At 52.5% G+C, this 128,033-nt stretch overlaps 1 protein-coding gene across 1 annotated transcript; it reads left to right on the top strand.

The window, feature by feature from the left end:
• Window positions 1–25,463: 25,463 nt before the first annotated feature.
• On the top strand, window positions 25,464–89,090 carry PCDH19 (protocadherin 19). Its single transcript, XM_033072414.1, is given in 10 exon segments — window positions 25,464–26,452; window positions 26,455–26,969; window positions 26,971–27,214; window positions 27,217–27,269; window positions 27,272–27,609; window positions 30,474–30,801; window positions 55,414–55,470; window positions 58,628–58,802; window positions 84,517–84,987; window positions 84,990–89,090. Coding segments are annotated over 10 exon segments (3,267 nt in total). The 5' UTR covers window positions 25,464–25,467; the 3' UTR covers window positions 85,091–89,090.
• Window positions 89,091–128,033: the final 38,943 nt, after the last annotated feature.

Below are 128,033 nucleotides of genomic sequence, written 5' to 3'. Positions count from 1 at the left end.
CATGGCAGGGGACATGGGAATGGCAGGGGGACATGGGAATGGCAGGGGACACAGCATGGCAGGGGACACAGCATGGCAGGGGACACAGAATGGCAGGGGACACAGAATGGCAGGGGACATGGGCATGGTAGGGGACATGGGCATGGTAGGGGACACAGCGTAGCAGGGGTCACAGCATGGCAGGGGACATGGGCATGGCAGGGGACATGGGCATGGCAGGGGACACAGAATGGCAAGGGACATGGGCATGGCAGGGGACATGGGAATGGCAGGGGACACAGAATGGCAGGGGACACAGGAGTCACAGAGGTACACAGCGTGGCAGGGGACACAGTATGGCAGGGGACACAGGAGTGGCAGAGGACACAGAATGGCAGGGGACACAGGAGTGGCAGGGGACACAGCGTGGCAGGGGACACAGAGTGGCAGAGGACATAGAATAGTAGAGGACACAGAATGGCAGGGGTCACAGCGTGGCAGAGGGACACAGAGTGGCAGGGGACACAGGAGTCACAGAGGACATAGAATGGCAGGGGACACAGAGTGGCAGAGGACACAGCATGGCAGGGGACACAGCATGGCAGGGGACACAGGAGTGGCAGGGGACACAGAGTGGCAAGGGACACAGAGTAGCAGAGGACACGTGTGTACCCACACATGTGTGTGCTGTGTGTACAGACACACGAGCAGGGTGTGCATGGCTGTGCACACGTGTCTTAACCCAAAATCGGCCTGGCCAGGAATTTCCTGACTAATTTTTTTTTTTTCTCTTTTTTCTATGTTCAGAAATTTCCGTTTGTTGAAGTCGTATCATTTCTTCATGGAAATGAACCCATCTTAAGAAAGGCTTTCAGAAATGCAGCGTGAGGTTTCTAGTCTGAACAGGATGAGGCTCCCTGGTGTAGAAGAGCTGGCATGGACTTTTTTTCCAAGCTGTTTACTCTAATAAAAACCCAAAGTGCATCATGCACTAATTAAAATTGCACTGAAAAAAGAAAATCCGCATCAAATTTTGCTCAGGATGAGAAATGGAGAAAGAAATTGCTTTTAGCAGGTCTGGCATTGGTTTTGTGAGCATTGGGATGTTGCTGCCTGCGACCTGGGGTAAATCCTGGAGGGACAGAAGTGGAGATGCTGAGAGCCTGGGACAGCCCTGTGCACATGTGTGTGCTGGGAATCTGCTCCCTGCAAAGGGCTTTGGGCTCCCTGCAAAGGGCTTTGGGTCCCTGGCCCCAGAGCAGCAGGAACTCCTCACCCACAGCCCCTCAGCAGTGCCAGGGGTGTCAAACACACTGGGGTTAATAATTGAGATATTAAACAGAAGGGAATCATAGTGATGGGGTTATTTGGAGGAGAAAAAACCAACCCTTTTTAATGGAAAGCAATTGCAGGCAGACTTTGAAAACATCTGAGAGGTTTTGGAAACCTAAATGCAGCAAATCTGTGCAGACACCAGGTTTGTCTGTCTCCAGCTCCCAGCAGAAAGTTCCATCTCGGAAGCTTTTGTTATTCACTGGAAACTCAAGTATTTGAAAACATTTTCTTTTCTTGTCAAAATTAGAGTTTCAGAGGAAAACTTTGGAGCAGCTCTGCTGCAAGATGGTTCTGATTACAGGAAAGAATTACAGCAGTGCTGCTAAGCAGACATAATTGATCAGCAGATCTCCACCATATCCCCCACTCAAGGCACAGGAAACACTGCAAATACCACTCATAAACCAAATTAGGCATTATTATTTTATTACTGTTGTAAGGTAAATGTCAAGCTTTTTAATGGCACTCACTGCAACTCCATCAGGAGTCGGGTGTCTGAATTAGCTGCAAGAGGTGAGGAGCTCCCAGGGCTGGGAGTTAATAAAACTCAATAAATATCACAGGTCCCTTCCAGCGCTGGCAGTGCTGGGGATGGAGAGGCCAGGGTGGCTGCTGGGGGATCCTGGGGCTGGGCTGGAGCCCTTGGCTGCTGATCCTGCAGAACTGGATCCTGCAGAACTCAGGAGGGCTGGGGGGCAATGGGGGTGAGCACAGGCACTGGCTGCTGACAAGGAGACAGATGGTTGGGATGCAGAGAGGGACAGAAACTGCAGGGTGACACTCATGAAAAATGTTTGATTTTTCCCTCGTTCCCCAATGCTCTGCCTCAGACTTCAGGGTTTCAGAGGGAAAAAAAAAAAAGAAAAAGAAAAAGAAAAAGTACTTTTTATGAAAAGAAAAAGAAAAAGTACTTTTTATGAAAAGACAACAATTTTGGGGAAAAACTCCTTAGTGTCCTTAGGATGACAACCAGGTTCTCTGCATAAAAAGCTGATGAAAATCTCCCATCAATGCCATTGGAGAGGGAACAATTACTAATTTTCCATGAAGCTAATGAGAGCGAGTGTATGTGACAGGGGAGAATTTAATCTGATGTGAACTGAGGAAGAGAAGCAATACTGATATTAATGTGTGACTAATTGATACCCAGAAGAACATTTGAAATGATTAAAAGGCATTTGATTTTTATACAGGACAATAAGAGGCTCATTGGCTATGACTGGTGCATCCTTTCAGTTTCCTACTCCTTGTTCCAATTTGCCCAGAAAAATCTATCATGTCTGCAGTGTAGCTTGACTGCAGCATAAAATCTCTGTGCCTGGAAATGTTGTACCAAGGAATTCCTCCTGGACAGCACAAAGGATTGTACATGGTGTGACGGGGCTGAGCAGCCTGGCAGAAATAAAACAGGTCCCCAAATCACAAAAAAGCAGCTCCTCAGGAGTGGGGTTTGGGCAGCAACCTCCAGCTGAAAGCCCCTCGTGATTAATATCGTGCTCTTTGTTATAATGAAAAACCCATTAAGGTCAGTGGCAGCATCTCTGAGCAGCACTAAATTGGAACGATGGAGACAGTAAAGTTAAAAATGAGCCATAATATTAATGTGGATAGTGAATTAATTGGGCTATTCCATAGGTAGTGAGTAAATCACACCATTTGCTGTGGCACGTGGAGCTGTGCAGCTCTCAGTGCTGGCAGTGCTGACACCTGCTCCTTACCCCAGAAGATGTGCAGCACCACCAGGCTGCCCTTGGCTGTGCCCTGCTGTGCCTTGTGCTGGGATGCTCTTGTGCTGAGGGCAGGGATTTGTACCCCTGGTGAAGCATTTACACCCCACGGCTGACAGCTCCCTCTCCACTCCCAGCATTATGGACAGCAAACAGAGAAAGGGAAAAATCACATCTGAAAGAAAGATGCTCATTAGCCAGTGCCTGATTACCCAGAACTGTCTTTGCTTCAAACTGCCCAATTTTCAGTAACATTTGCCAGATGAGAGGACTTGTGCCTCCTCTTATCAACCAGCCACACGCGGCCTCAGCCGAAGGTTTCGGTAAGGGAGGTTTCAGTAATTGGCCTATTCATCATTCATTGTTTATCTTAAGTTCACATCGTCGTAGGGAACTCCAGAGACATCCTTGATTCAAGTTAAGAAACTTAATCATGATGATAAAACTGCTCAGGGAGCTGGAGTTCATGTCGGAGACGCACGCGGCCGTGTGGCACTCCAGCAGCTGCTACTCACAGCAAATTACTCAAAACTGACACAGCTTTGGGAGAGAACAGAAAAAGATAAATTCGCGGTGGCCGTTCTGACGGAGGCGCCCAGAAAGTTATTACAGCAGAAATGTGCTTCCCTTGCTCAGAGCCCATGAAAAATCCCACTCCTGCGAGCTCCGGGGACAGCTGCCTCAGCGCTGCTCTCACAACTCCCTCGTCAACAGAAGTTATTAACTGCGCCCGAGAATTTTATCCAAATGCCAGCTTCATCTTGATAAATAACAATTTCATGTCTCTGTTCTACCAGATGACTACACAGTTTTACTTCAAGCACTTAACTTATTCCAAAATGCTTCCCCGTGCACGCGGCTTAGCTCGGCTCTGGAATGTGTGCTGAGCAGTTTTTATTTCCTGGCTTTGAATACCTGTAATGCAAAGACCAAACCCATAATCCTGCACTACTGCAAGTCACTTTTCCCCATAAAGAGCTGCTTCCTACTGGGACAGCTAAAACGTAATTGAAAGCTCCGTGTGTGTTGGTGCCACACCGAAAAGCCTTTTATTAAAAATAGTTTGAGGGCTGTTAAGGAATAGTCTGCAGCTCCTCTGGGATGTGCAAGAAGAGGATAACCTGGGCTGATGGGTTGGATCTCCCCTGCCCTGTGGCCCCCCTGGGCTCATGGCAGCACACAGATGCTCGGAGTGATGCCAGCGCTCTGCTGGCAGCAGTTAATTGCCAGCCTGCTTCATTAGCAGCAGGCAGTTTTGTGTCTGAGGGGAAGGAGGAGGATGAGGCTGGCCTGGCTGCTGGAGAGGTGCAGGTGTGGGGTGCAGGATGCAGGGATGCTCTGGGTACCAGCAATAAACTCCTCAGCACGTGGAGAGCCCCAGCTGAGGAGCTGCCAGGTCTGTTAGCTCAGCTGAGAACTTGGCAGGGGGAAACCTACGGGGAGAAGAAACGTTTTGGTAAAAGGGACTTAACTGCTCTGGGATTGTGTGAAGAGAATAACCATTTTATCACTGCTTAGCAAAGTGTTTAATGTTAACATATTGAACACTGCCCACAGAATCAGGGCAGTAGCACAATGTCTCCTGCCTTGTTTTACTGTTACCTGAGACATGCATTAGTATTGTTTACTCTAAAACAAGTAAAGAAAGAGTTGAGATTATTTCCACATGCTACTAATAAAGAAAGGATCCATTAAACTGAAGAGTTTCAACACAGTTGATTTTTCTTTGATTGTCATTAAATGTCCCATTGATGGTTTTTAGCATTAATTGCCCAGGGATGACGCAAACATTTTCCCTGGCCCTTTGAGACCACAGGCAGCTGCAGCCCGTGATGGGAGGATGAATTCCCCAGATCTCCTGGGTGCACCGAGGTTCTGGGGAGGTTCTGAGGCTCAGGGTGTGGGGGTTTGCCTGGTTCTTTCTCAGTGAGGTCTCCGTGCAGCCTCACCTGTTTCCCTGCACCTCCAGCTCTGCTGCTGCCTCTCTCCCAGCTCTTACATGTACAGTCAAGCTGTTCACAGCCCCAGGGCCCTTTTGGAAAAAAAGCAGCTATTTTAAAAATCAATAAAATAAATAAAACGAACCAAAGTCAGCATGATTGCCCACATCTGCCTCAAACAGAACAGAGTGATGGAAGGCTCCTTAACCCCAGGAGTTTTGGGGTTCATCAGCTGATGCTGGCTCCCCTCTGGCTGTTCCCTGGCACAGGGGGGACCCTGGGGGTGCCCAGAAGGGGGGCACTCCTGGCAGCCAGGCTTCTTCTGGGGCATCAGGTGTTCTCATCAGGGAAGGGGGCAGGAACAACCTGCTCAGCTGCCTGGGAGGGGATATAGGGGATATATAGGGGATACAGGGGATATATAGGGGATATAGGGGTACAGGGGATACAGGGGATACAGGGATATAGGGGATATAGGGGATATATAGGGGATACGGGGATATAGGGATATAGGGGATATATAGGGGATATAGGGGATATAGAGGATACAGGGATATAGGGGTGTAGGGGATACAGGGATATAGGGGATACAGGGATATAGGGGATACAGGGGATATAGGGGATTCAGGGGATATAGGGGATTCAGGGGATATAGGGATATAGGGGATACAGGGGATATATAGGGGATACAGGGATATAGGGGATATAGGGGATACAGGGATATAGGGGATATATAGGGGATACAGGGGTATAGGGGATATAGGGGATATATAGGGGATACAGGGGATATTTAGGGGATACAGGGATATAGGGGATTCAGGGATATAGGGGATATATAGGGGATACAGGGATAAAGGGGATACAGGGGCTATAGGGGATACAGGGATATAGGGGATTCAGGGGATATAGGGATATAGGGGATACAGGGATATAGGGGATGGGGGGTTTGGGGTGTGCCCTTGGCTGGCACAGTGGGGCTGCAGGGCTCCTAGCAGCAATGTGTGCTGAGAGCTGAGGCTCAGCAAGAGGAAACACAGACAGGAAAGGTGGGAAAGAGAGGTGGGAGGGGGCTCTGGTGCACGCAGGTGAGGTGGGAGCTGTGGGTCAGCAAGGTGGGCACTGCCCAGTCCTGCTGCTGTCAGGCACCTGTACCAGGCTGGGCTGTGTGCCCATGGGGCACTGAGGCAGGGGATGGTGTCCTGCTCCTCCTGCTCCTCCTGCTCCTCCTGCTCCTCCTGCTCCTCCTGCTCTGCTTTCTCTCTGCCTCTCTCAGCCATGTGCGGTGGCAGATGGGCTGCCAAGGGGGTGCAGAGGGGACACGATGAGCATATTGGTGCTGCTGTACCATGGCACACACTGCCAGGGAGGGCTGGCTGCCAGGCCACGGGCAGTGCTGGGCTGTCCCTGCCCAGCTTTGGGGACACACACCTCCAGATGCTGCTGCAGGGCACTGGGGTCAGGCCAGAGGGGTCCCAGTGCTCGTGCTGTGGGACAGGACAGGCTGAGGGCTGTGCCAGGAGCTGTCACTGGGGTGCTGCTGGAACCTGGGGGACCCACCTGTTGCCCTCTGGGGAGCTGCCAGAGTGCCCTGGGTCAGGGTCTCCCTGCACTCATGCTGGGGTGTCTAGGAGAGCTGGCTTGGCCCCACTGTGAGTCCCACGAGCTCCTTCCCCTGCAGCCAGCCTGGCTGCAGCTCTGCCCTTTCCTTCCCTCTTCTCTGGGTGCTCAGCTTTGCCCCAGCCTGGCTGCAGCTCTGCCCTTTCCTTCCCTCTGCTCTGGGGGCTCAGCTCTGCCCCAGCCTGGCTGTGCCTCACAAACCCCCCCAGACAGCCCCTGTGCCTTCAGAGCACTCTGGGGATGCAGAGAGCATCTGCAGTGCCCCCTCGCAGGTAGCACCTCCCTCTCTCTCATTTTTTCCATGACATTAAGGCTTGAAGCTCCATCTCACACTCTCTCTCTTCTTTCTCTGCTCTCCCCTTGCTATACCTGGCAGGTTATTTTTTTCCCTCCCTCCCTGCCAAGGTGCTTCCCTTCTGTTGGATTTTTCTCTCTGCCGTTGCTTTGTTCCCACTCTCCCTCTGGCTCCTGCTGCCTCCTCCTTGCTCTTTCCTCTCTGTGCCACCTGCTGTGATCTTCTCTTCCCGTGGCACCTCCAGCATCTCTCTGCTCCCTGGCTCTGCAGCCCTGGGAAGGGCCCTGGCACTGGGCTCTGCACCCTGGGTCTGTCCCTGGTCGTGTCTTGGCTGGGATGTGGAAATTCCCAGGAGATTCTGCTTTGCTCTGCTGTCACCTGCAGTGATTGGTTTCTACCTTTCCACAATTTTTTTTTTGTCCTGTGAGAAACTGCTCGCTAAAGAAAGCACATTTTTCTTGCTTACTGGGAGTTCCTGTTTGTCATTTTTATAAATCAGTGTTTATTGGCCTAATTATTGTAAATGCAGAGCCCAATAAAGGTGACTGTGATTGCAATATCTGATAATGAATTTTATAACAAACCTGCTGAGCCTGAAAGCTGCCAGCAGGAAAGACATTATGTCAGGTTAATGACAGGGAGGAGAAATCCTCGCTAAGCTTTTTCCAAAGCATGAAGGATCTCTGCTGGAGGGTGCTGAGGGTCCTGCTGGGCTGGAGCACCTCAGGCTGCTGGGGTCTGACCCTCCAATGCATCCCAAAGCTCTGGGGGCTCTTGGCTGCTCCCTGGTAGGGGGATGCTCTGGGGATGCAGGAGGGAGGGCTCTGAGGAGGTTCAGACCCTGCTCTGGGTGTGCAGGTTTCAGGCACCCAGAGGTGCTTGTTCCTCTGCTCCTGCTCCCCCATCTGATTTAATCCCACCATGCAAATGCTGAACATGAGGCACAGGGAAAGCAGCTTGAACAGCACCTAGAGCCAGCTCAGCTCCAAATCTGGAAATAGATTAATTAAGAAAAAAATCAATGTTGCCCTGCAGGGGTGGGTTATCCATGGAGATGCTGGTGCCTGCTGTAACCTCCTGCCCTCCTGGTGCCCTCAGGGATCAGAATCCCCTCCCTGCCAGGCAGGGGAAGCAGCTCCTGCCTTTCCCCAGCTGCAGGAGCTGCCCCTCTGCCCCCAGCCTTTTCCTGCCCACGCTGGCTGTGGAGGTGCAATTTTGGGAAATGTGCTGCTGTTCCTGCAAACCTGGGAGCTGAGGGTGTGGGGATTTGTGTCTCCCTGTGGGTGTCTGCACAGCCTGGCTGGTGGCACTGCAGCTCTGCAGACCCAGCCTGAGAGAGGAGCTGGGGCTGTGCTGGTGCCACGGGACCCCAGGCTGGTGCTTTGCTGTGTGATGGTGCCAGGCAGGGGCAGTGCCAGCTGCCCAGTGTCTGCCCGTGTGTCTGTCCAGGTGTCTGCTCAGTGTCTGCTCCCAGGGCATGGCTCTTTCCCAGAGGCTGGACCTGGATCTGCCATTCTGGGCTGCAGGGGCTGGGCTCTGGGATTTCAGGCGCTGGCTCTGCTGAGCCCAGGTGTGCACAGCTCCAGGTCTGTCTGTCCCCAGAGCTGGCTCTGGCTGCTCCACAAGCAGGGGTGGCTGTCTAGACCTCCCTTACACCCAGAGTTGATCAGAGAGGCTTCATGAAACCTGGGCTGGGAGCGTTTGATTTCATTCACTCGCCCGCAGCAGGAATTGAGTGCAAAAGGGAAAGAATAAAAACTAGAATAAAACATGTTTTCTCTTAAATAACGCAGGGAACCACACTAGAGGAGGGTGTACAAATGTGATTTAGTCCTCTGCCCCTGTGTTATTTGCTGCTGGTCCCTGGTGCACACTGGGGACCAAGGGAATTGTTGGCCCTCTCCCTGGGTGATGCCTCCTCTCCCAAACCATCAGCAAGGGCTGGAGCTGCTTTTTTGTGACTTGAATATTTGGTTGGCAGCCACTCTGTTTGCTGCAACTCAATGCAAGAGCAAATTGGATTAAGTGAAACATATTTACTGGGATAAGCAGGGGAAGAAAAGCTGCACAGGGGTTGTCTGCAGGAACTGGCGCCTGCAGATGTGGCTGAGCCCTCCAGGGACTCCCAGCACACAGCAAAGCAAGACCCGGAGTGGAAAAGGAAAATGGGGGCAGACAGGGGTTGGGAGGGCCACAAACAAGGGTCAGGGTCTCCCTGGCAGCAGTGTGACCCAGTGATTTATTGGTGTCACCCACCACACGTACAGAAATGCTTCAGCAGGGAACACGTTTGATAGTGCAGTAAGAGCAGGACAGGGACACCTTAGGAGCTGTTTGCTTGGGTGAGAAAAGCCAAGCTCTGGACTCATCACACTGAACAAATCGAGCTGGGTTCAGTGCTCCTGGCCAGAGCCACTTGTCCCTGCACTGGAAATGACCCTCCTTGCACAGGAGGGGACAAGGCAGAGGAAAGGGGCAGACAGTTCTTGCTGCTGGAGGCAAAAGGTTGGGGCAGAAGGTTTGGAGTTTCCCTGCCTGGTGCTCAGCTTGCTGCCAGGAGCATTTCCAGGGCAATACCCTGCCCTGCTCAGCCCACAGGGCACAGTTATTTCATTAATTAATCTCCTGTCATCGCCTCCTCGCTTGATCCAGCTGCAATACTGCAGAAATAACTTCCCACTGCTCCCTGAGACTTCAGAGGCCAGGAGAGCTCTTCCCTCTCTTCCCTGCTTGCTGTGGGCCCCAGAGATGCCAGAAAGTTTGTAAGTCTTTGGTTCCTTCTAACTCCTGCAGTCAGGGATGCATAAAAAGCAGCTGAAACAAAAAAACCAAAAACCAAAAAAAAAGAAAAAACCAAAAAAAACACCCAACCAAAAACCCAACGAGTTATTATAATCATCACACCCTTCAAAGTCCCAGAGAACCTAGCAAGGTGTGGATGAAGTCAGGTCCCTTTCCCAGGCTCCCAAACATCCCCTGGCATTGGCTGGTGCCAGCAGGTGCTGCCAGGCACTGGTGCTGTGGATCATTCCCCATTCTCTGTGTGTGCCTGGCTGCTTCTGCCAGGCTGCCTGTGCCATCCTGCTGCCATGCTCCCTCTGCCCCTGGCCTGGGTGGGAGCCTGATAAATGAGGGGCCAGGTGAATCCTTTCTCCAACTCTCAAAATACTGTTGTAATGCAAAATACACATCCTGGAGTAAATCTCTGCTCCTATTTAAAGGTGAGGAAGAGTGAGCTGCTGAATTTTAAGTACATTATCACAGACAGCAATGGCAGTGCTGGGTGAGTGACACATGTAATGAACACAGCAAGGGGAGCAGGGCTGGCAGTGCCAACCCCCGTGCCAGGGCAGCCCCTGTCACTGCATGGGGAAATGCTTTTCCCAAGCATAGTAGTGACAAATTATATGATCAATTCATAGGCTGATTGTGTCTAATCTTGCTTAGCCCCAGTAAGGCTGGGATTGATCCAGATCTAATCTTGCTTATCCTGGACAGACGCAGGAGCAGCTCCAGATCCTGAGGTAATGCATCCCATGCAAATCCAGAGTGGCTCTATTGATTTGCTGCTGGTGGCTCTGCTCTGGCCTGCTGCAGAGGGGTTTATCGGCATTATCTGCCCCTTGATGTGTAATGCAATCAGAGCCCTTGATGAATCTTGATTAACTGTTGGCAGGGAGTGTCAGCAGCTCTGGCTGCAGGACTGTGGTGCCTGTTCCAGCCCTGAGGCCACAGCACTTCCTAAGAAGCTGCAGGACAATAGAGGGAGGAGGCTGAGTGCTGGCTGGGAACCGAGGCACCCCCTGCTCCCCTTTCACCTGGGCTCAGGGGGATTTTCTGTGCTGGGAAAGGTGTTCATGGAGCCATGGATGCCTGAAAAAGCTGCAGTCTGTGTCAGAGAGGCTCCTGCTCCCACCTCGAGCGCTCCTTGGCCTCCCCTTTGGAGGTTTCCACCTGCAGATTTGGAGAGCAGAAGGGCTGTGACACCTGATGGTCCCCTTGCCTTGCTGCACTGCCCTGCAAAGGCTGCAGCACACACAAGGCTGCTGCTCCTGGGATCCAAGGTGCTTCTGTTGCAAGGCCTTCCTGCCACTCTAATAACTTCAGGAAGGAAAAAAAAAATAAAGAAAGTAATTACCTTCTGGGGTGGAATTTCTCCAGCCTTTACTCAGCCCACTGGGGAATTTGTCAGGAACACGGATTGTGGTTTTGTGCAGCGATTCCTGAGTTATACCAGCACAGGGAAAATGGCACGTCTTGCAGCTTGATGTTTTTGTGATGTCTTTCTTTGCTCTCAGGTTTGAAAGAAAAATACCAGACCCAAAAAAAATCTCTTCAAAACGTAAAACTTGCCCTTAGCTTAATTCAGTGGAGACTTGAGCAGCTGCTCCTGCATCTCAGAGAAAAAAGGCCCCGTGCTATTAACATGTCTAAAGAAATTGGATGTAGAAATATGAAGGTCCCTCATCTTTTAAGAGCTGCACTCCCTGCCTCGGGCTCCTGGCTGCTGCCTGAGCAGAGCAGCGCTCTGGGATGCAAATGGGTTTCAGGAGATGACCCTGCTGGGCTGCAAGGGGGAATGCAGAGCCCCAGCCCTTTGAGGAGAGGTGCCAGGAGGTGATGGGGGGCTCTCCTCCATCCTGCAGCCTCTGAACCCCCCTGCCAGGTGTGTTATCAGAGACTGTGGGACTGAATCCTGGGGCTTGGGGCAGAGCTGAGCTACAGCTGTGTCTGCAGCCTGGACCTGCATTTCTCAGTGCTTTGATCTGAAAATGCTTTAGCAGTGCAAATATAACCCAGAAGGTTCTCAAACGCCCCAGAAATGTTCTCTGAGAAAATATGCTGCCTTTCCCCTTCCCTTCCCTCGAACGGGAAATAATTCCAAATTCATCCAAATGTGCTTTTCTAATCAAAGGGGCCACTTTGTGCTGCTGAATCCACGGGGAGGGGATGGGAGCAGGAATAAAACAAAACTCCTTCTCAGAGCAGCGTTTGTGAGCTGGATCTCCCGTGGCTCAATCCATCTGTGTCTCTCCTTTGGTGGGAGCAGGATCTTCCCCTGCAGCTGGGCACCTCACTCCAGGGCCGAGCTGGAGCACAGGCAGGAGGAAGAAGTGCTGGAGGAGCCCAGGTTTCTATGGCACTGCGTGCAGCAGCCTCTCTCCTTATCTTTCTAACTTGATCGGGAGAAATTGCTTTTGTCAATTTTAATTTCAGCTGAGCTGAGCAGGATAAACAAAGGGAGGTGCAGGAGAAGCAGATGGTTTGTCACAGAGCACAGAGCAGCCAGGAAGACTCTGCAGCTTTTTATAGCGTTTAATGGCCTTTCCTTACATCTAGCTATCCATCACCACCTAATTCCCAAAATAAACCGGGGTTGTGCAATGGATGTGAAGTAACCCGAATGTCACAGCAGGGCTGGAATATTCAGCTGCAGGGGTTTTGGCGGTGGATGGGAGCATTCACACAGAACCCTGTGGCTGGTCGGTGTTGGTTCCTTGTTGGAAGCTCCCTGTGGTGGCTGCTCTTCCCACAGCTGGGGCAGGGCAGCTCTGCTGGGCCTGGGGAGACTTCTGCACCTTGGGAGATGTGCCAGTGGCACAGCACTGGGATAAACGAGGGGTTTGTGTCCTACCCCGCAGTTCTCTCACCTGTCACACCAGCCAGGCTCACCTGCTGGCCCAGGTGAGAGGTGCCTGAAGCAGCAGGGCCAGAAGATCTCATGGCCTTGCCTTGCCCATGTGGGAGCCTCACACCCACGGAGCTTTGTTATCCATGCAGGAATTGCTGTGGGGGTGGAGAATGTGTGCTCGACCTTCCAGCAGGGCTCCCACCACAGGGAACATCCTGGCCAGGGGCTGTCCTGTCCCCTGCCCTGTGCCAGGATGCTCCAGGGCTGCTGTGCCATCACAGATGTGATGTGATCTTTGCCAGAGCCGGTGCTCCGGGTGCTGACGCAGGCTGCTGGATATTTGTTTCAATAAGAACCATGCTGGTGTTTGCAAACCCTTTGAAATTGCTCTCAGCGAGCGCTGCTGCGTCTGGAGCGAAGTCTGCTCGCAGCAGAGCTGCGGAAGGGGAGCTCTGGGGGCGGTGGAAGGAGCCTGAATCCCTGCCAGGTTTCCATCCTGCACAGCAGGGACGTGCTGTGGCTGCTGCCTGCCTTGCTGTCCCTGCTCCAGAACATCCCCGTTACAGCATCCCCCTGCAACTGCAGATAATGAGCAAATATGAAGAAAATCAAAGTGTGTTTGAACTTCGTTAATGAACGGAAAGAGGGCTAAATGTTTCCAATGAGCTGTTTGCTGCAAATCTGCTGAGTACCTACACCAGCTCTGTCCATCCCAGCTCTGCAGAGCCCAAAGCCATGAAAATCTCAGTGCTGGAGCCACAGGAGAGCCAGAACCCGAGGGGCAGAGCTGCTGCTGCTGGTGGCTGTGATTTCTGGAGATAGGGGTCTTATTGAAAACCTCGGGAGAGTGTCCCACGGCCAGGTGCGGGCAGGAGCATCCCTCGGGGACAGCAGGGGACAGGGGACAGGAGCAGGGGACAGAAACGGGACAGAAACAGGGGACAGAAACAGGGACAGGAGCAGGGGACAGAAACAGGGGACAGGAGGGGACAGGAGCAGGAGACAGAAAGAAGGGACAAAAAGAAGGGACAGAAACAGGGGACAGCAGGGACAGGGGACAGGAGCAGGGGACAGAAACAGGGGACAGAAAGAAGGGACAGAAACAGGGGACAGAAACAGGGGACAGCAGGGGACAGGAGACAGGAGCAGGGGACAGAAACAGGGGACAGAAAGAAGGCACAGCCGGCTGTGCTGCCGGCAGCAGGCGGAGAAGGGAAGATGCGCTCCTGTGCTTGGGGGAAAGCCGAGCTTAAAGGAGGCTCCCCGAGGGGTGGGCAACCAGCTGGCATTAGAGAGGATGGTCCCCACGGCTTTGTGCGCGCTGCTAAAGACCTAATTAGTGTTTGTGTGCTTTGGTTCGCTGTGTGCAGAGGCTGAGCGGGGCCCAGCCCGGAGCCGCACACCCAGCCCGGGGCAGCCGGGATTGTTGGAGGCTTTGCTGGCCAAGGCAGACGGAATTCCAGCGAGCTGTGCTCGCATTCTTCAGGGCTGGAATCTGATCTTGCTCAGGGGTGGCTGCTCGGGCCTTCCCCCGTGGATGGAAGGACAGCTGAGCTCCCACCTGCAAGCCCGAGCTTAAGCCCGGCTTAGGGGTGCCCCGGGGTCTGTCCCCGCTGGGACCCTCAGCTGTCACCCCGTGCCATCCCCGGACCCTCAGCTGTCACCCCGTGCCATCCCCGGACCCTCAGCTGTCACCCTGTGCCATCCCCGGACCCTCCGCTGTCACCCCGTGCCATCCCCGGACCCACAGTTGTCACCCGGTGCCATCCCCGGACCCTCAGCTGTCACCCGGTGCCATCCCCGGACCCTCAGCTGTCACCCCGTGCCATCCCCGGACACCCAGCTGTCACCCCGTGCCATCCCCGGACCCTCAGCTGTCACCCCGTGCCACCCCCGGACCCTCCGCTGTCACCCGGTGCCATCCCCGGACCCTCAGCTGTCACCCCGTGCCATCCCTGGGACCCTCAGCTGTCACTCCATGCCATCCCCGGACTCTCAGCTGTCACCCCGTGCCATCCCGGACTCTCAGCTGTCACCCCGTGCCATCCCTGGGACCCTCAGCTGTCACCCCGTGCCATCCCCCGACCCTCAGCTGTCACCCCGTGCCATCCCCGGACCCTCCGCTGTCACCCCGTGCCATCCCTGGGACCCTCAGCTGTCACCCCGTGCCATCCCTGGGACCCTCAGCTGTCACCCCGTGCCATCCCGGACTCTCAGCTGTCACCCCGTGCCATCCCGGACCCTCCGCTGTCACCCCGTGCCATCCCCGGCTCCACAGCGCCGACAGCTGATTAACTCGCTAATTAAGGTGAATGATGACGGCACCAGGGTGTGATCAGCCCTGCCCTAAGGGTGTGCTTCACCTAACTCTGACGCAGGACTGGGCTGTAATTGCTGCTTTTCCCTTTGAACGTGCTGCCTGCCCTAACTTTGATGGTTGTTTGTTCCCTGGCTGCAGGAGAGCTCGGTGCCCCGGTGACAGTCAGGGTCCTGGAAGCTGTGTGGAGAGCCAGGGATCACAGAAAGGATTGGGAAGGACCTTAAAGCTCATGTCATTCCAACCCCCTGCCACTGGATGATGCTGCCCACATCCTCCTCCATCCAGGTCTTGGACACTCCAGGGATGGGGCACAGCTTCTCTGGGATCTGTGCCAGAGCCTCCCCACCCTCTGAGGAGAGAAATTCTCACCTAAACCTTTCCTCTCCGTTTAAAACCATTTCCCCTTGTCTCATCACTGTCTGCTGGGGGAGGAGAAGTGTCAGGAGTGTCAGAGGGAGAGCTACAGGCAGTGGCTTTCTCTGGGACCCTGCAGAGGTGCCCAGCCTGCTCTCTGGTCCCAGCTCTGGGTGTCTGTCCCCAGGCTGCTCTGCTCTGCTCTGCTCCCTCACCAGGGCTGGCTGTGCTGTGCTGTCCTGGCTCCTCCTGGCTCCTCCTGGCTCCTCCTGAATGTGTCACACATTTAAAGGCAGCTCCTCCATCAGGTGGGGTGCTGTCCCTCCCCACACCCACCCTCCCTTTCAGGGGTGACTGCACAAACACAAAATCTCCCTCAAACACCAGACCAGTCCTTGGTCTTGTTTACATCACCTGTAAACAAGATGAGCCCAGGGAACAGATGCACCTTTTACTGTTAATAGATCAAAATTATAGATGATCACAAAATAACAGTGTGCAGAATGCTTAGCTGATGTAAATTACTTTTTCCTCTATTTCCTTCCATTAGGCACCAACCATTTACCCCAGGCAGAGCTCTGTCCCAGGGAAACACCCAGGCTGGGTAAGTGCTGGGTGAGACAGCACTGCTGATGGACTGAGATGAGATGAAGTGTGAAAATCAGAGGGACTGGGAGATGGAAGATGCTACCTGTCATATTATCTCTATTTCTTACAAAGAAAAGGCAGAAAGCTGTTTCTGTCTGATTTGTGGTCTTCTGTTCAGGGTATCACTTGCTCCAGGACAGAATTTGGCCTGCAGAGCAGAGAGGAAAGTTTGCAGCATTGGCAACAGCACTGTGTGATTCAGGAGCAAGCCCTTAAACAAGATTATTACTCATTTTACCAGGCACAGCTATCCATTATGGTTAATAAAACACTGCATAAGTGATTCTCAGCCTGATCCAAACAATATATCTTGTGGCCCAGCTGGGCTCACTTTTATCCTGAGCCTCACCACCAGGATCTGTTGGCATCAGCAGACACAGAGATCGGTGCCTGATGGCACGGACAGCCAAGGTCTGCCCTTCCCTTCCACAGGGGTGAGTGATGTGAGATGCTGGATGGGTTCTGCTGCCACCTCCCTTCTCTGGAGGACAGGGTCCTTGTTGGCTGTGGTGGCACGTTGTCCCAGGGCTCTGGGGAGAAGGCAGACCCTCCCCAGGGCAGCTGGGTGGGCTCTCGAGGGACCAGACCTTGCTTTGTGCTTTTTCCTGCTGGAGCAGCAGCTGCTGTTTTGGGGATGTCTCATCATCCCAGCACAAACGAGTGCTGCCTGCTGGGGAAGGGCAGGAAGACCAGCCTGGGCTGCAGGAGAAAAGCTTGGTCATGGCACTCCTGTTGGGAATGAGACCAGGAACTTGTTGTGGAGGTGCACCCGGTGCAGGGATGGTGACAAGGCTGCCTCCACAGGAGAACAGAGCCAGCAACCCTGCCACAGCTGCCCTTTGCATGCAGCATTCCACCTGCTCTGCCAGGAGCTGGGAACAGCTCGAGGAGTGCTGGGATGCAGCAGGGGCTGCCAGGATGCTGTTACCCCACAAACGAGGGGCAAGCCCTTGCTCTGCAGCATGCTGGTGGCTGGCTGGGGGGCTCTGCTCCAGGCCATCCAGCTGGCATCTTTCTGAGACACTCCACTCATTTTTTTTCCACCATGCCAAAACAAATCCTTGCAGACTATTAATCACTGGCTTGGAACAGCATCCACCCAGGTTCAGTTGTGATAAGATATGCCAGCCCTTGTCTGACATCGTGTAGCCATTTCAAGAGGACATAATTACAGCAATTGTTAGGCATTTCTCTAGCTTCTTCTGCCTTCTCTCCCAGGCAATGTTTTGTGACAAATGACTCCCTGACAGCCCCAGCTCAAACACCACTGCTCACCCAGCTGTGCTGCGGTGCAGGAACGTGGAGCTCACTGCAGGCAGTGCAGGGGGAGCCACAACGTGTGAATCTCAGCTCGATGGGCAGGAGGGGAGTGCACCAGGACTGGTGCCTGGGCTGCCAACTGCTGGGTGTGGGAAGTCAAGAGCAGCAAGGAAGCAGAGCCACATTCCCCGGTGGGATGGAGCTGGAGCCTGCTCCCAGCCCCATGGCTGCTTCCCAGCTGCTGCTGGATCTCCATCGGCAGCTCTGCAGCCAGGACAAACTGCAGCAGCTGAGGAACGCTGCTGACATCCCCCAGCTGATGCTCAGGGCTGCAGCAGGAGGCTGTATATCCCAGAAATGTGTCCTGCCTGCTGGGTGGCTCAGGGGTGAAGGCAGATGAACACCTGAGAGCTGTCAGCATCCTGCCAGTGCCAGGTACCCAGTTTGTGCTGGGAGAATTGCATGGGGTCAGCAGCAGACTAAGGAGCATGCAGGAATAGAGGGGGAGAAAAGTAGAGAGAGGAATGCAGAACAAGTGACTGAGCTCTGTTCACGAGAGTTTGGAAAGATGGGGTGGGTGCTGCTGAGTGGCTGTGTGGAGCTGGCTGAGCTCTGTTATCTGTGGAGCTGCTCAGACTCCAGGCACTGCTCTGCCTCACTAAATCACTGCCTGTCCCCAGGTGCCTTCATTCCCCGACCTTCACAATCTGTTTGTCCAGGCGGGGACCCGCAGACCGAATTAAGATGTGCTGTTTGTAAGCAGGGTACAGAGAGCAGAGATTGTCCCATCACCTGGGATAACCTTCCCCAGCAGGCAGCTCTCCTGCAGGGACAGGCTTGGCTGCCTCTTCATCCACCCGTGGCATCGCTGCCTTCTGAAACCCGGGGCCGTCTGTTCCTCACCTGCAAGGGGACAGCAGGGGCTGGGGGCCAAACTGTGCAGGGCAAGTCCAGCAGGGTCTGGGGGCCAAACTGTGCAGGGCCAGTCCAGCAGGGTCTGGGGCCAAACTGTGCAGGGCAAGTCCAGCAGGGTCTGGGGGCCAAACTGTGCAGGGCCAGTCCAGCAGGGTCTGGGGGCCAAACTGTGCAGGGCAAATCCAGCAGGGTCTGGGGCCAAACTGTGCAGGGCAAATCCAGCAGGGGCTGGGGGCCAAACTGTGCAGGGCAAGTCCAGCACAGAGCTGGACCACAGGCAGGTGGCCAAGCCCGTGCTCAGGACAGGTCCAGCACAGACCTGGACCACAGGCAGGTGGCCAAGCCCGTGCTCAGGACAGGTCCAGCACAGACCTGGACCACAGGCAGGTGACCAAGCCCGTGCTCAGGACAGGTCCAGCACAGATCTGGACCACAGGCAGGTGGCCAAGCCCGTGCTCAGGACAGGTGCAGCACAGACCTGCACCTGAGCTGCTCCCTGGCTCGCCTCCTGCACGTGCCAATGACACATCCCAACCTCCTTTTGCTGCACTTTTTACTCTCCCTCCTCTCTCCTCCTTGCCTTTAATCTTTGCTTAACTTGTTGTGCAGGCAATTGCAGGGCATTTAGCGCACGGTGATGTGTGTTTGGGGCCTGAGCTGGAAATGCAGCTCATTATCTGGAGTGGGTAATATTAAGCACTTTTCTCTGTTGGCCATTTGATCACAAGGTTATCCTGTTTGATGGTTTTATACCCTGGAATTGATTGCATGGGAAATATTTAGCCAGCATGGCTGGAATGTGTGTGTCCCCACAGGCTGCCAGGTGCAGGTGAGCTACTGCACTGTGGGGAGCCACTCAGGGGGTGATCAGCAGCCCCCTCCAGACCTTCAGGTCATCTTTTCTTGCAAGAGATGCGATTAAATCAAGCAAGCTGCTCAGTTATTTTGGCGTGATCCTGCAGCAGCCAGGGGGACACAGCCCAGTGAGGCGGGGGAAAAGGCTGTGTCACTTATTGCTGCCCCCTGAATCATGCAGCATTTTTTGCTAGTCCAGAGAGACCTTAGAGCCCCTTGCAGCACCTAAAGGGGCTACAGGAGAGCTGGAGAGGGATTTGAGCAAGGGCATGGGATGACAGAGCAAGGGGACTGAGGATAGATTTAGGTTAGATATTAGAAATAAATTCTCCCCCTGTGAGAGTGGGGAGGCACAGGGTGGGTGCCATGGATATCCCATCTCTGTGAGTGTTCAAGGACAGCTTGGCACAGGGCTTGGAGCAGCCTGGGATGACAGTGGAAGGTGTCCCTGGAGAGGTTTGGAACTCCCTGATCCTTCAGGTCCCTTCCAAGCACAGCATCCTGTGCTGCTGGCTGCCCTTGCCTTGCTCTTGCCCCGGCAGGCTGGGGAGAGGCAGCTGCCTCCAGCTCCTTGCTGTGCCCTGTGCTGCCTTTGTTCACACAGCACGTGCCTGCCTGGCTCCTCAGGTGCCTTCAGAAAGCACCATGCCCATCATTCCTCCCCTTTCCCCACGTTCTGGTGCCAGGCAGGCTGTGCAGATTGGGAGTGGGTCCAGCCCCTGAACCGGACACCAGTGCTGGAGCAGAGAACCAGCCCTGCACCTGTCACTTCTTTAATATGGGCTTTAAATCTGATTATGACTGCCTGTCTGGCTCTGCATCCTGTGCTTCATGATTATTCAGCATTATGTAATCTCTTGATAAAAGATGCTGCATCAGTAAAAGTGAATTAAACTATTGAGTGATAGGAGTTTATCGAATTCCTCAGAGTGGTGTTGTCCTCCCTTTGGCACTTTAACCTCTTCAGTGCAAGGAGCGTGCCAGACACTGCCCTTGCTAACAGCCAGGAAACCCTGCTGACTTGGGTGGAATTGCAGGAGTACAAATAAAGTTAGATTTCAGCTTAGAAAGACAGTTTTTTATAGTCTAAAGACTCAATATTTCACAGCAGCGGTCTCTTATCTGCATTATGTGCAAAGTGCTAACAGAGTTACACAGACAGATGTCTGCAAGGCCTGCAGATGCTCAATAAGGTTTGGCTCTCAGAGGGCTGATGGACAGAGCTGGCCAGGCTCTCCTCACTGCAAACCCTCTTGAGAATGGGCACTGAATTCCTGCGAGAGGAAAGGAAAAGAAGTGTTAAAATCTAAGCTGGATACTTTTGTCTTGTTTTCCAAACACCCCTCTAAATATAAAAACTTGTATTTTTCTCCGTTTAGGGCCTCTCTTTCTCATCACACAGTAGATGTTTTATGGCTGAATGGTCTAGGGATTTTGCTCTGAGTTTTTCTATTCCTTCATTTCCTTTTTCTATGCTACAGGTTTTTTCTTTTTCTACTTCACTGTGATATTAGAAACATTTCTAGGGAAAGAAAAATCACAAGCCTAAACTGTAACTCTTGACACCAGATACTTTGAAAAGCTTTCAAGTTGTGCAGAACTGGATAAGCAAAGAAAGGAAAAAATAAACCTTCATCATTTATTTTACTTCACATAGTAGCTAAAAGAACAAGGTGCTGGAAAGGGGGAAAACAACGCTTCAGAACTGCAAAATTAAAAGAAAGGTTCTGAAAAATTAAAAAGATAAAGTTCCTCTTTGATGTTTAAAACAAATTTGAAAATTTCGAACTATTCTGTGCACGTTCTCTCGAGTTCTGCAGAGAAGTGGGGTGCTGGGGTGTGGCTCTGCTCCCCCTGGCTCCAGCATGGGGATGAGGGGGGGCTTGGCCAGGGAGGGCTGAGAGCAGGGACTGAGCCCCCTAAACTGCTCTGCAGCCCCCAGCCCAGGAGAGGCAGGGCTGGCAGCAGGAGCTGCTCACAGCAGAAACCTGTGAGCAAGGGACCAGTGCCCTGCCTGTCCTTCTCCCTCATCCCTGCACCAGGAATGTTTAATAAAACCCCTGCCAATATCACAGTTTTAAATATACATGTTTCAGATGCTGAGATTTACCTTCTGACAGGGATGAGAGAGACAGCTATAAATGCTGGGCTGGAAAGGAGTCATCACATTAGTGCTCAAACAAAGGGCTGCAAGCTGCACCACTTGCTTAAAATTCCAAGCTTTCCAGATCAGGATCTCTGTTTGAGCTGCCCAGACCCAGCAATGAGGTGGGTGGGTGCCAGGTCCTGGTGCCATCCTGCTCCTCAGCCTCCTCCTGTGGCCCCTGGGCCCCCAGCCCTGATGCTCAGGGGGTGGTGCAGCCCTCACCAACAGCATGAGGTGATGCTACAAACTGGGCTGCAGGGCCAGCTCCTGCAGGGGGACATGGGCACCACCATGCCAGCAGCTCCCTCCTTCCCTCCCAGCCAGGCCAGCAGGCAGCGATGCTAAGGGCACCATCAGGTGCATTGCAACAGGAGTGCTGGGCTTTGGATAAGCTAATTGTGTTGCAAGGAGTGGAGCGAAGCTTTTAGATTTCAGAGCCAACGTGTGGCATCTTTATTAATGTGCCTACTTGAGTTCCCCGGGACGCGATGTTTTCTCCTCACCCTGGCCATCCATCTGAGCTGATAATGGGACCATTAATCCATTTTGTTGACAGCACGCACAGACCTCCAGTGAGGCAGGAGATGGGGAAGAGGTGGGGCTGCAATCGATGCTTGTTTTGTTCCAAAGGGATCCCGTCACAGCCCTGACAAACGGAGCAGCAGCTGCAGGAGAACAGATCGGTGTCACCCAAGGTCACAGGTGACGTGCAGCTGGCCAGATGTGGCGTCTCCTTGGTCAGCTGGACAGCATCCTGCAGACAGCACAGAGAGGTGAGATGTCCTACAGAAGCCAAGCCTTGTGCTCCAGGGCACGTCAGTGTTGAGGTTCTACACTCAGCAACCTCGTATCAATGATTGACCCACTTCTAATCCCCCTCCACACCCATGCAGAGGTGAGGTTTCTCTGATTTCAGGGCATTTTCAGCCCTGCCTGGCTATGAGGACTGGCACAGCATCCATTGTGTCAGTGATTTCCCTTACAGTAGCCGAAATACATATATGCAATAAATGAAAAAATGCAGGTCTTTCATAGGTGTGATCCATGAAGAAATATTTCACTGGAAAAAGAGCTGGGAAATGAAATGAGGTGCTTCCCTGCCCTGCTCCTCTGCCCAGTAGCTGATCCCAGGCGCCTTGATATTCAGACTGATCCTGTCTGGTTTTAAATATCTCCAGCCACAGAACCTTCTCCCTCCAGGGAACCACATCGCAGCTTCATAATTTTCGCTGTCAGCAGAGGGGATTTTTTCCCCTGTGACATTCAACCTAAATGCTCCATTTCTTCATTTCCTGTCATCCCTTCTGGTGATGCCCCTTGTACTCTATTAAATAATTCCTTCCCTCCCTCTCTATTTACTCCAACCAGATCTGTAAGGCTCTTAGTTTGTCTCCCCACGGACAGCTCTTAACCAAGCAATATATATATTTAAGCCTTTTAATCTTCTTTCAGAAATCAGTCTCCCCGTGCCTTTGATCACTTGTGTGGCTTCCCTCTGTACCGCCGCCAGCCCGAGTGTGCCGAGGGACCCTGGCTGGGGCTGCACCGCACCTGAGCCTCCCGCACGCCCCCAGCCCCGGCTGTGCGGGACCCCCCGAGCACAGCAGCGTCCCCCTGCTGACCCCTGCCCCCAGCCTGTCTCTGGGGCGTCCTTCTGCATCTCGGCTTGGCTTGGCTGTGCTCAGCCACCGCTGCCCGTCCTGCTGTCGCTCCGACTCGCCTTTGCATCCCAGCCGCGCTCGCTCACATCTGTCCAAGGCACAGCTCCTCTCGCTGCTTCCTGCGCATATTTCTAATCTCACTAGGCCCTTTTTTGTGTTAATTTTCTATGCTTGCTGGAGCTCACAGCACCTCCCAGTATAGCATCATCTGCCAAATTCATTAATGTGTAGTTTACTCCCTCTTTCCAGGTCATTAATGAGGGTATTAAATGAGAGCAGCCCTAACCTAGATCCCTGCAGTACCCCATAAACACCTCCCCCTGCTTCTAATTACCCTTTGTTTATGATCCCTCAGCCAGGTTTTCAATCCACATGGCACAGTTCAAGTCATCAGAATTAATTTTTTCGTGGAACGCTTCGACAAGGCTTTGCCCCCTTGCAGTCCCCACCTGCCACCCCTCCATGTCCCACTGCCACTCCCCCGTGGGTCACAGTGACCTACGCCGCTGCTGTCCGGAGAGGAGAAGGGACACCTGCCAAAGGATTTTTCCTCTGCCGGCTTTTGTCCCACTGCTCCAGGAACCCTGCGTCCCTCCGGGGTCCTGCGGGAGGGAGGGGGCTCCCCTTAGCTGTCCCTAGGTGCTGTGTCCCTTCCTGGACGGGTGGCACCTCATAGGGTGGTGTCAGTGCAGGGATGCTGTCCTGGGGATGGTGTCAGTGCAGGGATGCTGTCCTGGGGATGGTGTCTGTGGAGGGATGCTGTCCTGGGGATGGAGTCAGTGGAGGGATGCTGTCCTGGGGATGGTGTCAGTGCAGGGATGCTGTCCTGGGGGTGGTGTCAGTGGAGGGATGCAGTCCTGGGGATGGTGTCAGGGGAGGGATGCTGTCCTGGGGATGGTATCAGTGCAGGGATGCTGTCCTGGGGATGGTGTCTGCGGAGGGATGCTGTCCTGGGGATGGTGTCAGGGGAGGGATGCTGTCCGGGACAGTGCCGCTGCAGGGGTGCAGTCCCCGGAGGGATGCTGGCGCGCGGGGTGGTGTCGGGGGGACGGTGTCTCTGAACGGACGCTGTCCCAGGGACGGTGGTGCTGGATGGATGCTGTCCCTGGCCGTATCCCAGGCACCCTCTACGGGCTCTCCCAGCCGTGCGGGACGTGTGCCGTGCCGTGCCGTGCCGCCTGAGGACTCCCGGTATCCCGGTGTCCCGGGATCCCTGTGGCGCGATGTCCCGGTGTCTCGATGTCCCGGTGTCCTCCGTGTCCCGGTGTCCCCGTATTCCTGGATTCCGGTGTCCCTGTGTCCCGGGATCCCAGTGTCCCGTTGTTCCCGTGTTCCAGTGTCCCCGTGTTCCTTTTCCCCGGTGTCTCGGGGGTCCCTTTTTCCCCGTGTCCCGCTGTCCCGGTGTCCCGTTGTCCCGTTGTCCCTTTGTCCCGTTATCCCGGTGTCCCGGTGTCGCCCCCCGCGCGGCCGCGAGATGGCGCCCTTGTGCCTGGGAAGGCGCAGCGGGTCCGACGGCGCGGCCGGGCCGGGCTGGGATGGGCCGGGCGGGGCAGACCCGGGCAGCACCGGGCCGGGCCGTGCCCGCGGGGCGAGGCACAGCCGAGGCGTCGCTTCTCGATGCCAACCACTCAGTGGGACCTGTGCCGCGGCAGATGCACCGACCCCCGCCCCGCTGCCCCCGCCGCCGACCCTGAGCGCTACCGGCCGGCACCGGGGCACCGGCCCCGCTTTCACCCCGGCGTGGTGGGGTGTCCGAAACGCGACCCGCCGCCTGTCCCTCCCGGTGACACCTTCCCCGGGACCCTGCCACGGCGGACGCGGGGACAGGAGGTAAGGCACGGGCGCACGCAGCGGGAACGCTTCATTCCAAACGCTTTATTTCATTGTTAGACACGGTAGCGCGGTGCTTTCCCCAGGGACCAGCACGGTGCAGCGGGGATGGAGCCTCGGGGCCCCTCGGTGGATCCCGGGAACACTGCCCGGCGGGACGGGCTCCTCCTGCCCCAGAGGGTTCAGGCTCTACTGAACGGATTCGGGGCGCTCCGCGGGACCCGCCGGGCATCCGCCACCGCCCCGTGCGCACCCGCTAAAGAAGTAACCACCGGTGACCGCGGTCGCGCAGCCAAAACACCGCTGCGTCCGCAGCTCCCGGGCAGCGGGACGGGCTCTGCGGGACAGCAGGGACAGCAGGGACAGCGGGGTCCCGGTTTGGGCAGCGGGTCCATCCCGTCCCGTCCCGCTCCGCTCCGTGCCCCGCTCCGCTCCCGTCCGCGCCGCCCGGCCCCGCCCCCCGGCCATCCGCGCCATCCCATTGGCTGCGGCGCAGCGCGCCGGTCCCGCCCCCGAGCGCCCATTGGCTGCGGCCGAGCGCCGCCCGCCCCCGCGCCGCCCGCCCCCGCGCCGCCCGCCGGCGCTCCGGACTGCGGGCAGTGGCGTGCGGCCGCCGCAGCGAGCGCCGGCGGGAGCGGGCTCGGCGCGGCGCGGCTCGGCACGGCACGGCTCGGCTCCTCGCGTCTCGCTTCGGCACCGCTCGCCTCAGCATCCCGCTTCTGATCCTGCACCCGCTCGCCATGCCCGGCCCTTCCGCGGCGCCGCCGGCACGGAGCGCCTGAGCGGACGGCGTTGGCGTGTGCGCGGGGGACCGCGGCTCCGGTGCCCGCAGCCGCCCGGCCGCCGCCGGGGCAGCCCGGCGGGCGCTGCCCGCATGAGCGCGGCGGGCCCCTGAGGCGCGCGGCCGGCGGCCGTCGGGGCGCGGCGCGGCGGGCGGAGGGGGCGGCGCGGCCATGGGGGCTCTCCCGGCGCTGCTCGGGGCCGCTTTGCTTTGGGCCGGCGCCGGGGCCCTCGTCAACCTCAAGTACACGGTGGAGGAGGAGCAGCGAGCCGGCACGGTGATCGCCAACGTCGCCAAGGACGCCCGGGACGCCGGTTTCGTGCTGGACCCCCGGCAGCCCGCCGCCTTCCGGGTGGTCTCCAACTCGGCCCCCCACTTGGTGGACATCAGCCCCGGGTCCGGGCTGCTGGTGACCAAGCAGAAGATTGACAGGGACTTGCTATGCCGGCAGAGCCCCAAGTGTGTCATCTCGCTGGAGGTGATGTCCAGCTCCATGGAGATCTGCGTGATCAAGCTGGAGATCAAGGACCTGAACGACAACGCGCCCAGCTTCCCCACCGACCAAATCGAGCTGGAGATCTCGGAGACGGCCAGCCCTGGCACCCGGGTGCCACTGGAGAGTGCCTATGACCCGGACTCGGGCAGCTTTGGTGTGCAGAGCTATGAGATCACCCCCAATGACCTCTTTGGGCTGGAGACCAAGACGCGGGGTGATGGGTCCCGTTTTGCTGAGCTGGTGGTGGAGAAGAGCCTGGACCGTGAGACCCAGTCCCACTACAGCTACGTGATCACGGCTCTGGATGGGGGTGACCCGCCCAACTTTGGCACGGTGGAGCTCAGCATCCGCGTCATCGACTCCAATGACAACAACCCGCTCTTCGAGGAGCCAGCCTACACCGTCAGCGTGCCTGAAAATGCCCCTCCGGGGACGCCAGTCATCCGCCTCAATGCCTCTGACCCGGACGAGGGCACCAACGGCCAGGTCCTCTACTCCTTCCACAGCTACGTCTCCGAGCGGGCCCGGGAGCTCTTCCAAATCGACCCCCAGAGCGGCCTCATCACGGTGAGCGGTGCCATCGACTACGAGGAGGGTCACGTCTACGAGCTGGACGTGCAGGCCAAGGACTTGGGGCCTAACTCCATCCCTGCCCACTGCAAGTGACCATCAGCGTCCAGGATGCCAACGACAACCCGCCCCTGATCAACCTGCTCTCCGTCAACAGCGAGCTGGTGGAGGTGAGCGAGAACGCCCCGCTGGGCTACGTCATCGCCCTGGTGCGCGTCTCGGATCGCGACTCCGGGGCCAACGGGCGCGTGCAGTGCAAGCTCCTGGGCAACGTGCCTTTCCGCCTGCAGGAGTACGAGAGCTTCTCCACCATCCTGGTGGATGGGCGGCTGGACCGGGAGCAGAGGGACCAGTACAACCTCACCATCCAGGCTAGGGATAACGGCATCCCTTCCCTGCAGGCCACCAAATCCTTCACCGTCAAGATCACTGATGAGAATGACAACCATCCTCACTTCTCCAAGCCCTACTACCAAGTCATTGTGCAGGAGAACAACACCCCGGGGGCCTACCTGCTCTCGGTGTCAGCCAGAGACCCCGACCTGGGCCTCAATGGCAGCGTGTCCTACCAGATCGTGCCCTCCCAAGTCAGGGACATGCCTGTGTTCCACCTATGTCTCCATCAACCCCAACTCTGGAGATATCTATGCTTTGAGGTCCTTCAATCATGAACAGACCAAGGCCTTTGAGTTCAAGGTCTTGGCAAAAGATGGGGGTAATCCCTCTCTGCAGAGCAACGCCACTGTCAGGGTGATCGTGCTGGACGTCAATGACAACACGCCTGTGATCACGGCCCCGCCGCTGGTCAACGGGACGGCCGAGGTGTACATCCCCAGGAACGCGGGGGTTGGCTACTGGTGACGGTGGTCAAGGCCGATGACTATGATGAGGGTGAAAATGGGCAGACTCTCCTATGAAATGGTGGGAAGGAGACAGAGGGTTTTTTGAGATCGACCAGGTCAATGGAGAGATAAGGACCACCAGAGCCTTTGGGGAGAACGCCAAAACAGCCTATGAGCTCATCGTGGTGGCTCATGACCATGGGAAAACATCTCTCTCGGCTTCTGCCTTGATTTTGATATACCTGTCTCCAGCCCTGGATGCCCAGGAGTCCATAGGATCTGTTAACCTCTCCTTGATTTTCATTATTGCCCTGGGGTCTATTGCAGCCATTCTTTTTGTCACCATGATCTTTGTGGCAGTCAAGTGCAAAAGGGATAACAAGGAAATCAGGACCTACAACTGCAGGTAAAGAAAAGATACCTTTGTTTGTGTGCCCCTGCGGGTCTGCTTTGATTTTTACCATCGCAGTTACTTTTGCATTTGCTGCCGTATACTTGGGGGTGGTGAAGAGGGGTGGATTTGCCTTAGGAACAAAAGTGAGGCTCCTGCCCCTGTCAGAGAATTTCTTGCAAAGCTTTAAGAAATCGCTCTCTGCGAGGAGAGCGGAGTAGCGAACCGAGTTAATCGTGCGGCTCGACAATCTGTTGCAGCATCCCCGGTTTTTCCATCGCGGGGAAGAAGGCTTTTTCCAGAGCGGGTTTACCGGGGCACGGCCGCTTCCCGTGGGCATGTCCCCGTCCCCAGCACGGCTCCCCGGGCTGACCGAGGCAGGGGAACCCCGCTGGCCACCGCAGCATCCCCGCAGCATCCGCGGGGGCACCGCCGGCTCGCTGCCCTTCAAAGGAGCTATTGTGTGCCCGCCGAGGCTGCTCGCCACGCTGGCCAGCCGTGGCCAAGGCAGAACAGCGGCACAGCCCCCGAGAGCAGGGCTGCCAGGGATGGGGCCAGCCAGGATTTTGGTTGTGCCCTGGCTTTGGGCGAGCGCTCCGCGGTCCGAAATGCCGGAGGGGAGGTCAGCCCCGAGCTGGAGCCCCTGAAAGGCTGATCGGGGAAATCCAACCCCTGAATATGTAACAGCCTGGCGATTATTGTCTCTCTTTTACTATTCTCTGTGTTACACAAGTTAGGAGACAAATGCTAACCACACATGAATATCAATCAGATGCCATAAAAGAGCAGCTGCAATGCCTCATAAATGGTTTAATCCTGTTACTGGTGAAATAGCCATGACTTCTCCATTCCTTCGGCACCGAGTCGTTTCAGAGAGGAGGGATGGAAATTAATTTTGCTCTACCTTGGAAACGCACGCTCGCCCCTGGCAATTCGGCGGCGCGGGGGGATGTGCGGTCTTTAAAGTTTTATTTACGCAGGAATAATGCCGGAGAGTCGGGGCATTGTACCCCGCTCCCAAAGTGCGTATATAAACCTTTTTGCTCGATGGGGGAAAAATCATCTGCAAATAAAGGTCGGTCTGTGCTGTATTGTGGGATGTCTAGCTTCCAGTGAAAGCTCATAGAGCAGATTTCTTGCCAGCTCGGCCCATTAAAGGAGGATGGGACCTGAATGGATAAAAATCATGTTGTGGTGGTGCCCCTAGCAGCTCCTCACATACACATAAACCCTGCGTTTACTGTGACGGCTTAGCGATTAATGAAGTGCGGTTTAATTAAATAATTGGTCAATACAGAGAGGACAGCGAAATGAATGCCTGCAGGAAATAATTGGGCTCTCGCATTGCCAAACTTAAACATTTAGGTAAACAAAACAATTAAAGCTTCATCAAGCATTGTTAGACGAGTCAACAGCATATAGATTGTTGGCACCACGGAAATGCCTGCCTTGCTCTGATTTCTGTGCACACTCGGATGTTATCAGTGTGTGTCTGGGCAGGAGTGAGCTGCAGAGCTGGGGAAGCACCAGGCAGGCTCAGCAGCAGCAGCAGTGACCATGGGGCACCCTCTCCCCACCCTCTAGGCTTTGCAGTGCCTTGGTTTAGAGATTCTTCACAAGAGCTGCTGGAGAGCCTTCAAAAACGTGTTAATTTATGAGGCACATACGAGGGCTGTTCGACTTAGTGGCATTTTCATGCTCAGGCAATTCGCTTTCTGGAGCAGGAATATTTGTCCAAGATTTGCCTTTCCTGATAAACTGTATTATTTATTCATGCCATTATTTTTGTTTCAGCTATTGGATTTTTTTTTAATGCTGTTATCTTAACAAAGAAGAGGAGCAAAATCCTGACTTCCAAATGTGTATTTCTGACTCTGCATAGCATTTGATGTGCTTCCCTAGGAAATACCGAGTTGCCCAGTGCTGTGCATGTACAAATTCATGGCAGGGACTGTTGTGGTGCTCACTGTGGGAAGATGAGCCACAGTCACTCTGAGCCCAGCAGACACAACTAATGCAAGGTGCAAATTATTTGTCATTGTTTGCTTGGGTGGTGTTTTGCAGTAACTTTTTTCCTCTGCAGAAGGCAAACAAGGCACTTCATCAGTTGATTCTTTTGGCAGGTGGGAAGCAAAGAGGGAAGGAAAGGCAGAGAAAAACAAGCTTGCTGTAAAATAAAAAGGTCAAGAAGGATCATTTTTCTTTGCAAAACACGGCTGTTGTTTTCTGATTTCTAGAAGGTGAAAGCATTTCCCAGATGTGCGTGTCAGGGTGAGGGAGGAATGGAATTCAATTGGAGAAAAGATCAGGTACAATCAGTAGACAGTCAAAACACCAGCAATTTAGATAAAGCATTAATAAACAAACAGCCTTTGGAGTGTGAGAGAACTGAGCTTGCCAGCTAGGACTGCTTCTGGGTCTGCTTTATTTACTGCTATGGAAAATGAACTGGGAAAAAATTCTGCTATTCCTTTTGAATTTTCATTATGGTGACCAAATTAAATCACTTTTAAAATCCTTATTATGCATGGAAATGAATGCAGGTACCCTTTTCAGTTCATGGATTTTAACATCTCCATTTTTCTCTTCTGCAGGCTGGACTTTACTTCTAGTAACTAAAAATCATCAATTACATACACTAGATCAAAACAGAAGCATGCTTCCTTCCCCTGTTTTGTTTTTTACATATTTGACCTGAAAACATGATACATGTGAAAACAAGCTAAAGGCTGTGTGGTGCCACCAGCCCCAACCATGACGTAACGTGCATGACTAGGAGGGCTACAGGGGATGGGGCCAAGCCCTCTGGGTGTCTGTTGGGTGTTTAGCAGGGCAGGGTTTGGGGTGCTCTCAGCTCTCACGTCCCCTCTGTCCCCCAGAATCGCGGAGTACTCCTACGGGCATCAGAAAAAATCCAGCAAGAAGAAGAAGATCAGCAAGAACGACATCCGCCTGGTGCCGCGGGACGTGGAGGAGACGGACAAAATGAACGTGGTGAGCTGCTCCTCCCTCACCTCCTCCCTCAACTACTTCGACTACCACCAGCAGACCCTGCCGCTGGGCTGCCGCCGCTCCGAGAGCACCTTCCTCAACGTGGAGAGCCAGAACAGCCGCAACGCCGGCTCCAACCACATCTACCACCACACCTTCACGGGCCAGAGCCCCCAGCAGCCCGACCTCATCATCAACGGCATGCCCCTGCCAGAGGTGGGTGTGGGCAGGGCTGCGCCTGGGAGGGGGCTGTGGGCACTGCTGGGTTCTGTGTGCTGGGCACGGACACCTCAATGGGTCTGTGTGGGTTCTGTGTGCTGGGCACAGACACCTGGATGGTTCTGTGTGCTGGGCACAGACACCTGGGTGGTTCTGTGTGCTGGGCACGGACACCTGGATGGTTCTGTGTGGGTTCTGTGTGCTGGGCACACACACCTGGATGGTTCTGTGTGGGTTCTGTGTGCTGAGCACGGACACCTCAATGGGTCTGTGTGGGTTCTGTGTGCTGGGCACACACACCTGGGTGGGTCTGTGTGGGTTCTGTGTGCTAGGCACAGACACCTGGGTGGGTCTGTGTGGGTTCTGTGTGCTAGGCTGAGACACCTGGGTGGGTCTGTGTGCTGGGCACACACACCTGGGTGGGTCTGTGTGCTGGGCACACACACCTGGGTGGGTCTGTGTTATTTCTGTGTGCTGGGCACACACACCTGGGTGGGTCTGTGTGGGTTCTGTGTGCTGGGCACGGACACCTGAGTGGTTCTGTGTGCTGGGCAGAGACACCTGAGTGGGTTCTGTGTGATTTCTGTGTGCTGGGCATGGACACCTGGGTGGGTCTGTGTGATTTCTGTGTGCTGGGCATGGACACCTGGGTGGGTCTGTGTGATTTCTGTGTGGTGGGCTCAGACACCTGGGTGGGTCTGTGTGATTCTGTGTGCTGGGTACACACACCTGGGTGGTATTGTGTGATTTCTGTGTGCTGGGCATGGACACCTGGGTGGGTCTGTGTGATTTCTGTGTGCTGGGCACACACACCTGGGTGAGTCTGTGTGCTGGGCACAGACACCTGGGTGGTTCTGTGTGCTGGGCACAGACACCTGGGTGGTTCTGGGTGGGTTCTGTGTGCTGGGCTGAGACACCTGGGTGGGTTCTGTGTGCTGAGCACAGACACCTGGGTGGTTCTGTGTGGGTTCTGTGTGCTGGGCACAGATACCTGGGTGGTTTCTGTGTGGTTTCCATGTGGTTTCTGTGTGGTTTCTGTGTGGTTTCTGTGTGGTTTCTGTGTGCTGGACAGAGCACACCTGGATGGTTTCTCTGTGGTTTCTGTGTGGTTTCTGTGTGCTGGACGCCCCAGGGGGAGTCAGTGATTGAGGATGGGCAGGAAGAGCAGCCAGCACTCACCCACACCTCTGGGCTCTGGGGCAGCCCTGGTGTGTGGCCATGGGTGGGTGTTTCACCCCCAGACACTGCAGAGATCCTCAGAAGTGCTCAGGAGGGGATGGGCCAGGCCAGGCTGCCTCCACCCTTGCTTTGCAGTGGATTCTGAGTGTGGGGATGCTCAAGGGAGGAGACTCTTCTGCCTTCACAGGAGTTTTTCAGGAGGTTGCTGGCAGGGGTGTTGGTGTTGTTGCTCTGGAGGCAGCAGGCTGTGCTGGGGATGCAGACAGTGCAGGATGCCCCACTGTGACACCTGCACAGCTGGCCCAGTGCTGTTCCTTCACTGTGCAGGACCCTGCTGCCATGGGAGGGATGTGTGGAAAGGGCCCACTCTGATCCACACCATCCTCATCAGTTTCTTCTAATTCTTTGGCTTTCCTGTACATCACAGGCATCATTTAGTGTTGCTTGTTTGTCTCTCTTTGAATTATTGTTTGGATTTAAGCAAAACAATCAAAGGTTTGTCATGTTTCCTGCTTTGAACAGAGTAACAAAGCTGAAAAAGCAGCTGAAATATTTATGGCTCACTCTGTTTTGTGTTCAGTGTGCTGGTGTAAGTGCGAGATGCTGCTGCTGAAGGCAGTGGAGCTGCTTCAGATTCATCCTGGTGCTGCAGAGATGCGAGCCCAGCCCTCTGCTGGGCTGCTGGAGGGGGCTGCTCCTGCTGTGGCTGTTTTGGCAGAATGCTCACTGAACCCTTGGCTTCACTGAGGCAGAGCCAGCTCTGAGAGGCCATGTACCAGTGCTGGCCCCTACGAGTGACCATTGCTGTTGGCATGCTGTGGACAGTGCTCCCTGAGGAATTCCTGTCTGCCTGGAGCAGTGTCCTTTGGAGAGGATTCTGGAGTGCATCTCTGGCTGGTGCCTTGCTGTGGGCACTGGAGCAGTGGAGCATCCTGTCAGCCTGTGATTCACTGCCACCAGTCACCAAATCCATCACAGGCTGGCGTTCTCCAGAAGTGCAGGCTGGCAGTGGGAGGTCTCAGGTGCCAGGGAGGATGGAGGGACCATCAGGAGCATCATAACTCAGCTGATGAAGTTAACAGGCAGCTGCATGCAGAAGGCAGTGCTGCCTGTGCTCCTCTTTGTTGCAACATCTGGGCTGGGGTCTCATGGAATGTGCCCTCCAGAGATTTCCTTGTTCACCCTCCTGTGAGGGATGCAGGATGCTCATTTGTCCCTCTGGCTCCAGCCCCATTTTCCCCTGACTTGTGCAGGTGAGATGCTCTGTGAAGAGCTGATAGCTTGCCTGTAGAAGGAAGTTTGTGTCTTGTAATGGGTGGCAGGGGTGTCAGGAGCATTGCCCCCAGCAGCCCTGGGAGCTGGCAGGAGGGCAACAGCAGCTCACCACTCCTGCCAAGGCACCAAGCAAGGGAAACACGGCCTGGCAGGGATCTGCTCGCTCTCTGGAGGTGCTTTTGGACAGAAGGGCAGGGCTGGGGTAGGGCTGGAGAAGTCCCAACTGGAAGCTGTTTGCAGGTTTAGCTTAGAGTGGGAATACTGATGTTATTTGACAGAACCCCAGTGTTACCTTTCCAGCTGTTGCAGGTGAAGTTGTTTTGCAGGTGTGGTGGGTTCTAAAAAATCCCAGTGACCCCTGAGAGTGAGGTGGTTCATGGTGCTTGAGTGACAGACCTGTCCTGGCACACGGGGTGACACAGAAACTCCGCAGAAGTTGTTTCCATGCAGGAGCAGGAGCAGGGCAGCCCTGTGCCCTGCAGCCCTTGGCTGGGGTGTGATGCTGTGGCTGGGCAGGGTGCTATTGGCACAGCTCGGGGTGGTGAGGAATTAATAAACACAGTCCCTGCCCAGAGCTTGCAGAGCCAAACCATTCCCTGCAGTGCTTCCAGGGGTGCTTTGTCTGGGCTGGTTTGAGTCGCTTCCAGTGATGAAGCTGCTGCATTTCCCCCGGGAGGCTTTATGAGGTGTCAGCATCGGGGAGATATCATTGCTGCTCCACCTAGGAGTGACTTCCCCTGATGGGAAGGCAAAGCATGGGTTGATAACAGATAAAATACGAGGTAAATGCGTCTGTGGCAGTGTCACTTGGCATATGGTGCTTGTGGCTGGGGGTGAGCGATTGCCTCTGCAGACACGCGCTGCCCCAGCAGCAGAGGGTTCGTGATGTGCCTGGTCTTTAACGTGAGCCTCATTTACTTTAACAGTCAGGAGCCTTGAAATAAAAGTCCCTGAGGATGGCTTGTTTGTGGAGCTTCAGGAAATGTTTCTTCTGGTGCAGCAGCAGGTCTCGGGGCTGGGAATAATTGGGTTTGTTGGTGCTGCTCATCTTTCCCTGGTGATCCGGGAAGGAGGGAAGAGTGGTGTCTGTGGGGGCTGCAGCCCCGCTCTGAGCATGCAAAAGGAGCTCCAGACCACCCTTAGAAAGCCTTTCCCTTTGGGTGGGGCTGGGCTTGGCTGTCCTGGGGAATATGCTGGGGGGATATCCTGAGGGGATATCCTGGGGGATATGCTGGGGGGATATCCTGGGGGATATCCTGGGGGAATATCCTGGGGAATATCCTGGGGGGATATCCTGGGGGGATATGCTGGGGGATATCCTGGGTGTATATTCTGGGGGGATATCCTGGGGGGGATATGCTCTGGGGACATGCTGGGGGGATATCCTGGGGGGATATCCTGGGTGTATATCTTGGGGAGATATCCTGGGGGGATATGCTGGGAGGATATCCTGGGGGATATCCTGGGGTGATACCCTGGGTGTATATCCTGGGGGATGTGCTGGGGGGATATCCTGGATGTATATCCTGGGGGATATCCTGGGGTGATAACCCTGGTTGTATATCCTGGGGGGATATCCTGGGGGGATACCCTGGTTGTATATCCTGGGGGATGTCCTGGGGGGATATCCTGGATGTATATCCTGGGGGGATATGCTGGAGGATATCCTGGGTGTATATCCTGGGGGTATATGTTGGGGGGATATCCTGGGGGATATCCTGGGTGATACCCTGGGTGTATATCCTGGGGGATATCCTGGGGTGATACCCTGGGTGTATATCCTGGGGGATATCCTGGGGTGTTCTGGCCCTACTGGAGTCTGTGCTCCCCTGGGTACCACTCGGGGATGCTGCCCAGAGCCTCTCAGCATCCCTGTGGCTGCAGGCAGCGATGGCAGGAAGGGTTTGTGAGCAGCTCTGCTGGTGGTGCTGACAGCAGGAGGCTTGGCCCCCGCTAGTGTTTGGGCTTGTTTTGCAGCAGGGAGACTGGGACATGTTGGAGCTGCAAGGGCATTGCTGCTCAGAGGCTTTGCTGCTGCCAAGAGCTCTTTTTTCTCTTCCTTCTGAGCTGGAGGAGAAGTCAGCTTTGAAACCAAAAGGGCTTGTTAGGTTTTGCATGTATATTGCTGGGAGTTGTACCAGGAGATTAAAAATCAAAATTAATAGGAACCATTAGGCAGCTTCCTTGATAGGAATGCGTGTTGCATTGGGCTGGTGTGGAAGCTGGTGTGAATGCCCAGCCTTTTAGGATCCAAGGGACATGACTTGCATGTGGAGCAGCCACCCTTGGGGAGCACTTACATGCCTGGATTTTGACTTCATGGTTTAAAAAGCAAACAGTGTGTGTGTGATGGCTGTGTCTGTGTTCCAGAGGCAGTTTCACGTCCCAGATTTGCACTGCTTTGGGAGATGATGTTTGTTTTCTGCTCCAGGATGGGAAACACCCTGGGGACAGCAGCTCACTCTGTCCCCAGGTGTCCCCTGCGGCCACTGTGGTGGTCAGTCCAGGGCAGGGCCTGAGAGGGGTGAGGAGGTGTGACATGGGGACACCTGTGTGTGACAGCAGAGCCTGCTTGAGGTGCCCTGAGGTGGGATTGGCAGAGGTCCTGACTGCTCAGTCTGGGGGTCCGGGATGGCTGCTGGTGGCAGGGCTGGGGGCTGTGACCAGTGCTGGGTGGGCTGTGGTCAGTACTGGGGGGGCTGTGGTCAGTGCTGGGGATCCATGGCCAATGCTGGGGGTTCCATGGTCAATGCTGGGGAGCCGTGGTCAGTGCTGGGGGGCTGTGGTCAGTACTGGGGGGTCCATGGTCAGTGCTGGGGGGCTGTGGTCAATGCTGGGTGGGCTGTGGCCAGTGCTGAGGGGTCCATGGTCAGTGCTGGGGGGGTTGTGGTCAGTGCTGGGGGGGTTTTGGTCAGTGCTGGGGGGGTTGTGGTCAGTGCTGGGGGGCTGTGGTCAGTGCTGGGGGGCTGTGGTCAGTGCTGGGTGGCCATGGCCAGTGCTGGGGGGTCCATGGTCAGTGCTGGGGGTCCATGGTCAGTGCTAGGTGGCCATGGTCAGTGCTGGGGGTCCATGGTCAGTGCTAGGTGGCCATGGTCAGTGCTGGGGTGGCTGTGGTCAGTGCTAGGTGGCCATGGTCAGTGCTGGGTGGCCATGGCCAGTGCTGGGGGTCCATGGTCAGTGCTGGGGGGCCGTGGCCATCCCCCATGGCCGCCTCCCGAGCTGATGGCCACCATCAGTAAGATGGGGAATTACTGGTTTTAGTGATAATCCTGGTCTAATCCCCCAACCTTGATACACTCCCGCATAATCCTCACTCGCACTGGTTCAGCCGGGGCCCCTCGTGCCTGCAGGGATTATTGGAGGGAGCAGCAGTTGCAGGATCAGGCCCCGTTGGTTTCAGATCTGCTTTGTGCTACCTGGAAAGCCTTTCCTCGCTGTGGGAAATGGTTTTCTGAGCACAATAGAGCAATTTTCGTTTCAGGCAGCACCAGCAGCCTCGCTTTGGCTATCTGGCGGTGTTAACTAAAGCACATTTCTACAACACACAAAGAGTTTTGTTTTGTAAGAAATGAAATCAGCGTGGCTGTTTCTCTTTCTCTGTCATTTCTCTACTTGTCAATTCTTTCTTCCCCTCCAGCTTATCCTCCTCTTCTCCTCTAGCCTTAAAAAGCCCCCAAAGTGTCTGTTATAATCACATTTTGTGTGTTACAAGCAGAATGAATGTACTCACTTTAATATGCTGGGTTTGAGGAAATCAGTTTCTGTCTGGTATAACAGACAATTTGTTATAAACCATGCCATTTAGAAGTGAAGGGCCTCGCTTTAGTGCAGCGCAGGGGAAACGTCATGATACATAATTGGAAGGGATTTGGCTTGCTTCTGAGTAATGCTGTGTGTGGAGCAGGGGAAAAGGGAAAAAAGGAGAGGATTTCCAACCCGGAGAAAGTTTGCAGTGTTGAGGCAGGCCAGGCTGATGAAACGAGGCTTATTTTCAGGAGTGGCAATAATTAAAGCATTTGCAGGGATGATGTTCAGTAGCAGGAAGGCTGAGTTTGCAGGCAGCGCTGCCAGTCTTGTTTTCTCCTTGGGAGGTCACTGTAACTCAGCACTTTTTTGTGCCTGCCACTGCTGAGCTCCGTGCTGGGTAAGAGCAGGTCACAGCTCTGCTCCCTCCTGGTCCAGCCCAGCCTGGAGCAGCCCTGCAGAACCCCCCAGATGGCAGGGATGCTCTCAGCTTTGCACATCCACTGCTCATCCCCTCCAGGGCAGCCAGCATCACCCAGGGAGCAGAGCTGCTGGGTGGGACCCCCAAACCTCCCTCCCTGCTCACTCCAGATCTCTCAGGTGAACTGCTCCCAAAGTGTTCTGTGTATCACTGGGTTCCCTGACCTGGCTGAGCGTTGGAGGCTGGCATTATGGAAATCAGCAGCTCTTTATTCCATTCTGAGGTCAGCCTGACCAAATTATATATCTCTTAATGGAATCTCTCCAAGCTGTTGTGTGGAGGAATTCACTGGAATACTTTGCAAAGGAGATAAATACAACCAACTCCCATTCATGTTTAAGCGTGCCACACCCCCTGGGTCTCAGGCAAGCCCTTAGTTCAACACTCTTGGGCTTTTCCTGAGATCATCACATCATTTAGGTTGGAAAAGGCATTTAAGATTGAGTTCAACTAGGAGCTGTTTCCCAGTAAACAGCACATGTTTTTGTGTTGGTGATTTGGGGCTGCCACCCCATCCTGGCAGATTTTGGGCTTCCCAGGGGTTTTTCTAGCCCGTGGTAGGGTCATGGTCAGGAGGGACCAAAGGGATTTTCTCCAGGAGTCCATGGAAGATTAGGGCTGGTGTGGCAGTAGCTGCTTGTATTTCACAGCAGGAGCTGAGTGCTCCCATGGCTGTGATCCTGTGGTTATATATTATATACTGTGTGCTATGTCTTGTATTTGTGATATACTGCTCAGAATCACAGAATCATTTAGGCTGGGGAAGACCTCTAAGGTCATCAGGTTGAGACACTCACCTAACCCTGCCATGTTCACACTTGTATCCCTATGCATACAAAAAGTGTGTATAGAATTATTACATATTGCACCTAATTATGGTGGGTATATAATATGTCATATAATCAGATACATCTCATTTGTTTTTTATGCTACTGCTTTGGGTTTTATGGTTCATTTTTACTGGAAGTGGAGAGGCTGCTCTTGTTTTCATGGAATCATGGAATGGTTTGGGTGGTAGCTTCCTTAAATATTTCCTCTTGGAAAATTTGAATTTCTGATGCATATGTCTAATGCATAACTCGTGAAGTCTATAAAAAAAAGCTTTTGCAACTATATTTACATGGCAGATAAAAATTTTTCTCTTAAATTGGGAAAGATTTCTAGTAAGTTTTCTTTAAAATTTCATTAAAAGGGTAGTTTTGCATGGTACTTTATGGGCTTTGTTACAGCAGGATCCAAGTGAATTTGTGTTGTATCGAGTGATTTGAGCTCTGTGGTTTCTCCCTCTCCTTCCTTTACACAGAGCACATGCTCAGGCAGAGGCAATTGTTGAGGCCAAGTGCAGTAGCCTTTGATTAACCTTGTGTGCATCTGCTTGGCTGGGTGGAAGAGCTGTGTTTTCCAGATGCCATTTTCCTCAAGGCCCTCCTGAGGGCTTTGAGCCAGAGAGGCTCCTCAGCCAGGTGCCCTTCCAGGGTCCTTGGGCTGCTGCCCTCACTGACCTGTGCCCTGCTCAGGTCTTCCCTAAATTCCCATCAGCCAGCAAGGGCAGAGCCACTGGAGCAGAAACCCTGCCTGCTCCCATGGCCAGGCTCTGCAGGGATGAGCCCTGCATCTCTCCTGGGATCCATCTCTCCTGGGCTCCATCTCTGCTGGGATCCATCTCTCCTGGGACCCGTCTCTCCTGGGACCCATCTCTGCTGGGATCCATCTCTCCTGTCACCCATCTCTGCTGAGACCCATCTCTCCTGGGACCCATCTCTCCTGTCACCCATCTCTCCTGTCACCCATCTCTCCTGGGCTCCATCTCTCCTGGCACCCATCTCTTGCTGGGCTCCATCTCCCCTGGGATCCATCTCTCCTGGGACCCATCTCTCCTGGGATCCATCTCTCCTGGGACCCATCTCTCCTGGGACCCATCTCTCCATGGGATCCATCTCTCCTGGGATCCATCTCTCCTGGGATCCATCTCTCCTGGGATCCATCTCTCCTGGCACCCATCTCTCCTGGGATCCATCTCTCCTGACCTCCTGCCCACTCTGGCAGCAGCTCCTGCTCTTGTGTGAGGGCTCAGAGGGGTGGCACCCCCAGCCCTGCCCACTCCCCCTCTCCTGCCAGGCTGCTTGTGGGGCTGGCATGGCCTTGCTTCAATAAATTATTAGATATTGTTTCCCAGTAGAGGCTATAGTTGAGTTCCAATCATTTTCTGTTAATTAAAATACAGGATGGTCTTATTTGTAGCATAAATAGTTGTAATCTGTGTACTTATAAGTGTAATTATAATTTCAAACGAGAGCGTGCTCTGAATTGGTGATGGGTAGGGTGCTCTGCAGGCAGTGCTGCCCTGGCAGGGCTGTGCTGGGACTTGTCCCCTGGGCCACCCCACAGCTCCTGTCCCCACTGTCCCCAGGACCCAGCATCACCCAGGGGCTGGGATAAGGGACACTGAGGCTGTTGGCAGCTCCCAATTCCACTGTTCCTGCCAGGCAGAGCTTGTCTGTGGCACCTGTTGGAGAGTTTGGAGAAGACAGGCAAGGCATCTCTGCTTCAGTGTCTCCCTCTGGTTCCTTGTCTGGATTTGGAGGGAAGTAATGGCTTAGTAGTCAGCTGGACAAGTGATTAGTGCTGAGCCTTGAAGTGTCTCCCTGTTGTACATGGAGTTACAGGGAGTTCTCCTGGCTCTGCTGAAGGTGTGACACAGCTGGTGTGTGTCAACAGCAGGCAGGTGTGACAGGGACTGCACTTCAGCACCGCTGATGGACACCTGAGCCCCCAGAGGTGGACCACCAGCGCTGCTCCTGACACCCAGGACAGGCAGGTCCTGATCAAACCCTGCAGGTCAAGGTGTGTTGGAGCAGGTGAGGTCCTCATCTCAGCAGCCTGGTGAGGGCTGGGTGTGAAATCCTGCACGTTTTCTCACGGGGATCTGGAGCTTGTAGGATTACACCATCGTTTGTGATGGCAGGTGTATGCCACAGGGCAGGTTTAAAAATCCCCGTGTTGGTGGATTGCAATTAACCCATCCTAAGTCAGGTATGTAAAATTTCCATTCAGCAAAACCCTCTGGCATTTTCTCACCCGTGCTCGAGCTCTGCAGGCTATGCTAATGCAGGTCTGTTTGCTCATCTATTAGGAAGGATGATGGCTTTAAAATAATAACATTTATCTTTGGCAGCAGGACCTACAATAGTGCACACCGAGTACAATTTTGTGAAAGGCTCTGCAGATGTTGCCTCATTCAATCTGGGTCAAAAAGAGTGCTTAGATTCATAAAGGTTAGAAAGAGATCAAATAATTCGGTGGTTTTATGCTGAATAATGTACTTGGAAAATATCATTCACCGTTATTAGACTAAGTGAGTACAGAAACACAGGACTCAATAGTCATTTCTCAGTATTGGCTGATTTTACTGTTTTTATAATGTAGCTAAATTCCCTGTTATTGATTCCAGCATCGATTATCGATCTGGAAATGTAGATGTGAGTGATGGTGGGAGCACGTGGGAGTTGGGCAGTTAGGGAACCAGGCTTGCTGTTCCCTGCAGTGCCTGGTGCTGGGCACGTGCTGCGGCAGACTGACGCTGCTTTTGGGGAGCTCTCAGGGTTTTGGGAGCTGTTTTCACAAGCAGAGATGAAAAAGCAGGAAAACACCCATTATGTGTGTTCCTTCCATGGCTGAGAGCGCGTGGAAAGTTGCTGAGACAAACCCAGATGGGCTGGGATGGCGGCACCAGGATGGGGCCTGGGAGCCGCGCCTGCGCCTCTGTCACCTGCTCCCTCCTGGACTTTTCATATTCAGATTCACATCTGGATGCTCTGGCAGGGACCCAGCTTTCAGGAAGCAAATCCTCATGGCAGTTGGCTCAGCTAGAGCAACCCGAACCTGTCTGCCCCCCTAAAACCCTTCCCAGGGGTTGGTGAGCTGTTGCTCTGCTCCGTGTTCTGCCCCAGAGTGGCTGTGTCCAGGGGCAGTGCCACACTTGGTGAGAACTCTCCCCTGTGATTATGGGGTTGGGTGGGTCAGAGAGCAGAGCTCTGTGTCCATGGTGAGCCCCTGGACCAGAGCTGGCAACATCCCTGTGGCAGCCACAGGCTCCTGCTGGGCTGGGGCTTGCTCAGCCCCCATGATGGGTTCCTTTGTTTGGAAAAAAAAAAAAAGAGATGAATTTTGGAATATGTTCATCTCTTGTTCTCTGCACTTAGTTTGTTGTCAGCATTAATATGCCATTAACACATGCTCATTAGGAGGAGAATGATTGTACCCTGCCAGAGTATGGGGGAAACCTTCATTAGGCACTAACATATTGAACTGAGCTGCAAACTTCACTTGGGAAAACTGAGGAATGTTCTGCTCAGCAATCAGGTTTCCCTGATTTCTCCTTTTGGTCTGATAAAAGCCCCTCATCTTCTGGCATGTACTTTTGGCTACAAATGGGGAAGATGTGCAGGCGAGCTTGGGGCTCAGCTGTGGCTCAGGGTCCTGAGATCCCTCTGGGACCTCAAATCCCTCTTTCCCCAGATCTCACACTTCCTCATCAGCGTTTACTTTGCCACACAGAGAGGACACAAGCCCATGTGCCCCTCCAAGGGCTCTGTTGGCTCTTCAGCCTTAATGAGATGAATCCTTCAGGGAGCTGGGAGATGCTCGGGGAGCAGATTTGTTGAGAAAGGAGGTGTCATCTCTACATCCTCGCTTTTCACACTGTAACGACGTTTTAAGCGCTCATCTGGCCTTGCTGCCTCCAGTCTGAAGCCATAACCTGCCATGTGTGACAGGGCAATTGCTCGCCCTGGTAATGATTGCAGCACTGCCGCCGCTGTTCCCTTGTTTGCTCGGCGCGTGGCAGCTCCAGGCGTGTGCAGGGTGCTCTCCTGAAGTCAATCAATAAGAATAATTGCAACTTCAGGTGGTGGGGAGGGAGGAGGGGGCCCTAGCAGACAAATATTTACTGATTGGGGACCCTGTTGATGTGCAGGTGCCTCTGTGATAGGTATCAGGGGATGGACAATAAGGACCATATGTGGTATTTAATCAGAATTTACCCTAAAAGCAGTGATTTCATAGGTTCAGGAGGAGGCAGCTCCCTGTGCAGCCAGCAGCAGCCTCAGGAGGAGCAGTGCTGGGCTGAGCAGTGCCTGCAGGACTCATTGAGGATGTGCTGGAGCTGAGATCACCGTGGAGAGACCCAAAGTGAAGCTGGAGGGCTTTTCCTGCAGAGGGGAGCTGGACTGGCACCCCAAGCTCACGTTGGTGATTTAACCCCCCTTTGTCACTGATCCTAAACCTGCTGGAGCCAGACAGGGGGTCCATCACCATCTGTCCTTGTCAGGGAGGGAGATGAGGGGTGAGGTGGATCCCACAGCACCTGGCAGGTTTTTGGAAGGACAGGCTGGGAGCTGTTTGGTGTCTGCAGTGCCTTGCTAGGGGACCATGTCCTGGCCACTGCAGCTCTCCAGGAGGCAGGCTGCTGGCTGTCCTGCCCCAACACCCACCTCATGGGTGTTTTTGTTCTCCTGTCCTCCTGCCACGCTGTCTGCAGGCAGAGCAGGCTCCTGTGTGAGCAGAGATGAGGCTGTGTCCCTTTGCTGGGTGCTGTGTGACTCATGCAATCACCGTGCGAAATGCATCATTCATAAACTGTTTAGCGTGACCTTTTGTACAGTAGCACTAATTATTATTATCACAGAAGCCCAGTAAACTAGACTAGTAATTATCAGGGATTTATTTGAATGGACAGCTAAGCTATTCTTGGCAAGTTAGTCAAAGCAGTTGTCATGACAGCCACACAAATGTGTCTTATGAATTGGGTTAATTAGGGTAATTAATAACTGTTGTTTTGCCCTTTTTAAACAAGGTATTGCTGAGACACTATCAAAAAATAGCAATACCTAACAGAAATAGTCTTCTTTTAGCAGCAACCTTCACATCAGAAAATAAAAGTAGTAATACCTGTTGGCTTGTTGTTTCACCAAGAAATGTGTCATCCAACCTTATCTTCGAGAAAAAGCAGGGGGTTAGAGGCTCTGCTGTAATTTTTCTGCTGTGCTTCCCCTCCTGGGCCGTATTACCGAGGAATTGATTATTGTCCTCACTGATATTATCATTATTTATTGTGTGCTGTGCCGCACTGAGCCCTTGTCAGCGAGGTCTCTGCCATGCCCACCTCCCTGCCAGTGCTGAGGGCAGTCCCAGGGTGCTCCTGTCAGTCTGGGCAGGCTCCCCCAGGACTCAGAGCCGGTTCTAAAGCTGTGGCCGTGACTCGTGGCTGTTCTGCTGAGGCGCTGTCACCGCCGTCATCGGGACAGCAGGTGCCAAAGCGCCGCGTCCCCGCTCTCAGAGCATCTGCTGCTTCTCAAAGGAGCCTCTGCTGAATAAATGGGCTTGGTTTTCAGGGAATTGGGGAAGATCCTGAGTTGAAAGAGACCCACAGGGATCATGGAATTCAGCTCATGGCTCTCTCCAAAAACAAAGCCGTGACTGTCGTGGTTGTTGTTGATATTGAGGAATGGTGGTGGTAAAGCTCTTAATAACCAAATAGCATCAAAAAGCCTCAAAATGGAAAAAAAAAAACATAGTCCCCATCTCAGGGAGCACCCTGGGCACCCTTGGTGGCCTCACAGGGGCTTGCAGCCCGTGGTGCTGGTGGTCCTGTCCCACAGCACTGAGCACTTCTCCCCAAGGACTGCAAGATTTGGTGCTGATTATTAAAAATGACCCAAGATTATGGATGCAACTGAGGAATATTACGTAAGTTTTGTGGAAAAATGACCTGAATAGATGAGTGAAGGCTCTGGCTGGTTCTCCAGCTGCACTGAGCTCTATTTATATCACCTCTGGGCTTTCGAAGCCCTCCTTTAACTAAAGCTCATTTGATAACCCATGTTCTTTTAAAAAGAAAACAATAATAATAATAAAAAAAGGGAGGAATAAAAGAAGAAAGAAGGAAAGGGAGAAAAAAAAAACCCTAAAGAAAAATACCTCTATGGAGAAGGTAGGGTTTTAATGAAGAAATATTTTATACTATTCTCCTACAACCTTAGGGCTAATAGCCTGGAACTGGTACTTTGGCTCCTTAAAAAGCCCAACAAGACAAGCCAATTATGGCCTCTGAAACATTTTTATTTTTAGTTCCTTGGTAATAGCAATTTATCCTCGGCTATGGTACATTAACTGGAAGGAACAAGAAGTAGTAAGGTTTTGCATCTTTGTAATAAGCAGCGGGCTGTGTTTACCAGGCTGTTAATAATGTGGGGTGGCTGTGGGCAGGGGAGAGGGCAGCGTGGGCATGGAGAAGGGCATGGAGCTAGGGCCAGGCTGAGATCCCTGATCTGCTGGTCACTTCAGTGTCATTCATTCCCCTGTATTGGGGTCTGGGAGAGCACAGGCTCCTCCAGGCTGGAATTCCTCAGTCTCTGCTGCCCCAGAGCTGGTGTGTGGCTCAGAGGGGTGTGCAGAGGGTGCTGGAGTGTCCCCAAGGCTACTGGAGTGTCCCCAAGGGTGCTGGAGTGTCCCCAGGGGTGCTGGAGTGTCCTCAAGGATGCTGGAGTGTCCCCAGGGGTGCTGGAGTGTCCCCAAGGGTGCTGGAGTGTGCCCAGGGGTGCTGGGAGTGTCCCAAGGGCTGCTGGAGTGTCCCCAAGGGTGCTGGAGTGTCCCCAGGGGTGCTGGAGTGTCCCCAAGGGTACTGGAGTGTCCCCAAGGGTGCTGGAGTGTCCCCAGGGGTACTGGAGTGTCCCCAGGGGTGCTGGAGTGTCCCCAGGTGTGCTGGAGTGTCCCCAAGGCTGCTGGAGTGTCCCCAGGGGTGCTGGAGTGTCCCCAAGGCTGCTGGAGTGTCCCCAGGGGTACTGGAGTGTCCCCAAAGCTGCTGGAGTTGTCCCCAAGGGTGCTGGAGTGTCCCCAAGGCTGCTGGAGTGTCCCAAGGGTGCTGGAGTGTCCCCAGGGGTACTGGAGTGTCCCCAAGGGTGCTGGAGTGTCCCCAGGGGTGCTGGAGTGTCCCCAGGGCTACTGGAGTGTCCCCAAGGGCTGCTGGAGTGTCCCCAAGGGTGCTGGAGTGTCCCAAGGGTGCTGGAGTGTCCCCAGGGCTGCTGGAGTGTCCCCAGGGGTGCTGGAGTGTCCCCAGGGCTGCTGGAGTGTCCCCAAGGGTGCTGGAGTGTCCCCAAGGCTGCTGGAGTGTCCCCAGGGTGCTGGAGTGTCCCCAGGGCTACTGGAGTGTCCCCAAGGGCTGCTGGAGTGTCCCCCAGGGTGCTGGAGTGTCCCCAGGGTGCTGGGAGTGTCCCCCAGGGTGCTGGAGTGTCCCCAAGGCTGCTGGAGTGTCCCCAGGTGTACTGGAGTGTCCCCAAGGGTGCTGGAGTGTCCCCAAGGGTGCTGGAGTGTCCCCAAGGCTGCTGGAGTGTCCCCAGGGGTGCTGGAGTGTCCCCAAGGGTGCTGGAGTGTCCCCAAGGCTGCTGGAGCTGGTGGTGGCACCTTTGGGTTGTGAGAGGGGCTGAGCTGAGCAGAGCCAGGCTTCACATCCCCTCCCCACCTGGGGTGAGACAGAGATGGCTCTGGGAGGAAGGGCCAGTCCTGCTCACATTTGGCTGCAGGGTAATTCTGTGGGCTGCAGAGCTGCGTTTTCCTGCCCAAGTAGGGGGAAAAAAAATTAAAATAGCAGAAAACTGGTTTTGATAAAGAGTTTTGTTGTGAGCAAAAATCCCCTGGAGGCTTTGAGTGGGAGCTGCCTGAGGCTATCCTGATTGCAAGCCTTGCCATGCAATTCCAGATAAACAATGTGAATGATAACACCATGGGCGTGCAGGACACTGTTTGTCTTGGTTTGATTATCTGCCAGTGTGGGAGGATGGAGCTGGAGCCAGGCAGGAGCTGCTGGTGCAGGGTTCCACCTCCAGGGCTGGGTCTGGGTGCCCAGGGGCACACCTGGCACCAGAGCTGCCCTTTGGTGAAGGAAAACTGGGGGTGTGCAGCTTGGGAAGCTCTGCCTGCTTACCCAAAAAATCAGAATAAAGGGAATTTGTACTGAAAATGGGGCAGGCCAAGGTCCCTGTGCCCCTGGCTGCCCAGGGTTTGTGCCTCTGGGGTGAGCCTGGGCTTCCCATCGCTCTGATGTGCCGAGCTGGCAGCAGCATCTCACGTCTTCCCTATTTTTAACTCAGCTGCAATGATTTTTGGGTTTTGGTTTTCTTTTCCTTTTTTTTTTTCCCTTCTTTTTACAGTGACAAATCTGTGATTTTTCCTGTTGCCTTACAAAATGCACTGGTCTTGACCTGCCACTCCAGAAGGTGAATGACAGGGAGTTTTATTTAGCCCTAGAGATGGGAACATTTAAAAAAAAGGTTCTTCTGTTGTATTTGTTTTAATTCCTAATGGCAGGAGGCAGGGAAAAGGACAGTTCAGAAAGGTTTTTTCACAAATCTCCAAGTCATGCCCCATCACCCTGGGCCTGCTGATTAGATCCAGATTGTTTCTCACTGCTTAGGGAGGGGTGCAGTCTGTGCTGAGAGCTGCACGTGTGGATCCATCACACATCTGAAAGTGCCAGGTGATGGGAAAAGGCCCTTCCATGAGGTTTATTGGCTGTTGTGTCCCTGCAGGAGTTTTCCTGGCAGCCCCCTGTGCAGAAGGCTGTGCCCCAGGGCTGGCAGGCTCAGCTCAGTGGGCACATGGCAGGGAGGCATTGCCCCAAATCCCCAAATCCCCAAATCCCCAAATCCCTCCTGTCCCACTGAGTGGCTGCAGAGCATCCCCAGCTCCTGGCTGCTCTTGGTCCAGGTGAGAATGGTCTGTAAGCTCCTCCCTAGAAAGCTCCCCACTTTTGGGTCAGTATTTTGCTTTTCAGCAGATTTTGAGGGGTGGTGCCAACCCTTGTTCCATGTTCCCCCAAAAGCCTTGGGGTTATAAATACCATGTGAGTGCAAGGCAGGTGGTTTAGGATTGCATTTTTGCTCTTCATAACCATACTGTAGATTTCTGATCTGTTGACAAATCCAACTTGGTGACACAGTTTGTGGCCTTGTGCAGTGTAATTTTGGCTTTGTTGAGGCGTTGCTGCTCTTGGATTTAGTCTGGGTTTTAATCCTACACTTATTTTTTCAAAATCACATCTCAGCAGCAACTTTTCTCTTGCCTCCCATCCATTTTCAAACAAAAAATGACACAGCCTGTATTTATTTGGGGAGGGGACAGGAGTTCAGTGTGGATTAGTGGGATGCTTGCACTGTAATGCAGTCTGGCTTGATAGTGCTGCTTAGTCTGATGAGAGGAGAGATGCTGAAGGATGAACTCTCCCAGTGATTTCTCTGCAATGCTTTTTTATTTCATCAAGAGAAAATGGAGGCTAGACTCAGTTCCTCCAGTGTTTAATAATGTCCATCATAACGAAATGCCCTTTATTTAAGCTGCAGTAGTAATTAGAGGCTTGGTGGTGGTGTTAAGTAGCCATAGAGTCTGGCTCTGAGGAATGTTCATTGTACCTCATTAAATTTGGAATTAGTACTTAAAAGGCCAGAAATAAATATTCTGTTTATATTTTGGGGAGAGTAAATCTAAATGGATGCTGTGTTTGCACATCCTTGTCTCTGCTCGTTCCTGCTGAACGAGCGAGGCACTGCTCCAGTAGGCTCAGGCAGCAATCAGTGTCTGCAAAACTGCCTAACACCCAAACCCAACCCTGGTTTCATTGATCAGGTGCAGGAAAATGATCTGCTGTATTACATCTAATTATAAAACATCAATAGCAGATGCTAAATGCACTTACTACTCCAGAGACGCTGCGTTGGTGGTTCACAGTTTGCAGTCTCTGTGTGAGAGGCTGGCAGTGAGCTGGGTGTGGGGACAGGGCTGCACAGGGACATGCCTCAGGGCAGCTCCTTGCAGCTCTCCCAGGTGACTGCCTCTTAAATGCTCCTCCAAGGCCTGGATTGCTTCTTGTTTTGCTTCTGTATTGCCTGGAGCTCTTGTCCTCTGGTCATCTGCCCTCCCCTGTGCTCCAGTGGCCATGGAATGGAGCTGCTGATGGACACCAGTGGCCATGGAATGGAGCTGCTGATGGACACCAGTGCCCATGGAATGGAGCTGCTGATGGACACCAGTGGCCATGGAATGGAGCTGCTGATGGACACCAGTGGCCATGGAATGGAGCTGCTGATGGACACCAGTGGCCATGGAATGGAGCTGCTGATGGACACCAGTGGCCATGGAGGGGAGATGTTGATGGACACCAGTGGCCATGGAATGGAGATGGCCTGATGGACACCAGTGGCCATGGAGTGGAGCTGCTGATGGACACCAGTGCCCATGGAATGGAGCTGCTGATGGACCACCAGTGGCCATGGAAATGGAGCTGCTGATGGACACCAGTTGCCCATGGAGTGCAGCTGCTGATGGACACCAGTGCCATGGAGCTGCTGATGGACACCAGTGGCCATGGAATGGAGCTGCTGATGGACACCAGTGGCCATGGAGGGGAGATGTTGATGGACACCAGTGGCCATGGAATGGAGCTGCTGATGGACACCAGTGCCCATGGAGTGCAGCTGCTGATGGACACCAGTGGCCATGGAGCTGCTGATGGACACCAGTGCCCATGGAGTGCAGCTGCTGATGGACACCAGTGGCCATGGAGCTGCTGATGGACACCAGTGGCCATGGAGTGGAGCTGCTGATGGACACCAGTGGCCATGGAATGGAGCTGCTGATGGACACCAGTGGCCATGGAATGGAGATGTTGATGGACACCAGTGGCCATGGAATGGAGCTGCTGATGGACACCAGTGCCATGGAATGGAGCTGCTGATGGACACCAGTGGCCATGGAGCTGCTGATGGACACCAGTGCCCATGGAATGGAGCTGCTGATGGACACCAGTGGCCATGGAGTGGAGATGTTGATGGACACCAGTGGCCAGCTGGGTCCTTTCCAAAGGTGCTGGCCTGCTGGGGTCTCAGAGCCACAGCACAGCCTGGCTCTCAGGGGACAGGGTGGGTTCCTTTGTGACCTGGGTGTCACTCCCCACACTGTGTCTGTCTGTTTGCTGCCTTTCCCCACCATGGTGGAAGCCCCAGCAGCTGTTTGGGTGGAGTTTGCACTGGTTTAACCCAAAGCCTGGGCTCTGCTGCTCTCCAGCCTCTGACACCACTGTGGGCAGGAGGTGCCAGTGTGGGAGTCAGGACCTGGAAAGAGGCAGGCAGGGTCTGCTGGCATCTGCCCAGCTGTGCACAGTGTGGATGCTGCAGGTGCTGTCAGTGCTGGAGAGCTGGTGGCAGCAGGGAGAGGAGCAGCACAGCTCCTCAAGTGGGGTCAGCACTGCACCTGCTCACGGGTCCTGGCCCCTGACCTGCACTCTGAGGCAGTGCTGTCCTGGTCAGGGCTGGCAGCACGGGGCCTAATTACTGTGCCATCACACACAAAGGGGAAATCTCTCCTGACATGCTTTGTGATGTGCTCCCAGCCCTGCTGGGTCTGATGAGTCTCCTGCAGGTGTGCAGAGGCTGGAGTCTCACAAGCCAGTGCTGCACCAGCCTGGCTGCTCCTCTCAGGCTCAATTCCAGCGTTCCCTGGGGCTCCCACTGTGCCTGTTCCCGTTGGGAAGGAGTCTCAGACTGCTTCCTTATCTCCCGAGGGCTAAATAAGCAGCTTGCTAAATGATAATGACGTTCCCCCTTGCTGATGTGTACTTCATTGACCTGCTCCCTACTGTCCAAATTTTCAGTGTTCCACAAGTGCAGCAGGGAGCACTCTTATTTAATTTGCATGAATTCTGTATCACCCACAACATAATTCAAACCATAAGAATTAAATGATCTCCTAATAGGCAGCATCAGTTCTGTTGCAGATGCTGGAGTGATTGAGTGGCCCATGGAGAACAGGACTGAGGATGCAGAAGGACCAGGAGAAGCAGTCTTACAAGCCCTACCCTTCCCACCAGGGAGGCCACGTGGATTTTTGGAGCAATTTGCCATTTCTGTGGTGCCCAGTGATGCCTGCAGCACACAGGGAAGGTCAGGAGGCTCCTGCTCCGGGTGCAGATGTGCAGCTTGATGCAGAGGATGAGGAACCATCGTGTTTCTGCAGGATTTTGTGAAACCCAAAAGGAGAGAGATGCAATTGCAGCCTTGGAGAAAGGTCCACTTTGTTTTTTGATAATAAAGGGTGACATGCAAGCTTTATTACAAGGCACGTAGGGGAAAAAAAGGCTCAAGGGATAACCCTGAAAAAAGGTGGTGCTAAATGTGTCATTTTTATGAGCTGGTTTGTGAAGAGTCCCTACATGCTTTGGCAGGAGGTTGCAGCAGGTTTACAATAATTGTGGAAAGATGGAAATGTTTTCACCCTGAAGTGAGAAGAAGGGCAAGAAACCCCCGTGCTGAGATGCTCCAGAGCCATCTTCTGAGGCAGAGGCTGGCAGATGGATGATACCTGTCACTTCCATCAGGAGAGATGGGTCCAAGCTCCAGATAACCCTGGACTTTGCTGGGGGCTGATGTGTGGACTGAGGCACCAAACCCTTCATTGTGATCCACGTGCGCTGGAGAAAGCTGGATTTTCACCTCTGTGGAGTTTTGCTCTGAAAATATCCCACATTTGAAATTGCTGAAAAGAGGGAAGAAGTGATGAAGACCCAGATGCCAGGCACCTGCCTGGAGGCCAGCAGGGACATGCTGCTCCTAGGCTGCTGGGACACCTCCTCCACCCTGGGGCTGATCCCACCAGCATCCTCTGTTTGTCCAGCAGTTCCACAGTGCTGCTCGTGCCTGGAGTGGCTCAGCCCGCTGACCTTTCTGCTGGCAGACTGCTTTTAGCTCCTCTTAAACTGCTTTGGGTCTGCCAGGCTTTATTTCTGTTCCTAAGGCAGAGAGTGAGCAGTCCTTAGAGCAGTGCCCTGTTGCTAACAGACCTTTTGCTGTCGGGGAAGTCACCCCATCGATATCCAGGTCAAGAAGACTTGTACTGACGTTTGTACATCTTTTTTTTTTATTATTTTTTATTTTTAATTTAATGGAATTGGCAGGCCTCAACAAAAAGCAACCGCTAGGGGAAGGAAAAAAAGTTAATATTTCCCTCCTGATTGCTCGATTCAGAGTGTGTCTGTTGTTATATTTATATTTGTGTTGCTAAGGCAGTGGTTAAAAGCATTTTTCAAATTAGGCACTGGTAAGCTGTATGCCAAGCCAGGGCTCTTCTGATGGCATTGACACCAACACATCTGCATCTGGAAAGCAAATCCCAAGCCCAGAGGACAGCAGGGTTTCTCTCCTCCAAGAGAAATGCAGGCTGAGGCCACAGACTTTATGTAAGGTGTTATTCAGCATTTTCCAGTTGTTTATTATGGCACAGAGGCTGTGGGGCTGATCATGACAAGAGTGAGCATCCCTTCTGCAGTTACAACCAGCAGGAGATAAGAGCTGGCAGCATGGCTGGAGGTCCTGGCTCTGAGCATAGAAAGGAGGGCTGGACTCGGGGCTGGGCTCCCCTTTGATTCCTACAGCAGTGATGCTGATTAGTGAGCAAGTGACAGTTCATTTGCTTTTGCCAAAGTAATGAAGAAGATGAGGGCCAGCCTCTCAGTGATGCACTTGATGAAGAGCACACTTTCATCGGTGCCAGCCAGCCTTACCTCTTCCCTCTTTTTTGTGCTTTGACTTTGTTCTTTGGGTCTCATTAAGAGAGGGAGTGGATCCTTTCCCAATTAAAATGTTGACATGTGGAAAGACGCTCTCCTTTCCGTCATTTTGCCTCTGTTTGTGAGTGGTTGCACCTTGCAGGATGAGCTAGAATTAAATCAAGTGGAACTTTGATTGAATAATGCAAGCTGTAAAGCAGCCCTTCTCCATGAAAAATCTCATTTCTTTTTATTTTTCTGTTCTGATTCCCCAGACCTGCATGGAGATAACCTTGACAGATAATCCCATGGCTAAGTAAAGGGACTGGGCTGGAAGGAGTGTGCTGGTGCAGGAAGGATGGGCAGCCCACCCTTGTGCACAGGCAGCTCTCACCTCTGAGGTGCAGACCCCAGGGAAGAGGATTTCCCATCCTTGTGATTGTGTCACTCCTTGTTTTGTCTGAAGTCTGGAAGTAATTATCATTCCTTGTGCTGTGTCCAGCGGTGGGGGAATTGCAAGCCTGGGAACGGATGCTGTGTCCAGCCCCTCAGGAGCCCTCTGTGTGGATGTGGGGGTTCCATCAGGGGCGTGGTGCAGAGCATCCTGAGAGGGGGATGGAACAGGGAATGCACAGGAAGGACATTGCTGCAGTCCACTGAACATAAATCTCAGGGAATTTGCTCGTTGAACGAGCAGAGCCAGGATACGCTCTTTGTTTTTGGTTTGAAATTCAACAGCAAAGCTCCCAGTGATGTTGGTCTGAGGGGGATTGGTGCCAGGGCTGTGTCTGGGCTGTGGCAGTTTGATGGCAGCACTTGTGGTGCAGGATTTTGGTGGCAGTGCTGTCTTTGTGGATGACCTTGGGTATTCTGTGACCCCTGAACCTGCAGTCCATGCTCTGAGTTTCTTGAGGCTCTTCAATGTACCTGCATATACTGAAATTTTCTGTCTGCATCCTCTCACCCAGCTGTTCCTCTCCTGGTTGTTCCCAGGGCTGAGCTGTGCATGGAGGGATGGAGGTGATGGAGGGATGGAGGTGATGGAGGTGATGGAGGGATGGAGGTGATGGAGGGATGGAGGTGATGGAGGTGATTGAGGGATGGAGGTGATGGAGGTGATGGAGGGATGGAGGGGATGGAGGTGATGGAGGGATGGAGGTGATGGAGGTTATGGAGGTGATGGAGGGATGGAGGGATGGAGGTGATGGAGGGATGAGGGATGGAGGTGATGGAGGATGGAGGTGATGGAGGTGATGAGGTGATGGAGGGATGGAGGGATGGAGGTGATGGAGGTGATGGAGGTGATGGAGGTGATGAGGGGATGAGGGGATGGAGGGGATGGAGGTGATGGAGGTGATGGAGGGATGGAGGTGATGGAGGTGATGGAGGGATGGAGGGATGGAGCTGATGGAGCTGATGGAGCTGATGGAGGCAGAGCTGCAGGGGCTCTCTCTGCTGCTGCCCATGGTGCTGGGGCTGGGCACACAGGGATGGAGCCAGCTGAGCTCTGGGCTTGTGGGGGCTGTTCCACGTCTGCCAGGGCGTAGAGGGGGCTCCCAAAAACTGCTCCATCCCTTCTGCCCTCCACTGCTTGGCTCTCAGCTCACTGCAGGGCTGGGGGCTGTGTGGGGCTGTTGGGGGCAGTGCTGTGGGGTCCATCCACCCCTTGGATGGCAGCAGCAGCGCTGATGGACAAGCACAGGGTCAGCTATTTGCTGTGGTATTTCGGTTCTTGGGTGGTGTTATGCTCTGAAAATCCGTGTGTCTGTTTGCTGCTGAGTTCTGAGCATCGACTCATCCAGCAGGACCACGGTGCAGGAGCTGCAGGGACCAGTAGTTTGTGCAGTAAATCTCCAGCGTGGCTCTCCAGCAGTAATTACTGTGTGAAAGTAATAACCGAGCTGTGCTGAGTGCCAGGCCAACTCCCCCGGCTCGCTGCTCCTCGCATGCTTCTCTCGGGGAGGGTTCCTGTTTGGTAAATTAGATATTGTGCTGTATTTCAGAAAAGGTTACACTTAACCAAGGCTGCCTCTGCTTTATGATCTTGGCAGAGCCGTGTAACCTCTGCTGGGGTACGATTGGATTTCACATTCGGCTCTGCTGCAGTGGCCCCACTCCTGCATCCTGCCATTGTGATTACGTTAGCAGCAGACTCTGCTTTCCTTTATTTATTGAGACATTAAAGATTGCATGCATTTATTTTTACCATGTTCATAATTGCCATAAAAACAGGCCATAGCATCCCAGAGCGGCTCGTTGGGAAGGAGAACAGGCACGGGGCTGGGGCCAGAGGGAACGTGGCAGAGGGAAGGCAGCACAGGGCTCTGGGACAGGTGATGTTCCCATTCCTGCCCCTGGGAGGATGCTGCTGTTGTCCTGGAGGAAGGGGAGCAGAGCAAAGCCTGCTCCCTGTGCTGCTCAGGAGGCAAGGAGCATCCCCAGGGCTGGGCTGGAGCCCAGGTGGGATCCCTGCGGGCCTGGGGGGCTTTGGGTGGATGGACAGATGGACTGGAGTGCCTTACAGACAAGATCCTGCATCCTCAGGGGTCCCTGAAGTGCAGGGAGGGTCCTGGCCAGGCTGTGCAGATCCCTCCAATGTCCCAGCACTCAGCTCCCACCAGTTCCCCCTGATGCTCCCACCGTGGTCTGTGGCTTTCCCCTGCTCTCTCCCCTACCTTCTGGTTGATTTTTTATTCCTTACCTGCTGCCAGAACCCCAGGGCTGTGTAATCTGAGGTTAAAAGACAGCATTTCAAATTGCAGTTAGTGGGTTTTTGCTTGCAAATAACAACTCCTTTGACTTTTCTCCCCTTCTTTTACTCCCCTCCAACTTTTAAGTATGTCACCCATTGTTTGCTTTTTTATTAATAACAGAGCCCACTGTCTCTGCAAATGAAGTGATGTAAAACAAAGAAAAGTGCCCGCATTAAATTCTCTGGCAGGGGATTACCTTGCTGGCATTTACATATCTATGCAATAAATATTTTAACATGTTAATTATACACTAATAAGAAAAAATACCTTTTGAACTTTCAGTCAAATTGGACACACACAGAACTGAGTCCATCAGGGAATTAAAAGCAATTAGTTTTGTAACAGAGCATAGTCCACATTGTTTCTTCTCTGCAAATTGTTCTGTGGTCACCAGCCAGTCTTTCTGGTTTTTTTGGTGGAAGTTGTGAAAGACTGGCAGGGTACTGGAGTTTTCCATGTCCTGCTCACAGTGCCATCATGGGATGCTCCTTCCCTCTCACAGGGTTTCATCCTGGCCCTGCAAACCTGACTCTTCCCAGTCAGGAGAAGTCAGACTTGTAACCATCTCTGTTTTTTCCTCCTTCCAGACTGAGAACTACTCGTTTGATTCCAACTACGTGAACAGCAGAGCTCATTTGATAAAAGGTACGTAGGCTTGCTTGGAGGGCTTGGCTTTGCCCAGCCAAATCCCAGGGGTTTCCTGTTCTTTCATACTGTGTTATATACACTTGCTTATTTTAATATGCAAAACTTTTCAAGAGTAATAATTCGATTTTAAAACAGTACTTACTTCCCATTAAGTCCCATTGCTCATGGTTTGCAATAAAGGAAATAATTTTTTCCTTCTCTTCGGCTTCTTCTTCACGCTGGGAAGGTGCAGTGAGTGAGGTAGAGTGCTGTTACCACTGACAACTTTCAAATTCTTAGAGTTTATTCCATTTTGAATGCACAGGAATAAAAGGATAGATTTGGGTGGTGAGATCTCCCTGCCATGTGAGGCGGGGAAAATTAAAAAAAAAACAAAACCAAGTTGTTTGGGGGCAGGTAATTGGGCTGGATGCAGCTCATGGTTTTAGCTCACTGTTTCAGTTTGAATACCAAGGCAAACAGCATTTTGCTAGGCTGATTTTTTTTTCCATGTGTAAAAGGAAACAATCAGTTCAACAGCTACCTGGCAGTCACCTTTGGGGAAATGGGAGCCCCGTGGGTGAAATGCTGCTCTCCCCAGAGCCCAGCAGTGCAGAGGGAATGTCTCTGGGGGTTTCACTCTGGGGTTACCCCCGAGCTGAGCATCGCCCCAGGGCAGGGGGTGGCTTGACCCAGCACATCAGCACTCCTCAGCAGGAGCTGCAGGCTGCTCCCTGCACAGCATGAGGGGGCAGGATGGGGCCAGCAGCTCCTTGCCCAGCTCCCTCCTCTCCCCAGAGCCCAGCCCAGGTGTGGGGAACAAGCCATGCCCATGCCCCTGCCCGGCACGGCTGCGCTCGGTGACTCTGCAGAAACCATCACTGAACAAGCCTGTTACTGAGAGCAGAAGCCAGCCCTGAGCTGTTGAGACATGATCTGAGCAGTAAAAATATCCAATTATCTGCCTGGCTGAGGTCCCGTTTGTTTACATGTTAAAACCTGAGCAGCCGGGGAGCTGCGAGCGCGTCGCCGCAGCCGCGGGTTCAGCTGGCGAAGGGCAGGTGGGTTGCCTGTGTGCCTCGTGGTGTTTAACCATGCTAATGTGGCTGTGAGACTTGGCTGGCCTGTGCACGCTGCTCCTCGCCAGAGAGTCCTCAGGCACGCTGAAAAAAACCCCAAATCTATTAATCTTTCCTCGTTCTCACCTAAGATAAAGGCAGCAGCGCTGCGCCTGCCGCAGCGGGGCTCGCTGCGAGCTGTGTTGTTTGGGAAATGCTGCTGCTGCCCGTTCCCCCTGACCTGCCCATCCTTTAGAGGAGTGTCAGTGGGCAAACACGTCTGTGGCTGCTGCATCAGGCCTGGCTCACTGCAGGGAGGATAAATGCCTTGTAGCAGGGGCTGCCTGTGCGGTTAGCAGCAGCGCAGGACCGTGGTTCGCTCTGCTCTCTGCCTTTGTCTTGTGGCACAAGTACAGCGGGAGCCAGGGATGCTCGCAGACATCTGAGAACAAAAAATATTTTCTGTAACACACTGTGGCATCATTTTCATCCTTTGCCTTTATGTAGATGTTGTAGCTCTGCTATCTTTGGTGAGCGAATCTTCTCAAATCCAGCACTTAATTAATCTATTTGTACTTTTCCTGTGTTGTCTGCCTGCCTCTCTTGCTCATCTACACACACACAAATGAATTGTAGATTTGTAGTGCTTTCTTAACTTAAAAATCTTTGATGTCACCTGGAATCAAGTCAGTGGCTTCAATAAGGACATCTTTATTTAAAAGGTAATGTTTGAAGGTTTACCAATTTATATGTATTTCAGAGCTCTCCCCTCGTGAGCTTTTGCAGAGCATCAGATGGTAGGTGGTCTGCTTGGTTTCCGTGGAGACACAAAAGGGCTTTTCAAAGTAATGAAAATCTCCAGCTCTTTGGGGCTTTGAAGCCCAGGCCATGCCTTTCCCTGAGCTTTCACTCCAAACCAGCCAGTGGGGAGTTTGGAGACGTGGGTGCAGGTGGATCCTCCCAAGGAGTGCAGGTTTCCTTGACAAGGCTGGGTGTGGAAGGAGCACAGGGTGGGTGTCCCCAGGGACACCTGAGGCTGTGCCACCTGGGGCAGGTGTGTCTCAAGGTGTCCCTGCTGCTCACAGCAGCCTGGGCATGGCCCCTCTCAGGGGGTTGGGTCCCAAATGCAGAAATGCAGCTCTTCATGGACTCACCTGACTGGTTTGGGTTGGAAGGGACATTAAAGATCACCCAGGTCCAACCCCCTGCCATGGGCAGGGACACTTCCCACTATCCCAAATTGCTCCAAACCCCATCCAGCCTGGCTTTGGAAATTCCAGGGATGGGGACACTTCCTGCTCTGGGCAACCTGTGCCAGGGCCTCATCATTCTCACAGGAAATTTCTTTCTTATTGCTAAATCTCATCTCTCTTCCAGTTTAAAACCATTCCTTCTTGCCCTGTGACCTATCTGCCTTGTAAAAAGTCACATTCCTCTTCTTTGTATGTCCTGTCACTATCTGCCCATGTAAAAAGTTGCTCCTTTTTATAAGTTCCCTTTAGTAAGGGGCTCTAGGGTCTTCCAGAGCATTGTCCAGGATGAGCAATCCCAGCTCTCTCAGCCTGTTTCATAGGAGCAGCCCTTCTTCCATCCCTCTGGCCTGGGGCTGCGTTCCAGGGGGTGTTGGGGCTGCTCAACCTCGGGGGAAATCTGGGAGCAGCTCAGTCCTTGGTCCTCCCAGCAGTGGCTGTGCTTGCAGAGGCTGTCAAGGATGTTGGACTGTGTATCAGATTTCCTTAAAGCTGCATGAACTTGGACCCAGAGTCACTGGTTTATTTTTAAAAATAAGAATGCATCATCACGATTAAAAGACATTCCTGTTTCCAGGAAGACTTTTGTTTCTAAGCTTTAAGTGATTAGGATTTGGCTTGTAACCTAAAAAAATGGGGTTTAGATCTTGTGTATCTTCAGTATGGGGCAGTACAACTTGGGAGAGCCAAGTTGTAGGAACAGCTCATTTAATGTGGATTTTTAAAATTTTATTTCAAATCTTCATTGCTGGCCAGCATCACTGGGGGCTGTGGAGGGACCCCCATCCTTGCAGGTCTGGCTGCAAGCACCTCAGGGTGTCCAGAGCCACCTTGTCCCACCCAGTAAGTGACAGCTGTGTTTCCCCAGCAGCTCCACGTTCAAGGACTTGGAGGGGAACAGTCTGAAGGACAGTGGCCATGAGGAGAGTGACCAGACAGACAGCGAGCACGACGTGCAGCGGGGCCTCTACTGCGACACGGCCGTCAACGACGTGCTCAACACCAGCGTGCCCTCCATGGGCTCCCAGGGCCCTGAGCAAGGTGAGCCACTGCTGCAGCCTGGGGGTGCCCACTGCCCCCCAAATCCCACCTGGTGCTGCCCTGCTGGGTGTGCAGTGGGGACCTTGGTGCTTCTGGGGATAACGCGGTGCGTCGTCACAGTGCTGGGTAGGGATGAGTTAACCTTCATGCCACGCCTGTCAGGTGAGCCAGCAGTTGGGGTTGGCCTCTATTCACAGGTAGAAAACCCAGCTGAGCATCTGCCTGGCAGTGGGTGAGTGCTGGAGCTGGGATTGGGGCAGGAATTAGAGGTGCTGTGCTGTGCTGTGCCCAGGGCTGGTCCCTGTCCCCCGAGCACCGATGGTGTGTGTCCTTCCCAGAGATCCTTCCCAGCTCTGGAGCTCTCAGGCAACCTTCCCAAAGGTCAGCAGAGCATGCAGCAATTAGGCATCCCACAAGGGATTAGCTCTGGCCAGTGGGTGAGGGTTTGCATCTTTTTTCCTGCATAGGCGGCAGCTTTCAGCTCTTACCGTCCCCGTGTCCCTGCCCTGCTCTGAAATCACACTGGTTTTAGCTAGAGGAAGGAAGTCAGAGGAGTTCAGCTGAGCCCAAGTGTCGTTTGTACTGGGGCATGAATGTCGCTTTTATGTCTGAGGGATGCAAACATCCTATGCAAACATCCTGTCTTTTTCATTAGGGAGCCTGAGTGCGGTTTGGTGCTCGGCCGGGGGAGCCTCGGGGCACTTGGCTATTTCTTGAGATAAGCTGTAGCTGAGGCTCAACTGGAAGCCCCACTGCTAAAAGACTTAAGGATATGAAAACAAAATGCTGTGATTATGAACTGGTCTTCAGCTGTTTAATTCAATTCATGGTAAACATCATTAAAAGCCTTTGTTGTGCTGTCATAAAAAAGTCAAACGGGGGAGAGAGAGTTCTTGCCATCTGCGCCTCCGAGTGCGGGATTTTTCTGGAGAGAATCTGATCTCTGTATAATTCTCTGTAGAGTCTGCTAAATGGTCGTAGTTAACCCTGTAAGACTCCACGAGGAGGGGACACAGAGGTCACCTACACATTCCACGCTGCCAGCCACACTAATTGGAGAGGGATGGCATCCGCAGCGATAATGTATTTCCAGACAACCCTACTGTGGCCAAAGATGAAAAAAATTAAACATTTATATAACTGTACAGTGGCAGTTTAATTCTCCACGGACCAGCACTGTGTCAGAGAATGCAGGCTGATAGCTATCATTTATTATTCTTCTATTACAAAGAAATGCTTTTTCATTTCGATCAGGAGAGGGTTTCCTCAGATACATTTGTAGTAAGGGATGACTGTAGAAGCAAAAACGTTCATAATTGATTCCCATCCTGGTGAATGGTCTGAGCAACATCTGTTAATTTTTTGTCACATTTCTTCAGCAAAAAAACCCAATCTCGGTGGACTGCAGGAAGGGTTTTACAGGGATTACATTTCTGATAAGTCCTGCGTGCTGCTCTGATAACAATGCAAATAGTTAAAGACGCTGAGTTGGAGGCAGAGCTCATCAGAGGAGTGAATAAAGTAAATATGGTTCAGTCCATTGTAGCACGAGCTCCTCACTGCATGTAAAACACACCCCAAAAATCAGGTGTGTTTCCAGAAGGTGCCTCCTGAAGGCAGGTGTGTCTCCTGGTCCTGCAGTGGCCAAGGGCGCTGGTGCTCCTGGGTCTGTTTATTTTTGGGGGAAAACAGCATGCCAGTGCTGCACTGCCATCCAGCTGCACCTGCAGGCAGGTGTGCCACAGCCAGCTCTGTCATCCTGTGGGACCCCCCTGTCCTGTGTGAAGAGCTCAGGGTAACCCTGGGAGGTTATCAGGGAGCTGGTGGAGCTTTGAGAGGAGCAGCACAGGCAGGGAAGTGAGTGGCTGCTATCACAGGAGCTTGGAAAAAAGGTTAAAGACAGTGTTGGCTGAGCTGATTTGTCAAACAGGAGCTGCAGAAAATAATCAGGAAAATCAAGGAGCTGAGATGATGGTGATAACAGCAGTTCCCACATGATCAAAGTGATGGTTTTGGTTTGGCAGTTTTTACCTGATTTTGGGGCAGAGTGGCAGGGTGGGAAGGAAACACAAGAAACTGATTGACAAGGATGTGCAGAACTGTTGGCTGACTACTGCTCCAAACACAGTCCTTGTCTGAAGAGAGCTGGCAGCTCTTGTACCCATGCTTTGCTTTTGCTTGTTGTCCCTGCCCAAGCTGCATCTCAGAGAAATACGGTGGGGAAGTTTTTGGAGTTTTCTTGTTGGTGGTGGTGATCTCCTGGCTGGCAGCCTGGCGTGGCTCCCCCTGGCCACTCTCTGCTGGGCATGGACCTCAGCCTGAGACACGAGTCCTTCATGAGTGCCCAGCTCTCAGGCTGTCCCAGTGGTTTGTGAGTCTTTATCTGCTCCGTGGGTAACCCTGGGTCTGCCCAGGCAGCACTGGTTGGAGAATTCCTTGTGGCTGGGCAGTAGAGGGTGATCCCTCAGGGTGGTCAGTGTGCACCTCTCTGGCCAGCCTTTGCCTCCTGAGATGCTGCATTTCCTGCAGAGGGGGGTAGGCTTGGATGGGTCCAAGTTCCTTTGTTTAAAGCAGTGGCACAGTGGTCAGTGCTCAGGGAGCCCCAGGGAGTGCTGGTGTCTCGCTTTCCTGGTGCCACTCTTGGGTGGGAGTGACACCAGCTGCCAGTCCTGCTGGCAGGAGCCCTTTCTCCTCCTTTGGGAGTGACCTGGATTTCCAGAAAAGTGGCAAACCACAGCATGGAGAGTGTTGAGCTTTAGTGGGTAGCAGCAGGTCATCAGAAATACTGCCTGGAGCTCAGCCACCTCGCGTATTTTGGGAGCAGGACTTCTGCCCAGTCCCTCTTTACCTCAGGATCTTAATTATTGATTATAAATTCATCTGATGAAAAGATGGCTTTAATTGCTCTAATATGTACCCAATTTGGAGTTCATTACAGCCCAGGATTGTTTTGCTTCTCTTGCTAATTGCCACCAAATGGGCTGCAGAGGGAGGCGGGCACGGGTGCCGTTCCACCTTCCACGTTCCCTGGCTGCTGTGGCGTTGTTTGTTTATTTGTGGAGCTGCTCAGCACTGCTGGAAGTTTGTCTGCACAAACTCCCTCCCTCACCACCTCCTCAGCTCAGCTTCCAGATGGATTTCTTTGGGAGAGGGTTGTTTTTGAGCGGCTCCTGGATCTCCGCGGTGTTTTGGGATGGCTGGAGGAGTCTGCTGGAGGATGGGGTTAAACCCCTTCGTGTCCTGGCAAGTGAAATTGGAATTTTCTCCAGGTCCTGACTGGAAGTGCAGCCCTGGAGGAAGCCCTGGTTTCCAGGAGGAGCTGGAGTGTTGGTGCTGCCCTGTGGATGTGGTGTGGTGACATTTGTGGGGTGGTGACATTGGTGGGAGCTCTGCTGTCAGGCTCAGAGCCCCCTGACACCTGTTCCTCCCAGCAGCACGGGGAGATCTCAGCAGGAAATGTTTTCCAGCACTGCACACTGTGGTGCTGGTGTTCCTGGAAATGGCAGCGTGGACCAGATGTTTCACAGGGTAATTGAAAATTCCATTTTATCAGAAAGCGTTTGCTGTCAAAAAGTTTTATCTTTACTTCAACAAAGAGGTTGATTAGATCCCCCAGGACCCGAATTAGCATCTTTGAGGCTGGATACTCTGTTTTGTGATTCAGGTAGCTATTCCCCCCTTGGTTTTGCTCATACTGGTACTTTTTTCTTTAAATCCCTTTGCCCTCTCTCAGTCACAGTGTTTGTGCAGGTTTGGCTTGTTTTCTTTGTGTGGATGTGCACAAGCACCTAGATCTGCTTAAATGTATTCTAGTGCCTTTTTCACCTTGCCTTGAGCGAGAGCCATTCTCACACTCTGTAACTCGTAGGAGCTCTTGGCAGCATAAAAATCAGAAAGGAAATATTTCAAATATCAGTTTTTAATGTTAGAAGCAACAGATTTCACACTTATCTTAATTCCCAGTGCTGGCCAGTATATTAGCCATCAATTATAGAAAGCAAATCATTGGTCCAATGAAGCAGTGATTCACTGTTTAGATAAAAATAAAAATAGAAAACACGAAAATAATAAGCACACACTAATCATAAAAAAAGGCAATGTTAGAAATAGTCACCACAGCCATAAAATAGTGAAAAAAAGCTTTAAAATCAGAATGAGAGGGTTTTAAAGCAATGTCAGTAATGGATCTCTACAGAGAATTGCTTCTAAAAGCATCACTTCCACTTTTCTGGTGCCAGATCAGCAGTAAAGGCTCACGTGAAATGTCATCTGCAAAGACCTGATCCCGCATACATTTCCACATCTGTGTCACTTTGCTCACAGGGGAGATTTAATTGTGTCTGAGTCCCATAAACTCCAGCAAGATGAAGGGTTCTTTGAATAGAAATGGGTTATATTTAAATAGTTATGTTAAGTCTTCTTTATACTATCACAGTATAGCAATAAGATTTGGATGTAAAGGGAGAAATGGGCCCGGGATATTCACTGAAAGTTTTCTTGCTGGTTGCATCCCACATTATTCAGAGGTATCATCATTTAGGGGCTCAGGTTTTATCTGGAATATTCCAATTGGTTCTTATGCTCATCTCCATAGTATCTGGGTGTATTTCAGTTGTGAATTGAGAACATGACTAATGGTATTAACTGGAGGCAAACACAGGTATTAGAAAGTGTTGATTTTTTTGTAAGCTGATTTCCAGCAGTCATTCTACCTACAGCCCCCTTTCACTGTGCAGAAAAGCCTTTCTGTAGAGCTGCATGTACATAAAGACCTGAGTGACATATTCTGGGGCTTTGGAGGCTGCATTCCTCTGGAAGTTTCCACAAATTAATAAAAGTACCTACTTCCTTCTATTCATATATGCAGCACAAGACATAAAGGGTAGCATTCATGTGTGAGTGACAGCACATCCCTTAAGATGGATAAATGCTGTAAGCTTTCTTTACAGGGCAGTGTCAATTATTACAGCTCCTCTGATTTCTGGATTATTGCTGTGGTGAGGCAGCCTCAGAGAGCTCGGTGGTGCTCCTGCAGGGGCCAGCCTGGAGGGAGCAATCAGCTCCTCACAGTGCTTTGGAACCCTGAGAAGGATTTTCCTGACGAGTGGGTAAGCTGGTCTTTGGAAGAGGAGTTGATTGTCTCATGATTCCCACCCTTGTAAATGATTGTGTGGTGAGCAGCCAGCTCTGGAGGTTACTGATGCTTTTGTCTGCTCTCTCTCCATCCCCCCCTAAGCTGACATTTCCTGGTGGAGGGGCATAATTCCTTCTGTGAGACCACTGATGTAGCTGAGCTCCTTCTGCAGAGGCTGGTGTGGGCAGGCAGAGCTGGGCACAGCCCAGGTGAGCTCAGCTCCCTGCAGCTCCACGTCACAGCAGAGCAGGGCAGCGCTCACATCTCTAATCCAGGAGCTTTAATCCATGCAGGGATTTGCTGGCTGGCACACACACACACCCCTGGTGCTGCTCTCCCTTGGTTTCTCAGTCACTCTGAGCACAGTCCTTGCTGGAAGGGGACGGAGGGCAGGGGTGACACTGAACTCATCTCCGGAGCAGTGAGTGCAGCCAACCCCTCTGTGCAGCAGCAGAACTCAATGACAAACAGATGTGCAGCCTCCTCTGTTTGCATAAGAAGCATTGTCCTATATCCCACATTCCTGGCACTCTTCCTTCAGCTTTCAGGTCCCTTCAAAGATGTTCTTGCAGAGTCTTCATCACTGGAGTTGCTCCATTCAGGGTCACGGCAGTTACGACCTTTAGATGCTCAAGTTTTTTCCCCTAAGCACAGAGAACACTCACCAGATGTGAACATTTTGGCAACTTGGAGAGGAAAATTAAAACTTGAATCCATGCCCTGTTGTGTAGGTTTGTAATGGATGAATGATCAGCCCAGAAATTTGGAGAGTTTCTACTGTTTTATTGTACTTTTTAATGAGATTTTGTCAAATGCAGTCATTGCTTACCCATATTTTTACTGGGTGACTGGAGAGCAATTTATTGGAGATATGAAGAAGAGGTATTTCAGATTAGGGAAGTTCAGCTTCTCTTTCTGCTTGGCTTTGTTAACTGTTCCTAAACTCCAGCCCAAGGAGAACCTTTGCAGAGAAGATCTTTGTCTCAGGATTCAGCTGAAGATGGGATTGTTCTAACCCTGCCTCTTCCAAGCCTCTTTTCCAGAGCCCCTACCCAATACTTGGATTTTAAGAGATTTGAAGATATTTTAAGATATTTAAGATATTTTAAGATGTTTTCAGATAAATAAACAGTCCAGGCAAGCTTGCAGCTTCCTTTTGCCTTATAAACAAGTCAAAAAAAAGGCTCACATGGCCTCTTTTCCCTGTGCCAGTAACTTCTGAGGAAACCTTTAACACTTTCCTTCTCACAGCAGTCGAGACTGCAAAGTGGTCAAGGTAATGGCCATCAGATCTAACAGTAGGGAAGGTATATGAATAAAACCAAACCTTCTGCTAACACAGCAAGGCAGCACTTCCCAATCTCCTCCTGCAATCAATCCACATCGTTAATGACTCTGAAAACAGACTGAACTGCTGGGGCTGGCACTGGCAAACTTGCATTACAAACTAACCATCTCTTATTAACCTTTGGTGTTTCCTTCACAACACTAATTAGAGCCGAGTAAAACTACTGTTTGTGAAACTCTTCAGCTAAAATATAATTTTCAGGGAAAATATGGTAAACTCCAGAGCTCCTGTTTGCTTGGCCTTTCTTTTTAATTATGATAGAGGATGAATGTTACTTGTTTAACAGAGGCTTACATGATTAATGCTGCAATGTTACTGTAATTAAAACAGCAAAAAAAGATGTGATTGGGGCCCGTATAATTTACAGACATCTCAGCATTCTGGTGGCAGAGCTGCTCTAAGTGTTGCAAAGAGGAATCATAAAAATTTATTCCAATTAAAATTGCCAGATTGACTAAACAACAGGTGACTTATGTAACTTGAGCGACTTGCACTTGGGGTGAGAAATCATCTGAAATCAGTGAATTATACAAAGCTGCCTATTATTCTGCTAAATGGGAAAGTGTGTACTTGCCATGGCAACCCACATCAATTTTGCAGCCTCTGGAAAATACAGGGCCCTTTATTAAAGGAATAATCAGCGCAGGCAGTGCAGTGACCCCGGCTCTGCAGGGCAAGGGTGAGACCCAGGGGGTTCAGGTGTGAACAGCATCTCCAGAGGGGCTGCCACTAGCTGGGTGCCTCTTGTTTCTCCCTCCAAAACGTGCTGCAATCACATTGCTATGTGTGATAATGATAAATCATCTGGACCTTTGTTAATTAGGCTGGGGAGGCAGGGGCTGGTCGCCCCTGGGTGCAGGGGAGGGAACCCACCCATCTCCAAAATTTGGGGATGTGGGTGAGTGTCTGAGCTGCTCCAGTTCCTGCAGATGTCTGCTGCAGGGAGACACAACCACTGGGGTTTGTATGTAGGTTGTTTTACTAAATGATCTATGTAATAATATATAAGTCAAAACTCTGTAATAATTGGCACCAAACAGCAAAGAGAACTCGCAGCTTTTATCTGTCTTGAGGGAAGTGCTGCCACTCAAAACTCGTGAGTGCTATATTTTATTTCTCTTACAGCATATATGAATGTGAGACTAGATGGTTTTAAATGGGTCACAGAATTATTAAGAAGTTTGGCAGCCTTTCCTCCCAGTGCAGGTACGTGGGGAGCGGGCGGGCAGGGGAGCAGGAGCATGGGCTGTGCCAGGCTCTGCCTGCCTCTGTGCTGCCTTTGCACAGTCATTTCCCCTTCCATCCTGCGTTTAACCCCTGTGTCTGATTGGAAAATAAGTTCTTTAGAGCAGTTCTTTATGTTATTACAGATCTGTGTTAGTCACGATGTGTATAATCACAGTACACATAGTGGTGGCCCCTATTTTTGAGATCTGTAATGGCAGGGATCAGTTTCCCCACTCCCAGCATTAGCTCTCTTAGTGTTTTTATTTTCAGCAGAAACCCTTTTTGTGCCGTTTTTCTTATTGCATTTCACCCTTTTTCAAGTGTGAAGAGCAGCTTGCTTTGTAACTGGCTGCATTGGCTACCAGCACGTTGTGTTTCATTGCCAGCATCCACAGCTGGCTGGAGCTGCTGGCACGTGGGGCAGGTGACAGAGGTGTCACCTCACCTTTGGGCAGTGACACTCACACCTGGGGCAGGGCAGGGAGCTGGGTGAGCCTGCAGGTCTGGGTCTCACAAATAGGGGATATTTGGGTGTGTGGTTGTAGTGAAACCAGAGCTTTATCCCAAAGAAATCCTGGGTTAGCATCAGGAAAAGGAGTATAAATTGAACCACAGGGAAAAAAAAAAAGGAAAAAAGAGATGAAAAGCCCCTCTCTGAATGGAAGCAATAGGAAATGAAAATTGCTGAGATACACTGTCATGTGGGTAGTGGTGCTACCAACCTTGTGCTGCAGTAATTACCTCTGTGCATGCAATTTGTGCTCGGCTACGACTGATTTCCCACATCATCCGGTGCCCAGGCTATATTCAATCAGTCCCAGCTGGAGAAAGCTATCTTGGATCATTTGGTGAGATTTCACCACAGATGCTCCCCTGCACCCTGGGGAAGCGCCGTGGAGCCGCCCTGGCACGCAGGGATGGAGGAGTGGGGACAGTGACAGGGGACAGGGACACGGGCTGCCACGTCCTGTGGGTGCTGAGGACCTGCAGCTGGTGGGGGTGAAAGGCAGGAGCTTCTGGCACTTCCTGGGGGAGAAAGCTTGGCTGTGCTGGGTGCTGGAGAGAGCAGCTTTTGTGGTTGTTCCTGCCCTGTTTCATGTGAAAAATGAAAGAGCGAGGAGCGCCGGTTGGGAATTTTTGTGAGAAGCCAAGGGAGGTGGGTGTCCTCATCTCCTGCAAACCAAAATAGGTCGAGCACTTGATTTCCTCTGACTGCTTTGGGAGATGTGCTTTGGAGATGAGGCAGAGGAGGAGCTGGTGTGAGCTCAGTGCTCGGGTTCGTTCCCAGTCTGCTCCTTCAGATGGCAAAGGCTCCCAAAGCAGGTGAGGAGCCTCGGGCTCTGCCCTGGGGTAAGAACTGTCTCAACCCACCTACCTGAGATCCTGGATTAGGTACAGCTTGGTGAGAAGTTACAAAGGGGCAGCTCTTGTGTGGGAAGGGGAATTTGGCGAGAAACCTGAAGTTAAAACTGTTCATGGTAATTCAGGAGCTGCCGCAGAAGGAGTTTTGTGGGAACAGTAGCTGCATTATTGGAGGGTATAAATACCTCTGAGGAGGGTCAGGCACTCTGAGGTGTGTCCTGGAAGGTTACTGTGTGTGTACTGGACTACTTTGATTTGGTTTTTGCTCTCTGTTTTTATCAATCCATCATCATCGAATGGTTTGGGTTGAAAAGGACCTTAAGGATCATCTCCTTCCAACCCCCTACAAGGCAGGGACACCTTCCACTATCCCATGGCTCTCAGAATCCCATCCAACCTGGCCTTGGACACTTCCAGGAGTGAGGCACCCTCAGCTTCTCTGGGCAGTAAAGAATTAATTCCTACAGTCTTACCCAACCTGTGAGTCTGCAGCTATTCCCCCTTGCCCTTCACTCCACACCCTTGTCAAAAGTCCCTTCCAGCTCTCCTGTGGCCCCTTTATTTGTTGTTTGTGCCACTGCCACTGCTCAGCAGCACATTTGAGAGGGAGTTGTGTGTGCAGGATGTCCCTCTGTGTGTCCTGGGGCAGTGCTGATTCTTTGCAGGGCTCACCCAGTGACTTCCATGTCCTGCATCTGTTCTGACAGGCAGTGCTTCTGCAGCTGCTCTCTGATGAGTTCTGGTCCCTCAGATGCATTGATTTACAGACCTTTCCTATGCAGCACAGCTTTTCTCGATGACAGCCCATGAAGCACATGATAACTCAGCAGCCTAAATTATTCAGGCAAATTGAATGTGTTTGGCTTGTTCCAAACTTTTGTTTCCTTTCAGTGCTGTCAGGAGCACAGGTAGCCCTGATGCTTGTACTGCAACTCATTCAAGTGCCAAGGAGACACAAACAAGTCGAGTATAACCCATGTTTTACCTCGTTTGTCACTTACTTCCACCTTGTCATGTATTTTCTGGGCTCTTCTGTGCCTCATAAAAATGTTTATCTTGCACCTATGGATTGCTCTCCTCTGGTACGCTGCTGGGTTCTGGGAATTCTCTGCATGATGTGGTGGAAAAACCCCCTGTAAAATAAAAAAAAATTCTGTGTCTGTTCCTCCCTTTACTGGAAGTTCATTCACTCATGCAAATATTTTGACCCATTAGTCATGAGTGTAGGATCCAGAAACCTCATCTTAATGAAGACAAGTAATTAAAATTATCAATTTTACCTGCAATTCCCTCACTGCCTGACCTCTGCTTTGTCAGTCTCCCTCCATTGTTGCTGGGTGGGTATGTTAAATTAATTCACTGCAGAAATCCACACAAGCCCTTCTTTGGGCAGCCTCACTTGCAGGGACCACCGAGCTGTGGCAGCAGATGGAGAGGAGAAGCCTTGTCAGTGCAAACATTTCCCCTGGCAGCCTGGACACTGTTCAGGAGCTTCTGGGTGTAGGTGAACAAATTGGCTTTCACCCTGCAAACACGTGTCTGGAGATTCAGGACCTCACTCAAAGCCTTTTGAATCCACCAGGATTCTTTCAGCTGAGCCCACTGGGCTTGAAATAGGGCCCGAGAGAGGTGGCATCCCAGGAGATGTGCTGGAGACACTGGTCAGCTAAGCCTGTGCTCAGGAGTGAGCTGGGGGAAGAGATCCCTGCTGCTGAGCATCTCCCTAATTCAGAGAGCAAGAGAGAGCCTGGGGAGAGGGAGGTTTGCCTTGGAAAATTCCAGCTGCAAATGAGATGCATGATTTTAGGAATTAGAATAATTACCCCCTGGAACAGGTTCCCAAGGGATGTGATATATTCTGTATCACTTAGAGTCTTTAAATCACATTTGCATGTTTTTTGGGAAAGTGTGCCTCGTCACTGAGAGTGAAGGGCTGAGCTTGAGGAGCAGTGTGACAGGGATGGGCTTGAGGAGCACAGTGTGACAGGCTGGGCTTGAGGAGCACAGTGTGACAGGCTGGGCTTGAGGAGCGCAGTGTGACAGGGCTGAGCTTGAGGAGCACAGTGTGACAGGGATGAGCACAGTGTGACAGGGATGGGCTTGAGGAGCACAGTGTGACAGGGATGGGCTTGAGGAGCACAGTGTGACAGGGCTGAGCTTGGGCACAGTGTGACAGGGATGGGCTTGAGGAGCACAGTGTGACAGGCTGAGCTTGAGGAGCAGTGTGACAGGCTGAGCTTGAGGAGCACAGTGTGACAGGGATGGGCTTGAGGAGCACAGTGTGACAGGCTGGGCTTGAGGAGCACAGTGTGACAGGGATGGGTTTGAGGAGCACAGTGTGACAGGGATGGGCTGGAGGAGCACAGTGTGACAGGCTGAGCTTGAGGAGCACAGTGTGACAGGGATGGGATTGAGGAGCACAGTGTGACAGGGCTGAGCACAGTGTGACAGGGCTGAGCTTGAGGAGCACAGTGTGACAGGCTGAGCTTGAGGAGCACAGTGTGACCGGGATGGGCTGGAGGAGCACAGTGTGACAGGCTGGGCTTGAGGAGCACAGTGTGACAGGGCTGAGCACAGTGTGACAGGGATGGGCTGGAGGAGCACAGTGTGACAGGGATGGGCTTGAGGAGCACAGTGTGACAGGCTGAGCTTGAGGAGCACAGTGTGACCGGGATGGGCTGGAGGAGCACAGTGTGACAGGGATGGGTTTGAGGAGCACAGTGTGACAGCCTGGGATTGAGGAGCACAGTGTGACAGGGATGGGCTTGAGGAGCACAGTGTGAAGGGCTGAGCACAGTGTGACAGGGCTGGGCTTGAGGAGCACAGTGTGAAGGGCTGAGCAGCCTGGGCTGTGCAGGGAGCAGGACAGGGATCACCATTGGTTCTGCACATCCCTGGGGCTGTGGGGTTTGGAGAAGAGCTCACGACTGTCCCTTGGCTGGGGCTGTGCAGGAATGTGCAGAACTGAGCAAGTCAGGCTGGGGATGATTCAGGAGCCAACTCCCCCAGCCAAAATCTGCCTTCTCTTTCCAAACACACGCAGTCCCTTCCTCTGAATCAGATGTCCCCAGGCGCTGAGCAATCCTGGCTCTATCAGTGTTTCCAGGACCTTCCCTCCCACCACTCCCTGAGTGATGAGAATATTTTTGAAGATCTCATTTCCTGGCCTTTCCCTTTCATCTCTCAAAACAGCAAGTAAATGAACAGCCCTCTAGTTTTTAGTTACTGCTCTGCACCCAGTGAGCTATCAGAGGCTGTTGACAATGACTTTCCTCTTTTCCATGCTCCTGCCTGCAGGATTTGGGGAGATAATTCATTTGGTCCTGGTGCTTTGTCAACTTTCAGCAGTTGTAATTGCCTAATGATCAGTGCTGATGCTGCTGTTAAGCCTGTTAAAACTTTGTCCTGCTGAACAGCCAGACTGTGCCTGTCTCATCATGTTGTGCCTGCTGTGCTGGCTGGGGCTGCCTTTGATGCTCCCACCCTGGCCCCGTGTTTGGCTGCTGCTCCCACCCCCCTGAGGGGATGGAGGGATGCAGCAGGGTGCTACCCACGCTGAGGAACTGCACCTGGAGTTACAAATAGCTGAAGAATAATCCCACAGAGAGCCAGATGCATTCCAGGATGAATCCCCTCTGGCTGTGGCAGCCCCGAGGAGCCTGGAGCTGGTTGGTGAAGGTGCTCTGGTGTCTGTGCCCTGCTGGGGTGGGTGAGAGCAGCTCTGGAGGAGGCTGTCACTGGTAGGGCACAGCTCTTTACCAACCTACTACCCTTTCTGCTTTTCCATCTCTCTCGTGCCTGTTCCACCCTGGTTATAATTTTCTGAGGGCTCTAATTGGCCTCATTTCACGCTATCTCCTCTTTTGCTGCCCATCCGAGGTGCCCAACTGGCTGGTGCCATCTCTCAGAGCCCCTGTCGCTCATCCTCGCCTCTTCCAAGCTGGTTTTTAGTGGCACACACTGAACATCAGTGCATTGCCATCCCTTTTCCAAGAACAGTCTCCATCCACTCTTCTCTCGTCCCCCAGTGCCTCATCCAATTTAATTAATTATACTTAGTATATTACGCATCCTGTCAAAGTTTTTCCTTCCCGAGGTTTAATGGTTTTTTAATTCTAATGCAGGCTGCATGTGGAAGTGTTTCAGCAGTGAGGCGAGCGTGCAGCAGCAGAGAGGCAGCATCACATGAGTGCTGCAGCCAGGGTGGGTCCCTGAGGAGAGGCATTGCTGCAGGACTGTGCTGCCTGCATCCTCTGCATCCTCCTCCTCAGGGTGATTACAGCCTGGCTTTGGGGTGAGCCCACTCCTCCTGGTGCATCCCTGGCTACTGGAGTGATTCCAGCCTGGCTTTGGGGTGAGCCCACTCCTCATGGTGAATCCCTGGCTGCTGGGGTGATGCCAGCCTGGCTTTGGGGTGAGCCCACTCCTGGTGGTGCATCCCTGGCTGCTGGGGTGATTCCAACCTGGCTTTGGGGTGAGCCCACTCCTGGTGGTGCATCCCTGGCTGCTGGGGTGATTCCAGCCTGGCTTTGGGGTGAGCCCACTCCTGGTGGTGCATCCCTGGCTGCTGGGGTGATTCCAGCCTGGCTTTGGGGTGAGCCCACTCCTCGTGGTGCATCTCTGGCTGCTGGGGTGATTCCAGCCTGGCTTTGGGGTGAGCCCACTCCTCATGGTGCATCCTTGGCTGCTGGGGTGATTCCAGCCTGGCTTTGGGGTGAGCCCACTCCTCATGATGCATCCCTGGCTGCTGGGGTGATTCCAGCCTGGGGTTGGGGTGAGCCCACTCCTCATGGTGCATCCCTGGCTGCTGGGGTGATTCCAGCCTGGCTTTGGGGTGAGCCCACTCCTGGTGGTGCATCCCTGGCTGCTGGGGTGATTCCAGCCTGGCTTTGGGGTGAACCCACTCCTCATGGTGCATCCCTGGCTGCTGGGGTGATTCCAGCCTGGCTTTGGGGTGAACCCACTCCTCATGGTGCATCCCTGGCTGGTGGCTCAGCCCCATCCTCTCTGTGGCTGCAGCCCCGTGCTGAGCTCCAGGGTAGTGAACTTTTCTCTTGTGCTAGCTCTGTCTGAAAGCACCAATTCCATCAGTTATTCCAGCCCTGCTGTGTCCCTCTGAGCAAGGGGGTGTTGAGGATGTGGTGGGGACTAGACTAACCAGGTACCTCTGGCTCTTTGTTTCCCAGTGACACTTAAAAGGTTTGGTCAGGAAAGTGGTTCAGGAGGAATGGCTTTGTGGGGTCTTACACTGACTAGCTTTGGGTATTTCCAGATAAAACCTGCTCAGACTAAGAGGGTTGTGGGTTGGTGGTTGTTTTTTTTCCTGCCTGTCAGTGTTGCAAAGTGCTTAGGTTTTGAAAATCCAGCTGGGCTCTGTCTGTCTGTAACACCATCACTGGGAGAAAGGATGCTGTGGTGCAATTTAGCTGACAGCCCTGTGAACTGGGGCCAGGAGCCAACACAATCCAGCCTGACCTCGGGGCAGTGCTGCAGGAATGTGCCTCGGGAAGGCAGAAATCCTGGGAGGCTGTGCTGGCAGCAGCTGGGGCAGAGCTGGAGCAGCCCATCCTGGGCAGCAGGGACTGCACCTCTGTGCTGAGCCACAGCAGGGGCTGTGTGGGACCGTCCCAGGGAGGTGTGCAGCCCCAGGCAGGACTCAGGGGCACTGCCCAGGTGCCCAAGGCTTGGCTGGGAGGGCTGGGGCTGTGGAGCTGCTGCAGTGCTTGTGCAAGTCAGGAAAATACAGTTATTTTCCATTCCTGTTGTTCAGTGATCTCTCTGTGGCTCTGCAACAACTCCAGACATATTCCAGGCTCGTTCTCCCTCTCACCCCCATGGTTGTGGGGCCAGCAGGGGATGGGGTGGGACAGGAGGGGACCCCAACTGGATTGCTGCAATCGAGCTTGTCCATGACTCATAGGTAAAGTCATTTCCCCAAGCTTGTAATGAGGTTTTACATTTAACTATTGACCTTACAGTAGTTTTACATGCATGTTTGTCTGCCCTCTGCATTAATGAAGGTAAACTTAATTGCCAGAATTAAGTTTTGTCCTATTAAATGGATCAGATTCTCAGACTCTGGCAATTCTATCATCTCTGTGTTGGTCCTGGGGCCAGTGTAACCCACAGCTGGCATTTCCCTGGCACTGCCATTCTCCCTTGCTGGAGCTCTGTAGAGAGAACAGGAGAGTCCCTGTGAGTCCTGGTGCTGGCTCAGGCACTCTTGGGTGCTGGACAGTGTAGAGCAGCTTTTGTCCCTGTGGGATTTCTGATGCACCCACCCCCATGGCAAACATCTCATCGTGGTGCATCCCTGTACTTCAGTGAAGATCCACCAGCACAGAAAAACCCCCGTGGTCATCTGAGAAAGACTTAAAGCAGAGCACCAGGGAGGGGATAATGCTGAGCTCCAGGGTGGAGGCATGAGAGGTCAATGTCATGATGAGAGATGGCCAGCAACCAATATCTCGGTTTTTTGAGAAAAGGCGTAAAATTCCCCAGCTCTCTCTTGATGCTGGGGAACGCCCCATCGTGCTGGGAAGCCTTCCAGCTCCCTCCACTCCTCAGAGCTGCACACTTTTAGGAAGTACAAAGAGCTTCTCATAATGTTTTGCCTTGTGGGTACGTCTATGATTAATTCCGTGCAAGCATTACTGGTGCAATAACAATACTGAAGGTCCTAAAACTGAAAAAGGAAACACATTTGGCTCGTACTTCATACACAATCACTTACACTTAAGCTATTGATAGTTGATTGGGATCTGTAGACTGCTGGGCTGGTGCCACTGGGTTTCTGAGCGCGTTCAATGGCTGGAACAGACAGCGAGGCTGTAGGTTTTGGCAAGCTGGAGGTCTCATTAGTCAGGCTGACTGTATCTGACACGAGAGATTCCCATCCACCAAGATGAAGCTCACTTCCCTAGGCTTTGGCTGACGTCCCAACAATATTTACATGAAGGACAACAGAGGATCAGTGTTAGATTAAGGCTGTGAGTTTCCAGTAGGCAGACAGTTAAATATTCTATTGAAATACTCTTTTGATTATTTAGATAATAATGAAGTTTATGCATGTCCTTGAGAAATCTGGGGAAAGGCGGTTGTTTTATGCTAAGCATGCAAAGATGTGTTTAATCTTGATAATAGGAGTAAATTATGTATCAGCGTTTATAACCTCAGCTCCTTTATTTCTCACTTGTTGTGTGGAGCCACCAGAAAGCTCGCAGGGAAGGGGGAGCAGTGCTGGGAGGGGGGCAGGAGGAGGGGCAGGCAGCCTCCCCATGGCACCCTGGCCTTCCCATCCCTGTGGGAACAGCGTCAGGGTGGGCTGTTCTGGTTTTTCCTGGCCAGGGGAGGTGATGGTTGAAGTAAGACATTAACCACGAGCCCCCCAAGGCGAGGACAGGGATGTGCTCTGGGAGTGTGCCCAGTACAGACATGCAGGAACTGCTTCTTATCTCCCCCAACTGTAATTTCTGCTTTGTTGGTTTTTTATCAGAATCGTTGAGTTGCCGTTTTCTGACCGATGCCTGGTTTTGAATAGGACAGAGTAATAATTTGATTTATTGCTGCTGTTGGAATGTGTCTGCCTGGCTGGTGCTGCCTTACCCTGACAGAATATGTGAATTTGCTTCGTCTATGACAATAGCAGAGAACAGTAACCTTTGGATTAATTTGTTTTAGCGACTAAAGCCCCATTAAATGGAAGGCAGCTGGTGTCAGAGGCATAAACGGAGACAAAGTTTTGCTCCCAATTGTGGGAAATGTGTTTAAACAGACTAGAAATGCTTCCATCTCTGCAGGGTATAATATACTCAAATGGTTACATTAACATGAAAAAAGTATAAGGAAGAGTGTATTTAGGACAATCCCTCTGTATCCAGTGCTAATGAAATTGAATTCCAGTAATGAAGTCAGGGCTTGTATTCTGCATTAATGGGAGTGGTGCCCATGAGTTGTGAGCAGTAATGGAGCAGGATGGAAGAGCTCCATGAGAGCCCAGAGTGCTCCCCTCTCCCAGGGCTGGATCCCACATCCCAGAGCAGTTAGGATGCTAATGAGCCCTGGGTGCAGGCAGGAGCAGTGCACTTCCAGAGGTGAAATCCCCGCTGCTCAGGGGCCAGCACGAGCTCCACAGACCACTTAAGGACAGGATTAATTGGAGTTTAAATGGTGTGTTCCGCCGGCCTTCTGAAAGGGAATTAATTCTGCCTGTGAATGAGGTGGGGATTGGCCTTCGGTCCCGGATAAAGGGGAGCAGCCAGCATTAAATTGCATTCCAGCCCATAATACCTTCTGGGTCTGACTGCAATGCATGGCATACCCACACTCCAGCTCCTCCTGCTTCTGGTACTCACCTCCTTCCCACAGCCTGCTTCTCATGCCCAGGGCATCAGAGAGAATCCATCAGGTCTGTCCGTGCCCTGGGCTGGCAGCTGGCCAGGCATCTGTGTCTGTCTGTCCCTCCTTCCTCGTTCAGGAAACACGGACACTTCTGCAGAAGAGAGGGAGTTTTTTATTAATGGCAATGCAGAGCAGGGGAGAGGTGAACAGACCAGCTCTTGGCCGGTGTAAATCACTGGGAGTCCTCTCTGACCATTCCAGAAGCACTGCCCATGAGCTGCATGCAACCATGGGTCCTTACCAGCAATTGCCCAATAAATTAATCTAAATAACAGCCCTCATTTCATTAAAATAATTCCAGTGCTTTGTCCAAGCACTGTTGACCTTCTGTGTTGGGACAGACAATCCAGGATTAAAAATACAGCATTTTTAGCTTGCATAAATCCCAAATAATGGTGAGAGAGAGGAAAAGAAAGGCTTCTTGTTGCAGGAAAGAGCATTTGTCACTGTCCCTGGTTATTAGTATCCTCTGAGCATTGTGCAGGGGAAACCACGCCAGGATTACATTGCTGCATTGACTGGAGATTTCTTATTAGGAAAGGCGAGGAAGGCTCTGTAAAGCCCATAGGTCAGAAATGTAATACACTATCCCCCACCTCTTGTTTCCTGATATTATGCTATTAGAGGAGATAAGGGAGAGGTGCAGAGTCTTAATTTACAAGCGAATGATGAGCCATGGCTGGGACTGTTTGTATTTTGCTGGAGCTTATTATTTTATCTGGAGTGCAGTGTGGTGGATCCCTGCCCCTGAGCTGGGAACAGCCACTCCAGCTGGGGCTGCACTGGTGTGCTGGGGGTGCTGGGTGCTGCACAGGGGCTGGGGGACGAGCCTTGCACCTTGTGCATACACTCCTGAGAAAATGAAGGTGCTGGAGTTGAAAAGAAACCCCCAAGTAGCTGGAAGAGGAGTGTTAAATAATGCAGTTGTGCATTGTCCATGAAAGATGGCTAACCATGAGTAAACATCCACAGCAGTGTTTGATCCCTTCGTGTTTACTATTTATTCATATTTATTATTCATAAATTCTGTCACAAATGTTGGACCCGCACCCCAGTGAGACATTTGCATTTTATTTTAAGTTTGATCCCCCCCCGCCCCTCAGTTTCACGAACTGAGATTTAATGATTTGCTTTTCCACATTGCTCCCGTGCTGGCTCTCCCTGGTTTTCCTCTTCTTGTTTCAGGAAGAGATTTCTAACATGGAAAAGTGATATTTGAATAGATTCCCCTAAGGCAATCAATTTACTTCTAATTTGTCTGGAACTAAGCTTTTCTTTGTTGCAATGAGAAAGGATTGAAACTGCTGTAAAATTTATTAGCTTCCAGGAAGATTTTGAAATGAATTTTTTAATGATCGTGCTGTTTGCTGTACCCAGGAGCAGTGTCATCATGATTACAGTATAATCATTTGGTTGCTGAAGAAACACCGAAATGTGGAGCTGGAGCCAGGCTCCTGCACCAGGGGACCTGTGGCAGTGCTCAGGTGTGGGCACTGACCAGGTGTGGGCACTGCCCAGGTACAGACAGTGCCCAGGTACAGACACTGCCCAGGTACAGACACTGCCCAGGTACAGGCACTGCCCAGGTACAGACACTGCTCAGGTACAGACACTGCCCAGGTACAGGCACTGCCCAGGTGTGAGCACTGCTCAGGTACAGGCACTGCCCAGGTACAGACACTGCTCAGGTACAGACACTGCCCAGGTACAGACACTGCCCAGGTACAGGCACTGCCCAGGTACAGACACTGCCCAGGTACAGACACTGCCCAGGTGTGGGCACTGCCCAGGTACAGACACTGCCCAGGTACAGACACTGCCCAGGTGTGGGCACTGCCCAGGTACAGGCACTGCTCAGGTACAGACACTGCCCAGGTGTGGGCACTGCCCAGGTACAGACACTGCCCAGGTACAGACAGTGCCCAGGTACAGACACTGCCCAGGTACAGACACTGCCCAGGTACAGGCACTGCCCAGGTACAGACACTGCTCAGGTACAGACACTGCCCAGGTACAGGCACTGCCCAGGTGTGAGCACTGCCCAGGTAAAGACACTGCTCAGGTACAGACACTGCTCAGGTACAGACACTGCCCAGGTACAGACATTGCCCAGGTACAGACACTGCCCAGGTACAGACACTGCCCAGGTACAGACACTGCTCAGGTACAGACACTGCTCAGGTACAGGCACTGCCCAGGTACAGGCACTGCCCAGGTACAGACACTGCTCAGGTACAGACACTGCCAGGTGTGGGCACTGCTCAGGTACAGGCACTGCTCAGGTACAGACACTGCCCAGGTACAGACACTGCCCAGGTGTGAGCACTGCCCAGGTACAGACACTGCTCAGGTACAGGCACTGCTCAGGTACAGACACTGCCCAGGTACAGGCACTGCCCAGGTACAGACACTGCCCAGGTACAGACACTGCCCAGGTACAGGCACTGCTCAGGTGTGAGCACTGCCCAGGTACAGACACTGCTCAGGTACAGGACACTGCCCAGGTACAGACACTGCTCAGGTACAGGCACTGCTCAGGTACAGACACTGCTCAGGTACAGGCACTGCCCAGGTACAGGCACTGCCCAGGTACAGACACTGCTCTGGTACAGGCACTGCCCAGGTACAGGCACTGCCCAGGTACAGGCACTGCCCAGGTACAGACACTGCTCAGGTACAGACACTGCTCTGGTACAGACACTGCTCAGGTACAGACACTGCTCAGGTACAGGCACTGCTCAGGTGTGAGCACTGCTCAGGTACAGACACTGCTCAGGTACAGGCACTGCCCAGGTGTGAGCACTGCTCAGGTACAGGCACTGCCCAGGTACAGGCACTGCCCCAGGTACAGACACTGCTCAGGTACAGGCACTGCCCAGGTACAGACACTGCTCAGGTACAGACACTGCCCAGGTACAGGCACTGCCCAGGTACAGACACTGACCAGGTACAGACACTGCTCAGGTACAGACACTGCTCAGGTACAGGCACTGCTCAGGTACAGACACTGCTCAGGTACAGACACTGCCCAGGTACAGGCACTGCCCAGGTACAGACACTGCTCAGGTACAGGCACTGCTCAGGTGTGGGCACTGCTCAGGTACAGACACTGCCCAGGTACAGACACTGCTCAGGTACAGACACTGCTCAGGTACAGGCACTGCCCAGGTACAGGCACTGCTTAGGTACAGACACTGCTCAGGTACAGGCACTGCCCAGGTACAGGCACTGCCCAGGTACAGACACTGCCCAGGTACAGGCACTGCCTCAGGTACAGACACTGCTCAGGTACAGACACTGCTCAGGTACAGACCACTGCTCAGGTACAGGCACTGCTCAGGTACAGACACTGCCCAGGTACAAGACACTGCCCAGGTACAGGCACTGCTCAGGTACAGACACTGCTCAGGTACAGGCACTGCTCAGGTACAGACACTGCTCAGGTACAGACACTGCCCAGGTGTGAGCACTGCTCAGGTACAGACACTGCCCAGGTACAGACACTGCTCAGGTACAGACACTGCCCAGGTACAGGCACTGCTCAGGTACAGACACTGCCCAGGTACAAACCCTACCAGGTGTGGGCTCTGCTTGTTCACCTGCCCTGTGCAGGTCCCTGCACTCTGGGATTCTCCAGTCTCTCTTTTTCTCCCCTTAATTTTTGTTTTCCAGCCGCTCCTCCTCTCCTGTTCCTTGCCCCCATGTAATGGCACAGATGAGCTCTCCTTACTCACCTCAGCCAAGCTGCTGTGACACGGATTGGATTGAGCCGAGCGCCCTGTTTGGAAATGGAAACTCCAGGGACTATTGTCATGGCCCAAATTGCACCTTAGATTGTGTAACAGCACATGTCATCTGGCCATTTATCAGCAATATTACATTCCCAGGCGCTTGCACCTTGCTACGATTTAAACTTTGTCTCTTTGGCCAGCGCTGCAGTTCCACTGGAGATAATTCAATTGCTCTGAGAGCCCCTGGCACACCCTCTCTGTGCTGCTGCAGGTGTGGGTGCTGGACTGGGGGATTTGTACACCAGGGACCTTCCCCAGTCCCGCTGGCAGGAGGGAAGAGCCCGTGCTGGAGGCTCCTGCTGCAGTGCCCACCGTGTGTCCTCCTCCTGGGCTCTGCCTTTGGGCATTGTGCTGCTTTCAGTTCGTAACTGGGCAGAAACACCAATTTAGAGAAGTGGTTTTGGTTCACCAACTTGAAGTTTTCCTGCTGTGAGATAGGATTAGGAGGAAGACGAAACAGGCTCAACTTTGCTCGCCTTTGTCAGGTACAAGGGAGACTGCCCTGGTCTGGGCAGGTAAAATGTCAGGAAACCTTTAAAAACCACCCCAGGCATCCATCCTGCGTCCCTGCTCTTCTCACCAAGAGCTTGCACGGTGGGATTGGGAAGTGCTGAGGGTCGTGGCTGGGTGGGGATTTTCCTCTCTCCCACCAGGTCTTCTGCAGCTGCTGCCTGGCTGAGACCCTTTGTGCTGGTCTTCTGAGTTGCAGGTTTGGAAACCTGAGCTCTGATTTGGAAATCTGGAGCTTAACTTGGATTTTGCTTTACTTGTTGAGGAACGTATTTATTCCAGAGGTGGTTGTGGGTTTTATGTTATTTCATATTTGCTATACAAGAGCTTGTGTTTAGTAATGACATATTTTTTCCTGCCAAGTCTGACTTCAGGATAACTGCTCACCTCTTGATGAAAAGGCTTCTGCCAGGATGTTTTGTACCTGGACAATGTTTTAAAAGTGACCCTGCCCTAAACAAGGTTCTGGGTTTGTGCTGGGTGAGGGCACAAAGTCTGACTGAGTCTGGCTGAAATTTGGATGTTGCTGCAGTGAGACCTGCACACCTCTGCTACAGCAGCTCCCATGTAGGGCACTTGCCCTCGAGTGAGCTGCTCAGCATCTCTGGGCCACCTGAGTGCCACTTGAGTGTCCCCATGGGTGTCCCCACAGCCTGACTGGGAACAGAACTATCCCCTTGGTGTGTGCAGGGTCCTCAGCTCCAGAGAAAGCACAGCCCAGGTCACACCCTGGGCCATGGTGTTCCCCATCCCAGTCTGTGATGTTCTCAATCCCCAGGCCATAGTGTTCCCCCATCCCAGTCTGTGATGTTCTCAATCCCCAGGCCATGGTGTTCCCCATCCCAGGGTGTGCTGTTCTCAATCCCTGGTGGTCTCCATCCCTGTTTTGGCTGCCAGGCTCTCACCATCTCATGTGTATGTGGTGATTATTACCTGGACTTTGCTCTGTGCATCAAGAACATTTTGTCAGTGCAGGCAGTATACACTTGTATTGACTAGGGCAGGTTAGGGCTGTAAAAGGAATTTCCTGTTGTCCTATTTCTGATTGTTAAAGTAGCAAAGAACAAGACAGAAGAGTGCAGTAATGGGAATGTGAGTGTGAAATGGCCATCCTGGGGTGCCATCGAGGCTGGGTGAGTCAGACTGAAGCTGCAAAGGGCAGTGCCAGCAGCGTGCCCAGCAGCTCCCCTGCCCAGCAGCTCCCTGCCCAGCAGCTCCCTGCCTTGCCTCTGCTTGGGGCAGGGAAGGATGCAGGGATCAGCCCTGGGGGCACCCACTGCAGGAGCTCAGACCCTACTGTGCCTGCCTTTGGATCTGGGATAGCAGGGAATAGTGCTTCTGTGTATTGCTTGAGGCATAAAAATAGCGTTTTATATCAACCACAGGGCTGAGAGGGTGATGGGTGGGTGGGAGCTGCAGATCCCCGTTCTGCTGTGGAGAAGAGGCTGCTGCAGGGGCTCTGTGCTGGTCCTTGTGTCTGCTGCCAGGTCAGGGCTGCTCTGGGCAGCCTGGACACATGTTGTCCCCAAGAGCAGGATGGGCTCTGGCTGCAGGGCATGGTCTGAAGCTGAGCACAGAAGCAGAGTGACAGGAATGTGCCATGGAACTGCCTGTTGTCTCAGGCCTGTGGATGGTGGTGACTTGTGTCCTCTCTCTGTCAGCCTCTTTGAGACTTTTAACATTCCCTTCCTAAAGCACAAGATTGAAACAGTGCAATTTAGTGTGATGCTCTCCAGCTCCTTTCCTACCTGCATTTCAGCTGCTGCAGGTTCTGGACAATCCTGATGTCCAAGGCTGATCATCTCCCTGGCCAGTGCTCTTTAATGAACTGCTCTTAAAGCACAGGTGCCTTCTAGGCTTTGAGGAATATCTCCTTGCAGTAATCATGGAAACCCTCCAATTGTTTTTAGCTGTAAAATGTACCAGTTTGCAATAAATGGGTCAAGACAAGACGAACGTGCCTGTGCTCCCTCTGGGTGAGGTTTGCCTTGGCCGTGGCAGTCCCGTGGATTTGGGGCTGAGCTCTGCTGCTGGGTTGTACTGCTGCTGCCCTGTGCCTTCCTGTGCTGGACCAGCCAGCCCAGCACACTCCCAGACCCAGCCTTTCATGTTTGTGGAGAGACTGAAGCGATGTGTGCTCCAGCAACACGCCCAAGGTCACACAGCACAATAAATCAGTGTCTCGTCGGGGATGAGAAGCCAAGATATTTCTGTAGCCCCTCCAGCCATCACCAAGTCCTCTGCTATCAGCCAGACTACACAACTTTGTATGCCTGTAGCACCCTTTTGAAGTTAAGCTGTGGATAAATAGGGAGACAGCAACGTTTTCTGGGCAATTTTTCTTTTTTTTCCCTTTCTATTTTGCTCAAGTACTTGAAATTAACAGAATCAAAGTATAAGATCATGGGCTTTTAGAGCTCAGTGCTGGTTGTTCTGTGTGGAGGGCTCAGGGCATCCTCCTCTCAAGCTGCTGTAAAGGCAGCTGCCAAAACCCAGACCTCCTCCCCTCCACCCAGCCCTGTGCTCCACATCACTGGGTTGCTGCTCTGATGTAGAGAAAAAGCTGATGTTTTACCCATATATTTTTCAATTAATTGGCTTCTTCTTTTTTTTTTTTTTAAACCCCTTTCTTGGTGCATTTTTTTCTTTTTTTTCCCTTTTTTTTTGAGGTCTGCCTTTTACTCGTTTATTCTCTGTAAGTGTTAAGCTGCTCATATTTTGGTGCATTGTGTTATGTGCTGAGAATTTTTATCAGCCGCCCTAGTGCTCGCATGTGGTGGAAATACCAATGTGTCTGAGGAGCGGAGGTTATGCACACAGATGTACAGAGCAGCAGAATGAATGGTTTGCAGAGGGCTGGGAAGGAAACCCAGGCTGAGTCTGCACCTTGGATCCATCAAAGCCGGCGTGGGCTCGTGTGCCCGATGGCATCAGAGCTCCAGTGCTGCTCCCAGCGTGTGCAGGTCGTGGCAGGACGGAGCCACGTCTTTGTGTGGGGAAAGGCTGTGCTTTGTGAGGGCCAGCTGCAATTGCAAGCCCTTATCAAATGAAGGAAAAGACTGAAAAGCAGCCAGGATGCTGCGGTGTTCGGCAGGAGCCACGGTCGGGTGCTCAGCAAAGGCTGGGCACGGTGAAACTGCTGAATTTGATTTCCAGCTTCGCACTTGGCTGAGCCTGGCTGCTTCCCCGAGCCCTGGTTTGTGTGTCTGTGATGTGGGGGTGAGGCTGTGCAGTCCCCTGGCAGTGACTGGCAGTGCAGGAATGCAGGCAGGCCCCCAGAACAAGGTTTGCACTCGCCTGGGAGCCCTTGGAGCTCGTCATGGAGGGTCCTTGGAAAGGGTTAAACCACCAGTCCATATTTCAGCACTGTAAAGTGGTGTTGGGAGGACAGCCCCAAGTCCAGGAAGGAATCTTTATTGCTCCTGTATGAATAAAGCCCCAGCACTGGAAATGACACATTTAATCTTCAGTGGAGTGGACAATCTTGGAGATTTATAAAGCCTCTGTTGTGTGAGAGGTCAGTGGGGATTAAGCAACAAGTTAAAACACATATACAGCAGAACCACAAAGAACCTTCCCTCCTCCCCCTTTTCTTTCCTCCCTCTGTTCCTTACCCCTCTCTGCAAAAAGTCAAGCTTAAATGTCACGTCAAACCAAGCTTAAAACATGGTGGCTTTTAACAGTGGTCACTAAACCCAGGAACTACTGGCTCCGAGGGCTTGGCACACGGGCAGCCGTGTTGTGATGGATTTGGCTGCCATCACTCCTTCTCCAGGCCACTGTTGTGGTGGTGACAGGTGACACACAACCTGCTGGGAGTGAAACTCCAGCCTGTTTGGGGTGGCTGGTACCTGTTGGAGGTGCATGGTAGGATCCCCTGTGCTCGAGGTGTGTGTGTGTGGGCACTGCCCCGCTGACCGTGTTTGTGTTTGCTCCCCGCAGAGCCCAGCGAGGGGTTCCACTGCCGGGAGGAGTGCCGCATCCTGGGCCACTCGGACAGGTGCTGGATGCCGCGCGGCGCCGTGCCCAGCCGCGCCAAGTCCCCGGAGCACGGCAGGAACGTCATCGCCCTGTCCATCGAGGCCTCGGCGGTGGACGCGGAGCCTTACGCAGACTGCAGCACAAAAAGGACCTTCGCCACCTTCGGCAAGGAGGGCGGCGAGCCCCCGGCCGACGAGCGGCTCGCCAACCCCAAGGCCAAAAGAACGGTGGACTCGGCCGCGTGCAGCCCCAAGGTGAGCGGCGCCGTGCGCGAGGCCGGCAACGGCTGCGAGGCCGTCAGCCCCGTCACCTCGCCCCTGCACATCAAGAGCCCCTTGGCCACCAAGCCGGCGCTGCCCTACGGAGCCGGGCACTGCCGGGAGCCCTTTGGGAACAGTGGCCCTTCCCGGCCCAGCGAGGCAGAGCCCCGGGGCCGGACAGCGAGGGCGGCGGGCAGGAGGGCAACCCGCTGCTGCAGGAGCGCCGGGACAAGGACTCGCCCGGTGCCCGCAGACTGAAGGACATCGTCCTCTGAGCATCGTCCTTTGAGCGGCAGCAGACTGAAGGACATCGTCCTCTGAGCGTCGTCGATCATCGACAGCAGGGCGAGGACGAGGGACCGCACGACTCCCAGCGCAGATTGTTTTTATCGCTTACCAATGGTTCACAGATTGCTGTATTTAAAAGCTTTCCCTCAATGTATTGTTTATAAATGAAGCTATCGTTGGTGTGACAATCCCACGTGTCTGACACGGCCACAGCCGGTGTTGTGCGTTTGCCGGGAGGCGGCGGGTGGCGGGGGCAGAGACCAGACCCCCCGGTCCTCAGGAGCGCTCGGTCCCCTCCTCGGAGTTTCTATATTTTTATATCTCCAAACGAAGATAAATTTCCATTCCTGCAGAGAATTGAGTGGCAAATTCCTTATGGGACGTGTTTAGTAACCACCCCGGCGGTTTTGTAGTCTGGACAGAGTAGCGGCTGTTTCTTGTGTGGGACTGTTCAGAGTGACAGTCGGGTGAGCTCTGCTCAGACTCGCCCAGCACGAGGTTGTTTGTGTTTTAAGGTGTTGGTGTTTTGCTATGGACACCCCTGCATTTATGAATCCTTTTGCTGTCACATACTTACCTGTACTATTATTGTATTTGATATTGCAAATTACTGTATGTCTGGTGATGGCAAAAGGCTTTCAGGCTTAAAGAAAAAGGAATAATAAAAAAAAGCAAACCAAGTCACAATCATCTTACTTAAACGTTGGGGAACCTGCAGTTTGCACCCTGGTGGAGCAAGCGCTTCTTCCAGCCCCCACCACTGCCTGCAGCTCCCCTGGCTCCTGCAGGGAAATGACAGGGCACTGTGGGAAGGCATTTTTGGGAAAATCCTGCCTGGATTGCAATTTTCGGATGCACTGTGCTGAACTCTTCCCCTCACCCGTTTCTTTTGCATAATTTCAAGGCAATGCATGGAAAGGTGTTTTTTTTTTTTCCCCAGAATTGGTTATTTTGGTTTTTTTCCAGTTCCCAGATTTAGATATCCCTCGCCTCCAGTCATTTCCAAGTCAAAGAGATGGAATTATTTTAAGAGATCTAAATTACCTTCTCAATTAGACACACACTCTTCCAAGTCAGCGTTTCCTAGCCATGATTATGCCAAGAGTGTGTATGTAGGTATGACATCATGGCATGGATTTGAGGCTGTTCCATTTCTTTCTATCCCTGCATCATAAATAAGTATGGAATGAGCAATAGTGATGTTAATTTAGGGGCAGACAGGTGATATGTAACAACGCTACTAATTCAATTAATGTGCCTTCTTAATGGAGAAAAAATTAAAGCAATTCTTTATTTTTTCTCATAATTAAGGACTTTTTTGTGTGGGTACAAATCTACTCATATAAAATTGATTTGAAAATTGAGCTACTTTAATAGCCATTTTGTAGAAGGGAGAGAGGGAAGGGATTCCACAGCTCTGCTCTCTTGCAGTGATGATTCCTCAGTGAGGTATGAGTAAGGTAGGAGGATTTCAGTTAGTGTATTATTCTTCTTATTATTATTGCTATTATTATTAACCCTTCACTGAACGGATTTTTCCTACCCTCAATAATGTTTCCTAGAAGTTAAAATTGATTATGGAAGGAAAAATGTATAGCTCTTGCCAATGTTTGCTGTACCAGCAAGTTGAAATTAGTGGTTTCTAGAGAAAGAGTCTTTCTAGGTCTACATATCATGATAAAGTATTTGTTACTTGATTTATTTAAATGAAAACAACAAGAAAACAAGTTCCAGTTGTCATTATCCTCAATATCAAATTAAACTCCAGCCATTTATTTCTTCAGGGCAGATTGATCTTGCCTGAAGCCACAGCTGGTCCAAGATGGGTCCAGAGTCAGCCTGTTCCCTCTGCCACTTGCTAGGGCCAGGAATTGGGAAAGAATCAACAAAAAACCAGTTGTGTAATGAAATTTGTGATGCTTCCCTCACTGGTGTGATGACTACCTCATTCAGCTCCCATCCCACGCGTTAACATCGTGTCCTGCATCCCTCCAGAGAGCAAACTGGGGGTTTCCTCCCCTTTCTGGATTCTGAGCCCATTTTTCAGGGAGATGTTGTTTCTGTTCCCACTGTGTTTCCTGCCTGTGTACTGTTACTGCTGTCATTGATTTCTGGGTTTTTTTGCCCAAATGTGTGTTTTATTATAACACAAGCAAAGAGGAGAGGGGCTGGCTGGGGGCTGCTGGAGTAACTGGGTGTTCTGTAACTGTTAAGCTGAGTTTTCTGGTGTTGCCTGGTTTTGTCAGCTCTGGGTGGGTTTTTTGGGGGGAATCTCCTGGGTGTTTGCTGAGAGACAGAGCCTGCAGTGCCCCATGCAACGACTCCATGTGGCCCCACCATCCTGCAGAGGGGACCCAGCTTCCCCATGGCCCGTGGAGTGGGAGTGTGGGTGCCCCATCATCATCACATCAATCATCATCAATCATCATCATCATCATCATCACCATCATCATCACCACCCCCAGCTGCCTGGAAAAGCACCAGCCCTTAATTCCTGCCCCCTGCCTGCAGAGCTGCCACCACCAGCCTTGTGCTTTGGATGTAAAATAGATGCTAACTGAAAAGGAAGAGAGGGAAAAAAAAAAAAAAAAAAGAAAAATAGAAACATTTCTCTAATTTACCCAGAGGAAACGTTCCTTGCCACTCTGAATAAAAGCACAGCCGAGAAAGGATGTGAAATAATTCTGTATTAAAAGGGGGCATTAAAGAGGTCAGTAAACCCTTATGCCTCCAAGAAAATCATTTAAACACCAGTTTTCTGGGCTGACCCAGGCTGCAGTGGGGGATGTGAGCGAGGGGCCCTTCCCTGCCACAGCCTTGCTGCACGGGGCCAAGGGGAGACCAGCCCTGGTTTTGCTGCCTTGGCCCTCTCCAGAATATTTTGGTACTCCTGTCACTGTCCCTCTGTGTCACTCGAGATGAGTTCAGGCTCCTGGGCAAATCACAGTCTCTTGTTTTTGTTTTTTTTTTTTCCTACTTGCATCAAAAACTGCCCCATGCAAAAATGTTCCGAGCTGCAGGGCGGGCAGGAAGGCCTTTTGGACGGGTTCCAGATGTGATTATTGTGCTCTTTAATAACTTGAACCTGTCCTCAGATTTGGTTTAGGAAGAATCGCTGGGATCTGTTGGTTTCCTTCAGGCTGTGCTCCCTGTTTGTCCAGGAGAGCAGCCAGCACCGACGATTGTCCCCGAGCATGACGAGGACCCCATCGGGAGCAGCTCTGGGGCTGGGGCCGGGGGCTGAGCTCTCCCTGCTGCCACTGGGAGCCTTTCCCACCCCTCCACCCTCCAGGGCTGGGCAGCAGGGATGGTGGAGAGCTGGGGGGCATGAGGGATGGCTGGAAAAGTCCCCCCCAAACACTGTCTGCTGAGGTTGTTGCCGTTCCCTGTTTGTTGTGAGCTGGAGGTGGCCTGTGGATCACACTTTGTGCAAAAGTGAATTCCTTTCTTTTCTTTTTTTTTTTAAATTGTTATTTTTCCAAATAGGAAACGAGTTGCTTTTTGTGAAGAACACACTGTCTGATGAATATGTCGAAATTATTCTTGGGGGGGTGGTGGGTGGGGGGGGGCGGGAAAGAGAGAATAAAAACAAAAAAATTCTAATTTTGAATGGAAACACATTTGTCTGTCAGTGGGGAAAACGGATGGTCTTGTTGCTCCAGCTGCTGTTGCAGCTCTGGGTGATCTCTGAGCCAACCTGAGAGCTGCGGGGAGCCCCCCGCTGCCAGCCCCTGCTGAGCCTGAGCCCAGCTCCACCAGCCTCAGCTGATGTTCAGCTGATGTGAGCTGGGGAGGAGGCTCCAGACACCCCCCAAAGCGGCTCGAGCTGGGGAGGAGGCTCAGACACCCCCAAGGCGGCTCTCAGCAGGGACCCACGCGGTTTCCTCTCGTCATGGTGTCTCCGTTGCCGAGTATATGAAGAATAAATTGTTGTATATGCTGATATGTATGTTATGTACATTTTCACAGTGATTGAATCATTGTAAACAACAAAATGGAAAAAGGAAAAAAAAAAAAAAGAATCACCATTCTGTCTATTTATGAAGATGATAAAGCAGCTTTATTAAATTATTATGATTCTGTTTCCAAATGGTGTACCTGCCACATTGGGATTTTTTCATCTGATGAGAACTTTGTTTTCCACCTAATGTGATTTTCTTTTCTCTGCTTTGAGCATCTAATGCATTTTAGTATTAAAGCAATTATGAATAAAATGGAAAGTAAGTGTTTTGGTTAAATGTGCCTCAGTGGGTTTGCTTTGGTGGCTCAGGTGCAGAAGCCAGCGCACGGCTGGGTGCCACCCCAGCCCTGTCCCTGTCCCATGGCTGCTCAGCTTTGGCACCCCAAGGGGCTGCAAACCTCAGGCAGAGCTTTGCTGGTGCTGAGGAGGGATCAATCACCATCCCCATTGGTGCTGAGCTGGGTCAGGCAGGCTCTGAGCCCCCGTGAAACCGGGCACGGTGCTGGTCCAGCACTGCCCACCTTCCCTGCAGGGCAAACACGGCTGTGAGGGATGAGCTGGGGTGGGAAACACCTCCAACACTGAGCCATGGCAGAGGAAACTTTATTTTCTGCAGTTTTTCAGGAGATGGTGAGGAGCATCCTCTACCTCTGAATTAACAGTGGTTCATGGATCACATTTACACACAGAGCACCTGAGCACTTTGTGGCTACCGGGATAATGCTCCCACAAGGTCTCTGCCCACTCAGGGTGACACCAAGGTGCAACTGGAACAAGAGCAGTGGCGTGGGAAGCCCTTTCCCTGGGGTGGGAAGATGCTTGAGCTGCACACTGAGCATCATCCTGCCTGACAGGGACACACAGGGACTGAGGCCAGCTGCAGGTGACCACAGCTTGGGTGAGGCCCCATCTCTGTAAACCTGCAGGGTCTGACTGGCCTGGGGTCACCTTTGTCACAGGTGTGTGGCACTGGGACCACAGGTGATGGTTCACAGCCAGCACCTACAGCCTGTTTGCTCCCACATCAGTGAGTCACCGGCAGGTAAAAGGAGATCAATCCAGGCTGTGGGAGGGAGGCTGGTGCTTCTTGCAGGGTGGTTTGCAGCAGGTCTGGGGAGCAGCAGTGCTGCAGCAGAGCAGCTCCCGTGCCCAGGGAGGCACTGGGATGCTGCAGGTTCCCAAACTGTGACCCTGTCAGCACTGGGAACTGGAGCCAGAGCTGTGACAGCACCGTGGACCTGCTGCAGGTAGGAACTGAACCAGTTTGGGGAAGGGTTGTTCAGCTAGGAACTGAACCAGTTTGGGGAGGGTTTGTCCAGTAGGAACTGAGTGTGGGGAGGAGGTGTCCAGGTAGGAACTGAGTGTGTTTGGGGAGGGTTTGTCCAGGTAGGAACTGAGTGTGTTTTGGGGAGGAAATGCCCAGGTAGGAACTGAGTGTGTTTGGGGAGGAGGTGTCCAGGTAGGAACTGAGGGTGTTTGGGGAAGGGTTGTTCCAGGTAGGATCTGAGTGTGTTTTTGGGGAGGAGGTGTCCAGGTAGGAACTGAGGGTGTTTGGGGAAGGGTTGTCCAGGTAGGATCTGAGTGTGTTTGGGAAGGAGGTGCCCAGGATTAGGATCTGAGCCAGTTAGGGGAGGAAATGCCCAGGTAGGAACTGAGCCAGTTTGGGGAGGAAATGCCCAGGTAGGATCTGAGCCAGTTTGGGGAGGGTTTGTCCAGGTAGGATCTGAGCCAGTTTGGGGAGGGTTTGCCCAGGTAGGATCTGAGTGTGTTTAGGGTCCTGCCCAGGTTGAGTGGGGGTCACTGGGGACCGTTGCAGAGCCCCAGCCAGCATGGGCTGGCTGATGAGATGGGGCTGAAACCCTCCCAGGACGGAAGATTTTTCCCGTGGCATTTTTCCCAGCCCCATCCCCAACCTGCCGGAGCCTTGCGGGGTTCGCTCCTGATTTAATCCCCTCCCTCCTCTCCAAGACCCATCCTCTCGCTGTGCTGGCCGGGGGATTGGAGATGCCCGGTTGGGAACGTGTCCCTGCTGTGCTCCCCGGCCCGTTGTCACCGTCCCCTGTCCCCAGAAGAGCCGCAGCATCTCCCGTGCCGTGCGGGGCTGGCTCCGCATCCATCACCGCGCTGGGCGGCCCGGGGGAGGGACCGAGCGGCTGGGCGGATAAAAACGGGATCGCTGCTGCCTGGGAGCGTTTGATCCTGTTTTTATCGGGATGGCTGCTGCCTCGGAGCGTTTTATCCCGCTTTTATCGGGAGTGCTTCTGTCTGAGAATGTTTTATCCCGTTTTTATCGAGAGTGCTTCTGCCTGGGAGCGTTTTATCCCGTTTCTATCGGGAGTGCTTCTGCTTGGGAACGTTTTATCCCGTTTTTATCGGGAGTGCTTCTGCCTGGGAGCGTTTATCCCGTTTTTATCGGGAGCGCTTCTGTCTGAGAACGTTTATCCCGCTTTTATCGGGAGTGCTTCTGCCTGGGAGCGTTTTATCCCGTTTTTATCGGGAGTGCTTCTCTCCGAGAATGTTTTATCCCGTTTTTATCGGGAGTGCTTCTGTCTGGGAACGCTTTATCCAATTTTCATCGGGATCACTTTTGTCTGAGAACGTTTATCCCATTTTTATCGGGATCGCTTCTGTCTGAGAACGTTTATCCCGTTTCTATCGGGATGGTTCTGCCTGGGAACGCTTTATCCCATTTTCATCGGGATCACTTTTGTCTGAGAATGTTTTATCCCATTTTTATCGGGATCGCTTCTGTCTGAGAACGTTTATCCCGTTTCTATCGGGATGGTTGTGCCTGGAACGTTTTATCCCATTTTCATCGGGATCACTTTTGTCTCAGAATGTTTTAATCCCATTTTCATCGTTATCACTTTTTGTCTGAGAACGTTTATCCCGTTTCCATCGGGATGGTTGTGCCTGGAAAGGCTGCTGGCCCCGGGGGATGTGCGGGATGTCCCGGCTGGGTGCGAGGGGAGCATCCCGGGATGCAGGAGTCCCTGGAGAGGGGTTTGGCCGGGCAGGGCTGGCTGTGACCCCGCTGCCAACAGGGGAGCTCTGGTGGGCTGCACTCCCCAGGGTCTGTGAGAATCCATCACCGCTCCCCTGAGCTGCACACCCTCCCTGGAGAGGGTTCCTGGGTGGGACAGGGAGCTGGCTGTCCCTCTCCCATGGGGGACAGTTTCCAGGGGTGCTGTGCTGCACCTCGATTGCAGAACCCACCCCTGCTGCAGTGAGGAGCAGCTCCATGAGAGAATAAATCAGCAAAGCAAACAGGCAGCCCTCACTGGGCAAGGTTCAGAGACATGGATCTTGTTCCTTGTTTCTTCTGCACATTATTCTATATTACATTTGATGTTAAACTGGAATATCTAAATAGAGCCAAATTGGATTAAGAAGCAATGACTTATTGTATATTCTCACTGTTAAGCCCACAAAGACAAGAACAAATGAATTGGAGGAATCAAAGGCGTGAAAGCATACAGCAAAAAAAAAAAAATAATATCTGCTAGAAGCAGGGCTCTGCTCAGGGCTTGCTGTGAGCCCAGAGGGGCAAGGATGGTCCCTGCTCTGCTTTTCTGTTGTCTGGATCCAGGTTCTGCTCCCGTGTCTGGTGCTGCTGGGGAAGGTGCTGGACCTGCTTGCCTTGGGCAGGAACCAGAGTCCAACCTCCCCAGCAGCCCCTGTGGGCTCCACCTTGTTTAACTTGCAGCTGCTTTTTGTTTTGTGTTGTTGTCCTTTCCTTCTGAGCGTGATGTAAGTGAGCGTCCCTGAAGAGCCGTGGCAGAACAAACAGAGGCAGGTGCACAATTACAGAGCTCACCTCTGCTGCTGCACACAGCCTGCTCAGCTCCCTCCTGCTCTGCAGGACGGCTGGCTCTTTGGGGACACGCTCTGGCCTTTAGGGGACACATCACACCTCTGCTGAGGGCAGCTTTGTGGGGGCATGACTGTGATCTGCTGTGCTGCAGAGTGATCAGTCACTGCGACCCAGCCTGCAAAATAAAACAGCCCAGGAAAGCAGCACTGTGGTGCTGCTGTGAAAAACCCTGCAGTGGCAGTTTCCATTAATACAGATAAAAAATTGAGACACAGGGCAAACAATATTAACCCCATCACTGATCAAGCTTAAAAGCTTTTCCCAAGAAAAATTGTCTCTGGATTGCAGTTAAATAATGGGCAGGGGGTGGCTGGCTGCAGAAGCCTCTGCCATGGTGCTGGCAGGTGCTCCTGGCCAGGGCAAGGCAAGGTGCCTGGGATGGCAGCAGAGGGTCAAACACCAGGCTGATGCCTTGCAAAGCTTTAGGACATAAGAAGCTCCCAGCTGGTCCTGTGCTTTAGGGGAAGCAGAAGCAGATCATCAGCCTTGGCAGAGGCCAAGCTATGCTGCCTGAGGGTGATGAATCGTCTTCCAAGGCAAAAATTAAAAGGAATTATGATAATAAAACCTCCAAGAGAGAAGCTTAGTGTGAGGGTTTTCAGCTTCCCAGACAGGAGGAATGGAGGGTGGTTGGTGGGAGCTCATATCCCCAAAGGTGGAGGTAACTGGGGCAGGGACTCCCTGTGCCCTGGGGTGCCCATCACCTGTGCCAGCCTCGGTGGGTGTGAGACCCCAGCCTGCCAGACCTGCCGGGCCTCTGCGGTGCTGCTGCAGCTCCACGGGGCAGGGAGCGCCTGGGGAGGGCTGGATGTGGATTGGGGATCCAGGGATGGGGACTGCAGAGCTTCATCCTGGCACTGCTATCAGACACCCTCTGCTGCTCCATTCCCTTGGTGCCCACGGGGAGAGCAGGCACAGACAGGGTTGTTTTGGCTGGGAAAGGGAAAATGAGCAAACAACATTCTCCAGGTTCCTTTTTTTTTTTTTTTTTCTTTCTTTCTTTCTTTCTTTTCTAACTCTCCTGATAAGGAAAGAATCTTTTTTTAAACTCCCCTCTCTGTGTCTGCTGCACACCGGCTCAAAGGCTGCTCTTTATGTATTTGATTCTCTGTAAAATTGATCTTATTCTCTTTGGAGGAGTTAGGTTTAAATCACAGGATGAAATTCTGGCCGCAGTGAATCAATAATAAATCTCCTATCAACCTCAGCCTGGGGTAGAGACTTTGGCCATGGAACTTAGGTTCCCTGCATCCCAATGGGAAATGTCATCTGTTGATGGAGGACATTCTTTCCTTGCTCTGCAAGCGAGTCCCAAGGTCTCCATTAGAGCACATTGGCTCTTCTGTCTGCTGCAGCCCTGCCTGTGCTTGGGCCTGAGGACAGGATCCAGCTCTGAATTCCAATGGAAACCTCCAAGGTGCTGCCCTTTGCCTGCCCAGCCTTGCCCTGCTTCACTCCCACCTGTGCCAGGAAGGAGCTGGTGGGTGTGAAGGCTCCAGTTCAGCTTTGCCAGCAGTGAGCTCTGGCTCTGCACCATCCCTCCTCCATCACTGATCCCAGGTTCCAAACCCCAGCACGGCTCTGCATCCTGCAGTGCCTCACCCCTGGCTCATGGAACTGGGGACTTGTCCAGCATTGACACCCACAGCCATTCTGGGAGAATGTGCCAGTAAAAAAAACCAAAAAAACCAACAAAAAACCAACCAACCAACCAACTAACCAACCAACACAAACAACAACAAAACAATAACAACAGAAAAAAAAAAAAGAGAATTTTTTATTACTTTAATTTTTTTCTCTTCAGTTTTTAATTCTTTCTTCTTGTTGCCCAGTAAATTCACCTACCCCCTTGAAGGCGACAGGGGCTGGCTGGGCAGCCATGAGCAGGATGCCACAGAAGGGCCATCCTGGGCTGGATGGTGGCAGTGCCACCCCTGCAGGGATGTCCCCAGGGCAGCCCCGCTCCCCTCCCCACCGAGGGAAGATCCCCCGAGGCACACGGAACAGCAAAGCTGGCTCTTTATCCAGGATACTGGTAGCGTTCAGCTGCTTTTGAAGTCTCCAAAGAGAGCTGGGATATTTCTTGATCTGCTCTTAAATAAGTCATTGGCGCTGCTGTTAGCTCGCATTAAGGCTGGAGCAGCCAGGACCGGCGCTCGCTGAGCGGGGCTCCAGCCCCGGGCCACCGCCCTGGGAAGGCGTTTCGGGCTCTTCCATATTTCATGTGCAAAGTTGATTTTAGCCTGAGCCGGGCTGGAATCGCTGAGAGTCAGAGGAGCAGCCTGGGATGGCTCAGCGCTGGTTTTGTGCCCCAGTTTCTCATTTCCAATTCACCCCCAGTCCCTGTGCATCCCTGGCCAAGGCTGTGCCCGAGCCCTGCCCATCCCTGCTCAACCTGGCCCTGCATCCCTGCACATCCCTGCCCATCCCTGCCCATCCTGGCACTGCATCCCTGCCCATCCCTACCCATCCCTGCTCAACCTGGCACTGCATCCCTGCTCATCCTGGGTCCTGCATCCCTGCCCATCCTGGCACTGCTTCCCTGCCCATCCCTGCCCATCCTGTGCCCTTCATCTCTGCTCATCCTGGCACTGCATCCCTGCCCATCCTGGGCCCTGCATCCCTGCCCATCCCTGCCCATCCCTGCCCATCCTGGGTACTGCATCCCTGCCCATCCCTGCCCATCCCTGCTCATCCTGGCCCTGCATCCCTGCTCATCCTGGCCCTGCATCCCTGCCCATCCCTGCCCATCCCTGCCCATCCTGGGTACTGCATCCCTGCCCATCCCTGCCCATCCCTGCCCCATCCCTGCCCATCCCTGCCCATCCCTGCTCATCCTGGCCCTGCATCCCTGCCCATCCCTGCCCATCCCTGCCCATCCTGGGCCCTGCATCCCTGCCCATCCCTGCCCATCTCTGCTCATCCTGGCCCTGCATCCCTGCACATCCCTGCTCAACCTGGCACTGCATCCCTGCACATCCCTGCTCAACCTGGCACTGCATCCCTGCCCATCCTGTGCCCTTCATCTCTGCTCATCCTGGGCACTGCATCCCTGCCCATCCTGAGCCCTGCCCACCCCCTGCCCATCCCTGCCCATCCCTGCCCATCCTGGCCCTATATCCCTGCCCAAAGCCCTGACAGAGGCACAGATGCTGTTTGCTGGAGCACTCAGTGGTTGACACCCTGATCCCATTTATTTTCTCCTGGTCCCTGGCTTGTCTGAGCTGTGGAAGGAGGAGGGCGAGCAGGAGGCTGAAACTGTGCCTGGTGTCCGGAGGCACTCAGTGTTAACAGAAACACTGACAGTCAGACTCTGCTTCTTAAATGCTCTTTTTTCACTTTTGCTCGTTCCCCTTGGACTCTCTTCCCACCAGCAGCACCTTTAGCATTTATCTCATTCGAGTCCTCTAAGCAAATCTTATCTCTACATTTATTGCATCTTTGGGAATAGTAATTTTCAAGTCAGCTTTCACATTACTCCATATTTGTTACTAGTCCTCTGTCGAGGGAAAACCTGGCTCTTTATTAGTTCTCTGCCTGATACAAAACATTTAATTTGAACAGAAACCACCAGGAGAGAGATACATATTGCTTTTCATAACCAAAGTGTCAACATCTTGACCAGACTGTAGCTGAAGCAATCTTTACCATATGGTGGATTTTTCTACTTTAACGTCACATCTGCATCCCCGCTGCCTCTCCTTTCATTCCAGAGATGCTGTGCTGGTGATAAAAGGCGCTGTCTCCGTGTCCTTCCACAACACAATCACAAAAGGACCCCTCAGCAGATAAGGAACTAAACCAGAGATACAATAGCTGTGGTTTCCCACTGGCTTTCTGCTCAATAGCTTTCTGCTATGCAGCTAACAAAAAAAAAAAAAAAAAAAAAAAGGAGAGAGGAAAGAAAAGGAAAAGAAGAAAAAGAATAGCAATGACGGAGCATGTGTTGGGAAAATAAGCCCCAGTAAATCCCAGGGAGGGCACGGCTGCAGAACATGCTGGGAATAGCGACTAGAAGTGGGCTGAAACAAGATGAAACTGTTTTTTTTCCCCAGATTTCTGGTAAATGGGATGTTCCCCACAGCTCCACTGAAGCTCAGGGGCCTTCGGAGTATTCAGACTTGGCTTTCAGAAAATGGGGCTGTGCTAGCGTTGAGTTTTACTGCAAGGTAAAGCGAAAATCTGTGTTAACCTCTGCTGGATCCTGACAGGAACAGGCTGTACCAAGTTTCTCTCTCCAAGCCTGCTCAGAGCCCAGTGCAGAGCTGTGTGCAGCTGTCCCTGAGCAGGCAGAGGCTGGGCACAACCCTCTGCTGAGCTGCCTCAGGGCTGAGAGCTCTGGGTGTCACCCCTGGCTCAGGCACTGCCTCCCCACCCCTGCTCAGAGTGCCAGGAGCTTTGCTCCTTGCAGGGTGATGTGTCAGGCCCCTTCCTGGCATCTAGATTTCTTAGCATGTCTAAACTGGCTGCAGATGCCCAGTTTGATTGTATGGGGGATGCAAAGGCTCTGGTGCCAGCTCTTCCCTCCTCTCACCTGGGCTGGGCAGAGCTCTGACCTGGGAGTCACCACAATGCTTCCACAATGGGTATTTTCACTCTGGCATTCTCTTAGACTCTTGTCTGCCCTCTTTCCCACCCCTCACGTTTTGCCACTCACTTTCCCACCCTGTTTTCCACATCCCTGCTCAGCAGAGCCTGTGGCCAAGGAATACCAGGGCTGGGCTCCGTGCTTGGCACGTGCCCCAAACGCTTGCCTCAGCGTTTGCATGCCGCAGAGGATTTTATTGTGTTGCTTTAATGGGAAGTCATGCAGCTCTGAACCCCAAATACACAGCTCTGTCAGAGCAGTGGCTGGAGGAATCCGCAGATAATTCAGTCCTGCCTCCCTTAAGTGAAATAGGATGTTAATACAATACAGTGGAGAATCGCTAATACAATCCTATTTTTATACTGGCACTTTCATGTCATATTAGAAGAAGATTCGACTTTTAGATCTTTTTTAGCAATTTAGCACAGTGAGGATTTCATTATACTGACAGAACTATTGACAAAAAGAAACACATTAGAATTGGGAGGATAATGGTCCTGGGGAAGAGGAAGTTTTGCAAGGCTTTTCATTTAAAACTGGACTGGGCAAAGTAACAGGCACTGTGCTGAGGGGAATAATCCTGCATTAGTAAAGGGGAGGACTGGCTGACCTTTTAAGTCTTGTCACAGACTAATAGAAGTCAGAGATGGAAGAGACTTTTAGGTCACATCAAACGCTTCTTCCAACCCAGCGCAAGATTATTTCTTGATATATTTGATGGTGTTTTTTTTCCACTTCTAAAAGCTCCAAGTCACGACGCTCCCTCTCCTAAGGAGCCTTTCTCACACTGTTTTACCCGGTAAGCGTGCGCTTAACTTTGCGCACTATCATTAATTCCCCTGAATTAAAGTTGTTAAATCCTGCCGAGACTTAAATTGGATTACTCGCAGCCCGCAAAGTTAAGCACCTGCATAAGACTTTGCAAGAGGGAGGTTTAACAGATCTTAGCATTAACTTCTTCTCACTCTTGCACCTTAATCTTTATTTTACTTCGCGGCGCTCTCACCTTTCCTGGCCTGGCTCAGCTCAGCCTCTCGTCTCGCTCCTCCTGGTGCAGCTCTCACCTCTCACCTTCCCCGAGGTCGGGGGTGCCTGGCAGGATGGGAGGGATGGGACTGCCCTGCCAGCAGCAGCGTGGCTCCTGGCACTGCCTTTACCCGGGGAGAGCCTTGCCACAGCGAGCAATTAAAGCGCTTTTGCCACCCCCTGCTCCACGGCTGCTCTGCAGCAGGAGGAGAGGGAGGCAGGGCATGGCTGTGAGCATCACTTGCTGTGGGTCTGAGACAGGAGGAGGAGAAACTTTGCTCTTCCATCTGCTCCCAGCCTCCCCGACCAGGTACCTGCTCTCCACGCCGGGAGCAGATGTTCCTGCTGGAAACAGGCTTCTCTTCTGAAGCTGGAGCCATCACTTTGCATTAGAGCCTGCAAGCCTGCTCTCTGCCTCATAGAGCCTTCCCTGCTGACAGGGTGTGAGGCACAAAACATTTTAAATGAAGATCTTTACAATTGTGAACATGCCGCAATAAATATTAATGCTAGCTTGTTAAATGGCGAATCAGCAATTTATGTAATGGTTGGGGATGCCTCTCCTTAAGTGACACACAGCACCTGGGTGCTGCTCTGTGCTCCTGCTGCCTTTCACAGGTGGTGTGCTGCCTTGTCCCCCTTCTCCTGCTGCCCAGGGGATGTGGTCCCTGCTGCTGTGCCCCTCCTGCCACCTTTAGGGACTGCAGTGTGTCCCTGCAGGTTTGTGGGGAGGGCTCGAAGCTGCTCCGGCTGCCTCTGGGCATTTTTCTGTGTGAACCATCCAGGAGGGATTGAGGGCTGCCCTGCAAAGCCCATTTCAACCCAGACTCCCTCTTCCTCTGTTTGATTATCTCAAAGGCACAGACAAGAGCCTTGTGTAACTCGGGGTGCAGACGAGCCTTGGTGGAGTTGTCATCATCACTGAATGAAAGGCTCCTCAGAGGGTGACCTGTTGCTGTTAATTAACACATTAGATTAATATGATGGAGATCTGAACAGGCCAACTAAAGCAAATGCTCAGGTTCAGTTGTTCCCTGGTGAGCTCTGGCTTGCAAACAGAGCTTGTCCAGGCTCCAGCCCAGCTCTGGCTGCCTCCTCCTCCTGAGCATTGTCCAGGCAGGAGGTGGATTTTCAGAGGAGACAAAAGCAAGACAAGTTCCTTTTGGAGATTTTAAGCTTGAGTTCATCCAGAAGAGACAATTTGCTTCCCTTTGTTGTTTCTAGCATCATTCATCCCTTCTGTTTGTGCTCTGTAGACGCTGAGCCTGGGATATCATCTGAAAGAAGTTTCTCTTTCAGGATCTTTGATGTTAGGTTTGTTATATGTATATTTGAAAAGTACTCCTGCAATGACAAAGCTCGGTACTACTCCTGCTGGGCTGATGTGTGTGTGAACCTCTCCAGTGAGTGGCAGTGATTAATCCAGCAGCACCATGTGCTTTTGTTGCTGAACTGCTCAGCGTGGCCAGAGCAGCAGCATGCTGCATTTCAGCTGGGGACAAAGGGCTGGAGGAGCTGTCCTTGTGCCCAGGTGTGGTTTGGGGTGGGCACTGCTGTGCCCCCAGGCTCTGGGGATGGGTGGGCTCCTGCTCTGGTTTACAGGGGGTTCCCTGTGAGCCCAGTTCCAGCCGTGTGTGTGTGAAATGCTGCAGTGCCCCCGAGGAGCCTGTGAAGCTGGGCTGACTTGTGCTGCAGTGAACTGATTTCCAACCCAAATAAAAGCTCTGCAGGTGGCTACCCCCAACCAGGAGGGCTCAGTCGAGGCCTGGATCTGAACCATGGCTCAAACATCTGCCCTGCAGAGCACAGCTGGAGCACTTCCCAGCTCCTGCCAGGGTGCCACCGACTCCAGGCTTGCTCTTCAGCACCTTGCCACCTGTGAGCAGAGCACAGGGTGCCTGTGCCAGCCCAGCACTCAGCTCTGATTTTGGGAGAAGGTCTTGGGAGCAGGGTCTGAGCTCTCCTGCAGCACAGCCTGATGCTTCCAGCAGGGAGAGGCATGGATGCCCCGAGGCAGGGGATGGCAGCCAGGCTGCCAGTCCTGCTAGCCAGCTGATCCATCCCCTGCTTGTGTGTGCTGTCTCTTTTGAAGCAGCTTGTGCCCTTGGCTACCGCAACATCTGGCGGTAATAAACTGTACCATGTAATTGTGCTCTGTGTGGAAAAGGGTTTCCTTTTTTGTCAGCTCAAATTTACTCGTTGTGGCACCGGTGGTAATTTGTGGGGTGTTCTTTTTGCCACAGCCTGTGGTGCTGTGGAAGAGCTGGCACCCATGGGGACACACTGAGTGCACTGAGCAAGCCAAGGCAGCCCAGCACGTGGCCCTGCCAGGCTCTGTGTCCCTGCTAGACAGGGCTGAAATCTGCTTTTGTTTGCTAGATGCTACATAAATAAAATCCAGATCTGTCACATTTGCTGCTAATTGGCCTGCAAGGGCTGCTTGTTTGAATTGTGGAGCTCTCACAGAAATGGGTGACCTTTGGCAGCACTAATGTTTCCAGAGAAATCCCCGAAGCTCCGTGCCTTCCGTCACTCCTGCTGTGAAAATCTGCTGAGAGGAGCTGCTCCCCTGCTCTCCCATGCCTCCCCCACTCCCTGCTCTCCTGCCTTCCCCTCTCCCATTCTCCCATGCCTTCCCCACCACTGCACTCAGCTCCTCTTCAATGACACATGCCAGGAATGCTGCTCCTTAATTAACAACGAGTTAATTAATGAGCAGCAAAAGTCTAATGCTCAGACTTGTTAAGAAAGGGCACTGAAGAAAACATTCTCAACTTTTTTTGGCTTCTGGGCTGTTTCTGAGCAGCATTCAGGGCACTGGTGCATCTGTAGGTGTTTCCCAGGCTGGAGAGGAGCAAAAAACTTTCCCTGCAGGAGAAAACCGTGGTGTGGCTTGGATTGTGATCTGCAGAGGAGCCCGGTGGGGATAGCAGTGGGGACAGAGCTGTGCTCCATCCCCTCCCAGCCCTGCTGAGCAGCTTGCACTGCTCCCTGCTGCCTCTGCCAGCCCATTCTGTAGCTTTGGGTTTTTTGCTGGTCCAGCTGCTTGGCTCAGCTCAGCAATCCAGCAGCTAAGCACTAGTGCTGGGCCAGGGCAGGGTGAGTAGTGGAGTGGAACAGAGCCCTAAACCTGCCCCACAGCACCCTAAAGCTCCATGGCACTGCCTGGAGCTCAGCAGCATTTGTGCTTTGTTCCTAGCAGAGTAGCTGGCTTTTCCTTTCCCATCCATCCTTGCAATGCCTCTCCTTATTATTCCTTTATTTGTATTGATTTTTAGTTCCCTGGGCCCTGAATTGCTGGGTGTGTGAATTGCTGGAGTCTGGCTCTCCCTTCCACGTGGCTCTGACCTGGGGTCCAATCCCCAAAACAAAATCCCCTCTGATGGGTCAAGGCGCCCATGCCAGCCCATCTGTCCTGTCCCTCCATCCTTGCACGTTCTCCTGAAGGTTCTGCTGCTGCCAGGAGTTTTGGGAGATGCATGCTCAGCCCCTGCTATTCGTGCTCTCAGTTCCCAGCTTAACCATGGTGATTTACATGGCAACCCGATGAGGCCTGGCATTTCAGTGCCTTTATGCATTTAGCAGCATCAGCTCCCATGTAATTAATTGTCTGTGTTTTAAACACAAATCAGCAAACTGTGGGCTGGAGCAGAGCAAACTCCTCTCTGGGCACAGAGGCTGCTCCTGCTGGCTGCCCCTCCGGTGAGGCACAGCCCAGCCTGGTGTCCCCGCTCCTCAGGGATGTACCACGGAGGAAAATGATTTTCTGAGGGTTGTTTCAGCTGGATGAGCCTCTCTTGGGGCTCCTGGTGTGGGTCAGCCTGGAGCTGAGTCCTGGGAGTGCTCAGACTGTTGGTGGTTCCTGCATCCCCCTCTCTGCAGCCCCAAAAATCCCCTTGGAATGTGGCACATCCTGGACTCCCCTTCCAGACAGTTTCTGTTTGAACTTGGCCGAGGGGCTCAGAATTCATTAGGTACTGTGACTAATAGTTGTGACTCAACCAGCCTCATTTCCTGAGGAAATTGGGCTAAATGCTTCCCCACAATCTCACAGGGAGCCGCTCCTCTCAGCAAGGCTTTGATCACCCCGCGTCAACATCTGGGCAAAGCCTTGGGTTTCACTGCCCTGTCTTTGTGCAGTGCTCCCTGGTCTGAGCAGGGTGAGAACAGCACTGTGCTGCTTCCACAGGGCAGGGCAGTGTGGGAATGAGAACAGGGATGTGCTAACTGGGCAGTGCTGGGGCTGGGCACAGCTCCCCTGCACCCCCCCTGAGCATCCTCGGGGGATTCCTGTGGCACATCCCGCTGCCACAGCTGTGTCCCTGCCACTGTAGCTGGGGAGCAGCGCCAAAATCCTCCAGGGCATCTGGCCCTGCTGTCCTTCCATCCCTGGGAAGCCGCTGTGCTGGCCAAGGCCACTGGTTCCTGTCACAGCCAAGGCCAGGGATGAGCTGCATCTCCCTGCCAGGTCCTTGGGCTGCGGGGAGCAAACGGGGGTGATCCATGCTGGGCAGGTCACAGCTGCAGGCTCGGCCAGCCAAGGTGATGCTTTTCCCAGCCATCCCCCAGTCTGTCCTGCCTTCAGCCCACTGCAAAGCTGGGAGGGGAGCTGGGATGGAGCTGCTGGTGTGGCCGCCCAGCAGCCCCTTGGATTTCTCTGGCACTCCCTTCCTTCACCCCTGACCAGCTCTCTCCAGCCCACAGCAGCAGCAAATACCAGCCCTGATTTACCCTTCTTTTGCACTCTTCCACAAAGTGTTTTGCAGGCTCTTTGGAATTTATAAATCCTCCCATGCAGGGTAAATCAAGGACCAGAGGGAGGTAAAAAATAACTTGGGGAAAAAATAAACCTTATGCTGCCAGGTCTTAGTAGATGTATGTCAGGGTACACGTTATACTCCTGCTAGGCTGGAGCTATGGCAGTGAGGAGATTCTTTACACCAGCTTGTTGTAAGCTTTCTGTATGGGGATGCTCCCTGTAGGGTAAAGCAGCTTCCCAGAGCAGTTATCTCCTGCATCATCACAGCATCTCCACACCCAGCACGGGGCTGTCAGGCCTGGGAGGGTCCTTGCAGGCAGGGCTATCTGGGCAGGTCCTTGCAGGCAGGGCTATCTGGGCAGGTCCTTGCAGAGCTTGTCACAGCTGGACAGGTCCTTGCAGGCAGGGCTATCTGGTCACAGCTGGACAGGTCCTTGCCCAGCTCCATCTCAGAGTGGAGCCCAGCTCTGCAGGTGACAGGGGCTGAGCTGTGCTGCCTGTGTGTGGCAGGGACAGTGTGTGGAGCTGATTACCACAGTGAATTCAGCTCCCAGGTGTTTGCTGGAGGAGGTTGGTATTTTGGGATGCATCAGGTGAGTCAGGGTGAGCCGGGTGGTGACCTGCAAGCATTCCCACAAACACCTTAGTGGGCTGGGGCCAGGAGGGCACAGGGTACCTGGGGGCAATTTAATCTCTTAAGGATATTCACAGTCTGCAGGCTTGAACAGAGAATTATCTATTTTTGTGTGCTGTTATGTTTGTGAGATGTTATCTCCCCATGGCTCTTCCATGGTGTTGGAGGCTGCTCATGCAGCCTGAGGAGCAGGTCCCCAGCGAGAGGGGATGAGGTGCAATTCAGGGGAAACCTGGGAGACCTCCCCGAGCTTCTCCTGTCCTCAGCCAGGCCATGCCGAGCGCTTGGAGGGTGAGGAACGTGTGCCTGGTGAGGGATGGCACTGTCAGGAGTGAGGCAGAGGGAAATAAACCCCTTAGCCAGATGAATTCTGCAGGTCAGGCACTGGCCTGCCCCCAAATACACAGCTAATGACTTGGCTTTTGTCATGGCAGAGCTACTCCAGGAGGGCAGGGACAGGTTTTATCTTGGCACTCTCATATTTGAAGGTGCTGCTTTGTGATTATATCAATTCCTCCTGCTTTTCCCATTCATCTGTCACTCTGTGATGAGCATCTGCTTGTGTCAGAACAAGGAGTTGTTGACAGCACTCGAGCTGAGCTGCTTTGACCTGCACTTCACGGCGCACAAAGGCTTTTCTCTTATGGTGATTAGCTCTGTGGTGCAATATTAGGCTCTGTCGCCCTCCTTTCTGTGCCTTTTGCAGAGTCTGTGAGGTGAGGAGCTCCTGAGAGCCTTGCTGGAGGGTCCTGAGGCTGTGTGACTCAGATCTGCTGCTGCCCTCGTTCCTCCTGGAGCAGGAAATCGTCTGACTCAGCCTGGCTCCATCAGGGATGTGCAGAGGAGAGGAGATGCAGGAGAGATTACCCAGTGAAAGTGGAGCCAGGGGCTGTGCAGGGTTCTGGGTGAGGCTGGGTATTTCAATGCCCTGAGTCAGAGGAACGTGCAAGGATTCAGGAGCTTTGGGGGCACCAGGACTCCCCTCTGTGCCCCTTGCTGGCTGCTGCTCTCTTCTTCCATCCTGCAAAACAGCAGCTGTGGTCCCTTCTCAGCACTGAATTAGCTGGGAAAAAATCCAGAAGCTCCCAGACTGTGAAGGTAAAGTGTTCAGTGCTTGAAGGTCCTTCTGAGATGTTTCATGGACTCTCTCATAGATAGGGGATAATATAGAGACAGTATTTTAATTTCTCCTACGTGCAAACCCCTTGATTTTGGTTGTTTGGGACTCCAACTTTCTGGAAACATTTGGGAAGTGTCTTGTATGATCCCAAACATCTTTGGGCTTTGCCATTGCCATCTGAGCTCCTGCTGCCACATGTCCAGAGCACAGGGTGCTGTGGCTGAGGTCCCACTGGGCAGGGCTGACCCTGGAACTGGAGCTTCAGCACAGATTTTGGCCTTGGGCATCACACAGCGACCTCACAGGCACCACTCCTCCCCCACTTATGTGTGACCAGAGAATTATTCTCATCTCTTCCCAACTCTTTGGTAGAAATCTGAGAGGGAGGCTTTCCTTCCATCCCTTCTCTCTGATAATTAATTAAATAAATAGAACCCTTGAGCAAATGAAATGTCATTTCCCATTCAGGCAAATACATTTGGGTTAGAAATCTAGGTCAGGATGTAAATTATCTTGCTGCCTTCTTGAAGGTGAAGTCCCTGAATGCACTCAATTTAACTGAAATAGGGGATTTCCCAGTTTTTGCAAGCACTTTATTTTCTTCTAATGAATACAAGGAAAAAACTTTTCTGAAACTGCCAGGGGATACAATCCATCTCGAATGGCCGTAATATTGTGTAATAAAATAAACCTGAACAGCAATGCCTTATGCTCTTAGAGCTCTGTTTTCAGCACGACAGGTAGGGTGTTAAATTTGGTGGAAAATCTGACCAGAAGTCAGAAATCAATTGTATTTTTTCAAGACTTCTGCTTGACAAGAGGTTTTTATTTTGGTGCCATGAAGAAGAGGACCAGGGGGCACAGAGCATCTCCCATGCCAAGGTGTGAGGATCAGGAGAGCTGCATGGAAAGGTGGAGGGAAAGGACTTTTCCCCAGTGCTCCCATCCCCTGGACTGCCCTCCCTTTGCCCAGCTGGATGGTCCAGCCTGCCCAGTTTCTGTACATGAACCACCAGTGGAAGGCAACACACAAATTCAGTCTTGTGTTTGATAGGAAAAGACAAACTTCCAGTGCACTGGGGCTGGGACCATTTGGACACCAAAAACTGCATTGGCACTGCAAATTATTGGTGGGAAGGTGCAAGCAGGAACCCAGCAATCATTTTGGGAGGAATTCTGTGGCAGGAGCTCTCTGCTCTCACTGCCCCCTCCCACCTCTTATCCAGGGAATTAAATCCTTGAGTGTTTCTATTTATCACACAGTCAGTGTTTGTTTGTCTCAGTGTTAACATTTCCTTTCTTTTTTGTCTTTAATCAGCTGCAATTATTCACTTATATTCATGGGTAGCACTAATATAAAAATAGGTGCATTATGAATATTAAACTCCTGCAAACAAAGCCCTGAATTAGATGATTTGTGAGCTCTGTGTACCTTGGTTTTTCTGCTTGCAGTGAGCCATATATTTCTCCTTTTCTCTTTCATGTGATGCAAACCCTGAAGGGTTCACAGAGGAAAGGACATGGGGAAATTCTGGTGCCCTCTGAACACTGTGGGAGTCTGCAAAGACGAGCTTTAAATTGGTTTAAACCTGGATTGCATCCTGGAGGGCGGAGGGGAAACCCTGCTGCCCTGCCCTGCCCTGCCCAGAGAGGGGAGGGTTTGCTGGGTTCCCATGCCTGAGCCCTGCCCAGGGCTAAGCCAGGCTCCTCACCTCCCCAAACACAGGAGGATCAGTCCCTGGCATCCTGCCTGCCTCTCAGGGTCTCATTTCGAGGCTTCTCTCTCAGAACTTGCATCATCCATGGTTTGGGGCTGGGGCAGCGTGTGGGGCTGTACAGGGTGGAAGTTTTTTACTCTAGATCACTAGAAGACAGAGTGGGACAGCTGGGGCTAGGATTTGGGAAATTTGGGGTCTGTCCCTGCTGCTGTGAGGCACACCACCCTCAGTGCTCCTGGGAGAGGCTGGAGCTGCTGCTGGTACCTCTGAGCAGGTGTTTATTCCCTGGAATGCTGCTGTGGGCTGTCAGGATCAGACACAGCTTTGTCTGTGTCCTCTCCTGCCTCAGATCCCCCTGGGTTTGTGAAGGGAAGCTGGGAGCCAGCACCACAGCCTGTTCTGCTGCCACTGCTCAGACCCACCCCTGCCTGCTGGTGGCTCTTTACATTTTTAATGGTATTTTGTATTGCTTGCCTTGTACTGCTCCTGGATATTTTGCAGCCCGCATCTTTGTGGATGGATGCAATGAATCAATAGCGAATAATAATCTGAGTCTGAGGGAGCAGAGTTTGCAAAGCAACTCACCATTCACACTTGCTGGAAGCGTGGTGAGAAATCACCAGCATAAGGCCGAGTAGAGAGAAAATTACCTGGGAGAGGGACAAGAAGGAAATCCAATCTCTGAAAATGAAAATAGATTTTTTTAAAGTGCTGTGTAAAATTATACATTTAATTCTTTCTCTTTTAGCATCAAACCTTACAGCAGATCGTGCCATAGCAGCTTCCTTGCTGTTCCCTTTTGCTGACTCTCAGGAGCTGGGGTGTTAGCCACTTATTTTTCCTGGTACTGCTACAGTTTTCTATCTTGTTCCTTAAAGGATTGGATTTGGGAGGGTTTTAAATCACTGCAGTCATCTGGGGTGACGGTGCCTTTGCCATCAGAGCTGCAGGCTGTCCCAGGGGGAGCTGCCATGCTGAGCCTGGCTCTGTGCAGCCCTTGGCACAGCTCATTCCTGGGGCTGTGCCTTCACCACTGCTCCCCTGGAGCTGGGATGGACTGTGCTCTCAGGCTGCTGTGCCCTGATGGATGTCCCTGGTGGAAATAAAACCTGCTCCAGGGGTTTGAGCTGCTGGCCCTGTTATCCCCTCTCCCTGCTGCTGCCCACATCCAGCCAGGACAATTGTCTCAATCTATCACAATTACCAAGAGGCTGCAGCTAAATAACTTCGTAAAGATCCGCTGGGAAAATTCATTGGTTTGAGGTCTTGGAGATGGATTTTATTTACAGGGGATCCTAGGAAAGAGCTGGAACCCTGTGCTGTGCTGGAGGGCAGCTCAGCCCACGGGACAGGCTGCTGTGCCTGGGCTCCCCCAGCCCACCACCCACCAGCACTGGGACACCTGACAGTCTGGGAAGAGGTCAATAAGAGAGTGGTTTGAGCTGGAAGGGACCTTAGAGGATCAGCCAGTTCCAACCCTTCCACACCAGTCCTTACAGGATCACAGGGGGTGTTTGACCCCACCTTTGCTGAGAATAAAGGGGTAGGAGGGATTGGATGGCAGTGCCTCTATCCTGAACAAAGTTTTCCAAAGCCTTTGCTGTCTGGAGTGCCCACACTCCATTTCCAGAGCTGCTGTTAGCATGGGAGGGCTGGCCAGAGATAGGATCGTGTTACAGAACATAACAAATCCCGGGCTGTCAGCAGAGCCCTGATACGGGCTGGATGCGCTCTTCCCAGTGATCTTTCACTGACATTTAAACTAAGCTGTGTTGAGGATTTAGGAGCAGTCACAGCAAAGGGCCAGCCAGCCTGGGAGGGCTCTGCCCAGCCCTGGGAAGTGTGTAGGAAGAGGCAGAACTGCCCTGCTGGCTCCCCTGGGCTCCCACCACCCCAGCACTGCGGTGGGCTGCAGGAGCTGCCAAGGGATGGGCTTGGGATGCTTCAGCCCACGAGGGAATTTTCTCCTACTCATTTCCTTTCTTTTCTTGAACTCGAGTAAATTTTAATCATCTGTGAAATCCTGTGGTGAGATATTTCAAAGCTTAACCCCATGCTGGGCTTAGGGAAGTTTCCTGGTTCAGCATTTGGTGTTCCATGGATCATTTCTGCTGTGGTTTGGGGCACACACGTAGCAGAGGATGTGCTGTGCATCCCAGCCCACATCCCAGCAGGGCTGTGCTCCTAAACCCCACACATTTCGTGCCTAAACCCTGTGCATTCCAGGGGACTTGTGCTGTGTGAGCAAGCACCCAGCTGGCACAGTGAGATGCCCATTCCCCTCTCCAGGTGTTTGGCTGGTCACTGTGTGCTGCTGTGCTGGTCAGCACCAGGCTGACCACTCTGGCCGTGTCCTTGTGGCCAAGTGTCCAGGCAGAGTGGCACACAGAGAGATAATAATTAGTACAAAATGATGTGAGTGGTATAGCTGAGTAGATGGTGCTTATTTAGCAGTGTCTGAGGGAATGTGCCTGGCTGCTCTCTGGGAGGGAGCTCTGTCAGGGATAGTGCTCGTTCCAAGAGCTAAACGCCAATTTGGCTTCCTTCACCCATTCCCATTTCACTCCAATTAACTGTCTGTGTGCTGAGTGTGATGGGGCAGAGGCTGGGCACTCTCTGGGCCTGGCTCTGCTGGGAAGGGGCTGCTCTGGGCAGGGCTGGGCAGAGAGGGGCTCCCTCTCTGGATGGACCTTCCTTCCCCTGCTAATTTAAATATCATAATCTTCGTTTAGCTACCACATGCAAATCCCTAAATATCGTAATTTTGATTGCCTCTCTGGCAGTTTAAAGGATTATATCTAGGTTATTTTTAGCCCAGATCATTTCCTTGATCTGATTTCCAGGCTGTGCCCAGAAGGAGCGTGAGGCAGGTGGGATGCAGAGGGAAGCTGAGCATCCCAGGCAGGGCTGCAGCACGGAGGGGTGAGGGAGAGCCCTCCAGGGTGTGGGGCAGCATTTCCATCCCGTGGGGAGGGATGAGTTGCATCATTGCAGCACAGCTGGGCTGTGGAGGTGGACTCAGTGCTGCAGCCTGGTCTCTCATCTCGCCATGGCTTTGCCAAAACACTCTGTGATTTTCTCACCTCCCTCTCCGAGCGTGTTTGGACAGACAGGAGGTGCAGGGCCCTTTGGCAGCTCTAGCTGCCTCTTGAGCTCCTGTCCTCTCTCCTCCCCTCCACCCAGCTGGTCCCCAGGCTCCTGTCCCCTCCCAGCTGAGAGCAGAGTTATCTCCAGTGCTCACAGCCAGCACCAGCAGCACGGCCAGCCCCCTTGCTCCTTGCACTGAGGGATTTAGCTAATGCTCTCTCCAATCCATTTTGCTTCCCTGCAGCTTAGTGTGGATTTCCATCCCCATCTCATCAGCCCACTTAGGGTGTGCAGCCCTCTGCCAGCCCCTCCTGTGCTCCTGGGGGCCCAGCAGGGCTGAGGGTGCTGAGCACAGGTTGTGGAGCAACTCCAGAGCCAAGAGAGGAGGTTAAAATCAGAGAAAAGCCTGTTATGGCATGTGAGGCTCCAGAAGCTTCTCCCTCCTGGGTGTCTGCACATGCTGGGGGGCTCTGGGTGGGGCCCATGGAGCAGCAGCAGCAGTGGCAGCACCAGCTGTGCCGTGGTCCCAGCGATGCTCTCAGGCTGGTGAGCCCTCCCTGGTGATGGAGCAGGAGCTCTGGATTCATCACTCATGTCACATCTCGTTAGTGATGCAACGCAACGTGCCATGACTGATGCAACCCAACGTTAAATGTCATGGAGCAATGGATCAGCTCAAGGCTACGTAATTTTATGTGCCCATTTAATCTGGTATTTAAAAACAAACACTCATAGCAATCTGCATCACACGCTACATTTTGCAAAATTGAGCAGCAAATCTGTACCAGCAAATTATATAATTCTGTCATCTCTCAGCCTCGTGTACATGTGTGTAAATACTGCAGTCAGGTCTAAATTGGTGTCTGACTTCCCTCTCACCCCAGGAGCATCACCAGAGCTGTTGCAGAGTGCCCAAGGACGGGGTGCCCACTCCCCAGCCAGTGCTGCAGGCAGGTTCTGGGGCATGTCCCACTCTGTGTTCACCACCTGTGCCTGGGCTGCCACTGTCACCTGCAGATGGAGCAGCCCCTGCCACCTCCCAGTCCAGCTGATCAGCCAGGCTGCCTCAGATCAGTCACTCACTCTGATCTTAAGCTGAAAATGAAGAAGGGATTTGCCTGGAGGTCATTTTGGGTGTGCTTGCCTGAGCTGAGTGAAGGTGTGGGGGATGAGGTTCTGCCCCCACAGCACAGCTGCACCCACAGCTGGCTGCAGCTGCACAGCATTTCAGGTTCCCTTCCCTCGTGGCCTGCAGATGCATCTGCCGTGTGTCCCATGGCACAGGCTCTTCTGCAGACTCAGTCTTGCTGTCTTTCAAAGCATCTTGGTCTTTTGAAAGGGAAAAGCCTCCTCTGTTGTTTTTCCTCCCAGCTCTGTGTCTGTGTGGCCTTGGTTTGCCTCTGCTTGGAGAAAAAGAAAAAAATCCCTTAAGTGCTTGCTTACTCCAGCCCAAATGAGGGAAACACTTTGACATGAGCTGAATTTTAAGCAGGGCTGTCCTGGGATGCTTTCCCAGATCAGATCAGGGCAGGCCTCTCCAGAGCAGGGACCATTCCTCCTTTTAATGGCCAGAGCAACAATAATGGTAATTGATGTTTCCCCAGCCTGTCGTAGCAGCGTCACATTTTATGTCCAGAAGAAGTGCTTTGGTCCTTTTGCCTTGCTGTGTCCCTGTGTCCCTGTGCTGGGACAGGAGGGCAGCAGGTTCCCACTGCCCAGGATCCATGGCAGGGAATGCTGCTTTTTTAAAGATAAAGGAAGAACAAACCCAGCAGAGGAGCAGACCCACGTGGCTGCCAGGTGTCCCTGCACGTGTGGCTGTTTTCTGGTGGCATGTGCTGAAGACCTGCCACTGGATTCCTGCTCCTTCCATCCCCAGTCTCTCACCATTTCAGTTCTTGGCGTGCTTTGCAGGGCTTGTGTCTGGATCTGCAGAACACCCTCATGTCAGAGCATCCCCTTTCCACCCAAAGATGTCTTGCTGAGGTCTGGAGGCTTGGGAGAGCATGGGCTTTCCTTTCAATATCTGCCTTGCAAGCCTGGCTGTTCCCTGGACAGCATGGCTGGGGCAGGAGAGCTCAGCACAGCACAAAGCAGAGCCAGGCTGGGCTCAGCTGTGCCAGGCTGCTGAGCTGGGCTCTGTGTTTGTGCACAGACCTTTCCTTTGCAGCATTCACCAGGCATTTCCCTTTAATTTCTGGAGCTGCCTGGCAGCCAGGTAGGGCTCCTGGGCTGGAGTGAGCAGCTCCAGAGAGGCTCTGCAGAGCCGACAGCACAGCCAGACACCGAGGCTGTCTGCAGGGTGTGTGCTCAGCAAACACATCTCCAGGGCTCTGCAGGTGGGGGAAACAGGTAGATGCTTGCAGCCTTGGAAGTCTGTTTTTACATCTTGAATCAGAAACATGCAATGAAAAATTCATATTTCAGTTCAGATCTTATTTTTGGCTCAAGATCAGAAAAAAAAAGTTAAGTGGGGAATCTAATGTGCATTTATATTTGCGTAACTCGCTAGCAGTGGAACTGCTTTGTGTCTCACACAGCTCATGCCAAAGTGAAGGATTTGCTCTTTCATTTTCAGCCTGGGGTGAAATTTTACAGTTGAGATTATAGGATCCTGAAAATAATTGTTGCCCCAACCTTAACTCTTACATTATAAATGAGGATGCATCATACTCAGCATGACTGGGAATTACAGAAATTAAGGATGAAAAAGACCTCATCTTCCAGCCAGTGTAGGATTATTTTGTACGGTGTATTTGATTTTTTAAAGCATTCCCTCTCCTGTTGTGATGGCCATTTTCCTCCCAGAGCAGTGCTGTTAATGAACACCTCCATTTCAGGAAAGACACAACGGTGCTGTCCTCATGCTGCTCTTCTCCAAAAAATAAAAAGCAAGAACAGTTTCTTTGCCTTGCTCTGATATTCTTCCGGCCCAGGGAGCTCAAACATGCTCAGGGCTGAGGTGGAGCTGAGGTTTGCTGGATGCCAGCATTTGTCTGGCACCATGTGCCACTGTCAGTGTGTGAGCCTGGCAACGAGGAGTCTGCAGCTCCATCCCCAGTGACCTCCCAAACCCCTGCTCACCCTGCCTCTGCCCCCACCCTGGGCTCAGCACAGCAGTGATCCCCACCAGCTCCCCACTGTCCATCCTGAGCACAGAGAGCCACACCTCTGATGGTACTACTTTTCTTCCCTATCAGGACAGATTTCTGCCATGGAATGAATACCCAAAAGCTGGGAAAGGAAGTTTTCTTGCTTTCTTTTTCTCCCTCTTTGCCCATCCAGGCTGGCTCCTTTCCACCCTCCTTCCACTTCTCTTTGTTGTTGCTAAAAAGATTAAACTTGTTTGACCAGGTTCTGAGTCAGCACAGTTGTAAGGGGAAGATGAATGAGGCTCTTTAACCCTGCTTATCCTTCCAAATGCCCTCCTCCTGGAAAGAAACACACACACGTCTGCTCCGGGAAACATCACTTTTAATGTTCCTTTTATTTTTAAGTCATTCTTCCCCCAGTCTGATTTCTACTTCTGTCAGATAATGGGGCTGTTCTCACTCCTGCTGCTCTCTGTGCTGAACCTTTCTGTGCTTTTCCATGCTGAAAGGGCTCTCCCTTTCTTCTGCATCTTCTGCAGTAAGCCAGAGCAGGACGCGTGATCCTGAAAGGCCAAAGTGCCTTTGTTCTTTTGTCCCCAAAACCTTTCCCCTCTCCCCTTGAGTCTCAGATCTTGATCCTTTTTGTTCCCTTAGTCCTCGGAGGAGTCTGCTTTCAAAACACTTTTATGCTGGCAGTAAAAATTGTAAGCATGAAGAGAAAGATGGGAGATGGTGCAGAGAGATGGGGCTAACCCCAGGAGGAGCAGGTTTGGGATGGCTGGGATGCTGCTGGGCATGAGGGGACACTCTGGGGCACTCACTGACCTCGGTTCTCACATCTCCTCTCGTGTGTCAGACCTGATGTGTCCCATCCCTGTGCACTGGTGAGGTCCTGGCCCCTGCAGCATCCCAGCTGGCCAGGAGCTGGACCCAGCCTCAGAGCATCTTCACAGCCCTGGCAGCACAGCCAAGGTGGAATGGAACTGCAGGGCAGGATTTCACTCCTGCTCTGCTCACTGCACTCCTGTTTGCTTGACATCCTGCCACCAAAGTCCACAGAGCTCCAGGAAATTTCTTCAACTTGAAGCTTGGGAGAGGCAAATATTTTCCTTTCCTGTTTGGGGGACAAACAGAAGTAAATGGTGCATCCATAATCCTGGAGTCTGCTTTACAAATGCCTTGTGGTGGTGCTGCGTGTCATTCATGTAGGTGACTTTTACAATGAAAAATCCCATTTAAACCTGACCTTTCACGTTCTGGAACATAATAGACTGTGCAACCAAATCACATCCTGCTGGCAGGGGCACAGTGAATGGGAATATTGGTTTTGTAAGGGAATGGGATGCTGGAATCCTGGAAATTCGTTTGTCAGAAGTTGTGTTCCAGGAAAGTCAAGGGGAGATTTGTGGGCAGAGCAGGGCACAGAGGCTGCCCTCAGCCTGCCAACACCATGGTCTGGAGCAGGTGAAAACCTCCTGATGAGAGGGGATCTGAATTTGGAAAGAGTCTCCTGAGAGCCCTCCCTCAGGGTGTCCCAGGGACCAGGGGAGTGAAAATCCAGAGAAGGTAAATGATGGAGAAACAAGATCTGCTCTTGTGCAAGAACAGAGTGATGTGTATTCTGCTGGGATGGGATGGGATGGGATGGGATGGGATGGGATGGATGGGATGGGATGGGATGGGATCAATGGGATGGGATGGGATGGGATGGGATCAATGGGATGGGATGGGATGGGATGGGATGGGATCAATGGGATGGGATGGGATGGGATGGGATCAGTGGGATCGGATCAATGGGATGGGATGGGATGGGATGGGATGGGATCAATGGGATGGGATGGGATGGGATGGGATGGGATCAATGGGATGGGATGGGAAGGGATGGGATGGGATGGGATGGGATGGGATCAGTGGGATGGGATGGGATGGGATGGGATGGGATGGGATGGGATGGGATGGGATGGGATGGGATCAATGGGATGGGATGGGATGGGATGGGATGGGATGGGATCAATGGGATGGGATGGGATGGGATCAATGGGATGGGATGGGATCAATGGGATGGGATGGGATGGGATGGGATGGGATGGGATCAATGGGATGGGATGGGATGGGATCAATGGGATGGGATGGGATCAATGGGATGGGATGGGATGGGATGGGATCAATGGGATGGGATCAATGGGATGGGATGGGATGGGATGGGATGGGATGGGATCAATGGGATGGGATGGGATCAATGGGATGGGATGGGAAGGGATGGGATGGGATGGGATGGGATCAGTGGGATGGGATGGGATGGATGGGATGGGATGGGATGGATGGGATGGGATGGGATGGGATGGGATGGGATGGATGGGATGGGATGGGATAGAATGGGATGGGATGGGATGGGATGGGATGGGATGGGATGGGATGGGATGGGATTGATGGGATGAGGTCCAACCCTCAATCCCAGCACCACTCCTTGTCCTGGCTCTGTCTGGGTGGAGGGGCAGCTCGTGCAGGTGGGCACATTTTGGCCTGTTTCCAGTGAAACAATTAATTATTACCAAGCTCCTCACGGGGCTCTTTGTGCAGCAGCTCCTCATGTTGGCTGACAAGGCTGCAAATTCCCCCTTCCCTCTGGCTCACGGGGCTGCAGCGCTGCTGCTTGAAGCATTTATGTTAATACACTATCAGGCAGCCACATCCCATGGCTTATCATTTTCATCAAGTCTTGGTTTTATGGTTGAAAGGAATTACTTTCAAAAGACCATTACCACCTCCCTGTTTCTCATGGCCTTATGCCTACCTGCTGTTAAGCTTTTATAAAGGCATATTTTTTTCGTGTAAAGCTCATAAAAGCTACTACTCAAGTCCCATGCTTGAGTCCACTTCCCTCAGCCGCTGCCTGGGACTCTGACTCGGTTGATGTGGTGCTGCTGGGGAGCTGGGCAGTGCAGGAGAGAGCAGCAGCTGCCCTGGGCTGGGGGCTGGGGATGGAGGCAGCACAGCAACGCTTCTGGTGGGGATGTCCCAGTCCCTTCTTGGGGGGACAAGGACAGGGGTGTGCTTGGCCATCTTCAGGCAGGGAGAGGGCAGGATGCTGCTGGCCCTGAGCCTCTGTGGCCCTGCTCATCTCAAGCACAGATTTCAGCACCTCCTTTACCTGTGGGCTCCTTTTGGACCGAGCTGCTCACGGCAGGTGTTGCTGTCCTTGGTCTGTGCCACAGATTCTAGGGCTGGGGCTGTTCTCAGAGCCTGCTGGCACCTCCTTTAGCATTCCTGCCACATCCACTGCTGCCTTCCTTTTTATTTTTTCACTGGTGAGTTGAAAAGGGGCAGGCAGCTAGTCACACTGCCTGATAGTCACTTGCCAGTAACATAAAAACTCTTATGCGCCAATATATCAATCAGCGTTATGTGTCAGCCTTGACTACTGCATTCAGCTTCCATCACCCAAACAAAATCATGCTGGAGCAGCTGAGGAGGAGGCTAATACCGATGGCTGGAGGCATGGCTGGGCATACAAAGCATGCCTGGGGAGCTGGGTGGCCGAGCTGGCTGCTGAAGGCAGGGACAAAAGCTGGGGAGATGCAGGATGCAGGAGGGGTTTGCCCATCCCTGTGGTGCTCCCTGCCCCTGGGGACAGATGTGGTGGCCAGGGCAGGGTCAGGGTGCCCTGCAGGGTCACTGCCCATCCAGGGGTCACAGCATGAGGCAGCCAAGAGATGCCCACAGCTCCAGGCAGGAACAGCCAGGGGTTGGTACCTGCAGCCCCCAGAGCCTCCTCCTGCTCCTCCTCTTCCCATCCAATTAGAATAATTGCAGCTAATTAAAAGGAGGTAATGGTTTCCAGAGGAGCACTGTGTGCTGTCACCATGTCCCTTTCCACCGAGGCTGCCTTGAGGCGTTTGCTCCTTGTGAGAACGAGTGGGGTGTGCTGGTCCTGAGAGAGCAGGGCTGAGGGGCTGGGGAGCCCCCACAGCCTGAGCTGGGTCAGAGAACACTGAGATCTAAGTTATGTTTTGGATTAAAAGTGCATAAAGATGTAAATGTGACGGGGCAGTCCCCAGGTCCTGCTGCTGATGCTTGGTGTCTGCATCCCTCTGGCTCTGGAGGGGAGAGGAGCAGTGGGGGCTTCCTGGGGACCCCTCCAGACCATCCCTGGCCCCAGGCTGCTGCAGGACACACAGCTGGCCTTGCTTCCCCCTGGGGTGGAGAGCAGTGTGGGGGCTTTCACAGCAGCAGGATCCTCCAGGCTTTGTGTTTCTTCACATTCAATATGCGAGTGCCCACTGTATCCCCTGATTATTTAATTTGACTGGAATAAGAGGTATTTGTATTCATTTCCAGAGATGATGTACAGGCCTGATCTTAAACTGATTTAGACAGTATTGTACATCATGAAAAATGAGAATGGGGAAATCTAATGTATGGCTTTTTTTTAAAAAAAAGGGCACTTCACAAACCTGCAAGGAATTACAAGAGATAGGCAAATGCTGTCACAAAGGTCTCTCTTAAATGACAAAAGGACATGAAGAATAGCACTGCTCAGCAGCACAATACAAGCTCCAATAATACCCTCACATGCTGCCTCTCAGTAGTTTGTAGTACCAGGGCTTTGACAGATGTTCTGTGTCAAACCCTCCCCTGGTCTCTGCAGTTGTTACTGGTGTCTCCTGTGCCCTCTGCCAGCAGCCCCTGACCCCTTGGGCTTTTCCAGGTGCCTGCACATCCCCTGGGCACGTTCACCCCCCGTGCCAATGCTGCAGGTCTGGACTCATCACCAGCACTCACCTTGAGTCTGCACTTTGGCTGGGTCAGCCATGGAATCCTGGAGTGATTTGGGCTGGAAAGGACCTTAAATATCACCTGGTTCCAAGTGCCCCACCATCCCTGTCATCTGTGTGGGGAGCCTGGGGGTCCTGGAGCTCTCTGGGGATGTGTTTGAGGTGAGGCAGGGGTGAGGCTGCTGCTCTGAGCCCGTTCCCAGCAGCATGGCTCTCCTTGCACACACACCTGGGAGAGAGGAGCTGCTCAGTGCTGGGGGGCTGCAGGCCAGGAGAGGTGACAGCAGGGGCTTAATGACAGCACTCCAGGTGGGAATTAAAGCACTGGCTGTGGCTTAGGGGTGCTGTGACCTCTGCAAGGTCTGATTGAAGCAGTCATTAACGCTGATGTGATGAAGGGGGAGAGGCTGGAGCAGGAGCAGGAGCCCTGGCTGGGCTGGAGAACACACACACAAACACACACACTCCTCTCTTGCTGTGTGATTTCTGTAGCTTCCGCTCTTCTCTCCCTTCCAAAATCCCAGAGCAGTCCTGGGAGCTGCTAGGAAACAGCCCTGTGATTGGAGGTGGCTGTGTGCCTGTCACAGGTACAGCAAATGGATCCCCCGTGGGCATCTCCAGGGTCAGCCCAAACCTTCCCATGAAGAACATATGCTTGGATGGGGGCCATGCTTTGACCTTGACTGGATGGGAGGTTTTAATTATCAGAGCTGGCTGAATAACACACAACATTTTGCCACGGGCGGTTTCTAGGAATTCATTTCAGCCTTGCTTACACCTTTTGGACTCTGTGTGTATGAAGACATAAATAAACCCACTCCAAAGCAGGTGCTTTCACCTGAGTCACGTGCTGAGGGCACTGTGATGTTATTTACACCTCTCTGTGCTGTTTCTGTGCTGTGGTTACAAACACAGCTTACACATTACTGTGTCTGTGGGATGAGAGTGTGAGGTGCCGGTTCTGAGGGGTCACAAACCTTCAGTGGGTGCCACGGGGTGGTTTGGGGGTCACACCTGGGTGTGAGCTCTCAGTGCCACTGCAGGCAGTGTGACAGTGCTGGGACAGCCTCTCCCACCCCACCTCAGCTGTCCTGCCTCCTTCCCAGCCCATCCCAAAGCGTTTCCCCTCCAGGAAACCAGGGAAGCATTGGGAGGTTTGGAACTCTGGGCTTTAAGGGCCGCTTGTTGCTGCTCAAATACCAATAATCAAATGAGAGCAGACTTCTGCCGACTCATGGGAGTGTTCCATCCTTGCCGTGGCACGAAGTGATTTAGCCATTAAGGTTAATGCTCGTCTTCCTGCTGTCTGCTGGAACCCTGGGCCAGGCAATGCAAATAGCTTAGCCAGTGCTTTTAAAGGTCATTGTGCATGGAAAAATAAAGATCATACACCGCTCATGGAAATGTCCTCGGTAATCACTGCCTCCTCGGGGACCAGGCGCTCCTGAGCTCTGTGACAGCTCTGGGATTTCTGGCAGCTTGAGCTGCAGGTTGGCATCACCTCCAGCTGCAGGTTGGTGTCACCTCCAGCTGCAGGCTGCCATCACCTCCAGCTGCAGGTTGGCATTACCTCCAGCTGCAGGCTGGCCTCACCTCCAGCTGCAGGCTGGCGTCACCTCCAGCTGCAGGTTGGCATCACCTCCAGCTGCAGGCTGGCATCACCTCCAGCTGCAGGTTGGCGTCACCTCCAGCTGCAGGTTGGCATCACCTCCAGCTGCAGGCTGGCATCACCTCCAGCTGCAGGCTGGCATCACCTCCAGTTGCAGGTTGGCATCACCTCCTGCTGCAGGTTGGCATCACCTCCAGCTGCAGGCTGGCATCACCTCCAGCTGCAGGTTGGCATCACCTCCAGCTCCAGGTTGGCATCACCTCCAGCTGCAGGTTGGCATCACCTCCAGCTGCAGGCTGGCATCACCTCCAGTTGCAGGTTGGCATCACCTCCAGCCTGGTGTCCCCCAGGTGTTTGTGTGCTGGGGATGGTGATGCTGAGCACTGAGCACTCAGGATGCTGACTCCAGCCACAGGGCAGGTCTCACCTCTGGGCTCATCTTTGGGATTCCTGCAGGAATCCTTCAGGCTCAGATCTTCCTTTCTTTGCCTTCCCCACAGGATGTCTTGCTCCTAATTTATCTGGGAGGTAATTTTAATCCTTCTCTCCTCAGACAACTGGCTACCTCCATGCGTAATTAATTTATTAACACACTAACCTACTTTAAGGTGATAATCTCTTTAGGGTCACAGCAATCTCAGCCTGGCCTTGTGCCAGGAGTTTTCAGAGAGCCTAAACTGCTTGGCATCACGAGGCATCCATCTGGACAGTGCCTGTGGCACTCCCTGCAGACCCCCCTGACCCCAGCCCCACCTCTGCCTGCTGAGGGGTGGCTCTGGAGCCAGTGCCCTTCAGGAGTGCCTTCCTCTGGCTCTGCTGAGTGGAGCTGCTGGATTGTGACTTCCCAGAGGAGGAGAGGAGGGAGTCTGTGCTTCGCAGCCGCTCTGATGTGGGTGTTTAGCAGCAGCTCTAATAGCCTCCCCTCTCAGAGAAGTGAACTGCATCCTCCGCTCATTACTGCAGCCCTTCAGAGAGGACAGGAAGGGGAAGGATCCCATTCAGCCTCGCTGTTCCCAAACAATGCAAAGAGGATGAGGACTCCCTTGTTTGTAGTGAGCTTATATCAGAAATAAGCAATAAATGAGGAAATCCTGGTGACCTGCAGGATGCCCCAAGCCCTACCATTTCTGGAGTTCCACTGTCCATGGACAGAGCTGCAAAGTGAAATGAAAGCAGCTTTTAAAGTGCCTATTCTTCTCTTCTGCTGTGAAATTCCTGCCTCTCTTTGTTGAGTATGATCTTTGTTGGTGTTTTCTTTGTGCCTGGAGTAATTTCTGTGCTGAGAGTCTGTTGTGCTCCTTCCTGACGCAGTCCCTGCCCCTCCTGCCACCACCCTTCTGGGGAGTGGCTGTGCCAGGGAGGCACTGGGGACATCACAGGGCCCCAAAACCGCTGCAGAGAGCAGCCACCAGCTCCAGGGAGGCTTTGTACAGCCAGAGGGAGGCACAAAGCTCTCAGGGATGTCCCTGCCCAGGGAGGTTTGCAGAGGTGCTCCAGGGGGAGGTGGAGGGTGAGCAGGGCATCCCCCAGCCCATGGCTCTCCTGCTCCTAAATTTGCTGGGAGAAGCAATTGTGCCTTCTGGGAGAGAGTCAGGAGAGCACTTGGCAGGATTTTGAGACTGTTCCATGCTGTATGGAAAGGATATTAATGAGTATGAATAATATTGATATTAATTATCTCAGCCTGCTTGAAGTTTCTGAAAAGTTTGGGGCTCTGCAAGATGTGAGCTGGCCTTAATCCTGCTGTCACAGAGCAGGGTGTGCTGACAGCCTTGCACAGGTGCTGCTGTTTCTGCAGTGCTCTTGTCCAGGGTGACAGGTGAGATTCTGCACAGTGAGAGGAGTGAAACGTGCCCTGTTCATCTGCAGGAGAGCAGGGATTGAACCTTGTATTCACAACTTTTCTGGCTTCTCATCTGTAAACTCCCCAGTCAGGGTAACAGATGGGACAGCTTGGATGCTGCAGACACAGTTTGATGTCCGTGGACTGGAGCCAGTGTCCTGTTGAAGCTGAGGGTTCCTTCCTGCCTGTGGATGGTGGCAAATGAATTAATGCAGTCCCTGGGGTCCTCAGAAACACTCACCCTGTCCTGGGAGCGGTGGTGGATTGTGTGTGGCTGCAGTAGCACACCTGGTGAAGGCCAAAAGCTGCTCCAGCCCAAAGCTGCTCCAGCCCTGACACAGCACTTGGGGCTGGCAGGGGAAAGCAGGGTAGCACACCCACAGAGATCATGTAGGATGGTGGGGAATATTCCTAAGGAGTCCTTGTGGCTGCTGTGAGACCCAACAGACCCTCTGCAGAGGGTGGAGGGAGCAGAGCAGGGGGGTCCTGGGGCTGCTCACACCCACCAGGGCTGGCTCTGAAGGGAGCAGAGCAGGCACCCACCCTCCTGCAGAGGATGCAGATCCTCTCCCATTTAGCCCATCTGGGTGATGAGTTCACCCTCCTGGACATCCACAAGCCACTCTGTGCCATCACAGATGTGGGATGCTCCCTTCTTCTGTCACTCTGCCCTGTGCTTCAGTCTCTTGCTGTCACTGCGAGGCATCGCAGCCTGGGATGGTGACACCATTTATTCCTTCTGCCCCTCCTGGGGGTTTGGAGAGGCAGAGCAGAGCTTGCACACAGCTTGGCTGTGTGACTGTGAGCTGGTAAATCAAGCAGAGACATGTCACCCTGGTTTGGGATGCTGCAGCTGTCCCTGGCTCTCCTGACAGTGCCCAGTGGCTCTGGGGCCGTGGCAGTAAAACCTGGCTGTAAAACCTGTCTGGGAGCAGCAGTGGGGGATTCAACCCTCCCCTTGTCTCCTCCCTCTCCATCACATTTCCTTGGAATAGAGCTGCTTTAAACTTCTTCCCTGGCTTGTCCTGCTGAGGCGAGTTGCATCTGCCTGTCATGTCACGTTAGCGTTCTGCGGGAGCCGTGACATCCCGAGCAGCCTGGCACAGCACCGAGAGAAAGTTCCTCCATGTGCAAATGGAAAAGTCGCCGCTTCTCCAGAAAACAGGCTGGAGAACATCAGCTGCAAATGGGAAAAAAAAAAAAAAAAAGCTTGTCTGAGTGGATGAAGGGAGAGCTTTTAAAAGGCAGAGGCAGCTTCCACCGATGTCAATGGAAAGCCTTGCACAAACGTTAATGGCTGTGGAGTCATGCCCTGGAGCATTATATTTTTTGGGATGATGTCAAATTGTAGCATCTTAAACGAAGCTTTTGTGTTACTGTAATAAGGGATTTTTTTGATTCGACTACTTAGGTGAGGTTTTAGTGAAGTCACTTCACCTCTCCCTGCCCCTGACAAACAGCTCTCGTGAAACCTGTGAAACTTTATCGAGTGCTTTGAGATCTGTAGGTGGAGCAAGGCTGTTGGGGATGCATTGTTATCACTCTCACTAGAAAATGATTTGAGGGAGGAAAAATATTTGTGATTCTTTGGACAGATCTTCAGAGGGTAGAAAAAATGAGTAATTTGTCCCCTATTAAAACATTGCGAAACACTCCAACTCTGGAATAATTTCCCTTGTGCTTTTAGAAACCCCTGAGTTCAGAGCATCCACCCCCTGACGCTGCAGCCTAAGCTGTATCTTGTAATCTCTGCTGTACCCTTTGGGAAATCTGCCCACGGCTTTGTGTGCACAAGAGGGACTCTGCTAAGGAAATTTTATTAAGAAAGACATTTTTTAAAGTGGGATTTAAATAATAAGCTCCACTCTCTCTGTCAGCAGCTCTCTCCCTTCGTGCCTGGTGGGTCCTGCTCTGGATAGATGTCCATCTCCTGTGGCATGTAGGGTCTCTGATAAGGAGGGTAGGGCTGGCTGCAAAGACTGGAGCCAGCTGTGCCCCAGCTGTTTTGGGAGGCTGGCAGCCCCCAGAATTCCCTCCCTCCCTCCCCATGGCTGCTGGGATAGGTGACTTTGCCTGGAAGGGATCACTGGATCCCAGAGCAGCTCCTCCAGGATGGGGCAGGTCACCTCCAGGGACAGGGGCACATCTCTGGGTTAATCTCTGCTCAAGGACATGTTCTGGAACAGGCTGAGAGCTCATTTTTATTGTCCCTGGTGGTCACCATGCGTGCTCCTTGTGGGGAGGGCACTCAAACTGTTCCCCTGAATTCCCATTGCAGTCACAGCAACAGCCAGCTGAATATTATGGATTCTTTTGCATTGCTCTGATAAATACTGTCTACAGGGTATGTTGCAACACGTTACAAGTCCCAAATACAGCATTTCAGAGGCAGTACACAACTTGATAATGTCATTATTTGCTACTCCTACACAATGTAAGAGCATCATCACATCAGCCTTATGTTTTGCTGTAATAGAAATAATTAATAAAAATCAAACTGCCACCTATAATGTCTTTAAAAAGCAATAGAGAACATGCAGAATCTACTCTGAAAACAGCTCCAGGACTAGAGCTTCTGAAACTCCTCACCTGAAAAAGGGAAAAATTGTTTTGCATTCAGATTCACTTTGAAAGTTGTGAATACTTTATGGCAGTTTGCTTGCAGAAAATGGTGAATTTTTAAGGGTCTATTTGTAAAACATGAATTTTGAGCTCTTAGGAAGAGCTGTTGTTACCAGGTGCTCATTCTCAGGGTTATGGGTGGCTGAGCAGAGCCTCCCACCAGTGTCCACAGCCACCCCTGAGGCAGCCTGCACTCCTCAGGTTTGAACACAGCTTAGCAACCACACCAGAGCACAAACTGCCCTGCTCAGTCCCACTGCAGGACATGGATCACAAATGATCCTGAGGGACAAGGTACCCCAGTCCCACTGCAGGACATGGATCACAAATGATCCTGAGATGGAGAGCACCCCCAGTCCCACTGCTGGCCAGCACAGCACAGCCCCAAGGGTCACACCATGTACTGAGAGTGCTGTCAAACATTTCCTGGGCTCTGCCAGGCTCCATGCTGTGACCACTGTTCCAGGGAGCCCCTTCCAGAGCCCCAGCCCTTCTGGGGAAAGACCTTTTTCGAATGTCCAACCTAAACCTCCCTGACACAGCTTCAGGCCATCCCCTTGGGTCAGCACAGAGCAGAGATCAGTGTCTGTGCCTCCTCTTCCCCTCCTCAGGAAGCTGGAGCTGCTCAGAGCTCTCCCCTCACTCTCCTCGAGGCTGAACAAGCCAAGTGACTTCACCTTCTCCTCGTGTGGCGTCCCCTCCAGACCCTTCACCTTCTTCACAGCCCTCCTTGGGGGCCCATCACGATGTTCTAGACCTCACCAGCATGTTTGGGCCATGGTTTGAGCTTGGGCCAGCCTAGCTCAGGTAGGAGTGCATCCATCACAGCACTCCCCATACAGTGGATGTTGGGATTATTTTCCACTGGGATTAAAACACTCTGACCTCCCTGCCCCTGAGCAGCCCAGGCTGGGGCTGGAGGTGCCTGAGCAGTGGGCAGGAGGCTCTGGCTGTGTCTGAGGAGTACCCCAAGGGTTGGCATTGCTAAGCACCGTTTAAAAGCAGCAGCAGCAGCAGGAGCTCTGTATTCATAATGAAAAATTCTTCAGCAAGCAAAACAGTCTAAGGCATAGAAGGGAGCCTGCCCAGTTGGGAGTCATTTGCAGATGGTTCTGGTTCATTTGTTGACTGCTTTTTCTCTGTCTTCATCAGCCACCACTTGCCTTGGCTTAGCAGCACACTCTTTCTCTTAGGAGCACATTCTTTGCTTTAAGCACCTGAGAAGTCCCATTGACTTCAATGGAGCGACTAATGCTCCTGATTAAAGGTAAGTAACTGCTTCGGTGTTTTGCTGAATCTGAGGCTTGGGAATAGGAATAAATGGAGGGATCCTGCCTGCACAGGGGGATAACTTCTCTGGAAATGTTTGCTCTGGAGGTAGAAGACTGTTTGCTCTGGAGGTTTGGTGCATTTGCTGCCCGCCCTGTCTTTGGTGATCTCCTTTTGGGAAGCTGTCCACATTTAATGTGTGGCTCCAGACTGAGCCTGCACCTTTTACCAGCCAAGAAAAGTTTCCTGTTCCATAGGATCCATAATGTAAAATCAACCATGAGTGAGTAGGAGCAGACACAAAAAGCTTTGGAGAAGGAAGAGGAAGGTGAGGAAGCCCTGTCACCTTTCAGAGCACAAAGAACGGGCAGGGTGACCCTGCTTGCCACCAAACCGGGTGGGAAATTAAAACCAGCATTCCTGGGCACGTTGTTTGAGGCTGGCTTTGTAATGCCCCAGGCTGGTGCCCTGTGAGGGCTCCCAGGTGGGGACAGGTCTGCTTTGGACACTGCCTGGCGGGGACAGTGAATCTCTTTGAGAGCATTAAGTGCTGCCAAGGACCAGGACAGAACTAATGGGCCACTGGCCTCGGGGGACTAATGGGCTGGCTAATAAGGACATGGATTTTGACATGGCAGAGCAAATAAGAATTGGCAGGCATTAACCTCAGACATGTCTGCTACCTAGAGAAATCCAAGCCCCTCTCTCACTCCTCGTCCTGTTTAGCATATTAATGTTTAATTCCATTAGCATCAGCGCTGCTGCTCAGCCTGGGAGCTGCCTGGGCGAGCCTCTGGAGGTGCTGCTCTTGGAAAGGGGACCCAATGTTTGGCCAGGGGCCAGGATCAGCCCCTGCCCCAACTCACAGCAGCTCCTGGCACTGCTGTGGCTCCCAGCATCTGCCTCTTGTTTGTGCTCCCCTGCTAATTCAGCATCAGCCGCTCCACAGGCTGCCTCCTCCCTGGCACATGGCTTGTGCATTCCATTTCTGTTCACCCCAGGGATTTTCCATCTTCCTCTCTCTCTCACCTCCACTTTCAGCCCTCTCCCCTCCATGCCCAGGGTGAATTGCTGTGTGGCTCCCAGGAGAAGCAAGGCTGCAGGGGCTGCTTCCAGGGTGGGAACAGGACAGGGCAGGAGTTCCTCCCAAAGAAAAGAACCATGTTGATTCATCTGAGTCTCCCTGCTCTGCTCTCCTCACTAAGTGGCAGTGGCAGCAGCAGCACGGTGCTCAGTGGTGCACTTCCCTGTGTTCGACCCGGCAGCCCTGCACCTCTGGAGGGAGGATTGATCACGGCAGGACAGCAACGAGCCAGACCCGATGTCTGCTGCAATTCCTTGCAGAGCTTATAAATCTAATCAGAGAGGTGCTGTTCTATTTTTCTCTCCTTTCCCCCCTTAATGTTTCCCTTTAAACGAGATATTAAAAATAGGAATATTAATTTGGCAGATGGTGCAATTGGGCTTTTGGCAGGAGTCTGCACACTGTGCTGGGGAGTTGCAGACCTCTGTCTCCACGCTGGAGCACTGAGCGATGCTCTGGCTCCTCTCCAGGCTCTGCCTTCCTCCAGCTCCTGCTCCCTCCCCAGCTCCCAGTGCTGGGGCAGGGGAGCTCTGATGGGTCCTCGCTCCAACTGCAGCCAAGTTGATTTGATTTCTGACAGTTCTGAGCCAGCACCAAAGGGTGGGGAGCTCCTTTCTGCTTTAATCACAGCCAGGTTTGATGGCAGTGGGAGCACTGTGTGTGGTGATTTCCGTCTGTGGGGCTCAGGTGAGTCTCAGTTCTGAGTTTGTGGGGCTCCTGGGTGCCCTGGGCTTCCTGCAGCATCCAGGAATCCCTGAATCCCTCCTCAGGATTAGTGTGATGGGCAGATGCAAGCAGAGCCTTTCCAACCAGACACTTCTCTGCCCACTGGGACCATTTTTTTTTCCTCTCTTATTTTTGGTGCTGTGTTCTGGTTGGTCTCAGCTCCATCCAAGAGGAGGGTTCTGGTATTTCATTGCTTTCCATTGCCTGAATTTTCAGAAACACTACAGAGTTAAGTTTCCCCTACATTTTCTCTGCTGGAGCTTTGGCCCAGTGCTGCAATTTCACCAGGGGCAAAATGAGCCCTAATTAGTCCCAGCATCTCTGTTGTGTGCCTCCAGTCCATCTGTAGCACCCTGTTGTTTAACATGTCTCTCCTCACACTGTGTCTGAGCCCAGCCTCAGTTTTGGGGCTGCACCTCAGCAGGGTCCTGGGAATGGCAGGGAACAAAGGCAGAGCCAGCCCTCGCACTCGCTGCCCATTTTTCACATGCACACACAAAGATTTTTTTGTTTTCCGAATTCTTTTGGCGATTTTTTTTGGTCGTCCTTTGAACTCCTCCTGGCTTGTCAGTCTTTGTTAGAACGTGATGCCCAGATCTGGGTGTGTTGCTTCAAACAGAGCCTGACGAGCACGGGGAAGAGCAGAATAATTACCTTGCAGGGATGCAGCAGCCTGGTGCTATTGACTCCTGCTCAATCGATCATCCCCCAGCCCACTCTCTGCTGGATAGCTCTTTGGCCAGATATCTCCATACAGCCTCTCTCCTTTTGTTTATTCCTTCCTACGTGTTAATCTTTTGCATTTGTCCTGCCGAATCTCTTAGTATTGATTGCAGGCCACTTCTTTAATTCATCAAGCTCGTATTGTATTTTATTCCTGTCCTGCAAATTATTTGCTACCCTCCCATCCTGGTAAAATGCTCAGATTTCATTAGCATACCCCTGGTCTGGCTTCCAAGTTGTTAATAAAACTATTGAATGGTATTGACCTTGCAGGGCACTCAGTGGGACCCCACTTAACATTTCTGCCCGCTGGACTCTGACCTGTTGAGCTCCACGCACATGTATTTTTCATCAGCAGTACATTTCACTCCTGTAGTTCATCTCATTTACACTATGTAAGGAGCCATATGATGTTTTGAT

Source organism: Catharus ustulatus, chromosome 14 (assembly GCF_009819885.2).
Source record: "Catharus ustulatus isolate bCatUst1 chromosome 14, bCatUst1.pri.v2, whole genome shotgun sequence".
Taxonomy (NCBI): Eukaryota; Metazoa; Chordata; class Aves; order Passeriformes; family Turdidae; genus Catharus; species Catharus ustulatus.
The sequence above is the reverse complement of the archived record's forward strand: the minus strand, read 5'-3'. Positions and strand labels throughout refer to the sequence as shown.